Below are 117802 nucleotides of genomic sequence, written 5' to 3'. Positions count from 1 at the left end.
AATTGCAAAAGTCGGCACCGTTATTAAACGTGGAGGAGACATTGATGGATTTTAAACTGGTTAAATTGTTTGTGGTGTTAAGGTAAAAGTTTAATGCTTAAATGTCTTGCTTCTAGGAACTAGAGCTACGTAATTTTGTTATAAATATGAATGATTGTTTACAAAAAAAAATAATTTTCCATTAAAATGCATTTAAATTTTACAAAATAAATGGTCATGGACATAAGTATGGAATAATATCATACAAAAGAAATAAGTTTCAAATAAATTTGGAAATATTTGGTAGCATAACCATTTGTTTAATAACTTCTCGACTGTTCATCCAGTTGACAAGATTGCGACATTGTATTGTATAAGAGTCACAAATATTCTTTGTTGGTGATATATTTTGTCGGATTTTTAATTCCAGTGGCTGCGATAGATGTTCAATTGGATTTAAGTTCGAATTCTGTGAGGGCAAAACATTCACCATTCGATCCAAAAACTAATCTTTTACAAGTCTGGATGTGTATTTTGGATCTACTATACTCCCAAATAACCCAACTTCACGTAATCGACGACTCATAGTTCGATTAGAAACATCTGCACCTAAATTTTGGGATATTTCGTGATTAATTTGACCAGATCATTTTATTGGATTCTTGCCGACATCCGTCCAATACGCTTTTCGACATTTGGATTGGGTTTTCGAGGTGTTTGGTGTTTTTACATTATTGAAATTCTTGGAATTTCCTCTTTGTATATTATAATTGTTGAAAAATAATTATTAAAACCATAACAAAATGATACTTCATTTAACAGATAATATATTAAAGTGCCACACATATTAAATATATATCTCTACATCGTAAAATTCAACTAAATTTCATCCCAAAAAATTTCATATTATAAAGAAAATTATTCTTCCATTGTTCTTTCCATTACTATTATTTAACAGGTCTCACCGGATTATTGAAACTTATATTATTCTAATTTTGTTTTTTCTTAGTTTTTCTCAAAATATGTTTTATTAAATTATAAAAATTAGTGAATATTCGAAAATTTAAAGATTTTATTATATTATTTATTGAATATATCCCGATTATTTTCTGAAGGACAGAAATAATTGAAAATTGTCAATTAAAATGGTACTAAAAGTGACAAATTTCTGGGACATTCGACAATTTTAAATTTCATCTCAAAAAAGTTCTTTTTATGAAGAAAATTATTCTTCCATTCTTCTTCTCATTACCATTAATTAACAGGCCTCATCGAATTGTTGAATTATTATTGAATATTACTCTAGTTTAATTTAATGCTTGTTCTTAGTTTTTGTCAAAAAATGGTTTATTAAATTATAAACATTTGAGAAATATTCGATAATTTAAAGATTCTATTATATTATTTATTGAATATATGTTGATTATCTCCTGAGAGACTGAGAAAAATTGAAAATGATCAGTTAAAGTGGTATCAAAAGTTATAAATTTCTGAGATATTTGACAATATCAAATTTTATCAAAATATTTATCGATTCAATCTCAATTATTTAATAAAAAATAAGCCATCACAAAGTACTTCTACGTAAGAATCGGTGTATATAAATAACGAAATAAAAGAAAAGCCAAGAGTACGAAAATCGTGCAGATGCAAACAAGTGAATAAGAGAGCAGATGAGTGGAAGAGCACGAGCGAGTGGTGTAAAGAGCAGATACGGCGGTGCACGGGAACGTTCAAATGCGGAGTGACCCTCGGCCGGCGTCGAACAAGTTGAAATGCCGCCTCGATTGGCAGGAAGACCGCGAACGCGAACGTAGTGGAAATCCGCAAAGAGAAGAGCCACAGAGAGAGCCGGAGAGCCGGAGAGCTGGAGAGCCCTGAGAGATCCCGGTGAGCGGCCGTGCACGGAGCGCACGGAGTCGTCAGTCTGGTCGTCGGTGCGGTGTGGCGGTCGGTGGGTTTGCGTCATTCCGTTTCGCATTCGCTCCCCGGCACCGTCGGCATCGTTGGCTGCTGCCAAGCCCGCTTTCGCAGGCCAGAGCCCACCAGAAACACCTGGGTTTTTGCCGGCTTCGGGTCGCTGTTTTGTCGCCGGACAGGAATGTCCGCACGACCGCACCGCATCATTTAAATGCGGTCTGTTTCTATGGACAGTCCATACGATCTGGTGGTTGATCTATCGCGGCGATCGATAGTGTGCAGTGTGTTGTGACTTTGGTGGATTTAATTGCACTGTACTGTTTTTTTTATTATTTGCATTTTGTTTTTTTATCGTTTTTGGATTACTATTTCATACGCTTGGACTCAAGTAAGTCTGTTTACCTACTTGCAGTTTTACGGTTGCTTGTTTGGCATTTCCGATTCTTGTAGTAAATGGAAACGGTATGATGGCACGCTTGAATCAAATTGCATTTACCATATTATACGTACTCGTTTATTATATTTTATTAAATTTTTATTGTATTTTATAATTTCCAGATAGTTTAGAAATATTTTTATTTTGATTAAATTTTACAAAAGGATTCTTCATTTTAGTTTATGATAGAAAACAAGAAATTACAGCAGTACTTAGGTTTGGAATCCATTGAACATATCCAATTGTATTTATGAACTAATAATCATTTTAAATTTAATTTTTTTAATAGTGTATGTACAACTTGGGGGATTGTTTCTTGTGGTTCAGCAATTCCAAAAGTTGTTCATTAAAATTTAATAATTAAACCATAATTTATAAATTTTATGGATAAGATAATATATAATTTTCTGACAATTCTAAAATATTTTTATTTTCATAAACTTTTACAAAAACAAATTTTACAAAAATTTTGATTCAGAACAAATTAAAGAAGTTCAGTAGTATTTGCATACTGTAGTGACTCGATACGTAAAATTGGATTTATGAACTAATACTAAACGTGTCACTTTAAATCTTTCTGCTGGTGAATAACATAAAATTGATGATTTGAAACTAACAAGAATAATTGATGAATTGTTACTTTATTACTACATGTATCTAACTTCAAAATAAGTTTTGAAACAATAATATATGTGTTTTTCCTATTTTAGTAATTTCTAAAGTTGCTCATTTAATTTTCAATTAAATTATTATCAATAATTTTTATGGATTAGGTAAAATATAATTTGCTGACAATTTAAACATATTTTTATTTTACTAAGATTTTACACAAACATTTTTTATAAAAGTTTCTATGGAACAGCTGTATTTGGATACTGTAGTGATTGGATATATCCAATTGGATTTATGAACTAATAGTAAACGTGTCACTTTAAATCTTTCTGTCGGTGAATATCTTAAAATTGATTTGAAATTGACAAAAATATTTGATGAATTGTTACTTTATTAGTAGTTATTATAGGTATCTAACCTTATAAAAAATAAGTTTTGAAACAATAATTTTTGTGTTTTTCCTATTTTAGCAATTTTTAAACCTCATTTAAATTTCAATTTTGCTAAAGAAGTCCAGTAATATTTGAGTATTTTAGTGATTACTTTAAATGTTTTCGCTGAGTATAACAAAACTGATTTCAAATTAATAAAAATATTTGAGGCATTATTACTCTATTACTACACATATCCAACTTTATAAAAAAAGTTTAAATTTAAGTTATTATTTTGTGGATTAAGTAACATAATATTCTGACGATTAAAAAATATTTTTATATTCATACAATTTTACAAAAATATTTAGATCATTACATAAAACAGAAAAAATTAAAAAGGACAGTTTCCTTTTAAATTAAATATGTCTGCCTGTGTACTGTATATTTTGAAAAAATAATTTAAGTGCTTCTTATAGTTCAGAAACTGTTGGTTTAAATTAAAATTAAATAGAAATTGACAAAATTTATGTATTAAGAAATTTTTTGTAATTTGTGTAATTTTACACACATTTTATTTTATTTTGTTAAGAAAAAAATAGGTACAACCGTATTTGGATAATGGTTCCTTTGGATACATCCAATTCGATTTGTGAAAACCTTTTAATTTAAATTCACTATTTCTGTCTATGTAAAATTTAAAATTGAATTGAAATTAGCAGAACAATATTTGAGACATTGTTACTCACTATAGATATCATTTGAAAAGTTGCTTTAAAATCCAATTAAATTATAATTAAATTAACCTTTATTGAGTTCGCTAATAAATCTCTTAGTTTTATTAATTTACAGTTTAATTAATATGTTAGAAATTCTATTAAAATATGTTTATGTTATATAGCTAATAACACATTTTTTACACATTTTAATTATTCTATATATACATCAGTATAAAAAGTATTGTAAGTAAAGTATATTTACTATTATATCTCAAAGAGAACAACTTCTTCTAGTCATAAAAGAAGACATATATCTACAGAAAAACTATTATCCTGTAATTTTTACCGCTTATATATTATCATTATTTAAAAACTTTTAGTGTTAATTATTTATAAAATTTAAAACAAATTTTGTATTTCACTAATTTATTAGACTTCGTCATGTAAATTTTAAATGTAATTTATTATATTTTAATAATTTTATTTGAAATAATAAAACGTTTATTTTGTTTATTTGTAACAGTTTATTCATATTTATTCTTTGTTATTACACATTTTTTAATAAAATTAGTAGTTACGATTTATTAATATTAAAGACAATTTCGATGACACAACAGATGTAATGTTAATTGTTATTTATATTTATGTACAATATTTTCACATTAATATATATCTAAAATTAAATCAACATTAATTAAAACTGTTATTTGTTAATTATTTTTTTGGAATTTATTTACAATTTTATTTGATTGTCCAACAAAAAATATGGTAAATTATTCGTGGCAACTTCAGTAGAACAAAATAAAATAAAACCAAGTCGATAAAAAATCACCGAAGGTTACAACCAAAAGCTATAAGTTAACACCCGATTATAAAAATTTCCCTTGGAATAGCGACCAAACACATTGTAAACCGTGTAAAAAGAAATTAATCAACATCATTCATGCGTTAGCATCCGTCAAGAAACAGATTTTCTTTGTGCAAAAATAATATAAAAAAAATACACGTATACTTGGTTTTTCTGCGTCCTTCACACTTATGACTAAGTAGAATCTTATTTAAATCCATTGCAAAACTACTTTATTTATACAAATACGTGTGACCTTCCAATAGTTTGCATTGTTTTTTTTTTTTTTTCTTATCCAATTTTAATTTAGTTGCTGGGAACTTGAATTAAATAAATTCGAAATTACAAAACGTAAACCAACCAGACGTTCCCATCCGTCGAGATTTATTAATTACGAGATTTCCTAACAGCAATTCTGGTTGTGCGTAGTTAACCATATCACAATATAGAAAAATGGCGCAACCCAATGCTCTAAATTGCATGTTTCTACCGTACAAACGTCAATTTTACGCTGAACTGATTTACATTCAGCTGTGTACAGTTACCGGTAAGAATCATTAGGCTGTCTCCTCGAATGAAAACTGTACGGTATTTCGAGTAAGCTTTTCCGTAAACAGCATTTTCGATTAGAAATCCTGGACCGTTGTTGTTGTTGCTGCATCGTCGATAACAAATTCGTCGGACAATTTCGCGTCCATTATCTTATGAATCACAACGCAATGACTCGGCCACACCTCCGAAAAAAAAGTTTTTTTTATTAATAAATGTTTCCAGAGAAATGAAGACGCGGTGCTCATTCGCGAAATTCAATTAGCCGTGCCGTATCGTTACGTTGACTTCCATATCTGAAGATGAAGATCTTTAAGAAAGAAAGAAAAAAATGCAACAATTGTAGTTTTCCCTCCGCATTTTCTACACAGTAATCTGATTTTAATTATCAACAGTTATCTTAGCCAGTTTATTAGCTACATCGTTTTATTGTAGTTATTATCGTCAATTGTAAGAGCGTTCCTTATTCGTTGTTGCTCTCATTGTTTCGATTTCCTTTTTTCACTGCTTATTATTGTTGCTTCTTTCTAGGTGGTCTCGTAAATGTACAAATTAATAAGGCATTGTGATGTTATGTAAGAAACGGGAAACTTCTATGTAACTGATCTAGGATAGGTTAGCAAGACCACTTACGGGTATTGTTAAATATCAATTTGTAGTGGAGTCACATGAATGAAATCTTTCTTGTCGTCTATTTAATACGCTGTACGTATTTTCACATGCGAATATGACAGAAAAATGTTAAAAATCGCATTTTCCAGTCGAATGTGCACAGGTTCGTTCTCTTATCAGCTGTTGATGTCTCCGTTTGAAATTGACTAAACTGAAACGTTTTTAAGTTTATAATAAATATATTTCTTTTATTTAAGAATAATTTGAAATATTTGATAGTTTTTAATTATTTTTTTTAAATATTTTTTGACATTAAGTCTTGACACCCTCAGAAACATTTTACTGCTTACAATATTTTACCATGCCCAATTTCAAACAAGAACAATATTAAAAATTTTAATTAAAAAATTTCAAATCAAATTTAAGTAGGTCCACTTATCAACTATTGATGTCTCTATTTAAATTTAAAAAATTGTTATTACAATTGAGCAAACGTTTTTAATTTTCAGATGATTTCAAGTTGTTGTTATAGTCTCCTTTCAATCTTGCATACTTGAATAATTTGAAGTAGGTTACTTCTTAATCTTATAATGCATGAAATTAAAATTTTAATTCCTAAAAGTTAATAAAAAATGTCGAAATGTTATGCAATATTCGTTATATTTTGTAAATTAACTTCATAAATTCAGGAACATTTCTTTGCTTCGGGCTGTATTTTGAAAAAAATAATTTTCCAATATTTTAAACTTAATTTAACAGACGAATGTAGAGGAAAACATTTAACTAATATATTTTAAATATTAGTCCAATTCAAATTAAGTACGTTCGCCTGCTTATCGAATGTTGATGTTTCCATTTGAATTGAAAATTTTGACTTTACAACAAGTATTTTTTGCCAAGTATTATTATAATAAATAAAAAAATAAAAACATGATTTCTTGTGCTAAATTGAAATATTTTTAATTTTACCACAAATATTTAGTCAAATATTATACAACATATAATTTTTCTTATTTTAACTAAAAGAAAATAACTCATTCAATTTCAACTTAATTTAAAATTAATAATGGTAAAATCAAATTTTTAGATCATTGTAATTTTTTTTAATAAAAATTAATTTAAAAAGTCAAAATATTATCAATCTTCAACATAATATGTAAGACCTAAAAATCATATTTTATATTTTAAATTTCAACCTAATTTATGTATTCTTATCAACTGTTGACGTAAATTAATACGTTTTTAATTTTACAACATTCACTATTATTACAATATCATTATTTAAATTTTTGTTAGTTTTATGAACCTTCATTAAACCTTAATTTAATAGAATATTAAAAAGTTACATTTTTCAAAATTTTCATTTAAACCTGTTTATAATCACAGATTACATAAAATAATTAAATTACCTTATCAATAAAATTATATACATTCTAAAATGAACGTAAAATTAATTATTATTATTAAATTAAGTAATTTATTTAAATTTTTATCACGGTGTCGGATTATATAAAATAATTAAACTTTCAGAATGATTTGAAATAGGAAAATTAACGAATTTTTTAATAAGAGTTAATAAAAAAGTCTAAATACGATTGTAATATTCATTATAATATGTAAACTAACTAAATTTAAAAATGTTAAAGGCTGTCATAAACATTTTACTGCTTACAGTTGACCAATATTTCAAAAGGTCTGTTTTTCCATACTCTCTCAATATTCTAATGTTATTTTCACGTATAAATACGGAAGATACTAGAAGTGATATTTTAAATTTAAGTAGGGTTCGTCTTCTGATCGGCTGTTGGTGTCTCCATTTAAATTTAATGTTTTTAATTTTACAACAAACATTTTTTATCGTTTGATATTTTTTCCTTATTTTAATTCATTTCGATCACTAATTAAGAAAACAACACAAGTCACTCATTTTTTTTAGTTTTAATCAGTTTATCAGGCGATTGAATTATTTTCAAAAGTCTCAACGTCAAAGAATCAAACTTCTAGATAACTTCAATGATTCGAAATAGGAATTAAGAAATTTTTTTAACGGAAATAATGGTTTACAACATACTGAAATTACTTTCTATTGCCTGACGTTTGATTAAAATCTTTAATATCTAAAAATAAAACCGTACGTTTAAATTAATGATAATAATTACACATAATAATTAATATGCACATTAACCTAGTACACTAAATTAATATTGCGCTTAAAATAAACGATCTAAGAAATATAAAATTGTTGTTTGGTGTGTACACGCGATGAGAAACGGGGTTTTTATGGAACTGTGCTAGTAGCTGATAATGGTCGTGATTGGCATTAACATTCACTCGGTAAACAAATATATGTGTGTTGGTAAATGTGTGTACTTCCATTTTCCTTTGTGACAAACAAAAGTGCTTGTAGAATCAGGGACGGATTATTGAATAGGTAATGGACTCACGTAGGCATTGTGGACGTGTAAATTTTTCGATGTTCCCCGATAAGTGTGTCACTTCGGACAGGAATACAGTGTTCGCGCACAACACCTGGTCAACTCATCCGTGCCATATGCATTTGATAATTAAAATTTCGACGGTGCCGTTTTACCGTGCCGTCGCAACATCGAATCCGTTCTTCGGTTCGCTGACGAAAAGACTAATCTATTTAATTTTTTCTTTCGTTATTTTTTTCCAGCCTTTCAGGTGGGCACAAGTCATTGTCCTTCTTAGCATATCATTTGTATCAGTAGGCCGTGTTACACGTCCTTAATCTTGTCACAAAAAATAATTTGTCAAATTTATAAATTTGCAAGTCAAGGCCGCGAGCCGAAAGTGTTTTTGAACCCTGGGAATGTATGCACGTATGCGGAATATTTTTATTTTTATGTGGGGAATTTTAATACGACTAATTTCGTCGATTGGAAAATGGTTTAATAGTGTGCGGTGATTAATTTGAATACTTACCGTGTAAAATTTGAGTTGAATTAATTTACGTGTTTAATTCCATTTTAAAATGCGATTATTATTTTTCAGCATACAGAAACAAACGCTGCTGACGTTCTTAATGAAATTAGAGTTTCTTGTTAATTGTGAGTAAACATTAATTTAGAATATATTAACTTAACTTAATCGGTTTGGCGATTTACATAAAATTAACATACTTATCTCTCAAATACATTGAAATTTATTTATATAATAAGTGTCACCAAGAACATTCAGAAGCACATTAGTAAAAACACACTGACAAAAAATCGATTTACATAGACCAGTTCCATGTTTCAGTGACATAGTATTTCATTTTTCTTTAATAAATTGGTTCAGTTTTATTAATTATCGAATTAAGTTTGCCTTTATTTTTAGCCAGTCATTTTTTATTCCATTAATTGAAAATTTCGGCAACAAAATGTTACATAGATAATCGGAGAATTAATATAAAATATTAAATTATTTTTTCAATGAAATTATATTATTTCTAAAAATATGAACGTAAAATTAAGTCATAAATTCCCCAGTAGTACTGATAAAAAATCGTGTACAACACTAAACCATCAATAGTGTCATTTAAATTCGTAAATTAAATTTCACATCCTACTGAGGAACAGGTTACGTAACGGGTGATAAATTAGACGTTTTAGTCGCCAAATTAAATTTCTGACATATTAGGATTTATATGTGTGGATTTCGTAAAGTAGTTTGTAATTTTTGCATATTCGGCATAGAATTAAAGGTCATGCATTCTTTCGCTCGTGGACACATTAATTATCCGACTTTTAAATCAATTTACATAAAAAATTGCCAGAATTGGTGAAAGTGTTGTTTGGTTAATTGCAAGTGTGTTTTCTTGTAAAATTATGAATCACCGTCCGGACAAATTAAATGTATTAATTCTGTGAACTTGGATTACTTAGTTATTTCAACGATTTATTGAAAAAACATAAAAGGTTACATAAAATTGTGTTAGTTTTAATCATTTTATGAACTTCTTTAAATTTAAACATGGTTCATAATTGTAACTAAAAATTTGTTATACTTTTCAATTCTCAAATTTGGATTATATAATATAATCATACTTTTAGTTTATTTCACTGACTTTAAATAGACTACTTCTTAATAATGCGTAACATTTAAAATAAAATTTAATCAATAAGTATTAATAAAAAATTCGATTCATGAAAATTCTTACATTCTACGGAAAATATCTAAAAGTTATATTTGAAATGTTAGTACTCGTTAATCTAGGGTAGGTTCGTTTCTTATCGACTGTTGATGTCTCCGTTTAAATTTAAAGTTTTTAATATTATTTAAAATATTTTTTGTTAGATATCATTATGATTAAAAAGATTTGATACCTTTTCTTATTTGCAGACCTTGTGTCATGTAAATTCCGAGAATTCAACAATTATTTTAGAAAAAAAGACTTAAATCTTTTTTAACTTTAATCATTATATGAGCTGACTTTATATTTCAACTTAATTTATAACAAAAACTAAAAAGCTTTTTAGTATACTTTATACTTTTCAATCCTCATTTTCAAAATCTGATCTTAAATCCGTTTGGTTTTATCTCAAAGAGATTGTATTGATGATATGATTGATAATTGTACTTTTAGTTCCCTTCTAGGGAGTAGATTACTTTTTAAATTAACAATGCGTAAAATTAAAATTTAATTAACAAGATTTAACAAAAATATTGAAATATTTTTACTTATTTATTATAATTTGTGCACTAATTAATCTTTTCAATTTTATAGACACTCAGAAATATTTTGTTGTTTTCAATTAGATCAGTTTCGACAATTATTTCTTGTTAATTAATACAATTAATGCAATTAAAATATTTTTTCTTATTTTCGAATGTTAAGATATGTATATTTTCAGAATTCAACGATGATTTAGATAAATTAAGACACAATTTTGTTAATTTCGATCATCTTATGAATCTTCTTCAAATTTCAACCTAACTTATAACAAAAACAAATGTTTTAAATCCCCCAAATCTGTTTGATTTTACCTCAGTGTTGGATTATATAATATAATCATTGTTTTAACTCACTTCAATGACTTTGAAGTAGGTTACTTCTTAATTTTATTAAAAAAAATAAAATTTTAATTAATGAGAGTTAATAAAAAATGTCATAAAATTATGCAATATTTATTATAATTTGTAAACTAACTAAACTCTTGATCTTTACAGTCTCAGTAATATTTTACTGCTTTCAATTAGACAATTACAACATTCTAATCGTATTTTCTTGTGTGAACATAAAATAAAATATCCAAAAGTCATATTTTAAATAATCTAGCCCAAGTTACTGAGGTTCGTATTCTTATCGACTGTTGATGTCTCTGAATAAATTACCACTTTTTTTTAATTTTACAGGTATATTTTGATGAATTCAATGATTTAATAAGAAAACTAAACAAGTCATATAACATTTTAATAGTTTGAATAATTTGATGAGCTCATTTTCAATTTATTTTCAAAATTTGATGTTTTGTTTTATCTTAATCTTGAGTTATATAAAATAATCATCAATAATGATTTAAAATAGCAAAAGTAATAAATTTTATGTATATATAACTAACAAAAATCTTAAATTTTTTAGATTCTCATAAACATATCTCTGTTTTCATTTAGAGCAATATTTAAAAATATCAAACTTTTATATTCTCCCAACATTCTATTCAAATTATTTTCACATACAAATATAGAAGAACATATCTAAAACCCATACTAGTATTCCACCAGAATTTAAGTAGAATCGTAAACGGACTACAAATATTTTTTCCCAAATATTATAATTAAATACTTTGGGTTATGTAAGCTCTCAGAAGAATTTAAAAACTATTTAAGAAAACAAATTACTTAAAATGTATTTAGTTTTATTCATATATCAATTTAATTTATAAAAATAACTAAAAAGATGTAATACAATTTGGAAATTTGAAGTGCGTTTTCATGAAAAAATATAAATCGCCGACCAAACGAATTAAAATGTTTTAATTAGTTCTGCGAATTTAGAGTATTTATATTACTTTAACCGAAACGTTTACGGTTTCATTGGATCTTGACTTTCGTCACGAATCGTATATCGAAACAAATTATTTAATTTCGCATCGATAATCGATTGAATAATTAATTCCGGAATTAAACGATTAATCTGTTGCGTAACACATCGTAAATCCGCAAAAACCGACCGAATTTCTAAAATAATCCCGATAATTTATATTTATGTGGCCGATGAAAGTTATCAAATTATAATATACATAACTCTATCGTTTTTGATTTATCGGGCGCGTCTTGTAGAAAAAAATTGACTGCGATGTTCCCCGTCGACGAACTAAAAATACTTTCCCTTTTCAACAACAACAAAATTTCCTTTCTCGATCGTATGACTTAATTGTGTACTCGTACTCTCATTATAGTAAATTATGAATAAAAAGTGACCTTTCTTCATTCTTTGCATTGCTGGAAAATTAGGAAGTGAAATTAAGACCATGTTTTATTATATCTTCTTGTTAACATCTTTTGTTATGCTATATGTAATTACAGTGTTAGAACATGAGACACTTTCTTCTCGAATTAAGATCTTAATTTTATGGCGAACAATGGTTAATTTTTGAGAGGAGAGATTTTCGTATTATTAAAATTTACGCACAATCAACGTTTTAAGGTTACAACTGTTACGAACATTATGAATGCAACATTTTGTTAAAATTGTATAACATAACTAGTTGTGTGACGTACAGCATTTTTTTCCAATCAAAAGTTAATAATAAATAATTGGTAGCAATTATAAAGTACATTATCATATATTTAAATACAGCCGAAAATGGAAACGGTCCAGAACCAATCTAGTTAATGGTTATTTTGACAATATCTCATTTAAAAATATAATAATGCAAAAAAAAAAACAGATACATCATCATTATTATAATAATATTGATATATTTTGAATAAATAAACACTATATATGAATAATTTACTTTCAATAATACATAAATCGAGTACCTATAATTTGTGTCTCACCTTGATACACATATTAATATTGATATGCCTTTTATAATGCGAGTATGAATGGATTTGTCAGGTTTGTTTTTTAATAGTATTCATGTTTCTAGTATTTCCAGACTGTATTAGAGCATTCACGTGTCATACAAAAGCTTTTAATGGATTATTTTATATCCGGGATCACGTTACAAATGAATCTTTAATTGTGCGAGCAAACTGTTTATATATCATTTAATGTCAAATTGCGAACATGACACTATAAAAGTAGATTTGTGTGTTTTTTATCCTGTTGATTCCATTATTATTACAATAGTGTCAATAAATTATTTCAAAAAATATTACTATCATAATAAATTATTGTAAAACAAATGTTATACTAATATTAAACAAAGTTCATATTCGAAAAACTTAAAATACAAGCCCACACTAAATAATTTATGGTCGTAAATATATTTTCAGAATACGAGTATACGATGTGGAACAGGCAAATGGAATGTACTGTTTTAATTATTGAGTATTTTTATACAAAAAATCCAAAATGTCAATTTTAGATGAAATGAAGAAATCTCACTGGAATAGTTGCAACTCCCAAAATTTTAAATTGGAATTGGAGGCTTGTAACACATTCTTTAATTAATTTTTGCACTAAATTGGAAAACAATAAGATTTTTAAATAAAGAATGTTGATGTATCACAAGTCTCCATTTTCTATAAAAATGTTGATGATTGTAACTGCCATTCAGTTCATATTCTAAAATTGAAGCGGGATTTTAATCCATTTGTCTGTTCCACACAACATCAATTTAATTGAAATACAAATTAAGTACTTTTATAATCCATCTTTAATAGCTGTCATTAAATGTAAAATTTAGCATTGTGCACATGTATGAAAAATTCTTCGCCAATTTCATAGCTATAAACCGGATTAACCTTGATTCAGTTAAACATGGATTTATTATTTGCCACATTTTAAGATTCTTCAGTCGTCCCGGCTTTAATAAAAATGTCCGTTAAAAACCCAGATAAATCATGCAATGCACATCTAATTACATATGAATCTTGTTTCAGGTAAGTCGTCGACGGATATGCATTCGTAGTAATTGGTAAGGCATTCCATCTAATTACCTATTAAAACGTAACATGTAACAAATATATCAAAATTAAAATCTACAACTGTTGCAACCATCTGCCGACCAACCGTAACTGTTCTTGTTACCAAATTCGTAACTGATAAGCCATAAATCTGAGATTATTAATAAGCAGTTTAAAAATTGTAATTTCTTAATGAATGCCTCCCATTAAGCTTCCTGAGAACAAATGTTCCACAAAAATGAACACAGGAGACTAGATTGTAGGCTAATGTTATAAAATTATACAGTTACTTTATAGATTCATCGATATCAAATCGAAAACGGCTACCTGAGGCACATAAATAAATTGTCATTTAGTTTTTAATGAATGTCAATATTGAATCTCAATTTAAAATTAATAGGCATAATAAATATTTTATGTTGCCATGTAATATGTTTATTATATGTAGTTTTATTTTTTTAATGGAAAACCATAAAATAATTCAATAAAATTGTATTGGAAAAAAATTTAATAATTATAAAGATTTACTCTTATATATACATATATATATTTTTATAGTTAACATCATGAATGTTATTATTATTTTTACAATTTATATATTTTAAATGTATTCGTTTTTTTATTAGTTAAAAATTCATCATTAAATGGGTGATCATAAAGTATTGTTATTCATAGTAATTCAATTACGTTGTGTATAAATAATAATGTTTATTCATTATAACGTAATTTTCTATTTGTAAAAATCCTACTAAAATACATTTAAATTAAATTATGTAATAACACGTAAAAGGAAATGTTATGTTATCTTTTATTAAATTACAAGTACATTATTGGCGATGAAACAATAAAAATTATATTTTAATCGATAATTTACTATTTTCATTACACATTTAGTACGTAACTTCTATCGATGATAGACATTTATTTTAAGCGAAAACTATTACTTATTTATTGTTAATAATTATTAATTAAACATATAAAATCGTTCTTCTATAAATCTCAGCAATAATACAATAACTTTGCAACGTAATATTAAATTTATTCTGTGTTTTTTTGGAATAAAACCACTCTATTTAATTTCTACTATACATTAAAGGGGGGAAAATAACAAATTGATCGCCATTAATAACAAGAAAGAGATCTTCCCCGTAGCACAGCGTTTTCAATTGGAGACGTTCCGTTGTGAATACGACAACAGTAAGTCGCATTTAAAATTGCAATAAGCAAACAGATCTGGCCGACGCTTTGTAATATATTTGATATGTGGTGAATAATTGACTTGTTCCCTTTGAAATTACATAAAGGTATTAATACACGTTCGCATATTATAAAAGCGACTGGGCAAATGATGTGGGTGGATGTTGCCATACGCCGTTGCGGAAATGTTTGCATTTCTTCCCCGTCTTTCGCCGTATGGATTGGATTGTCAGGTTGGAAATTATCTGTGAGAAAAATCGGGTTTAAGTAGAAATTGTATTCGTGTTTTATGCAACGTTCCTCCTTAAATACCGGCTAACGGCTTTTGTGAGTTAATAGATCGACTAGATTTATTATTCGACGTACTAAATATCTCCGAGACTTTACCTGCGAGAACAATCCGAAGGTACTCGCAGTCGTAGTTGTGTATAGCTCGTGGCTATGGTTGTTACACTCGGCAGCTGCTTTTTGACACACGCAACCTTGATGTTTAACGATTATTTGAAATATAGAAATTCAAAGTATTTAACGGTGTTGCCGTAAACGTTCCCCGTATTTCGTTCAGCAAATTCAATTTGCTGTCCGACAGCCGACAACAACACTGCGATCTCACCTTGATCGAACTAAGAAAAAATCATCGAATAAGCATCGGAACAGAAACGAAAACCGTCGACAAAGAAAATCTTCGTTGATGGAAAATTGTGACGCTGCTATTGGAGTAATTTTGCAATTAGGAAGTAATGAGCATAACCATAAATATTAATGAATTTAAATCCTATTTGATTTCGAATGTCCACGCAATATCTATAAATGCCCGCAGTGACATGCATAAAACCCCCGTACGCCAGAACATAAAACCCGGCCGAATGGCCTAGGCTATGTTTACATTAACATTTTCATCTTGGCCACGTATAAGGTAATCGAGTACGTGGGCAATGTTAATCAATTACTTTATTCGGGTTTAATTTGGTGATGAAGAAACTCTACTGTTTCGTCGTATTATATGGTTTCTATGAATAGAAATAATCCGAATATGAAAATTAAATCATGGTTTTGTTAATTAAACTGTTTCTATTCGAATAACTCTCAAAGTTTAAAAAATGCCACTCTGTATAAGTATATCGAGTTGACTTTATATATTTTTCTAAGTTGACAATTGATGGTGCATTTAAGAGATTTATTTTTTATCTCAAAATATGCTACTGGTAACCATAAAAAATCAATTATGAGAATCACATAAAATTAAATTATTTAATATTTGATCATTAAAAATTATTCAAAATGTAAATATACAAAGCAAAAGTTCAGAGAAACGTAGATCCGTTCATGCCTTATTTTTGACAGATTCTTTTGAAATCTTAAAGCTCATTAAATAGAACTCTGAATAAATATATCAAGATGAGTTTTCCGTCTAATTAATCAATTAGAGGTGCAATTCAATACATTTTATTATTTATTTTAAAATATGGTGGTGATATCTATAATACATAAAAGGTTATGATAAAAATTATTTAATATTTGACCGTTAAAAACTATTTAAAATGTAAATGCAAAGGTAAAAGTTCAGAGAAACTGACAGATAAATGGAACTCTGTATGAAGATATCAAGACAAGTCAAAGGGGAATTTGGTACATTTAATTCTTAAAATATGATGGTAGAGATCGTATATTTGGTGTCCGGGTAGTTTCTTCTGATGCGCAATGGGTAAAGATAATTTTGGTTGAATTAGTTTTGTTCTTATATAATATAAAAAGAAAAAAATGTTGTTTAATTGTTTTATATTTATTATTATTGTACAAGAAATAAGAGTCTGCTTAAATAACTAATTTTATTAAAAAAAAACATGAAATATTATGTTGCGTTTTTTTTTAGTTTAGTTGGATGTAAGATTGTGAACGTTAAATTTTATTCTGTGCGTTAAATCTAAACCCTAAATAAATAAATAACTTTAATTAGTTTTCGCAGATAAATTATTACAGTCAATGTGTTTCTTCCAGTAATATTTTAGGAGTTAAAATAAATTTAAGATTATGGATGTTCAATTTCATTCGGTGTGAAAATGATGTAAAATAATGAAGCACTTATATGCGTGTACTTTTATGTCACATTTTATTACCAGCTGGAATGTTTCCTGAATTATGGGCAAATTTCGCAGGAATTCCAACGATTTCGTAATAAACACAGCAGGATGCGACGGCTAATCTAACATGTGATGTACACGTTCTAATAACATTATTAATTCCGTACAAAAACTTCATTTTATTTATTTATCAACGTAAAATTTTAAATGGAATATTTTAAACAGGCGAAATGGAACCATAAAAAATAAACAGTTATGGGAATCACTTAAAATTAAATATTTTAATATTTGGCCATTAAAATTTATTTAAAATGTAAATGCAAAGGCAAAAGTTCAAAGAAACGTAGATGTGACAGTTTCTTAAACTGTAAACTCCTAAAACTGTAACCATAATAAATATACCATATAAGTATATCAAGTTGAATTTAAATGACTAAAGTATCATAATTAGTAATTATGAATATTTTGTTTCTTTTTTGAAAATGATTTGGAAGGTTTCTTTGCTTTAGTTCCAAAAACATGAATTAAAAATTCCCGTCAGTATTCTAATTCCTAACATCGTAACGTAGAAAATTGTTACATGTGTTAATTTAATATAAAAATGGTAATGGCTCATAATGCGTCCTTTCTTCAATTATACATAATTTTATGTAATGAACAGTTTCAAGCGCAAGCGGCATTGTTTACAATTTACAATTAATTATACGCCCAAGGAAATCGTCACCACTTTCATTTTCACACAAGCCGCATCCGTCGTATGAGATAAATCAATTAACAGATTACGTATTTAAAAAAAAAACCGCCTGTGTACACATAAAAAGCGCATTAAAAGGAAATCGCTGTTTTCCTGAAGTAGTTCAGAAGAGACATCTTGTTTTACCGTGGGAGAAAGCTCGTTAGATTCGCTAGTTTTGGCGCGAAACCAGAAAGAAACCGTGTCGGGATTTTCCTTCGTCAATCCCATAAAATCTACTAAATCTGGCAGTTCCACAAAAAAAAAAAAAATAATTTCTTTGACATACGGGCGGGGCGGGTTGCGTGCGATCCCGTCACTTTCCACAACGGTTTAGCCCCATTATTAACCTTATTGATACGACGACGTAGCCGAAGAACGTATCTAGATTCCTTCAATTGGTCTCTCCACTCGATATATGTATATTCGTTTTATTTACAATCTAGATGAACTTGAGTTATCGCATAGGTGGATGCATTAGTTGAATTTCCGTTTGAGCTCATTTGGCTCGACCGATAACGGTATGTTCACACTAGCTCGGTAATCGGCAGCTGGATCTGGTTTAATTTCAATTCAATGTTGGGATTATGCATGAGACGTTCCTACATCTCATCGTTTATGCCATACCCACCCAATGCGTAATGCAACACCAATTACCATTTTATTAATTTCTCCTTATTGGTGTAATATCGGTACCTACGTGGACATGATGATTTTGTAATTCGAGAAGTGTTGATACTAATGGCGGTGTTGGTCCTTATATAGATGTAATGCGGTTCCAATGGTCGGCTTTAATCAGGGATAAATAATTAATAAATTGATCCAATTATTTACATATAAAGGGTGTCACTGAAAGGTATTTACAACGTTCCTCCAGATAAAACCGATTCAGCTTTACATCAAAGTTGTAATTTTATGATAATAAAAAAATTGTTATAAATGTTATGAAAACTGCGAAAAAACAAATTAAATGATCTTATTTCAATCAAAGTAATATATGAAACAATGATTAATATTAGCAATTTTCGTGTCACTATGAGAGTACTCAAGTCAAGAGTACCTTTTCTGTAGTAAACAATTTATCTAATCTGAATTGTATAAGTCATTTTTTTCATTATCTTTTTTTCTTCACAATCTTCATTGTTTGTCAATTCTAAGCATACCCCGAATTTTAGACTTCAAATCTCTTGTTTTGATATAACGGACTTATATTATCCCATAACACTCAATCAGAAGCTACATTTTACATAGCTAAGTGGTACCTCCTAAAGTACGTGTTAAGTAATTTTGGATCTCCATACCTGAAATTTACCTTAAAATACACAAAATATCTCATTGTTTATGCCATACTTACCCAATGTAACACCAATTACTATTTTATTATTTTTTTCATATTGGAGTAAAATCGGTACCCACGTGGACATGATGATTTTGTAATTCGAGAAGTATTGACGCTAGTGGCGGTGTTAATACCTATATAGATGTAATGCGGTTCCAATGGTCAGCTTAAATCAGGGATAAATAATGAATAAATTGATCCAATTACTCAAATATGAAGGATGTCGCTCAAAGGTCTCTACACCCGGCCGATTCAGCTTAAGTTGTAATTTTGTGATGAAAAATTCCGCTAAAGTTTGATATGATGATACAAAAAAAACTAATAAATACTCTTTCATCAAAGTTGTCGCCTTATGAAAACTAAAATAGCAATAGCCAAAAACAAATTAAATGGTCTCATTCTAATGAAAATTATATATAAAACAATGGTTAATATTAGCAATTTAGGTCTTACTATGAGAGTATTCAAGTCAATACTACCTTTTCTGTAGTAAACAATTTGTTTAATCTAGAAAATACCTTTTACATAGCCGAATCAACTTGTCATCAAATTTTGACTCATTATCCCGTGGTACCTTTTAAGGAACATGTTAAGTATCTTTGAACGGACCTCCTCACAAATTAACCAGATAAATAAGCCATCATCTGCAACGATTAATTTTTTTGTTCACTCAAAATTACTTTTAAAACACACAAAAACGGCAACATTCTAAATCCATCGATTTCGTCGACGTACCGATGCGAGAAACTGGATAATAAAACTGTACAGCCAACCGGACAATTATAACTGTACAAGTGCTGACAATACAACGAAGGAAAAATGTGACATCTCTTGCACAACAAACACAGTTTCGTGTTTCTATTTGCATAACAGAAAAACCGCATCAATTTACAAATCTGTTAATTGGAGAATCGTTTTTCAGTCCGTCGAGGATTGTCGTTAATTATTTAAATTTATTCTGTTATTAAATGAATCTTGAATTTTATCAAGATCGTTGTTACCGACGTATTAATTGGGTAAAATGAGTCAAATTAATATTATTTTGAATATTTACACTGTGGCCTGGCGTTTAATAGACCGATACTTGTAAATAGGTGTCTCACGATTTATGGATAATACACATTGGATACAGTTAGTTTTGTTGTTGTTAATATTATTGATGAGTTTCAGTGATGATTGGAAGATTAATGGTGGTTAATAACACATTAACATAACCTCTGTCAGTTGGGGTCGGATTGTTTATAGAGAACTATGAAAACTTTTAACAACAAGAAGCGGGAATAAGGCCATATATTAAACATATGTCGAATTACAATTGGATGTAAAAAGTGCCGTGTAAAATAATTTTATCATGAAGCTCAAAGTACAACGATTAGACGTACTGTAAAATTAATCTTGTTGTCGGAAATAATTACTGTAAGGCACAAACTTCATTAATTATAATTAACATGTCTTTTGAGTTTAAACACACAAATTACAATCATTATTACTGCAAATCGACCCAATAAACTATTAAATTTATGCTGTTTAGTTATTCTAAAAATTAATTAAAATATAAATTATTAATTCGTGTACCCGAGATCAATTGAGTGTGGTACCACGTGTTTCAAACCAACAAGTAACAGACATTTGCATATTTATTGTAATAGTACGTTTATCGTTCTAGTAAAATACCTATCGTTGAGGTTGTACTCCAAATAACCATTTAAAGTAATTGTCCTTTAAAGAAGTACATGTACCGTGGTTGGGAGCCGAACAATGATATTCTAATCCATTTTGAGTACTACAGAGGCAACAGTTATGCGATGATTATCAAAGACGGGTAATTATGTCCCCGGCAAAGGCTTTCGTAAGCGTACTAGCCGATATAGTAAAGTAGGGCACGAGCTGTACGCCAAGCATAACTAAGTACGATCGCAATGCCTGAATAACGGCTAACCCTTGGTTAACCTGAAGATAGATGTATATGTAAAATCATTTTTATCAATAAACTACTGTTACATTACATCCACTTATTGAGTGTGCATAATGCTCGTAAGTACCCGGCAAGACTGGTACCTTTCTTTATATGGAACTGAGACGAAACTGAAGAATTCATACGGGAAATACAACTTATTGCCGCGGCCGATGTACCATTCACACATATGGAAGTAAATTCATTATTTTTACGTATACCACAACGTTCTAGTAATTGGAATGTGTTGGTGATCTCTAAGAATGGCATACCTGCTCCCAATGTGTCCCCAACAACAATGAATGAGTTCGAAATAACAATCCTTTATTAAACCATGTATATATCGGGCGTGTTCTTTTTTTTGTTAATAGTAAAACGTTTTAATAACAATGTAACCAGATGGAGACCGTCTAATTAAGTAATCAAAATCGAATAAGATTTAGAGAGGAAGATATGCATCATTAATAAAACCAAAACATTGTGTGTAATTGAATTGGGAATGATATATGGTTTAATTACGGAGGCTGATTTATGAAGATCGTATAAATGCATAGTGCTTGGTACCGATGTAAGTTATTTTCTTTAAATATTTACTCAGCGACCTTGCGTCTTGCGTCTGCACGGACAACAGATAATTTTGTTATTAATAAAATGGTAATATATTACTGCATCTGAATTAAATTCAGTATTTACAAGACACGTGGTGCGAGGAACGTATATCGTCCATTTAATTGATGATATACTCTATGCTCCAGAGTCTTTGGAGCTATTTATGTATTTGTAATTAATAATTATTTTTTTAATACTATCAATACAATTTAAAGTATCAATTAAATTAGCTGTATTAAACTTTCATTTTTATTATGGAAATGTACTTAATTTTGAGTAAATTTCTTAATTTTACTTTGAATTTGTGTAGATCTAAAATATGTCGAGACAATTAATGATACATATTTTTATTTATATAAACTAATTATTGTGGCAAATCTTTTAACAATGAAAGGAACTGAAAATAGTTGTATGTATATTTAATTTAGACTGTACTAAACTAAACTTTATTTAATGATTGAAATTTCTATTAAATATCAAAAATAAATTTGTTCCAGTCAGTTATTTGTTAGTCGATTTCTTTCCACAGATATTGTAGTAGAGTTAATAAACCAAGGAAGTTCAAGAAAATTATTTTTTTTTTTATTTATTATTATTATTATTTTGAACATTACTATTATTATTTTAAACATGAGTTTAACTGAAGCAAACATTTACAAAATCTTCCTGCTATGTACTACTTGAAAATTAAATTAATAAGTGCTGCTATTGGACATGTTTCTAATACTCGAAATCACATAAACTAATTCCCGTTACATAAATATAAAATGCCAGCTATAAGAAATGGAGAAACAAATTTTAATAGTAAAATTTCCAGAAAGAAACTCATTATTGGCAAATTAAAAAAAGTGGAAAACTATCTTGAGTTTGGGGTCATCAAAAGAATTTATTCCCAAATATGCAAAGGTGATAGTAAAACATGAAAATGGATGTGTTATAATCTAATGTTTTATGTCTTCGCATGGTGTTGGCATAAATGACATTATGAACCAAATAGTATGGAAAACATTAGTTTACCATATGCTGAACAAAACTGATTTATTTTATGATAGTTTCCGCAAGATATGGTTAAACGATAATTTTGTTAATTGTATTGTATAACCTTAATGCAGTTCTCATCCTATTTCCATTGAAAACTGCGGAAGGTATTTAAAAGTAAAATTGGAATAGAAAAATGGATCTGTTAAGATCTGGTGTTTTATTTTTTCGCGTGATGTGTGTATAAATGTCATTATGGATCAAATAGTAATTAAATCTAGTATGAAAAACATTACGTTGCCATATGCTGAAGAAAACTTATTTATTTTATGGTAGTTTCTCAAGGCATGGTTAAATAATAATTTTGTTAAATGCATTGAGTGATCTTAATATACACACAACCAAACATATATGGAATCACATAGTATTCACACGAAATAATTATTTTTCATGGAAAAAACTTAGTCGGCAATAAAAAGCGAATGTAAATGAGTGGTAACATTCGTTCGTGGAGTGTCAATTTCACTGTTCCCATGTATAGTAGTAGTGAATTGGACTTACTTATTTTCACAAATTTTATTTAAAATGCCTTATAGAGAAGGGAAGAATTATTTCTCTGTCAAAACAAAGCAAAGGGAAAATTCATAAACGATAGGGGTTACCCGGGCGTAGTTTCGAAAACCTATTCGAGGATTCTAGAGTTGAGAACCCTAAAATATAGGCCCAGGACAAGTTCTGACCACAAAAGAAATTCTTTCCTATTTATGCAGGATAATGCTCTTCCACATACCGGCAAAACAGCCAAAAATTATATGAAAATGGAAGGTATAACCGAATTAGAGTGGACTTGTTGTAAGTATTAGAATGGGAAAATGTTCCCCAAAAATATATTGATAATTAAATAAAGCATGTCACGTCGAATTCGTGCTTGCATTGCAACTAGGGTTCGCAACACTGATTATTAGAATAGTCAAAACTTCTTATTTATTTTGCTTTATATAAAATTTGTTTTAATAATTTTGTCTATAGTTTGGTTAACAACTTTTTATTATAAAAATACTCTTTTTAATGAAACACCGATTCATGTAATTACTAGAAGATTCCGTATAAGCTTCAAAACCTGGACAGAGAGGTAAAAGTAAAATTGACTAATTATTTAATGAAGTTATATACTCAAGGAATTCTATTTCTAATGAGAAATATCATCATCTTATAGAGTCAACGGTCAGAAGAGCCATCATTAGCAAATAATCAAAGTGCAGGGGTTGGGGAATTTATTCCTAAATATGCAAAGGTCACAATAAAACATGAAAATGGATTTGTTATGATTTCGTGTGGTTATAAATAAGTTTGCCACAGTTGAATTTAAAAAATTCAGATAAAAGTGTGTAATAACTTGTCCCTGATGTTGACAAATCCCAGGTTGCAATAACAATAAAGTTAAAAGCGAACTTTAAAATTACTCATGAATTTTAAATGATATCCCATTAAAATCAGTAAAACAATAACACAACAATTTTTGAATAATAATGCTTTCATGCTAGAGTGAAATGATCTTCTTAATTACATATATATGTGAACATAAACTAAAATGAAAACTAAAATTGTTAGCCTCATTACAACAATACATAATATTAAAATTTAAATTTGTATTATGAAACTGTGCTTTTTTGTTCCCATTGCATTATTGCCTAATTAACAAATTAGTTACAGTATTATTTTCTAATTTATATATGTTCCTGTAGACGTGACTTCTTCATTGTTGAATTTTCTACACATCGGGTCAAGTAGGTGACTCTTCTTTAAAACTGTTAACATGTAGGTTAATCCTGAAGAGTTAACATTCGTACTAATGGTCAAATTTAAGTGCTTAAAAAATATGCCTAACAACAAGAATAAATTCATGATTGGAACAGGACATGGTGTCAGTCAAAACGATTATTCACACACCAAATAAATATAACTGTGTACGGTGATGTACAAGACACACGGCAACCGTGGTTACCATCTGAATTATTAACTTCTAATACATTTCACCGAGAAAAATAACAGTGTTTTTGAGCGCCAGTCCTAATTGAAATGATTACATAAGAGGACTAACAGTATTAATGATGTGTATTAAAAGGCCATTAATTTAATTAATGATGTTATTCTACTGTCACAGGTCTAAAAGATTTTCGAAGTCCGAGTCGATTTATTTTGATTATATCCATACGCACATCAGATTCCAGTAATTTGAACGGCACCATTCGTTCGAAATTCCTTCGAAACGTTCGTGATTTTTTTACGTCGAAAATAATTTTAACACGACTGGTTATTCAGATTTCTAAATACGTACGTAATTATTATTCACATTTAAATTTTGACTACGCACCGAGGTCGTCGGTTTAATTTTTTTTTTTTTTTCGCCCAATAACAAAGCAAAATTCGCAAATTGCTGGCGACGCGACATTAATAAAAAAAATTAATCAGTGCGTTCACCTCAAACATTTAACAATTGCCATGTGCATATAAGGAGTGAAAAACGGGTACCTTATTTTTGGAATAATTGAACTGTCAGTAAGTGGACACATCAAGCCGATATCGAAGGCGTACGCAAACTTTTATACTGCAATTAAATCCTTTTATTGGTGCGTGGGTTTTGGGCAATTCTACCTCGGTTCTTTAAATTGACTTTTAAACATTTTCGCAATTTATTTATTTTCAGACCCTAATGAAATAATAAACATAACATGGCGGTGTCGCAAGACCGCAACGAAAATCTGGCGACACGTCAAATTAATTCCGAGATTTGATCACGTTCCGGAAACTAATGGATTAAGCATAATAAACGCTAATTGTGCAGTCGTCGACGGCGACAATGATTCCCCAGAATTATTTTTACGAAAGTCTGACTCACGTCTGAGACGCTCATGAATAATTTTGCTAATTTTCGTCGAGTATAGTGCAAATTCATTCGTTCGTTGAAGGCTTCTCCTTCAATTTCGAAATCCGTTTTTATGTGTTACGTAAACAAAAATAGATTGATTTTTCATTGTTCATTGTATCATTTGTCATCTGGGACTTTCACTTCTGGTGCATAAACACTTAAACGTAATATTAAGTTGATTATGCCAATTTCTGCCGTAGCTTGTTTATTATTGCACAACGATCTAAAAGAATTACGAATAAAATGTACCGGATTGTGTACGTGCGAAGGAATTTATATGGTGTCATATCTGCTAATGTTTTTAAGAGATTCGAGGCTTAAACATATCGGATACAATCCAATAGACAGCGTTAAAGCTGATTTAAATTATACAAACAGTATTTGTGATTGCTTGTGATTAAAAACATGAAGTGTTAAACAGATGTTATAAAAAATTTGTCTTTGTATATATTTGCTAACTTCTTTCATCATAATTACAGTAGTGGTCATAATTGTAGCAATTTATTAAAATATATTAAAAATATGAGCTGTACTGCTTGAATTGTTTATTGTTTTTTCTGATATTGCTGTGTCTACTATGCAACTGTTCAATCTAATTTTAATTTCTTTAAAAAATGTGTACTTTTTATTTTTCAATAGACACAATTTTGGCAACTTTTTACGTTATTGTCTTTCATTGATGTCTGTGAATTTAAATTAAAATTATAATTCAGCACTACTAAGACCGAGAGAAACAAGAAGAGTTAGTTCACAGCTAAAGAAGTCAGTTGTTTTCCGTGTTATTAAAAGATTTAATTAATCATTAAAATCCGTCTTAAAAAAAAATTCAAGTTCCTATATTTAGGTCCAGCTCAATTCAGAAAAAATATATGTAACATTTTACAGGATAAGAATTTTGTAGTTTTTATAATACTGTGTAATAACAATAGTAAGTTAATATTATTTAAAAGTTCATTAAATAAAAGAGTTATGAGTAGAATATTTAATATTTTGATTGATGTATCATAATTTGATATATAATAGTGTTTACAAGAGTTGCAAATACATGATATAAGTAGATCTATAATTTATAAATACCTACCATACTGTTTTTAATAATGAAAATTATTAGCTTTTCCTTTGAAGAAAAAATTAAATCAAGGAAGTCTCAAATTGCCATTACCATTGCTCAGCCATTGATATTATTAATAAACATTGTAGTACTGAGTACCGAGTGAGTAAAAGTACTGAGCAACAAAGTTAGAAAATAATATAATATGATGGTATTTATAGAATTAACACTTTTTCTGATGGCGTCTCGAAGTCAATGGTTCTAACTTCCTGGAACCGGTAGATAATGTAAGTCATTTCTCAGTAGCTTTCATATTTTTCACATCAATATTATTGCTTCCAGTAAAACCACTTATGGGACAAAACATATTTCATTGGCTTACAACATATTCCTTGAAACGCACACCAGACCAGACAATGCTCTTGGACTGAAAGAAATACCGGGGTGTTCCGAGAACGTCATTTGCAAATTCATAAGCAAATATTTATCAGAACATTAGAATTGCAAATCCACGTTTATTTGCATTGCCGCAATTAATTTGCGTGTATCCTTATTTTTCTTTAATGCGTTTGCCTTAATTTCAGCTTGTATTTGTTGCAGGTGGCGAGAATCTGAATCGACGCAGGTAAATATCAGTGTTGCCTCACAGCAATCAGAATCTTGACCTATAGTAAGTTAAACAAATTTCACCAATAACACATTCGAATTATATAATCGAAATTTAGAAACGGCAACGTTGTAGCCGACGAACACGCGTTCTTCTGCACAATGCAATTTCGGCATTTCATTTAAACATCAAAGGACCGAGGCGGTCGTTCAAACGAGGTGTAGGTGCGGGTTTAAATAATATTAGCAGAACTCGTTCAACCCATAATTCATCGGGGAATTTTGCACACTGGAACTGGTTCGGGTTGTTTTTTACAGTTAACGTTTTCCACGTAAATCAGTTTGTTAATGAAATGATCAGTTCTTCACGTGGTCATAAAATATTCGTTTGTCGTACTTATTTTTCGTTACGAAGCACATTTTTTTCCGACAACACGGGAATTTCTCGCTTCTGTGGCCAAATGTTTATAATTATTAACTGAAATGTTTCTTTGATATCACCAAAGAAGAAATAAATTTCCATACAAAGATTTTCATATCATACTTTTACTATTAAAATATTAAAAACACTCTAGTGTTCCTTGTCACGCTATAACTGGACCAATCATTCAAGTCGCAAGAACTTCTATGAAAACAGAAATAGAATTATTAACCATTCTTTATTCATTCTGACAATATTGACAATACGTACGCAATACCCACTCACATACCTTATTAAAATACTCCAATGCTCTTTGAGATAGCCCCAACTCCTAATGGACCACAAGGAGTTAATTTTTGTGATAGGTTGATGCGTCGGTAGTGCGTCGCCGGCCGGTCCGGGAGGAGCGGGCAAAAAGCCGAGGCTGTGTGTGTGTGCAGCTCTCGAACAGCAGGAGAGGAAGGCGCGAGAGATGCAGGGAGTCATTGGCTCGGTGACCTTGCCGTAACCCGCGAGTACCTCTGGCCCGTTGACGATGCTGCCCGTTGCACAAACCACACCCAGTGTTGCCAACTGACACACACACTCCACATGGATCTGCTACGTCGCATAAATTAAACGGCCGTGCAGTTCTGCCATTCGCCGCTTATCTGGGGTGTGTGCCACAAATATACAAAGTTTCAAGCGTCATTTGTTAGCATTCAAAGTTACTAGGCCAAGGGATGAGAAGAAAATTATTTCCAATGTACGGGTAGTTTAATTTAAGTAAAGGTCTACAAAATATTTCTACTATGTACTACTTAACGTTAGATTAAATTAATAACTGCTGTTAAAGATGATAATGTTTCTAATACACAAGATCACATTAACTTTAAATATAAAATAAATATAAATGGACAAACAATAATTATGTTGTTCGAAAGTAACTCACTATTGGCAATTTTTAAAAGCACTTTGAGGTTGATGTCATCAAAAGAACTTATCCTCAAATTTACAAAGATGGAAATGGATCTGTTATGATCCGCATGGTGCGGACATAAATGACATTATGGACCAAATAATAATTAAAAATAGTATCCAAAGTATTATGTTACCATATGCTGAAGAAAACATATTTATTTTATGATAGTTGCTGCAAGGCATTGTTAATTGATAATTTTGTGAAATGAATGACCTTAATGTAGTTATGATGCTATTTCTACTGAAAATCTTGGAAGGGATGTAAAAGCAGAACTGACAAATTATTTAATGGATTTTTATTGTCAATGAATTCTATTTCTATTGAACCGTACCTTATTGAGCCAAAGTCAGAAGACGTGCCGAGATATTAAAAATTAAATTGTATGGAATGACTTTACTCTAGTCTTGATCCTAATCTTATTGAAAACTTTGGGAGAGATCGCAAGAATTTAATCCCAAATAATCAAAAATGATAGGAAAGCAATGGATCTGTTAAGATGTCGTGTTTTATGTCTTCGCATGGTGTGAACATAAATGTCATTATAGACTAAATACTAATTAAAAATTAAATGAAAAACATTATGAAGAAAACTTATTTATTTTATAGAAGCTTCTGCAAGGTATGGATAAAGAATAATTTTGTTGATTGTTTTGAATAAACTTAATGAATTTCTCATGCTTATCTACTGAAAATTGACAAATTATTTAATGAAGTTTTATTGATTAAGAATTCTATTCCTATTATCAGAGTCAAAGCCAGGAAGACTACCGAGGCTAATTGTTTCGAATGACTATAATGCAATCCTGACCCTAATCCTATTGAAAACTGTGGTAGAGATGAAAAAGTAAAATATAAAATCAAAAAATTGAAAAATATTGATGAATTATTTAATGGAATTTTATTAACTAAAATTATATTCCCACTGGGAGATGCGAGTCAAAAAGAGTCAACATCGGTAAATTAAAAAGGTGGAAAACTATCTTGTGGTTGGAGTTATCACTAGAATTTACTCCTAAATATGCAAAGGTGATAAGAAAACATGAAAATGGATCTGTTATGATTTGGTGCTTTTGTGTCAAATAGTAATTAAAAATAGTATGGAAAATATTAGGTTACCATATGTTGAACAAAACTTATTTATTTTATGGTAGTTTCCATAAGTCATGGTTGAAGAATAATTGTATTGAATGACCTTAATGCAGTTTTGATGCTATTTCTACTGAAAACCTAGGGAGGGATGTAAAGCAAAATTGAGGAATTATTTAATGGATTTTTATTGTCACTGAATTCTATTCCTATTGCAACGATTAAGAAATGGTAATTTAAAAAGTGGAATACTATCTTCATGTTTGAATGATCACAAGAATTTAATCCCAAATAATCAAAGATTATATAAAAACAATGGATCTGTTAAGATATGGTGTTTTATGTCTTCTAAATACTAATTAAAAATTGAATGAAAAACATTATATTAGAAGATGCAGAAGAAAACATATTTATTTTATTGTAGCCTCTGCAAGGCATGGATAAAGAATAATTTTGTTAATTTTAATGAATAAAGTTAATGAGTTCTAATGCTATATCTACTGAAAACCTTGGAAGCAATGTAAAAGTAAAATTGACAAATTATTTAATGGAGTTTTATTGACAAAGAATTCTATTCCTATTGAGAGATACCATTAACTTATTGAGCCAGGAAGACATGCAGGGAGTATTAAAAAATACAGGCTAATTATATGGAATGACTTTAATGCAGTCCTGATCCTAATTTTATTGAAAGCTGTGGGAAAGATGTAACAGTAAAATAGCAAAAATAAAAAAATTTAAATTATTGATGATTTTATTGCCAAAATTATATTTCCAATGAGGAAAATTGCCATCCATCATCTTATTGAGTCAAAGTTAATAAGAGACAATATTGGTAAATTAAAGAAGTGGAAAACTGTATTGAGGATGGAGTTACCACTAGAATTTAGTCTTAAATATGAAAATAGATCTGCTATAATCTGGTGTTTTATGTTTTCGCATGGTGTGGGCATAAATATCATTATAGACCAAAGTAATTAAAAATAGTATGGAAAACATTATGTTACCATATGCTGAACAAAACTCATTTATTTTATGGTAGTTTCCGCAGGGCATGGTTAAAGTATAATTTTGTTAATTGTATGGAATGACCTTGCAAATGCAGTTCTGATTCTATTCCTATTAAAAAACATTGGAAGGGATATATAGATAAAATTGACGAATTATTTTATGGAATTTTATTGTCAGGGTATCATATTCTAATTAAGAGATGTCATCATCTTACTGAGTCAAAGCCATATAGATGTACCGAGGTTTTAAAAAATTAAGATTAATAGTATGGAATGACTTTGCTGCAACATTGATTATAAACTAATTGAAAACCGTAGTAGATATGTACTAGTTTAAAATATAGATGAATTATTTGAGGAAATTTTATTGACAAAGAAATATGCCCATTGAGAGATTTTATTGAGTATAAAAACAAGAAAATAATATTCTTCAAAATATTATTTTTTTATAGCCAACTTAATCTGAAAATTGATGTTATTTCTAATTAAAAAATGTAGACAAAACTTGTTGATCCACTAAACTGTGAGTAGATGTAAAGATTTCTTCTGAAGATTGCTGTTTCCTGTTGCTTAATTAAATAATATGAATAAGCAAAATTACACAATAAACATTTACATCAACCATTGTCGTTCATTCGCCATTTAACCGACTGACTACTCCAGACCCGCTACCACGTAAAAGCAGATTTGCGCACTCAATAAAGAACTACCTGTTTACCTTACATGAATATTTGTTCGGTTGACATATTCCACAAAGCCTAATCAAATAGTAATCTACATTTTTTTATCAGCGAATGTAGAACGGAACCTATCGAGTCATTACATGGATACCTCATAAATGTATAATGAGCTGATATACTCCATGCCCGGTAAAATATCATTTCAAATAATACGTGATCGCAGTGACAACGACAATTTCAAAAAACTGTAATCTGGATCTTTTCTAATCTGTGAAATGAAAGTCGGCTACAACTATAAATTTTCCATAATTCTAGTCTACTTCAGTTAAAAATGGCGTATTATTAATAAATCATTATTAAAAAGAACAGTTGCTCTTTGCTGTCTCACAATTTCACATCTTGAACTGATTTCACGGTATGTTTTGGAACTGTAATTATGGTTTAAGAAAAGTGATTTTTTTAGTAGCTCTTAATATGCATGCGGCCTTAAAATTGATTTATGTTCAAATAGTCGGTGGGCGTACGTCAATTTCAGTTACTTCAGCTCGTTTCTGGATTGCTCAAGTGCCATATCAAATGACGCTTTTGTGTGTGCATAGATAACTAATTAAAATTATATATTCACATCTTTTGCGCAACGAAAAATCCGTATGTTTAACGGATTTTTCACGTCGACACTGTAAATAGTTTAGGAACATTTCTTTGGCCCACGTGGGTGATTATTTTAACATACTTAACGTGAGATAATGTCAAGTCGGAGATAAATAAGAATTATTAAAACTGTTGGGTCTTACATTGTTACTTAGCATATTTAATTTTAAATGGAACGGTTCTTCTATTAGTTATATGTTGTAACTTCGACCATACTATGGCCAATTTGAAAAACGCTTTGCCAATATTCCGGAGGTATTACCAAGCCACGTTCATGTCTGACAATGGTAATGCCGAAGAGTGAATCATGCCCGACTAATTCATTCAAAATATTGTCACATGTCTCCGCATATTTTATTTTAATGGTAGACTAAGACGAGCCTTATTGGGTAAAATGCATTTATGATGCAACGAAACACGCCTTGCACATTACGGTCTTATTGTGGCAATTGTGCAAGTGGAACACCCGCCTCGAAATAAAACCTCATGACAATACACTAAATGATTTTTTTATGTAAACAAAATAAGTGCCGCCATATATGAGCCAAAGATTAATTTAAATTTATTTGGATCCATGGCTATACATCACTTTTACTGACTCTTTTAATGGATCATATTTACATGCAACTTTCTCTGCAAAAAAAAGTTTACTTTTGATTTACCATAAATGATCATGCACAATACGTGTCGCATGTGTTTAATACATTTTTTCTTAATAAAGTAAATGTGGGGCATGTTTAATTATACACTCACTCGATCTTGATTCGTTCGGTGTGATAAGGAAGCGATAAATCTGCCTAGTTATACGTATTAACAGTGAAAATATAACGTCCCATTTGTGGATAATTCAATTAAAAGTGTTTTATGGCGATTAGCCCATTTTAATTATCTTTGACGTTAAATACCGGACCAGGCTAATTTATTTTCCAATATTGGTTGCGCATGTTCTTCGATGGAGCACCTCAACGGATCGAATTACGTTCATTTAAAAGTAAAAAAATATATATGGGAGTAGTGATTGTATCTGCAACTTCAAATTTTCTGGTTTATATATTGCCTCTTTCAACGCCCATAGACAATGTCACCGGTCAGTGGCGTACATTTACGTCCTCAGTGTCACTTTAAATCACTAAGATTATTTACAACTGTTGGAAAAAGTTTTATTTCTAATTTTCTTTTGAATGGTTCCGAATAATTGGGGAGAAATCACACAGGTGTTGACATATTACACTACAGTGTCAATATGAATAAAAATATTGCAGGTTTATTTCAGAATGGATATTTTACTTGTAGTAACAGGTGAACAGTAGTTTTTAATCAAAATAATCCAGTTAATAAAGTAATTTTCAACTTAACGGTCCGGAATGATTGATAGGCGTAGAATCGTTCAAGATTTACATCTAAATTATATATATATATATATAAAAAAATAAAGTCAAAATAACTGTAGTAGGCACTCGAATCCGTGCCATACAGTAAACAATACATTGTATGTAAATTTTTTTTGGTTGAGTTTTCGATTTAAGGTATCAATAAATTATACATTCTATATCCGCGGGTAAGACGTCCGATCGTATTTGAGATAAAATTCGAAACGGCTGTCCGCCACTGATTTGTTCCAAAAACGTGGGACGCACCGAGATGGAAAGTGTACATATGTAAATTAAAAAGCAACGAGAACAAGTTATCACTTTCGATTAATGCCCCCAGCCTCGTGAAATAATACCAGACAGAAGAGCAAATACTATTGAGGAAATTTGCATATATTCCTGCTTGAAACTAACCGGAGAGTGTCAATAACCAGCGAAATACGAAGAACTCACTCCACTGTTTAGCTAGTACAAGATAATTTTATTATGTTCAAAAATTTTAACGTGCATTCAACCCGAAATTAATTAAGTTACCATTTTAAATCTTATTTTCTAAAGTGAAGAGAAAAACTGACGGTTTTGAGCTGAATGATGGTTGCTGCAATTTTTTATATTTGTGACCATTTATGAAATATCTATGAAAAGTATAATGATCTTTTTATTTAATTTCATTTCATTTTATATTTTTTGACCAACGCTGACACTTTTTTACTTATTATAAGATATTTAGCTTAAAAAAGAAATCTCCTTAAAATTTAAGGGTACGTGCAATTATTTTATTTCAAATACAAATACAAATGTCTTTAAAATATCCTAAACACTCAAAAATATAAAGTTTGTGATATATTAAAATATGTCTATATTAACAAAAAATATTTGATATTAGTAAATCTGAAATGAAAATTCTACTAGTATAATAAATGTTTTAGAAAATCATACAGAGAATTAGTTTATTAGTTCTCACAATTACACACACCTCTAAATTATACACTACAGCACTAAACTAATCAGTATCTGACATTCTCAGATATTTTCTACATACAAAAAATCTATCTCCTGGTAAGTTTAAAATATGTGCAACTTTTTTACTTCAGACATATGTTTTATAAATATCGTTAAATCTTTTTTTAATATCACATATAACTTGTGATATGTTAAATTCCTAGGTAAGATATGTTTAACGATATTTCTAATTAATTTTGAGGTATTTTATATAATTTAATATAGTACAAATTTAAATTTGTTTCTGATATTTTGAAGGCAAAGTCAATTATGATTTCCAGAAATATGTGCAACTGATTTATTTTAAATTTAAACCACAACTGAATTTATTTTGGAAATATCAAATGAAATGAAATGAAAATATAAAAAACTGTGCAAAAATACATAATTTGTGTCATATTAAATTATCTCTAGTTAAGATATGTATAAAGATATTTCAGGTAAACTTTGGAATATTTTATACTGTCGTCTATGAAACATACCATATAAAAAATAATATTTTTTATAGGTGACTATATTAAAGCTAACAAATATGACAAAAGTACTATTGATAATTTATCTAAAAATCAGTAATTATGTTACAAGTTTTTATGCTTTCATTTTTTTTTTTGTAGTACAAATTAAACAAATTACAATTGTCTTAAAATTTACCAAAATTATTGTTACACCAAAAATAATTTAATTTAGCACAAATTTTGAATTATTTTAAAGACAAAGTCATTTATGGTTTCTATATGAAATAAAAAAGATATAATGTTCTTGATGTTAATATCTTATGTTACGTAAAAAGAATAGAAAGTCTTGACTGTTTGCCAAAAATTAAATAAATAAATAAATAATGAAGTTATCAGTAGATACGAAATCTGTTTAAATCAGTTTTCGTAGATATTTCATTTCAATGTTTTTAAAAAAAGTGAGGTCTAGTAAATTATTATATGATATTTTTGCCATATAGTCACATGAGACGGAAAATGTACCACGTTACCTTAAAGCATTTATATATTACAAAATGCATTGTTATAACATAACAAGTGAAGATCTGATGATAATCAAATTGTTTGCAGCCAAAACAAAAAAAAAGGAAACTCTATTTTCCAAGAAAAAAAAACAATGCCAACGTGACACAAATGTTGAATAACTGAACTGACTTTAAACCATGTTATCTTCCTATTTTAAATCAGATTTAATATTTACATAAAATTCATATTTAACTGTATATTTCCGCATGGTAAAAGCTACTACATACATATAAATGATTTAAGCTGATTTCTTTTGATGCACATTATTTATTATTATTATTATTAAAATAATAAAACTTTATTGTGCACAATAAACATTAAGAAAAAGTTACGTGGAAACAATGGCAAATTAAATTACACATCACTTATTATTTTAACCATGGAGAATTTTAAGTGTCACTTCCTTAATAAATTCCACCGGTCTATTATATTCCAATTAAAAATTTTATGGACCGCCAAATTGGTTTAATTTAATTTCCATGTGTCATAATTTAGTCGTTTAAATCGTACATTTGATAATCGAGTCACATAATTACCTCGATCTGGACAAAGTAAACAGAATCATTAATCTGCAGCCCACCTAAAACATTCCCGGCTAAATGCAGTGTGTAATATGCAAACCAATTCAAAAATCACATGCTATGCACATAAATAAACATAATTAACAATATTAAATCGAAAAAATGATATTTATGGGTGCATTTAAAAATAAAATGATTGCGTCAAAACAAACATGCAAATATTGATTTTATCGATTACCGAACAATGTATTTAATTGCAATGAACTTTAAGTCTTTAGATGGTTTTTTGTCTGGGTGCGGTGCTAATTAAAAGACATTTGCACCATTTCAAAGGTACTGTCATCGTAAAGAAAAATTGCTAAATAATCATGCGCAATCGGTTATTAATAACAGAAAAATTAAGTTCAATGTTGCAATTAAGTTTTACGATTGAGTGTTATTAGGCGACATATTTATTCGACGGTTTTACGATCCACAAAAGTATGTCAGCATGTCGTTTTTTTTTTATTTGTTAATGTGGCCGGCTGTATTAATATTATATTATGGTAAAATACCTGGAAACATTAGCACAAATGTGCACGATACTCGGCTTAACTTTTTGCACCTTGAAGATTCACGATGAAAAAGATGCCATCTTGTCTGGAGAATTTCTAAAAGTTCTGCGGGTCGTAAAAGTGTCGTGGAAATGTTTTCTTCTGCAAGTTTAAAGGTAAAAATCTTTTTACTTTATTGTGGATTACTGAGTTGGTTTGATAATTATTTATTAAGTATGGATTCCCGAAATCTCAACTCGCATACTTATGGTGTGGTGCAGTTAATTTGTATTTTTTTCATTATAGTTCGATTTTATTGAATGATAGCTCAACACGTAGTCAATAAAAAACATCATGTATATCACAAAATTATATCACAAATTATTTTTTTATCATCCATCAGAGGTGGATCATAAATAACATTTTTTATAGTCAAGAAATTATGCAAATCTATTATGTCACTTTTTATAAAAGAAGTAATTGAATTTTACTTTATCCAAAATGGACAGTTTGTTATACCCACAGCGAAATATGGTGGCTTCAATTCTTCTGGTATAGGTCCCCTTAGACTGATTTATGTACATACAAGCGGTATATTACACAACAATTTGCTTCCATATATTCAAGAAGTTATGCATTTAATATTTGTATTTCAACAATTCCAAACACAAATTCAAATTTATGAGGAATTGGTTAAAAGACCAAAGCATCCATGTTTTGCCTTGTCCGTCCAAATCTCCAGGCATCAACCTTATAGAAAATATAATAATAATTAAGAGCAGAGTTTTAATATATTTACTTTTTTTTATTGATATATTTAATGATATTTCTTAAATAAAATATATCGGTAACAGATAATGAATGTTCCAAAATTCTTGCGCATTTGATAAAATTTAGAAGTAAAAAAGAAAATTTTGTTAAATTCTTCAAATTTCTATCCTCTAATTGATAAGAGTCATGAAAAAATTGAAGAGCGTTCAATTTCCTATAAAAAAGTAAATATCTGTACGATTAAGTAATGGTATGTATGGATTTTGCCATATGGAACTGAAGAAAAAATGTAAAACTGAGATGAGGAGGACCTACCCTTAATTAAGAGCTCATCTTTGGAGAGCATTTTTTAAAGGTGCCTAGGAACCAGTTTTCCAGCGTCGATTTTTTTGGTCCACCCTAGTATATATTCACAAAAAAGATGGATGTTAATAGGTCTGTGACAGAATTAAAACGAGGACTTAACTAATAAATTTATGTTCATGTAAACCCTGGAATAAAATGTAAAAAATATCTTAGAAAATCATTAATTCCCACAATTACACATACCACTCAGTTATACATAAAAATATTTTAACAAGCTCTAAACTAATGGATATCTGACATTCAGATATTTTTCACATTTCTATATTCAGTTAGTTTAGCTAAAGGTATAATTTCATTAAAAACTGTAATTTATCATCGACTAATTGATGTGTAATATTTTTTATAAAATTTCTATACGACCTATATGAGAAATTTCTTAAAATTCTGCGAGTCATAAAATTATTTTGAACATGTTTCCTCCTACAAGATTATTTATTCAATTGCTGAATTCGTTAGGTAATTATGTATCCAAAATTTAAATTCTCAAAATCCAAAAAAGTTGACTTTAAGAAACTACCTATTATAAAATTGTTTTATGAATCACAGAACCGAGGCATATAGTATAGTAGGAAAAATCGATTTTTTATGAAAAAAATATGGAAAAAAATTTTCCAATAAATTTATTCTTTACATGAATCCAGGAATAAAAGTAAAAAGTACATTTGAAAGTCACCGGCAACAACAAGCACAAATTCTCAATTTTGTGTTACACTATGTCCACTAATGACACTAACTAATCAGTATCTGACGTTCCCAGATGTTTTTTACATTTCTTGATTCAGTTAGTTTATTTAAAGATAATTTCAGTAAAACGAAAACAATTTTTAAGCAGTCATGTTGTTTCTTTTCTCTCTTTTAAGCCGTTTATTAAACTCATAGTATACATATAAAAATAAACTTAAACGGGCCACACCATGGTTCAGTAGCCGATCGATGTGGCGTAAACTTTACAATGTTCATTTTAACGATTTCACAAAAACCGATTAGGCAATCGGATTAGATGATTCGGGGACAATTTAATTTGCAATCGCAATTGTTTTTTGATTGAGCTGTTACGATTCCCGCAGAAATAATTGGCTCCCATGGACCAGACACGTTTGCGCATTTACCGTATTTTTAATTAAGCCAATTATTGGTAATTGGTGAACGATCGGCGCCTCTACTAAAATCAATATCGGAATAACGGAAATCCCTTAATTAGTCAGATATCGATGTTATGAATGGTATTGATTTTATGGCATGATGTCTTCGTGTCTCGTATATTAAGTTTACAGGTGCAAGTATAAATTGGCACTGGTGTTTTCAGCCTCATTATTTTTTGGAAGCCGTCGAACGATTCTCACAGCCAAACACAAAAATGCTTACTGTTAATTCGTCGAAAAAAAGAAAAAAGTATTGCACACAGTCACGCGTACCCGGCTTGTCGTTTCGAGCCATGCTAATATAAGTAATGAACCGACAAATGCGTACACAAAAGTCTTTTCAACTGCTTGTCAAAGTGGTTAATCCATTTAAGATCAGTCATGCCTTAAAAAAGCCTTAGCAGATTAAATGTCTTTGAACTTGGCTGAAATTCATTGACTTTAACATCGACGAATTCGATCGACCGAGGTAACCGAGGCTTAAGGTATTTTTAATTACGTGTTATAATTAAGAATTACTTGTCGGGATTAATCTGTGAAATTTTTCGTGGAACGGTACTTCTTCGAGTCAAAATGTCGATATGCTTCTTTTTTTTTGGCGTCGTGCGTTCTCCGTACCGAAAATTGTAGGAATATGATCTATGTTTGAAGAATTTTAACTGGTATTTAAATAGCAGCTTCCATGTGCAGATCGAGCTCACTTATTTTTAGCTGAGGCAATTTAAATAGTAATGGTATTATTCACCGCGTAGTTTAAACAAAGAAACTTGTTATTCAAGTAAACAAACTGATATTATTCTAATGTTAATTGCACACTGCTACTGGACAAAGTTAATATAATCAAAGCGTCTGCTTACTTTTTTTTTTAAGAAATCTGCAAATAATACAACTGATTTTTATAAATAATCTTATCCTTAACCTTTCTTGTTAACAAATAAATTACACCATTTAATGGTCACTTTTTTAAAATACTCATTTTCTCAGGTGTTTGACTATTCATTAAGAAAAAACTTGACCACATAAATTGTTTAATTTGCTGAACATATTAATCAAGTTGAATAGATCGACCATAATAATATATTTTTACGTTGGCATTTATAAAAATCTGAACAACACTAATTACTCTTTTAATCAATTTGCACGTGACTAAATTAAAGCCCATGAACAAACACGATGGAGAAGCCAATCCGTCTGGCGTACGAGGCCAACAACCTCGCTGTTTTTGGTAGATCATGATTTGGCTAAACGCGCTCTGTCAAACGTACGTTTTAAAACAATACATCAGCGAACAGAACGAGGAAAAAAAATAATTAAATCGGATAATTATGTATTCATCGTGCCACAATATTACAAAGTTGATTTGAAGGATCGCAAGCGGGGGACGTGGAGCTTCGGCTGCAAGGAGCGGCGGGACGATCAAACGAAAATTTTTGTATTATTCAGGCGATGTACAGTTGGTTCAGTACATTATGTGCACGAATGTTCGGTGTTTCTTTCCTTTCGTTTTCTGTTTAATTCGCTTTGTTTCGGCGAAGTGAATGTCAAGGGAAACAATTGATCGTGCAATTATTTTTTAGTGATAATGATTGTTGTCAATTAAAGAAATGGAAATCATAAAAAGAATCATTTTGTTCACTTTCGACAGACAAACACAATACATTGATTTTTATACGGAGTGTCCCAAATTGATTGATTTTGGCTATTACAAGTGTTGTCCAGATCACCTAGAGATAGAAAAACTGAGTTCTGTCGAGAATTCAGATTGTTTTTAAAAGTGTATTGTTGAAAACTACATTTCGATATTTATGATTGTAAATGTATAAAATATCTTTGAAAACTAACAGTTTTTTACATATTATAAGATATTTGCAGAAAACAAACAAATTTTTATCATAAATATCGGAAAAAATGAAGATTTTTAAAAGTACATTAAATATACCTTTTAAGTAAAATATAATAATATTTTTGGCCTATTTCGAAATAGTGTTACCTCTGAATAATACTAATAATAATACTTTATTCAACATTTGCAGAAAAACAACAAATTTTTATCATAAATATAGGAAAAAATGAAAATATTTAAAAGTACACTAAATACCTTTTAAGTAAAATACAATAATATTTCTGGCCTATTTCGAAATAATTAATATTGTTACCTCTGAAACATAATGATTAGTTGTGTAAAATAATAATATGTAGTACATACTCCTACAGCGAAAATAAAACCAACTTTGGACACCCTGAACATTAATTAATAATTATAAAAACATGATTTAAAGAAAGAGCTGGTTGTCAAGCCTTTCGATGACAAATAAAATAGAATAATTTATTTTCACTTTGATTTGTAGGCAGAATAATAATACAGTACCAAACAATTAACTTAATGATCATAAATATAACAGCCGGATATTAATTAATGCAAGTTTCGTTATGAAATCGGAAAGTGTTTGAAGTGCTCGTTAAGGAAAGTTGCATTTTCCTTTTTTAAATTATCGTTGATCTATTTTACAAAGTATCACACAAGAAATGTATAGTTTTTTGTAGTTTTTTTAATGTTTACAGATAAAATTTTCCAGCTAAATTTAGATTAATATGTTTTGATATATGAGACCGACATAAACATTAAATATCTAATAACAAAATTTTCACACACAATCTATTATAATAAATAAAAAATGCAACTAAATTAACTATATACATTCGTATAATTATTTTTTATTTTATATTCATAATTTATATTCATATATAATTTTGTTAAAAATTCATAGTCAAAAGACAAATAAACAATTAAATGATAAAGTAATTAATAAGTAAGTAAAAATTTGAAAAAATTGTTGCTTAATTGATACTAATATGTTTTAAATTCAAAAAAAAAAAAATTCAAACATATGGCAAATGTTTCAAACTTCAAAAGTCAAATAAACATAAATTAATTTAACTAAGAAAAACAGACTTTTAAACATACAATAATAATAAGCAATTTATTATAAGAAATCAAAAATTTTTGCAGCTAAATCAATACAAATAGGTTTTGAAATATCTAAATAAGTTTGTCATGCTTAAAATTACAGAAAAATAACAATTTAAAAATGAAAGAACATAAATGTTAACGTTGCAGTTACAAAATTCGAATACTTATTTATACATTCATGCAATTAAAAAAATACATTCATGCACTAGTAATAAACAATTAAACAATTTATTTGAATAGTCCAATATATTCGGACATGGTAAGTTAAAAAATTGCATCTAGTATATCAATGCATGTGTCAGATACTATATTTTTTATCGAGCGAAATTACTCGTTTTATTTGTAACACGGTCGTAAAGCCCGCTTCTTACAACTTAAAGCAACAATAAATCGCGCACGAAAAACTGACAGTGCAATAACTCATACGTTACTCCACAATATCTACAAGCAATGCTTTATGTTGGTCCGGATCACCTGAAGAGACTTATCAATAGCACATACTGATTTGTTCCCGAGTTTATGGCCACCTTGAACCCAGTTACGAATATCTTTAGTACCACCGAGTCCATTAAAACTTGCACATTATACGTGTGCTGTGCACTTTATCATCAATTATGAGATTTGCATGGGGGTTTAAAAAACCACAACCGAAAGATAACAGCTCGGGTTATTGCTATTCCATAATAACCAATTTTATTGCGTGCATTCCATTTAGATATGAGATTGTAAATTGTTAATTAAGCGAATAAATTGAAATGTTACAAGAATAAAATCAACTACTAGGATCGTATTGTATGATAAAATCAATGCTTATTATTACAATGAACAAATTTTTTACGCACCATAAGGTTTTTGAACGGCTTATTTTTTTCCAAATTAATATATCTTAACACATGTGTGTGGATGTGTGAAACAATTTATAATTTTCTGCTACAAAATGACTTTGTAATTTTATAAAAATCTTATTAAGTATATTGTCGGAACATTACTCAGTTATTGTTGTGCATTTTTTTGTACAGAATTCACACACATTAAAATTAGAAGCGAAGTAATTACGAGAAGTGGATGGAAGCAATTCCAGCTAACGGATTTTAAAGTACGTTTATTATGTTACACAAGATCATTTAAACTAAAAACTTCGGACATTGGCCAATCCATCGCTTTAATTGCCAATTGTATCGACAACGTATTAAGCCTTAATTATAGTCATACGAAAAAAACTGACCTCACACCCGAGCTAATGAACCACACTTTTTGAAACTAAGTTTCCCTTGGTTTATACAGTTTCTGGTTTATATTTATTATTTAAATGGTACACGTGATTTTCAGGTTTCGTTGGACAATCATTTATTCTGACCAATAGTTTTTATGTGGTTTTTTTAAATGCTTTTTATTAATAGACCAGTCATGTAAGGTTACGATCAGTGGGTGTCCTGGCTCATTAAACGATGATTATTTAAATTAAGTCATTAATCAAGGAAAAAATCGATTTGACTTCGAACATATAATGCAATGCAAGACTCGTCGCACAAAATTGACTTCTGTAAATAGACAAAATTGTTGCAATCAATTATCTACTAATAGCAAGGTTAATTTGTGTCGAATAATTAATTAGCGCTTACGAGAACAGTCCAATTAAAAATAGCACTAATGGATTTAAATCAAAAACCTTATTTATAATATAAATGGCAATAGCATTAGTTATAAATAGCAGAATGAAATATAATTTATTTAAGAAACGTTGTCTCTTTTACCTCAATCAATTACGACTACTTAAATTCAGTTGTTTTATCACAAGTTAGAAGAAAATGGTTACAAACATCCATTATAGGTGCTCCAATACTTTCATTTTTGGAACAGTTTGACACAAGGTGGTTTGACAGTTGAGAAGTGCACAGTTTCGCCTTTCATGACATGTCATGCCAAGAAACTTTTGAATAAGAATGCTTTTACTTTTAACATTTTATTTAACCCATATCAATTCTCTGTTAAACCACAACACGTGCTGAATTGTATGCGAAACGTGACGCGTCGCTCGCAGTGCTATTTATTGTTTAATAAAGTGTCTGTTTATATTATTTTGTATAAACTTGTTATTTCGCAATGAATCGTACGCGACGTGGGCCGTTCAACAATTAAATTCATTTACCTCGTACACAATGATCGGTCAAATTAAAAATTTATTTTGAAGAGTTTAAAAGCAATTATCGGTTTAATTAAAGCCGGTTATTGACAAAATTACAACAATTTTGGAAGGTTATTAAACTTGATTAAAGTTTAACATCGTTCATACGTTTTAAGAATGTTACTTATGCCACATTAGAAGTGGTATTACCGTTACTTATTGAAATGTTACATTATAAAAAAGTAATTTATTGTTGTATATTATTATACGTTAATTAGTATTGCCGGATCATTAAAAATGATCATTTTATACACAATCAGAAATGAAGTCATTAATAATATAGTTTTATTAGGTTATAATTTTGAACATAAATCACCAATTCCTGATCAGATTTTAAAACACATTATTCACTACACATGGAACCATTAACATATTATAACTAAATCAATAATTACTCAATCAAAATCGAAAGCGTTACTTTACTGTTTAATGATCCGTTTTTAGATCAATAATAATATTTTGTTTTTTGATCACTAGTTTTGAAATATTACACTAAACTTTAACTAGTTAACCAAAATTTTGTATCCAATTAAATATTTAATCAATATAATCAACAAATATTAACCAATTTTTTTCTGTATTTTTGCAGAAATGGAGCTGCCATTGACGTAACAGTGATGTACCGTTGACCAGAAAATTAGCAAAGCAAAATGTTTTCCAATGCGACGGTGTCCTCGCGCAGCAGCTCCACGAAGAGTGGCAACAGCTGCAGCAGGAATTCGTCGATGCCGTCGTTGCGAATGAGGAATCCTTTGTCACCGAAAACGTCTTACAATCCTTTGTTCAGACATTCGGACGCCCTGACCAGTTTCGATGCATCGCATTTCATCTTTCAGGAACAGAAAATGGAAAAAATCAGAGGCAAGGACAAACATCCGATTCTCAGAAGGTGGGAGGATTTTATTTGAGTTAAATTTTTTTTAATGAAATAAAATTGATTTTATAGGTATAATTCACACGATTCCCATACGAATTTCGACATTCGCATCGAGGAATCCAGTGACGTTACCCCGGATTCGACCAAGAGTCGGATAACTAGTTTATCCGGGTCGGACAAGTCGGACGACAGAAAGAGATTGAGGGAGTACGAAGCGAGAGATTTTCTGGAGAGGTAATTCACACACTCGACATTGTTTTTGCCAGATTATTGTCACGGACCATTTGCAGATATTCACTTCCCAGAGTGGTGAGAGTGGGGGACAGCGAACCTTTACTTCTCTACAGGTGTTTCGACAGCTTCACCAAAATTCAGGCGAAGGGTATTATTGGAAAGAAGGGCAAAGAAAAAATCGATGAAAACAATTTGCATTTTCCCGAGGGATATTCAGGTAGGACATCTTATTTTATGTAGTATAATTATAATGGAAAATTCTCATATTCATTTCAATAAAAATTAGAACAAATTGGCAACCTAACATATTGTATAATATTGTCTAATAGTACAATATGAATCAAACATACAGACTGATACAAACTTTTCCTAATGGAAAATATTTAAGGAGTTAAACCTAAAAAAATATATGCAATTATACTTGGGAGCTTCAAACGTTATCAACCATTATTGTATAATGTGGGTTACAACCCGCATAAAATACCTTCTAATATTATTGCGTTACCTTAACCTAGTTCAGTTACAATCGGTGTTATTAGTCAGTTACAATGACCAAATTCCCAGTGATATGAATTTGTAAATATAATTGCAGTCTGATAATTATACAATACAATTACAAGTCGGGAACTTAAACTATTTAATTACTACTGTGAGCCCAAACTCTTAAAATTAAGTTTGATCTTTTCTAGATAATTCCCCGTTAAAAATTGGCATCATTCATATTAATATTTTACTTAAATATGTTATTTGGGGATGGCTAAATGTGAACTTTTTGCCTCGTAAATTAAAATTTGTTTTCATTATTATAACTGTGATTAAAAATAAAATAAACGAACAAAAAAAGTCCAAAGATATTTTTGTAAAACTTGAAATTTTATTTCAGATCTTAATGTAAATAGAAAAAGAGATTTAATACTATTTATTTACTGAAATCAAATTAAAATATGTTACAAAATATTTATTAAATTCAAAATATAAACATTAGGGTGAACCAAAAAAATCGCCCATTTTTTTTTGTTTGTTGTCAGACGCCTTTAAAAGATGCTCTCCAAAGATGAGCTCTTAATTTTAATAGGAATCTCAGTGTACCATGTTTTCTTGAGTCCCATATGACAAATTCCATATCTCGTCATTACTTGATCGTATAGAAAATTTTTATCTACATTTCTTGTAGAAAATTGAACACTCTACAAAAAAGGTATCTTACAATTTTTTCATAACTCTTACCGTTTAGAAAATATAGGACGTCAAAGTTTGAATAATTTAACAAAAATTTCTTTTTTACTTCTAAATTTGATAACATGTATATAAGTAAATATTATAAAATGGTCAATATATATTTTTGTAGAAAATTAAACTTTTTACAAAAAAAGTCATTGATGATGGATAAATTTAAAATATTTATTAAAAAACCATTAAAACCAGTACGCATTGGTATTCGAATGCAATATATCTTCTAAATGGTTAGAGTAATCGATTAACCACAAGTGATCCTTTTTGTACAGTATTTAATTTCCTACAAAGATATATGTTGTGCATTTTATAATTATTTATCTACGAGTTACAAAATTTAGAAATAATAAAGAAATTTTTATAAAATTCTTCAAATTTTGACGTCCTATTTCTTCTAAACGGTAAGAGTTATGAAAAAATTGTAAGATATCTTTTTTGTAGATTTTCTACAAGAAATGTAGATAAAAATTTTCTGTATGATCAAGTAATGGCAAGATATGAATTATGCCATATGGGACTGAAGAAAAATGGAAAACTTAAATGAGGAGAATAGTCGATTTTTTTGGCCCACCTTAATAAACATATAAAGGTTAATTAAAGAATTCTTAATATAACATGAAATGCGATTTAAATTAAGCAAAAATAATTTTAATAAAAGAATATGTTATCTACAATTGTTTACAGCTTCTCTATAACTGTTGGACATAAGGACAAAAGATAAAATAAGGTGGTTAATATCATTTTGAGGTATTTGAATCCATTCTGTGTACAAGAGCCTTCTAAATTTAAAAACGTTGTGAATAATTATCATTTATGGAAAAATTCTTTTTTGAATCATACATGTTCTGTCAGATTTGAATCTGTTGATTGAGCAGGCGCGGGTAAAACCGAAGTTTATAGATAATATATATATATATATATATATATATATATATATATATATATATATATATATATATTTAATCTTTGGTAAAACCTCACACCCTTCGCCAGCAAAAGAAAAGAAAATTTGTTCCAGAATGTTAAATATTGCTATTGCCTTAAAAATCCATTTGAAAAAATTAAATCAGTTTTACCTCCAATAATGATACCACCTCAAATTATTATTGTGTCACTTCTAGATATAAAAACTTCCTGGACGTGTCCAAGATGTTTTAAATTTCCAGATCCTCTCCAAACTTTCGTTCGATGAGAATTTGAATGGAAACCAAATCGGATTTCGTCGGTGAATAAAATTCTCCCCCAATCAGTTTCGGTCAAGTTATGAAAATTATAATACCATTACAATTTTATCATATAATTACCTGTAGTAAGAAAGAGACTTCTTATTGGTCTTTTAGAATGTAAATTAACTTCGTGTAATACGTTTCTTACAGTATTCCGACTTACGAATACATTATGTGCTTGCTTCCATTACCAAATCAGATACTGTGAGAAGAATTTGTCTTAGATCAGTTAAAGTCAAATATCCTGAATTGCTATTGTACAACCTTCACAGCCTGAATGCTGTCCATCCGAAGTACCAGTTTCTCTAAAGCACATAAACACTAGTGCGAAACACTAAAACTCACAGCTACCTCAATTTACCTTAAGTCACCTTGAAATTGTCTTACTGCTCGATTAGTTTATTCCTTGTTTTAAAGATAAATGACGTCGTTCCATCGAAAATATTTTTGATATAATATAACATTTCAGTAAAATGAAATCAATTTTACAAAACAAGACGGAGCTTTTTACACAACTTTACCATACATTGCAAATGATAAGAACATTTTTGATAAGTTAAAAATATAAAATATTCATTAATTTTACATTTAAGTTCGTCGCCTATTCGCCTATTGATGTCTCTTAAACCTTTATCGAAAATTTTATCATAACTCTTATAGTTAAGAAATGTTTGACGTTGCTATCATTTAGTTTAACTTTGTACATAAAAAATACTGGAATTTCATCAATAATATTAGCACGTTACCAGTTCCTCCGTTCTCACACTATAACAGACATATTAACTGTTACGTAAAGAATCCGAAAATCGGGCACAAACAATGAACGAAATTTACGACGTCTCACCTCCAAAGTCCCTTAATTACGATGGTGTTGCCGTCGTGGAAATGAGGTCTTGTACGCAAGGTCGTTGATTAAATTCTGTCTTTGTATGCAAAACATTGTGAATTTTAACGAGGAAATTAATTACGTCACACGGGGAAACATTTTATTATTCCCATGGTTTAATAAAATATAATTGCTCGGTGAAACAATAATAATTGAACATTCAGGTATTGAATTATATAACGATCTTTGTATGTACATTTCAGTAGTAGCGCCTCTGAAAATAATGGAAGTACAGTAAGGCACAGTTGCGGCGTTCGTTTTCTTGTGTAAACTATAACAATCGCAGCAAAAACCGGCAACGGCAAACGAACGAAAAACAATGATTAATTCCTTGCGGAGAATTGCGCCGCGTTCTCGTTATTCTTCTCTCATATAAATAGAATGGTCGCGCCACTTAATCGTTAAAAATGCCCGTGTACAAATTAGCCTTTAATAGAATGTAAAAAAAACTACGTATCCGCTTCCTAAATGATACTTGTACCGTTCCAAACTGTACATGTGTGAAATGTGTATTTGTTTATGGGAAGATAAAGCTGCAGTCGGTTAATTATTTATTTATTTTTTTTTATTGCACTGGTACTGGAAATCGAGTAACAGATAACATGGATAAAACACACACACACGTGCAAAAATGTAAATTTTTAATAAAACATACATCCTTATACACAATAGGAAGAAGTTTTAGTGCTTGTTAACATGGGACACTCCTACATACGGGTGGGAAGATAACACGATGGTGGGTTGCAGAACATTTTGTTAGAATGTCACAAGATAGAGCCATTGCTTGTTTATAACAGTTGGGGTAAAAGTAACTGTTTAGAACGCGACCCGCAATTCCTGGGATGCAGGAAGACACAATAAAATATGCACATATTGAATATATGGCCAGTTCTATTTAAATTTACAAAATGGAGATCTTGTAAATGTGAATTTTTAAATGCAGTAGTATTTATTATTCTACTAATATCAGTGGTGGACATACAGTTGTGGCCATAATTATAGCAACTTAAAACGTATTAAAAATATAAGCTGTACTACTTGAGTTGGATGCCAATACCTATAATGTTTATTGTTTTTTCTGTTATTGTTGTGTCTACTTTGCAATTGGGCAATCCAATTTTGTTCTTCAAAAAATTTTATTTTTTATTGGACAAAATTATGGCAACTTTTTACTGGTCTTTCATTATAATTATTTAATCATTGGCAAGTCAATCGATTCCCATATTATTATATTAAAAAATTTAGAGAAACTGGCCAAGTGGTAGTTACGAAAAATTGTATGAGTTTGAAAAACTTGAAAAAGAATCGATAACTGAATATTAAAAAAAATAAAAAATACAATCTTATCGTCAACTGAAATTAAAGTCAACCTGAAGGAAATGGAACTTGCTGAAATATACTCAGTGATAAAGAAATTGCAACGTCAAGAATAATATTGTTTTAGTAAAACATAGACGTTATTACAACGATTAAAATTTGGAAACAAAATATCAAAGATTTTAGATTTTTTAAAATAATTTGTGTGTTTTCTATCGAGGATCTTAACAGTTCCCAACATTGGTATTGATTCAATGAGGAGGTCTATTTCCTCTTGAGGTATAGAATGCCAAGCTACCTGCACTTCATGTCATAGAACCTTCAGTCCTTGAAGCTGGGGTATATTTCCTACCTTTCTACTCATTATACCCCAAACATGGGATAAATGAAAAGTCAAGTGGCTAGCCATAGTATCAGATTCAGATGGATCTCTTCAAAAGAGTTTAAACTAACCCTGGTAACAAGGGGCAGAACATTATATTGCTGGGACCATTAAGGTAAGGAAGAACATACGGCTTCATTAATTCCTGAAGACAATGTTGCGCTGTCATACTGCCTCTAATAAAGACTAAAGGTGACCTACTTCCATGAGCAATACCGCCCCATGAAATAACGCCCATTGTTCGGTGTACATGTGGCTCAACATCAAACTGAAGTTGAAATGTTTCAGACGTCGTCTGATTCTTTTTCGCTCGTCATGTACACCCAATCAGAATCGTAATTCATCAGAGACGACTGGATGCCATTTCATATTTCAATGTTGTCGTTCTCTACACCACTGAAGTCGTTGTCTTCGATGCTCAGCGATCAGTAATAGCACAAGATGGAACCCGATAATGCTGCAATCCAAATGATCTTTTACGGCGGTAAATCGTTCGGACAGTTACAATATGCCCTTGTTCTCCTAACCACTCATCAGCCAAAGATGTAGTTGTCGAAATCGAAAATCGGTCTCTGAACACCACAAGAGGTCGATCTTGAACTACATCTGTGCCTTTCGAGGTCCGGTACCTACTTTTCTCTGATTTTGGGCACTATCCAACAACGCTTCAGAACATCTCAACAGTAATTAGATTTCTGCTAATGCGATCACCGATTTGTCGAAATGAATTGATGAAAAGATGTTTTACCAAAAGAATATTAAATTTGAACATCCCAATTTCTTTGTCAGTGAGTATAGTTCAACACACAACAACGTTTGACAACAGGCCTTCTCGTATAGACCACCTTAGACTGATTTATGTACAGGGATATATTAAGTAACAATTTCCTTTCATATATTGAAGAAAAAATGCTCTTAATAAATGTGTTTCTATATGAAAACGTTACTAAACATAAATCCAAAATTAAAGAAGCTTGAAGCAGTATATACTTGTCGTACATTCAGAAAATGATCGAGTTCATGCGACAGATATGGGCCAAAATTATAATAGAAAAAGGTTATCGAACAAAGTGTTACTGTTAAATTAAGTAACTCAGATTTAATCATTAAAATTTCCTTTCAAGATTAAAGTTGTTATATTTATGTCTAACTCAATTCAGAAAAATATATGTAACATCATATAAAATAAGAATATAGTAGTTTCTATAATATTGTATACAATGTAGTAAATCAATATTCTTTTAACACTTCACATTAAATAAAAAAGTTATGGTTAAAATATTTAACATTTTAAAAAGTTTCTGTAATAATAACCACTGCTGTATGTCTACATCTAACATCAGTTAGTACGATTAGTTAAATATCCAATCAATAATAATTTCCAACGTAAACAAAACGTTGTTTTTTAACAAAACAGTGGTGCAATAAGTGCAACAATTTTGTTATAAATATTAAACAGACCCATTCGTTAAAGAAATAAATAGAAATTATGTCATACAGAAAGTAAAGCCAGACCTTTTCTTATGAAATTGCCCGTGTATCTTAGACATCATTTTTATGTAACCTACATATAAGTAGGCAAATCATTTTCACGCTCCCAAGACTATCATGGTGAAATATCAATGTCAGTTTTTTCGATCCGATCAATAAATTATATAAATAAATGGTATCAAAACTGGGAGGTGTAAAAACTCTTACTTACTGCTTACAGATTTTGCAATGTAACCCGTTTCGTCTGTCAGCTCACCAGCATTATAACCAATGTTTTTGCATTGGATAATTAACTAACGTAACTACTGACGTGAGGTGTTCTGGTGTTTTGTAACCTCATTGATAAGTTAATTAATCATATTTGTTATTCAAAACTATGAAACTGTTGTTTTCTTTTCTCTCTTTTAATGCACGGACCTCGCACAGAAACGATTGCATTAACAGAAAATGTTTATTAATGAACGGCTTTTCCCGATGCTAAACTTATGGGAAAATCGTCGACAATGGCGGCGATGTGAAACGACGCCGTTTCCGCAACCGTTCCGTCATTTTCAAAACTCCTCATTCTCACACTTTTTTTTCTTATTGCGCTTATGAGAAAATACGTTCGTCCATTTTAGGCCATGGAATTGAATGCATCGCGATATTAGATAAGACAATACTGCACTAAATTTCAATTATTGATCAATCCAAGTCCTTTGTTTGGATGTGGAGGCTGTTTTACAGTTACGCGTTGATGAATGTGCGAAAATCTTGGATGGAATTCTCTGTTTGGCTGATGGTGGATGACACATATTTTGTAATGTTTGTTGTATTAGTTTATGTGTAAATATTTGTTGTAATCAACACTGTTCAGCAATAAGCAATTAAACATCACGTTCTTCTTAAAACTATTATAATAATGCGATTACAGATTTCTAGAAATGAAAAACCCGCACCAATAATTGGACTAACTCAATTCCTTACTTGAAAAACATTTTATCGTTATCGAAATATTATTAAGTTTAAACATCCCGTTCTTGTTGTTGCAATTTGTATATCAGTGAGTGTAAATGAAATTTAGTACATTGTATGTCTTCCGTAATATCAATAACTGCTTGACACTTTTCTACATGCCTACTATAAGGTTCTTCAATTCTTAGGGTATTTTGGCCCATATAAAAGCTCCGGAGGAGTATTAGGGCGCGGTTGATGGTTCGAAAGCCACCCTTTTAACATATCCTATGCTTGCACTGTAGGATTTAAGTCAAGTGACCTAGAGGAATGTGAACCAGACGCAGATTCGACGGTCATTATTGTATAATTCAATTTTATTTTCACCTGTAAAATATACAGATTCCCATTCGGGAACGAAAACCTGCAATTGCCGGGCTTCCCTGTACCGTAACTGGGACGATACGAGCTTGTGTGGCGTTTTGTAGCTGACCAGCCAATTGCGAGGAGGACACTTGAAATATTGGTCTTCATTTGCGGTAGTTTTCCTTGGTCTACTACTCCTTACTCTTTCTATAATACAACCAGTTTCATATAATCGTTTTTTCTTTACTTTTTGTGTCGAATTTCATAAAAATTAATAAAATAATCACTGCTCATATATGGATAATTAAGTTCAATTAAAGTGGACCAATTTTAATTCATACAAGTTTAATATCCCAAAACTTTTGAACATGAATACTTATTGTAATTTTCTTCTTCTATTTAATGCTCAACATCACGCTTTTGTCTTCTATCTTGTGTTTTTTACCTCAAACACATCAAACAGCAATTAAGGGGTAAGTTACCATTCCATCTCCTTGATAACCTCTCTAAATAACATGAACATCCTGATGAAATCTTTACTCCTGCTAATCACTATAGACTCTTAAGTTTACGAGAAAGCGTTTAATATAGGTGTGTAGGAAATGAACTCACCTTACATACTTGAGCTTCATATGCAGGCAACATACATTGAACAATGGTTTATTTTGCATTCCTACAAAGATCTCTGGAACACAACCACAGTTATTTTTCAGTTCCTCACATAGATCGTGAAGTGTATATCAGGTCCTACAAAAACACCCTTTAACCTTTAAAGCACAAAACTGTTTTGCAAGAAAACCTGATTGATATTTTCCACATTCACTGCAAAAAAATATTGTGCAATATTTCGGTTACAAATCTCTAACTACTATACATGAGCTGACTAAATAAGCCAAACATAATCGACTTATTTACATAATTCTGTATTTACTTTCAGGGTGGTTTTCATTGACCAACGAAAAAGGTGAGAGGAGTGCAGTATGTCACACATCCATCCTGCATCTGGTCCGAGAACAAGTATGTTCCTTTGTCAGTATGCAACCGTTCACCGCGTATGCGGCACACACATCAGATGTGACAGGTAAGTCGTCAATACCACGCCGGCTCATTAATCGTACCATAAAAAATAAATTGAAATAATGAGACGTCGAATCGCAATTAATTTAAACACAATTTAAAACGCTGCTCATTTTGCTCGTTAAAGCCGCGCATTTGCAAGAATGTAAGTTTGCATTTTACATATTTTCTACAAACACACACCTTCAAGATTGTCCATACATTTGAGAACCCTGAATATTGATAACATTTATATGATAATACCAAACATTCCTATTACATATCATCCGATCTAAATGCATAAAATCGCCTGGTAATACATGCTAAACATATGGTTGATAAGATTGTGCATTAAAAACCGTAAGCAAAAAAGGTTGTAATTAGCCTCTATATGGTGTTAGAATCGTTTACTATCTTCAGATCGTATTCGGTTACAATTTTTTCGCCAACGTTTATTTTTATTGCTGCTTACAGCCGACACTAATCGTATGATTGCGCATCTGATGATCGTTTAGTGTGCAATCATACGAAATCGAGAATTGCAGGCTCTTTGCATGCAAATGCATGTTGCAAGTACATTTTTATTATATTTCAGACGGGAAAATACAATATTTGAAGACGCAAGTTAGAGGGGGACAGCTGTTTCAATTGAGAGCCGTTTTCCAGCACAAGGACAGACCTGATGGTACCGGAGGCAGAAATTCGACCCGGTCCTCGAAAATATCTCGCAACGCCCGAGATAAAGACCTTAACAATAGATACGCTCAATTAGTAAGCCAAAACAATCAGGTAAGCATCTTTAAGATATGTTTAGGTAGTTTTTGCACTTCGAACCACAATAATTTTCCAAATTATGTGCCTCCTTTCAGGAACTCTACGTCCAACTAACTACCAAAGGAGAATTTTACGAAATTCACACATCGATGAAAGCTCGTCTGTGTTTTCCTGGAATGTTGGACAAAACGGGACCTTTAGCTTTAGACAAAGACTGTCTTTACAAAATATCGCATTTGTTAAGAAGAGTCGCTTTACCTTTGAGAGTTAAGCTAGTTTTAGGAGCTCTACCAACAGGATTACCAAAAGATTATACTGGTAAGTTGGTATTACATATTTATACAAGTATTCTATCCTTAAACTTTATATATTAACTAGTAAATTACTAAAATTAACTGAACTGATAAGTGTGAGTTCATTTTATGTATTGTTTATAATTATTTTCAAAAATATCGGAGTAAATCCATATACTTCTAATATTTAAAAAAAAAATCAAACCAAAATTAAAATAAATATTCCAACATATTTTATATTAATATAACAAATGTTAGTATCTGTAATTTCGATTCTTCTGCAAAATAATTTAATGCCTCTACGTACAAATTATTTTGTTAAGTCTATTGACACGTGGCGTGAACTGCAAATAAAACCACGTATCAAAATTGATGGTTCGATTAAACGTTATTTCAGCTTGTGGTATTTTAGTGTAGCAAATCCTATTTGGAGTGAGTTATTATTTTGATAAATTTCATGCCTAGTCAATAATTACGTTTTCAGCACATGCTGTGCCTTACATGCAAGCAACCTCATTGGCGGAGGATGTTAAATTTATCAAATAAATACCTTGAACACTATAAATTTCAAACATTTAATTCATTAATGTTATATTTTTCCAACAGATACATTCATCCTCGAGAAGAAGTTCCAAGAACCCCTGATGGTAACGTGCACTTTGCCACCGCCGACACCGGAGTCCCGACACCAAATCAGCTGCATTAACATCAATTCAAAATTGAAAATTTCAAAGTGCACATTGGGCTTCGACTCGGAAAATAGGCTTTTCAAATCGCAGCGTCTCCAGTCGGCGTTGGCATTCTGTCATAAAAATGTGGAAAACTGGTATCGAGAAGTGCGACTTGAAGCCAACTTCAAACCGCCGGAGGACAAACAGACAGATAGTGTTTGCAAGGACTGTAGAAAATTAAAGACGTTGTGCAATGAACACCGGATGGAACAAGTAGAGGATTCGATTTATTCGGAACAAAACAAGCAATTAATTACGAAGGAAGTGATAGAAAAGTTTCCCAAACCTAAAAAATGGTATAAACATTTCAAAATATTGGGAAGCGGAGACAACCAAGAAAAATATTCGGACATTAAAGACCCCATGGATGGAATGGAGAAAGGCAAGAGTATAGAGCGATATAAGGACATGTCCAAGCTCATAGAAGAAAAGTTCGGCAAAAAGAGTTATAACCCTGTTAAAAAATCAGCCAGTTTTATGTTTTCCACCAAAAGAATTGATCTAGAAGAAATCCCTTGTAAGAACAAGCCAGCACTATTAAAATGCCAGAGCCTGGACACACAATTAAGTACCAATGGCGACTACAACAAAGCAAATATTAGACGTAATTCTAGATCGAACGTTTCGGATAGTCTGAGCTACGATTTCCAGATGTGTATTTTGGAAAACGACAGTAGTTTGATCGAGCCGAGGAAACACTCCAGAATAGGTAGCGAAAACGACATCAGACATCGAAATTTGCAGATTACAGAAATTAATTTTGACGAAATCAGACCTGTAACGGATGTTCCAAAACTGAAAAAGTCTAAGCCTGATTTAATACCAACCTTACCAAAGGACGACAATAATGATAGTTCGTTCATCACCGAGCGATTATGTTCAGAGTTCCATGTAAAAACTAAAATCCAAAAGAAACAAATGAAAAATGAAATTAGGGGCAGCGGAAGATTCCAGCAGGCGAATTTATCCATTTTCGACGAGGACAAGGTGCATTCCACTAAGAAATCGGTGGTTGTTCAGGTGCACGAAGCCAAGCCTTTGAAAAAGGTGCATAAAAGTTTTGTCAACTTAGAGGACATACCATATAGTCACGTAGCGGACCAAGTTTGCGAAATACCCTCCGGTAAAAAAGTGGAGGACGAGAACATTTACGCAGAGATTTGCGAAAACCCATCCTGCACTTGTGATAGTAAAATGTGTAGTTGTAAAAGGACAAAGAAAGACAGTGAATATTGCTATGTGAAGTTGGGATCTAATGGCGATTCTGTAATTCAGTCGGATTCCGACGAAGCTATTTACAATACTTTACGATAAAAGTAAATTTAGATGTTGTAAATTAATTTTGTATATATTCTTCAAGCATGATGAAAATACGATGTAATTTAAAAATAAATATTTTAAAATATTCAAGATTTTTTCTACCTAGTGGATCAAAACTAACTATTGTTTTTCATGTTATCGATGTTGAATTGGACATTGCATGCTACTTTAGTTACACTGCGCGTGTTTGAAGTGGATAATTTGTTTCAATGGCATAATATCGCAACAAATATATTATCAAAATAAGTTTTAATAAGCAATGTTATATTCTACATAAATTAAACAAAATTATATCAACAACAGAGCCAGTAACTAAACAAATATCATTAAATTCATCTGATAATTAATATAACAAAATTAATTAAAACAAAAAAACAACAATATTAACAGCTATACTTTTCCATCCTATTCCATTCTTCTTGAAGTACTCAAAGTTACTGACGAATAAATTATTGACCCATACTTCATCATTCGTCTCTAATAACTGATTGATTAACCAAACCGTGACTTCGTCGAGTACTCATAGTTTCTCTGTCTAATAAGAGCAGGTTTGTGCATGTCCCTAATAGAAAGTCCATCCGAAAATTATTTGAATTGAAAGTTCACAGTGTTCAAGCCATATTCAGCTGCCGTTCATAGGCGGTGATTGTAGCTTAATGTCTACATTATTAGAGACAGACATTCCTAAATATCTAAATCAACTTCAGCTGAAAAATTTATTATAGAAAAATAAAATAAAAGGGATCAAATACATTTAATAAATTTAATCTATAACATACAACATAATATTCAAACATTTACAAATGCACTTGAATGAATTACAATGAATTTACAAAGTAAATATATTAGAATATTAAATAAATTAATTAATGGAATTTTTGTTAAACAATACGTACGAAAAATAAATTTATAAAATCAAGAAAGAAATAAAAGACATGTGAATATTTTATGCATTATAATTTCAATATGCCATGTCCATTTTAGCTTTGTAATAAGAAATAACTCTTATGATTAAATAATGGTGATCATCAAAATTGATATATGTTCTATAATACTATATGTTATTAGTATTAGTATTATTATTATTAGTATTATCATCTCTGTTTGAATTATTACTGTATAATCTATATGCAACGCCAGCGGCGACAGCTAAACCACCAGCCATGGCCAACCAACCACCTACACCAATGTTATTTTCTTCCTCATCGCTTTCTTCTTGGCAGCAATCTGCAAAATAATACAATTAAACAATTTATCATTAATCTTAAAAAACAATAATAAAATATATCATCTTCAGAGTCTGAGTCACATATATATACAAAACTGATTTTTCGAACTTTAAAAATATTCCCGACTATTATTCAAATTTATGTATACATGATACATATTTTATGTTATTAAAATAATATTAAAAAATTAAAAAAAAATCTTACCACTATCTCTGGAAGACCAATTGTTCTGTCTAGGTAAGTTATCCGAATCTGATGGAGTTCGTGAATAATCTTTAAAATAATGTACATTTAAACATTACGCTTGCATAATACATGTATGTATTTTTCTAAATCGTCTTTATAAAAATAATATTAAAAAATCTAATAAAAAAACTTACCGATTCCTCTGGAAGACCAATATGCGCGATTGTTTGAATTCATCTGATTGGATCTGTTGTTCAAATCTAATTGAGTTGGCTCATAAGGTTTTTTCTCAGGATCTTTAACATTATATACATTTAAATATTATGCTTGCATAATACATGTATGTATTTTTCTAACTTGTATTCATTAAAATAATATTAAAAAATCTAATAAAAAAACTTACCGATTCCTCTGGAAGACCAATATGCGCGATTGTTTGAATTCATCTGATTGGATCTGTTGTTCAAATCTAATTGAGTTGGCTCATAAGGTTTTTTCTCAGGATCTTTAACATTATATACATTTAAATATTATGCTTGCATAATACATGTATGTATTTTTCTAACTTGTCTTCATTAAAATAATATTAAAAAATCTAATAAAAAACACTTACCGATTCCTCTGGAAGACCAATATGCGCGATTGTTTGAATTCATCTGATTGGATCTGTTGTTCAAATCTAATTGAGTTGGCTCATAAGGTTTTATCTCAGGATCTTTAAAATTATGTACATTTAAATATTATGCTTGCAAAATATATGTATGTATTTTTCTAACTTGTCTTCATTAAAATAATATTAAAAAATCTAATAAAAAAAACTTACCGATTCCTCTGGAAGACCAATATGCGCGATTGTTTGAATTCATCTGATTGGATCTGTTGTTCAAATCTAATTGAGTTGGCTCATAAGGTTTTATCTCAGGATCTTTAAAATTATGTACATTTAAATATTATGCTTGCAAAATACATGTATGTATTTTTCTAACTTGTCTTCATTAAAATAATATTAAAAAATCTAATAAAAAAAACTTACCGATTCCTCTGGAAGACCAATATGCGCGATTGTTTGAATTCATCTGATTAGATCTGTTGTTCAAATCTAATTGAGTTGACTCATAAGGTTTTTTCTCAGGATCTTTAAAATTATATACATTTAAATATTATGCTTGCATAATACATGTATGTATTTTTCTAACTTGTCTTCATTAAAATAATATTAAAAAATTAATAAAAAAACTTACCGACTCCTCTGGAAGACTGATATGCGGAATTGTTTGGATTCATCTGATTAGATCTGTTGTCCAAATCTGTTTGCGACATATTATATGTCATGGAATCTTCTTCACTATCCCAATGATACATATTAAATGTATTCAACCATATGACACCCGCACTTTAACTGATACGAAGATATCACTTTTACGGAATTTATCTGGAACTGAAATAAAAAGGTAATTCCCATCATGAGAATGTAAATCCCCCACAGAGACACCTTTCTCTTACATAATTAATAACTAATGTTAGGCAACTCACGTTACACACACACATTAATTGTTATATTTGAAAATGTTGTTATAGTTAAAAATGTAAATACTCATTTCTTATCGAAATAAATAAAATATGAATTTTTAATTTTTAGTTACATATTTATTTTTAAACAAGATTTTACAAAAAATAATGGTCAAATTTATGTTAACTTGCCCTGAAAAAAATATAGTGTCATCAATATTTTTATTATGTCTTTTAAAATATTTAAAATTCAAATAATGAACAGCATTTATTCTGGTCATAAGGAAAAAATGTTAAATCAATGTTTATTAAAAGAAGAAGAAGAAAACATAACCTAACATTTTTCAGTTCTTTAATAATGCACCAAAATTTACAATAAATAAAATTTTCTTTTTTCCTGTAATATATTAACAATGACAAAAAATGCAGATGTCAATATACTTGATATTTTTGAATGTCAAAAATTGGTTAAAATTTGCGCCCCGATGGTTCGCTATAGCAAGTATGTTTGTACACCGCAAACAACTTAAATTATTTAACAATTATTTTGCAGGCTTCAGTTCAGAAATCTAGTTAAAAAGTACGGCACTGATATGTCATTCACACCTATGATCTTGGCCGACTCATTTTGCAAAAGCGAACTGGCAAGGAACAACGAGTTCACCACTAATAAGTGTAGGGAAAAAATTGCAAGCATTAACGAGAATATAATATTTTATTTTCAGTCGATCTTCCACTAGTGACACAATTCGCAGCCAATACAGTGCATGACTTTGTAGGAGCAGCCTATATGGTCTCACCGTAAGTATTTTTGCCTCGATTTAATTCAGTAAAACATACTTTTTTTGTTTAGGTATTGCAATGGAGTTGACTTAAATTGTGGCTGCCCTCAAAGGTGGGCTAAACAATTAGGACTTGGGTGCTCGATGTTAAATAAGCCCGAACTCATTTTTGACATAGTCAGACAATGTAGGAATCAAATTTCTAAACCATTCACTGTTAGTGTTAAAACGAGGATATCAAAGAATATTCAGTAAGATTAAAAGAAAAACTTTGTATTTTTTTTGTAAATGAAGATTTTAGAAAAACGGTAGAAGTATGCAAAAAATTGGAAATGGCAGGTGTGAGTTTTTTAACAATTCATGCCAGAACATCAGACCAATTGACTGGTGATATTAATACTGAACAGTTACGACTAATTTGCGAAAATGTGAGAATACCTGTTATCGCAAATGGAGGAATTAAAAGTCTTAGTGATTGTTATGATTTACAAGAAAATGTGAAATGCAAAGGTAAATATTAATGAAGTTTCAGGACGTATTTTAGTTGTTGTTTTTTAGGTGTTATGGTGGCTAATGGCATATTAACCAATCCAACAATATTTAATGGAACTGAAATTACAAGTATGGAATGTGTGCAACAGTGGGTTAATATTTGCTATAACAGTACTTTAACTCCAGAGTCTTATGAGAAGCTTCTTTCTACAGGGGATTCATTATTAGAATTTAAGGAAAAACCCATCAATTTAACATTCCAATGTTTTCATCATCATCTTGTGTTTATGTTAGAAAAAATTCTTACAAAGCAACAGAAGAGAATATTTAATAATTTGAAAAAGTTTAAGGATGTGTTAGATTTTTTACAGACTAACTTCAATATTAGTCCAAAATTATTTGGTAAAAACAATTTCAATTTACACAAAAGACTACCTACTGACTATGAAGGAAGGGATGCACTTTATAACAGATTAAAACCTGAAACAGAAATTGAAAACGATGCTTTTCTATACAATTATGAGACTGACGGAAAATATTTTAGCAGTAAACTACAAAAAGTTGAACAACAAGAAAATAATTGTGATTGGACCAATATATTTATTGAAAATGATTAAACAAGTATAACTGAATAAATACTTTTAAAAAATCCATTTTGTAATTTTATTTACTTTTTGATTTTAGTCAAAAAAAGTATTTGTTTTTCCTTGACAAATTTACCCACAAAATAATCAACCTGTTAGTTATTTTATTTTTTAGAATTTTTTGTTCATTGAGTCTACAAGATTGAGATATTTCCACAGAAATGTACTATTTTTCTTGTATAACAACTCTTTGTTGGAGAAGTCTCACTGTTTGATTAGAAACAACTGCACCGAAGATATTTCCTGGTTAACTTGCTTTGATGATTTTATTGAATTGTTTAGCGATATACATCTAATACGTTTATCGACATTTGGAATTGTTTTTCGAGGTCGCACTATTTTTATACACTTGCATATGACATTTTCCCAAAATCTTTTAACCTTGACTAATTCTTACATCCATCACTATAAAAATCTATATACGATTTTTTTGATAAATATTTATTGCCCATCTTTACACACTGAAGGCATCGATGTGTAACAAAAAATCCATATCTTCCATAGACATCAATAAGTGCTTAAGATATTCCCTGTATATCTTCTATGAGGTTATTCAATATTTCCTGAAGCAAATTTACCCATATCGACGTAATTATAGGTCAAAGATTTAGAAGAGTATTAGAGTATGTTTGCATATTCCGTGCATGCTTGGTAAGATTTAGGTCAGAGACCTCGTGGAAGCCGGGTCTTCGTAAACTGAAATCTGCATTTGCCAAACGTATCCACACTGTAATTGGCACTATATGAACTTATAACGTTTTCTCGTTGACCAGCCGGAGGAGGACACTGTAGAGTCCCTATTGACTCTCAACCACAAATATCACATTTACCCTAGTTTTCCATGTCTGCCACTATTTGATGTTTCTGAAGTAGAGCTAGTTTGATATAATCTTGTACATAAGCGAGAAATAACTCTTTGTCAATGCTACCAAATTCTTTTTCAATAATTCAAAGACCTTACTTTTCTAACTATCTTTGTATGTACATTCATTGCAGTTCATATGCTAAAGGTTTTTAGTAATTTTTGTGAACAAAATTCATTAAGTGGATAGAAAACTGTCTAATTTAATGTGTTGGGGAAGTTTATGGGGAATCTTATACAATGAAATGAAATCATTTTTAAATATAAATAAACAACCGCAGTTGTAAATGACAAAGAATGCAAATAAATGTTTGGCATTGAAAGGTTTAACGAACTTAAATGCAATTAAACATTGCACAAGGCCAAACTAAAGGTAGCATAAATAAACAAAATAATTAATAGGCGGAACTGTAGTTTTAAGATTAACCACCTCATATTCAACCCGGAATTGAGATTCGCATACAAATTTTAATGATCTAATATTAGAATCAAATTTGGTTACTATTGACCTTCCCACGAGCACATTAATGCAATATGCAATTGATATTGACCTCTGAGCAATTATTTAACTGGCATTTGCTCAAGGCCTTCCTGCTTATAGTCGCACAAATATAACCGACGATAAGTAATAGTTGTGTTTACAATTGAATTTGAATTGTTTTACGCATTTACGTAAAAGGTCTTATCACTTACCAAGTGCAAAATACAGATCAGATAATAAATTTTAATTTTGTCGAAATATTTGTAACAGCTTCATTGTTATTATAAAAACGAGAGCAAGTTTGGTTTCAAATTTAATAAATAAATTATGTGCTTTTTGGGCTACATAAAATTTAATAAACTTAAAATCAACAACTCATTCAGGTTTAGTGATCAGATGGAGGGATAATCCTTAAATCACTCAAATTTCTCGAAATTATGAGCCTGCAAGGTTTTAAAACTCATTTTATTCAAATTGTACTATTAAATCAATATTATATTATTGATAACCAGTCCCACATAAAATATTTGTTTAAAAGTCCGTCCCTGGTGTATTTTTTTCTAACTGCGACTAACAGATTTAGTATAATTTGACCTTGCTTTTTCATGTGCAAGTGCAGTTTATATAATAGATTTTCTAGTTTTGAACGATGCTAGTTTTTGCAGGATTCCACCTTAGTCTATTTGGGTACACTAAGCTAAGATGATGAGCTTGGATCAGTATTTTTTTACAGATATTTTGAGAAAATACGAAAAGGACCCCAACATTACGGTGGAAAATGTTCTTAAAAATAAAGCGTGTGAAGACGGTAACAATTTCATAGCTGTTGTTAGTAGAGTGACTCTGAAAGGTGTAAAAAATTTCAAGGGTGAGTTTTCCAATCAGTCTGCCCTCAACTTATAGTTTCATTTCGAACTTTCTCATTTTTTTTTTTTTAGTTTAAAACTTGCATGTTTAATTTTTTTTTTAAATTTCTTAATTTTTTAGATTGTCAGTGGTCGGTGATTGTTAAGGAGCTTCCAACAGAATGTTTGTTTGATGCAAAGAAGGCATTTTCCAATGAAGTGTACGCATACAAAAAAATATTGCCAACTTTAAGACAGTACATACGAAAACCTTTAAATTTTCCCAAATGCTTGTACGCTTCGGAATCATTGATTATCCTAGAAGATTTGTCTGTTGATGGATTTACAAACGTCGATAAACGAGTTGGTTTGAACTATGAACAAATCCAAAGCGTTTTAAAGGTATAAATTAGTGTTACAATAAACAAATAAACATTGTAATGTCTGTTTAAGGAGCTAGCCAGACTTCACGCTGCCTCCATTATTCTAAATCACAAGAATCCTGAAATATTTCAAGAAATATCGACGAAGGTTGAAGATCTTATGTTTGGAAATGAAATATTACCAGTTATGGAAACTCAAGAATGGAATTTGGACAAAGCAATTCTATTAAGTGAAGATATAATTGACAAAAATGTAAACTATCAATTGGAAATGATTGAAATTTTGAAGGATCTAAAAGGACGAACGTTTGAGTTACAAAAGGAAGCGTTAAGAGCACCCAGAAAATATAAAGTTATCAATCATGGTGATTGTTGGTGCAATAATATATTAGTAAAGGGCAATAAAACAAAATTAATAGATTTTCAGTTGATGAGAACTACCTCAGTTGGGGCAGATCTGTCGTATCTTCTTTACATAAACATGGAACCTTCTTTTCGAATATCAAAGGAAAAGGAACTATTAAATCTTTATTTATGTGAATTAAATAGCTGCCTTGAACTGTCGGAAGTCAATATACAAATGAGTAAAACTTGGTTGGATTCAGAAATGAATGATTTTGTTCTTTACGGATATTTGCATGGAATGTGGCTATTACCGTTATTTTTAGATAAAGATATGCCTGAAATGAAAAATAAAAGTTTGCAGGATACTGGAGCGGCAATTAAGGAACGTATTTTAATGTTCTCACACGACTATGTCAATAAAGTGACGCAGAATGGACATAGGATAAACAATAACAACATATACTAACTATTATTTTAATAGTATACCATAATAATTATTATATTTTAATAAATAGTACAAATATTTCAATTGGTCGGTAAAAACAAAGAATGGTTTATTCTGTGATATATTTAATTATTTATATATTATATATTAGTTTTATTTATATCGTAGTATTTTTTATTGTCTAGAATATATAATTAATAAATATAATTATTTATTATTTGCTACAACTCTCAAGTGATGTAATATCACCGTCGGTTTGTTATATAAATTATGGTGGATGCGCAGTTTCTCATGTATTTTTTATTCATTTGTATGATTAGTTAAAAACAAATGAGCAGTTATTATTTATAATAAATATTTTTACATAGTTTTAAATACTTAAAAAATATTCTCACTTTTGCTACTGTTACTCCACATTTAATACTATTTAAAAGTGTTAATATTTAATAAAATAGAATATTATGTAATTTTATTAAAAATATTTCTCACATCAAAGAATCGTTGTGAGTACAAAATTATAATTATTATGTAAAGGTTGAGGCTTTCATGACCATAGTTTCTATATTTATAGTTGTTCGGGTTTATTGGTCGACGTTTGTTAGAATTATTTCCTAACTTTAACTTTATTTTATGATTTCCATCTAACAGTGCATGTTCAGCTACAGCAGACATGTCTGATTGTCCTAGTTTGCTGTTTCGTTTGTGTTCCTGAATGCTAGTCCCTATCGAACGTTTTGTAGTACCGATGTATACTTTCCTGCAAGAGCATGGTATATCTCAGAAGCTGTTTGTTTGATGGTCTTTTCTATCTTTGGCAGATCTGAAACTCTGTTGAAGATTTTTCCAATCCTATCGGTAACTTTACATATATATGGAAGAAAAGTTTTACCAATCGTGGGCTCACTAGGTGGACCTTTATTATTAGTATGAGGTCTCATTGTATGTTTTATTTTTGAGCCTTTGTATCCGTTGGCCTTTAATGATTTTTCTAGGTGTTTTTGTTCTTCAGCGAGGTGGTGTGTGGCACATATCCTTTTGGCCCCGAAATGTGTGAAATAATATAATAAATAATTCCAACAAACGTCAACCAATAAATCCGAACAACGATAGATATAATTATTTTATTTCTTTAAAATTAGCGAAAAGTTTTCGGTTTTTCATCTTTGCTTACCTAAAATTATGGCGAATGCGCAATTTTGCAGTGTAAACATTAGCACCATTGTATACATATTGCCAATATTACACGACATTATACTTATTTAAAAATTATTAATTCCAGCGTTGGTAAACTTTAATATAAAACTGTGAAGTACTTTATCTAATCCATAACCTTTATCATAAACATAAATTTTAATGGAAATACATATAAAAGGAGCAACCAGAAGAAAAAAAAAACAAATTTAAGACATATTTTTTATTTAATTAATTATTATTTTGCGGCATATCCCTTAGGATTCATAACTTGAATCATCTATTTCTTATAGAGTCAATAAGGTGATTATACTACGCGCTGTAAATACATTAAACTTCGCCTCATTATATCCCAAACTTGTTCGATTGAGGAAAGGTCTGAAGTGTGGCCATGGCAATAAATTCACAAGGGAGACTTCTAAGAAGTTTAATGAATTCCTGGGAATATGTGGACGGGCATTAACTTACTGAAAAATTAGTCCAAGATCTCTTCTTATGTAGGAAGAAAATAAAACTCCAAAACGTCATCCACATATCCCTGGGACGTCATATTGCCACTAATGAAAGCTAAAGATGACCTGCCATCATTCTATATAGCACCCCGGACCATTAAACCCATAGTGTTATGAATATGACTCTCTACATCAAAGCCAGGATCACGTCTTTCTCCACGTCGTCGGCTTATCACACGTATCACATTACTATCATGCATGCTCAAGCAAAAGTGTGATTCATCACTAAACACATCGTGATTCCATTCATCATACCACTATTGATGTTCCATACACCAATCACTACGTTGGCACCTATGGTTTGCTGTTTGTGGTAAGTCTAAAAAAGAGTGAAAACTGCGTAAGCCAAAAGACCTTATTCGGAGGTAAACAGATTGAATGCCAATTGGTCTACCTTCATCTACAAAAAATTCATCAGCAATCACTCGTGTTGAATTCATCCTGTCCCTTAGGGCCAATAATCTATAGCGATGGACTTGTGGCTCTGTGGTAGCACTTCTGTCCACTTCACTCCATGACTGCCAATATCCTATTAAAAAACTCACATTTCTGTTCAAACGCCGCGCTATTTTTACGAAACGAAACTTACCATTCTACCTCAAGTAAACTCGATCAATTAGGTAAAATTATTTGATCGAATTTCCTTATACACCTCAAGGTTTTCAATGGGATTAAGAACTGAAGTCCCCATTGGCCATTACATGTATTACTGCACTATAATAATTGGCATATTTTCTTCTGCATACCCTACCAAAGTGTTTCTCTCAAGGATATATACAGTGGTGATCAAAAACATAGAATAAATTTTCATTCATTTCATTTCATTAGGTTTATTTGTATATTTTTTTCTTATCGAATGGATACTACAAAACAAAATCCCATTAAAGTACATTTAAATAAAAAATAGATATGGACATAAATGTGGAATAACATCATATACACTAAATAAATTTGAAAGTAGTTTATTTATGTAATATTTGCTAACATAACCATTTAATAACTTCTCGACATCGTTTGTTCATGGAGTAGACAATGTTACGACACACTTCCCATTCTCCTTATATAACTTGCTCTTCGTTGGTGATGTTTTTTGTCGGATTTTTAATTCCACGTGCTACCATATATGTTCTATTGTGTTTAGGATCGTTATCTGCAAGGGATAGCATATGATTTATGAAGATATCTTTATAAACGAAAAGATCAATTTTGTTATCAATTCGTACTACGGGACCAGTATCAGATGCCGAAAAATATGATGTTTCCACTACCGCCTTCAACTGTTGGTTTCTGGTACTTGCCTACCATTTGAAGCAAACAAATTATACTTGGTTTTATACTTTCATAGTAATAAATTTCACATTTCGAGCAAACTTTATAGGGATTTTAGGGTTTCGTTGAGATATACGAGTACAGAGTGTCCCTAAATTGAGAGTCACTGGTTCATATTAATTAGTCGCAATGAAATAGGTATTACTTCAAAAAGTGTTTGTAACTTTTTATTTCATAAATATATCCAAATGCAATTTTGATCACCCGTATAAAAATTACTGAATAATAAATTTTACAGTATTTAATCATAGTAGAGAAGGGCGTAACTAAAATGAAAATATGTGTTATCCCCATATCTAATAGGGAGTATGTCCATTGCTCTATTTTTTCGAAGATCGACCCAACGTTGAGGTATTGATTGTACCAACCGGCGGATCAAATCTTGGGGTACATTGTTCCATTTTCTCTGAAGCTATTGAGCTGGCCACTCCATAACCCCCAAATTATGCTCGAAGTCTATAGACTCTTTGTCATACGTCATTTGATCAAATTTTAAAAAACCTGGATTCAAAACGTGACTCCATTGGTTTCATGTGTTCATTAGCGAAGATTCTACTCATTCTCCTGTGTGCTCTAATTAATTCAGGAACAACAGCTAGAGGATTGAATATAAATGGGCTTTCGTAGTCTGTTTCGTACGTTTTGAGTAAATAAATGTGCCCCTGAGTTCATAAAGTGAAGGTTTCCTAACTGGCGAGCTCTTGAAGTGATATCTGAACCAAATGTCGATCTTCTCCAGGAATGGTCAGTCTCTGACGAGCACTATATGATCTATGTTTGATACCAATATCTTTACACCGATTCCACAATATGTGAATAACCGACTTGTTTGGAGATAACTTCCCACGTACGTCTGTGATTGTGATTGAAAAAGTATAAAGCAAACATTGTTGTTCATGACACAGCACGGTGAAGACGACTGATTTAACAATGTTATTCCAGATAATGATAAATTTCAATTATTTTAGTTTTTCTATTAAAAAAAATAGAGAAGTTTTTTGTAACATAAAATGTACTGTGGTGTGTAAATAATTGATACCAGATTTTACATGGTTGTCTCAAAAAATATTCGAACTGTTTACATTTTAAATATTGATACCTATTTCATTGTGGCTACTTTAGTTTTTAATTCTCACATTCTCACATTTCATACATTAATAAAAAACAAAATATATCCAGTTCTGGTTTTGGAAGCTGACAATTATTAATAAGTATTTTGTTGATCAACAATTGCATCTAAATACATGATTATGAAAAAAAAAAAATAATACAGTTTCGCTAACAAGAATTGTTCTTTATTTGTCTGATTTTTTGTGATAAATAGTATATCTAGTTTAAATATTGGCGAATGCGTTCAGTTGAATTGTTCATGTTTAAACTAGTGCATACTATGAACTTAGCTAGCAATTTAAATCTTGCACTAGCTAAGTTCATAAGCAATTAATATGACAACAAAGTACTAATACACAAATATCTACTGTATGTTCATATCGATTTAATATTTATTTATTTATTTATTTTCGCCACACAAAAAAATATTTTTTGTTACACATCTCTGTCATTTTCGCCGTGGTGTGACTGTAAAAACTCTTATCTCGTTCGACAAAAATATTATTGAGCGGTTCAATTTTATTTAGAATTTTTTATTTTTTCTTAGATATTCCTCGTCCAAATGCGAAAATTATCCGAAACACTTCGTCGTTGTTTTCTCCGTGAACCGTCAATGTTTACGCGATAGACTGGGGGGGACTACTCAACAAAACAAACTTTATACGAAAAGTGTCATAAGTTTTTGGACCCTCGTTTCGTGGGGTTGACCCCACGGTGGGCGTGAATCGTGTCACGAAGGGCGTACGAGGCCGTGCCCATTTCACCCCACCTCGTGTGTCGACGTCGGTTCGTCGGTATACCGTCACGATCCGGTGGCGCTGTCATCATTCCGTCTTTCAAGTTCGTCGAGCTCTAATAATGCGAAAAGTGTCGTGGAGCTTGTACACGACTTGTCTTGATTCCGTGTAAATTTTTTATGTTTGTTAAGTTGTGGATCGTTGCGAGTTTTGTTTTTCTTCAATTTTAATGGAACTAATGTGGTTTTACATTTATTAAGTCGTCTTATCTAGGTGTTGCAATGTAATGTAGTTTATTGGACTAAAGTCTATCTATCATCTGACTATCTATTTTCTTTAGAGTAACTACAATTCTTAAATTAGGGTGTGGTTCCAATAATATTTTTATTTTAATGGTACAATTAAATAATGAAACTACTGAACATTTTGAAATACAGGCAACCTCAATGATTACATTTAATTAGGAGATGCTTGCTTCATATTAAATGGAGTTAAAATATTTTATTTTAAATAATTGTACTATACATTTATTCATTTTGTACCTAAATCAAAATAATTTCTACTTATATTAAGACTTAAACAAAATAAATGCACAATGTGACTGATCACAGAAATATAACTTAAAAAAATGTTAATATTTACCTCATTCATTATAAACCACCTGGTCCTTTGAAATTAAATTCCACTATTCTTCAATTAATAACCACAATTCATCTAAATTTGTTTTTTATTTGAGACTTCAAGTGGGTCCATAAGTTTGGATCCACACTTTACGCTGCCCAATCCATAACTTCAATATAATTATTTTATTTTTTAACTAATTTTGAACATATTTCGGATCATTGTCATGAATCCATGTAACCGGTAAATTGTCGTTGACAAATGGTTCCATTACAACTGTATTCATAAAATGGTCCATATTACCAACAATGTTTTGTAATAGTACCATACTGTGTTTCAAATTTCAAAATCTAGTGTCACAACTTTTATTTGGAAAACAATGAACTTGATGTTTACCATCTGATCCTATTTTATTGAACATGGATTCATAACTCTTCATCAAAATTCTGATAATACTAAATATATTTTTGCGCAAACCCTTAATTCTTCTCTCTTCCTACTGAAAAAAACAAAGAAAATATAAATATATAAATAATAAATTCTACTAAGAATAAATTCTTACTATTAAGAGTATTGTTAAACACTTATACAAAACTAAGTATATTTGAATGTGCTATTTCTTTAATCAACCAAATCAGACTAATATCTGCACTTCATTTAAAAAATATGTAGAATAGGAAAATTCGTTTTATTTTATGAAATGCCTTACAAAAAAATTGATTTCAATTCAAACCACCACTAAAAGTTTTTTTTTTTCATAACTCGTATTTTAATGAGAAAGAACTCAAAACATAGAAAATAAAATACTCTACACGTGTTTTCTAATTATCCTACAGGTGTAGATCACTATGTTTTAGATTTAAAAAATGAATAAAAATGATTAGGATACTTAGAAAAAATTAATTTCTTCATTTAATTTGGTATTCTTCCAAATTGTTACAAACAAGATCTCATAAAAACTTATATGTTACATTTTTCAATAAAATTGTGTCTTTTGGTCAACCCAACTGACTAAATCTTAGCAAAAAAATATGTGAAATACATGAGAATATAAGATGCTGAATGAAACAATCTGTTTAGTGAATATGTTTAATATTATATCACAGTATAACAAACAACACTGAACTTATGCTTCATGTTGGCACTAGTTGTGAAGACTCAGCTATTAAATCACTATTTGATATTTTGATATATTTTTGACATTTTATCCTATGTTTTACTTGGCTAGAAAGATGTCACAAACTTCTTAACATTCAGTATAATTTTAGTACATGTCCTTTTTGAAGAATACATCCAATGACGGCTTATTTTTTATATATTATTTATTATATTTTCATAAAATAGATCTATAAAACAATTTTTCTAACATATATAGAGTTTTTCATTGTCTGTGTTTGAACATACATTAACATAAAATTATAATAAAATCACGTGAGTATTAAATGTGTTTTAGGTAGTAATAATATGAATATTTCTAACAACACACAAAGACATTTAATTCCTCCTGGAAATACTTTAACATAATAAAGTTACATCCAACTCGTGTGACACAAGTGACAATTGGGAGATAATTAAAATAAAAGTGAAACTTAAATTTTGTAATATTTAATAGATCTTGGCAACAATATCTGGCAGTTAATTCGAATATATTAACGTATATTTGAACGCGTGTGTTTATTTGACTTCTAGATTGGTATCATCTTATTCATGGTTAATTTACATTTAGATGCAGATGATCATATTACTTTGGCACTTGCATCCATGACACTAAACGTTATGTTCAGTATTTTCATTGGCGAAATATCAAGTGTATCCATTGCTCAATTCAATCATTAATTTATAATTATAATTTTACCTATTTTTTTTGTTAGTAGTACACTTAATCTAAATCTGTATCGTGGACTGTAAATAAATAAATTAATTAGGTTATTACTTACTTACTTATTACTAACAAAAAAAATATGTAAAATTATAATTATAAATTAATGATTGAATTGAGCAATGGATACACTATTTCTTAATTCGTATCCAATAATAATTTATTGTCAATATTTGAACAATAAGTTTCCATTTTTTGAATATACAACATGTCCATTATGTTCCTTTAAGATTCCCAAATTGCTGCGATGACCTCATTTATAAAGTTTTTACGTCGAATTTGGTTATAAACATGTTCTGACTGGCAAGACAAAACATCGATGCTTTAGTCTTTTAACCAACCCACTACAACAACACATTTATTAAGAGCATTCTTTCTTCACTGTATGGAAGTAAATTGTTGTTTAATCTATGCCTATACATAAATCTGTCAAACGATGTTTATATCAACCTAATTGAAGCATCCCCATAGTATAATTAAGGCTCGACCATGTTTCACTGTGGACATAATGAATTTTTTGTGTAATTTTGTCTCTGTATGATGTTTAATATCAATAATCAATTTTTCTAAATTTTATGTGTATTTAAAAATATAAATATGTAGAAATAAGAAAAAAAAATAAATTTAATCAAAAATACTATGATAAAATAAGAAGAACATGAGACTAAAAATTACCACTGTGTCTAGTTAAGGTGATCGTAGGCGAGACAAATTTCCATATTTTTAGTAGAAATAATAGAGTTTTTCTTGTAAGTCTCGGGTCAAACAAACCCCCATTTATTGAACATCTTTCTACAGTTCTTAAATTAATTTCAGTATTTCCTCCTTTAATTTCAACTGACTATAGTTATTGATTTTATTTCAAGTTTTTCCAATTTTGGGCAAATTTTTAAATATATGTCACTTAGCCAGTTTCTCTAAATTATTTATCCTTAAACTTTTATTCAGCTCTTCTTTTTTTTCAGGCAACTAATAATTTATAATCAGATCAAAAATTATTATAATCTAATTCAATTAATATAAAATATATAATAAAGTATGTATCATATTAAATCACATAGCTTCTGCAGATTTGCGCCGAAAACGAGAACTAAGTCCAAACTTTAATTTTGAACCAAAACTTGCCGAAATCAAAACCGAAAGTTTGGTGGGACAGTAACAACAAGCACAATATCCATTTGATTATTAAATAACTATATATACATAATAAAACAAACATTCTATTTGCCAAATAGCCATCAAACTATACACTGTAGTTCATCAGTTTCACAAAAAGTAAATTGTCATCAATTTCAGTATTCTTCATTTCTAATTAAGTGGAAACTCAAATTTATTCAAATTGTATGATAAAAATTATAATGTGCAGAAATATACCATACCAATTAAGAAACCAAATATTTAAATATAATTAATTAATATTCAAGTTAGTGCCCACACCAGCCATATATATCCCAATCAAATTTATTATTAACAGAAAACTTCCTAGCAATTAGATCCGGTCGCATATAATTTATGCCATCACGAAAGTGTTAACGTTTAGGACTTTATCGCTTCCGCGTGCACGTCATTTTAAAACGTACGTCAACGAGTTCCCGAATCAGATAAAACGTCCGTGATTTGGGGTTGCGGGGCCGTTCTAATGGTCCCCCCAGAGATCCGCCGATCCCGGTTATAAATTTCATCGACACCAGGGCACCGGCGGTGACGACAGCTGCTCCAAATGAATCAATTTGGACCCAGGCCTTTTCTACTTATCAGATACCGGGGGATAATAACGCCTAATCTGTCGTCCGGGGAATTATCCCGTTTTTATAGCAGTCGCTTAATTAGCTTGGCAAATCGAATCGTTTATTTTAACACATACTGGCTCGTGCGGTCTTTTTAATTGTTTGAAAGCCGAATATTAAAATTAATTATTTTTTTTATGAGATATTTCCAAATTTTATGTGTATTTAAAAACATAAATGTATAAAAAATATAATATTATAAACATGCAACATGTCTGATGTGGAAAAACACAAAGGTGAAATAACGTGAAGAAGAAAATGTTGGACAATGTCAAACGCCAATTAGCGAAAAATAAATTTAATAAAAAATATTATGATAAAAGAAGAACATGAGACATTTCCAAATTTATTATAATCTTTCTATGGTTTTCAAAACTTAAATATCTAATAAAATATAATAATACCTTTTGGGATGAAATAATAGTTTATAACATGAAGGAAATAATATTGAAAGTAAGAAAAAATATTAATAAATCTAAAAAAAAATGACAAAATAAGAAAAGCTTGAGACATTTTCAAGTTTATAATTTTTTTTATATTTTGTAACATAAATATTTATATAAAAAAATTATAATAATAAATAAAAGTTAACCTGTAACATGATTGTTAAGGTGAAACAAATAGGTGGAATAACCTGAATAAGAAAATGTCAAATTTAATAAAAAAATATGACAAAATAAGAAAAACTTGAGACCTTTCCAAATTTAACATAATTTTTCTGTATATTTAAAAACGTAAATATATAAAATAATAATAATAATATAATAATTATATTATATAAAAATTAACCTAAAACTAGACTATTATGGTGAAGTATGTAACAAGAAGGAAATAATTGTAAACATCAGACGTTGATTGTGGAAAAATATTAACAAATTCAATAAAAGACATCATGAGAAAAGAAGAAAAACATAGTAAAAACTCCCATTGTCGACAGAAGAAAAATAACAAATTTGATGAAAAACGTTAAAACAAAATGAGAACATCAGATCTTTCTAAATTTTTAATCCTCCTACGTAATTAAAAATTTAAATAAATATAATATAAAAAATTTAAACTGCAAAATATCTGTAGTGGAGAAAAATCTAGATGAAATAATTAAAAATATTATTATAAAAAATTAATCTGTAACCTGTAGAGGAAGATCTGGGTTTTTACAATAAGTGTCAATAACCTGAAAAGAAAAATATTGATAAAGGACAGTCAAGGAAAGAAAATAACAGATTTAATGAAAAAGAATAACTTCAGTAGTAATAATTAATAGTAATAGCTAAAAATAATAAAATTACTAGTTAAGAAAAATTTATAGCTCCTAGACGTGAAATCAATATGTTTTAATGTTCTTTTATTTGGTTAAGTAAGTATATTATGGTAAGCAGAATGGATTTCAGTGTTTTCACTCTAAATATCTACTTATGAGAGGGCTGTGTTAGATTAAAATTTTGACTGTCAGTTGAGCTCTTACATTTTCAAAAGCGATTCAATTGCATATTTTAAAACTAAAACCAGTCTCATTTACAAAGTCATACTGCTCTGTACCCTTTAATTTCGACGCTCTTATTTTCACAAGTGGTGGCACAAACAAAAATTCTCTCGGATTAATTTGTTTACATAGGCATTAAAATTTAATACTTCGTCGGAAACCACCCGCTGGCATAACTGTTGAACGTCCAAAATCCATCAACTGATATTATTGTAAAACCATTGTTTATTGAAATAATACAAAAAAAAAAAGATTTAGTTTCAAATTAAGAATTCCGTCGGTTAAATACGACCGCACCGTGTCATATATTTGACACTTTATGGTGAGAAATACAACTTACAGCTATAAAATTATTATAATTTAATTAAGCCACCCAGAAACTACTTTATTTACATATTTCGACGATTTAACGAGCTTTTCCTAGCACTTTATCAATTAAATCGTTGCTTTAAATGCATGCGAAGAACCTGTAGTAATTTGTTTTTTTATTAATATTTCTCCGAGTGTGACTTGACTGACGAATTTATCTCCATATAATATTTTTTACACAGTGTAATATATCAAAATTATGACGTTTTCTACCTGGAGTGGTTTAGAAGAGGCTTTTAATTGTCTTCTTTTTTCGTTAATTTGATTTAACGTAAACACCCACTATGCGTCGATTATAATCAATTATCATCTATATAATATTGATTGAAACGTGTATATATGTATTTATTAATATAAATAGATCATTTCTCTAAAATTGAAATAATTAAATATAACTCAAATAAAGCAAAAGTTAGGATCATTATCACTTTTATTCTAACAAATAGTTATGATCATATACAGGGTAGGAACATTCTATGTGGTCCATTTGAAGCGGGACACCATATGAGATTTGTAATTTTGTCCGACAAATTTTCATATCTAAAAGTTACAGTAGGTTTTGGTTTTAGGTCAAAAAACGAAATATACATATTTTGAAGGTGTCCTAGTTTCAAATGGGCCACACTGGATAGATGTACATCTACACGTACAACATTCCACCAAATAAAGAGGCACTGAAAATAAATTAATTTGGATAAACTCACTTTATAAAGTGTAATTTTTGAATAATTTTTTTTGTTTTGGAATTAAAATATGTATTTAATTTTTCTTCTCTAATAATAAATTATCTGAATTCAAAAGTGGTTTTGATACTACGGGTTAAATACAATTTTCACAACATCTGTATGTTGAAAAGTTTTTCGCCAGATTGAGGAACCTCACCACATGATCGTTCCCAAAGGATCCGACAATAATTAAATCGGACGTTTTTATTTCCCCCAAATTTGTATGTTTTATGTTCGTTTATGAACATATTTAACTAGTTAAAAATGTGACGTCCCACCTTTAGTTTATGTGGCGTTAGTCACTGATTTGTTGGAATTCCTGGCATACATTTCGACTTTTTTTTAAGCACCATCTTCCTGTGTATCTTTGTGGTAGACGATTGTGTACGGTTGACGTCTAAATGTGACGAGGTATCAGGTGACTTGCTGACGTTTATAGCTATATGTACGAATTAGGGAAAATAAATATGCGTTTTTTGTGTGGCGCACGATTCCACTGCATATTGATATACTATTTGGGGGCCGCACAAATAGTAAACAGCCCAAACGGAAGGTAAAAGTGAAATAACGTAAACAGACAGACCGAAATAGAAAAACTAAAAAGAAGTAAGTAAAGTAAGTTTTTTTATCATTGTTTTTTTTTTTTAATTTGAACCGACAACATGGGATACGTGTGGCGTTACATTGTGCAATTACTTAAGAGTATCTAATCGAATCAGCGCCTCAAAATATAATGAAAGCGATAAAAGCAGGAATCTTGCTGTATTTATTGCCACGCGTTTGTAAATAATATTTTCTGTTGGATGATGTTTTGTCTCCGTACGTGTTGAAGAACCATTAATTCGTATCCGTTAAGATAAGATTGTGTTTATGTTAGTTTCGTCTTTTAGTTGATTCAATAATTTTACAATTTGTATTTAAATAAATATCTGAAACATATGTTCTGAATACTCTTGATATGCACATTATTTTTAAACAATAAACTACCAATATTTATACATTTATATTAATAATACACAAATTTTTAAAATTAACTTTGTATTATAATGTTTCAAATTACATTAATTAATTTTTTAATATATATATTTTTTTTTTTTTTGGAGACGGATGAGGGAAGGCCTGGATAAGAAGAATTACGTATAATTCTAAAAAAATTGAGTTCCACATGTGTATAAGAAATTCAAAATATAATTGATAATAAACAAGAAATTACAAAATTTGCTAATCTACAAAATGAGATAGACACTTAATTTAAAGGAAGAGCTTCTTTTCTTAATAAAAACTGAGATATATAAATATACTCGTTAATTATATCTTACAGATTATCTAATTAGTTTAATGTTCTTTCTGCAAAAATCCAAATTCTAGATAATTTTAAATAATTTCTAATTCCATAGGTGTATAAGAAAATCAAGGAATAATTGATAACCACAAAATTTGATAATCCACAAAATGAATTAGATACATATTTTAGTAGAAGAAACTCTTTTCCAGAAGGCGCATTATTTCTTAATGCTCATTGTAAATGTTATTCATATCTTGGAGATTCTGTTGTCTCTTTAGTCCAACCTTCTCTGTACAAAAATCTAGTTTCTAAAACATTTTAAATTAACCATCTCAAAAAGTTTACGTCTATTACAATTACATACAATTATAAAAAAATTGCATCCTTATGTGAAAGATAAAACCAAAATACAATTGATAATCAGCAAGAATTTTCTAGGGTACAAGAGCGAATTATTTCTTAAAGAAAATTTGAGGTGTCTTGGAGATTGTCTATCTAGTTCAGTGTTTTTCTACAAAAATCTAAATTCTAAAAGATTTTAAATGATGGAGTTTCATTTGTGTATGAGAAAATCAAGAAATAATTGATAACCACAAAATATGATAATCCACAAAATGAATTAGATACATATTTTAGTAGAAGAAACTCTTTTTCAGAAGGCACATTATTTCTTAATGCTCATTGTAAATGTTAATCATATCTTGGAGATTCTGTTGTCGCTTTAGTCTAACATTCACTGTACAAAAATGTAGTTTCTAAAAAATTTTAAATTAACCATCTCAAAAAGTTTACATTTATTATAATTACATATAATTATAAAAAAATTGCATCCATATGTATAAGAAAAAACCAAAATACAATTTATAATCAATAAGAATTTTCTAGGGTACAAGGGCGAATTATTTCTTATAGGTAATCTATTTCAGTGTTTTTCTACAAAAATCTAAATTCCAAAAGATTTTAAATGACGGAGTTTCATCTGTATATGGGAAAATCAAGAAATAATTGATAACCACAAAATTTGATAATCCACAAAATGAATTTGATACATATTTTACAAGAAGAAACTCTTTTCCAGAAGGCGCGTTATTTCTTAATGCTTATTGTAAATGTTAATCATATCTTTGAGATTCTGTTGTCTCTTTAGTCGAGCCTTCTCTGTACAAAAGTCTAGTTTCTAAAAAAATTTAGTTTACGTTTATTATAATTACATATAATTAATTATATGCATCCATATGTGTAAGAGAAAACCAAGATACAATTGATAATCGGCAAGAAGTTTCTAGGACATAAACTTTTCTAATTCATAAAATAAACTAGAAGTAGGAAATCGTGGACATTTTAGTTCAGTCTAAGTTTAATTGCATGCAAAATAACATAAAAACCTCATTTGTTACATTTTAAATTGATCTTTTTCCGTGTAAGTACATGATACGTATCTTTATGTATATAAATATTGGTTTATCATAAATCATTTTTAGGACTTATTTAAATAAAACGCAAAAACGTTGAATGTGTAATTAAATCTAATTTGTAATAAATAATGTTGTGATTTCAATAAATTAGCAACCGAGGACAATTTTAATCATCATTGTTGTCCTTAAATAGACCATAAAACACATTCCGGTCCCTTTACCTTAAATGTGCAGTCCACGAAAGATAAATATCGTATTACACAGGCTCCAAACGAGAAGTGAACAATCACGGAGCATTTTCCCAGTTCGACATAAAAAAGTGCAACCAACCTGCTGGCTTCATTATTGAATCTATTAGCCAGTCTAAATAGGGACACATATCGAACATCTATTGTGATACACAATAGATCTGCATTGATTAGAGGAGGTTGGCCGAATAAGATCGTATTACCTGGCACAGCCATCGGCCAATGTAAGGTAGTAAGTAATATAATGTTCGCTATCGCGAATCAGATCTGCTGTTTTGTGTAAAATGTCAGATCTGTCCCGATAATACGGGTAGCATCTGTCTAGTTTTGTTCTGTTTACTAGAAATTGTCTAAAAACTTCTCGGAAAACTCATATTCGCGTGTGTTCAATCCATACACGGAGAACACACATAATGGTGGGTGAAAAACAAAAATTTGTCAGTACCCATTCCGTTTGGAACAACGGCAAGACAACGGCGATGAATGGGGACCATACATCGGCCACGAGCACGCTCAATGGAAATATACGAATGACAAAACGGACGATTGTGCCGAACGCATAACGGAAACAGTTGTCACTTGCGACCGGCGGTTTTTCGACTGCCAATCACTCACACGTCAAATTCGCGTTTCGAAGCCACTCAATGACTGAGAACCGGCACCGCTCGTTTCCTTTTTTTTTACTTTTGGGACCGAACCCGCTTCCACTACGTTCTTTATTTCTTCTGGTGAAGCCCAAAATATATTTGTTTTTAATATATGTATGTTCTTTCTTCTTACGAAAAGTTTTCTAATCTAATTAATTTATTACATTGTTTGTAAATTATGATTTATGGAGTAAAATGTTTAACGTTATAGGAAAATAGCTTTCTTTCACAATTTCCAGCCAATTCCACTCTTGTATAATTTTTCAACAAACGAACTTACGTTCAAAAATTAGTGATATTAAACTTTTATGAACCCTAGACTAAAAGATAAAAACAAAGAAAAAACGATAATTATGCCTAGATACAAATTAACAACATGAAAAGGGTAGAGCAATATGAATGTTAGAGTCTAGGGACAATCAGTTTGAAATCGCAGGTCGACTCAATATTGCACGAAGTGTTATTTATCGCTTGCGTACTCGATTTCATCAAACTGGTTCTATTACTGAAAGGCCAAGGAGTGGTAGACTAAGGAGAACTATCGCAAATGAAGACGATATTTACTATTGGAAGCCCGTAGGAACCCTACAGCGTCCTCTTCACACCTGGCAGGTTAGCTAGAAAATGCTTCAAAAGCTCGTATTGCTCCAGTTACGGTCTGGAGACGCTTGACAAATGCAGGGTTACGTTCACAAACACCATTGCGATGATTGCATTTGACCCACAACCACAAGCAACAAAGACTGGAATGGGCAAGGTATCATGTTCACCGGACGGATGACTGGAAATCTGAAAGATTTTGTTATAATCGTCGTACAAAATTATCCACGTATGTCCATGGTTTACCACCAAATTTTATAATAATGTTTGTGCTCGTCGCTCAGGAATTGTGCTCGAACGGCGTGGATTGAGACCTTACAACTTCTCCGAAGTCACCTGACCTAAATCCTATTGAACATGCATGGGATATGGTAAAACTGTCGCTTCCGAACCATCAACCCCGTCCTAATAGCTTTCTAGAGCTTCGAGTTATAATTTTAGACATGGGCCAACACATCCAAGAAGAATTGAATAATCTCCCTTAGAGAAGGTATTCAGAAGAGGTACCAAGAGTCATTAATCTCCATGATTTGACAATCTATCTTTATTCTTTACGTTTTTATTTTTCAGTGGATTCTCTGTGATTTTAAATAGATTATTTAATTTGCTTATTATAATTACTTAATTATTGGTGTAAGAAAAATTATAATTCAGCGTTACCAAGACCGAGAATAACAAGAAGAGTTTGCGGCTAAATAAGTCAATCGTTTCCATTATTACAAAAAAATTTAAGATAACTAGCCAAGTGTTGCAACGAAAAAATCTGTCTGAGATTGAGAAATAAATAAATGGAAATTATTATGTCAATAAACAACTCAATCTAATCATTAGCTGAGATAACAGGCAACCTCGAGGAAATGAGACTTCGTTTTACCTCACACCTTCAAGAAAATCCCTGGTTTCCACATAACAATTTAAGTTCTGCTTATGTTAAACATCGTTGCAGGGTCAAAACTACATATAAAGTTTGTTATACCCACAATCAAACATTGTGGTTGTTCGAGTATGTTATGGGGATCCATCAGTTCTTCAGAATTCATTTCATTCTTCATTTGAAAACTTATCACACCAAAATAGAATAAAAAATGAAATGTTATTGAAATAAAAAGAAGCCAATGTATAAGTTTCTTGATAAATAAAATTCTCTGTAATTTCAATTGTATTAGTAGTGGTACATTTCAATATTATCTGCTTTCTGAAATACAAATTTCCGATGACATCAAAAAATTCATGTGGATATTTCAGAAATACTAAGTACAACACAACTATATGGATGAATGGATGGAGTCGTAATGTTTCAATTAATTTAGATTTTCAGCTTCAAATAAGACTATTAAAATTTATTTTTCCTTTTTTTCTTGTTGGAACAGAGAGGGGAAAATGTAAAAACCCTTCTCAGGGTAACGATACGGAGATTATGGCCATAATGGTTATATGGCGTATATTTGCATATGCGGATTTGCTAAACCAGAAGACATAGGACTGACAAAGATGTCAGCTCCCTGTCAACTGGGTTCGGAAGAACAAGACCAATCTGAGGAAGATCCGAGATCTTCCTGGGGAAGGATTGGTCTTCCTGGGTTGGATCCGTTTGCTTTCCACTACCACTGGATTGTGAAGCGGTACTGAGCCCCAGGATCACGGCAATGTGGATCCACCCTGAGGTTATTTTTCCTTCCTTACCAAAAATCTCAGTTGTCAAAATGATGAAGAAAGTGAATGAGGCAACCAAATTGATTGTGTGTGATCGCTGTTTTTTTTAAAGACTATCCTGCTGATATAAAACATAAAAGTTCAAATGAAAAAAAAAAGAAAACTACAGGAAATTAGTAGTATAATAAACTTAGATATTCATTAATATTTCTTTCCATTGCAACATTTTTATTAAGTATCTGATTTTGGACTGCCAAACATTTAAAAGTTTGTCACTAAATAAACAATAGATAAAATATGTAAATATTGGGAAATATTTTATTTATAGTGTATTTTGAAATACGCATTAAGTTGAATGTTAAACCGAAAACATAAGTTTACCATTATCTAGGTGAATGGGATAAATGAAAAAAAGACATATTATTGTGTTCAGCACATCCGCATTGCCTAGCATGTAAGGTAAATGAACCTTTCCATATAATTTCTGTAAACTACCGTAAACAACAACAAAAAAAATGCTTGACAAAAATCGATTACGTCACGTCACGTTAATTTGTACTTGTACAGATTGAAAGGCATAATCCGCACCGGGTCCAATAGAAAAAAAAAACTCCGGCCACCGCCCGCCAGATCCTTAATCCAGTAATCCCCTTAAAATCCACACGCGGGAGAATTCCTCCGGGACTAATAACGTTAGCACTTATCGCGAGATAATGAAATTTGCCATCCGATCCCGTACACAATTATAAATTCCATGGCAATTGGATTTCCTTGTAATCCGACGCCGACTCGTCGTTGCGACGGCGACGCCGAATTCCGCGCTTTGACGCTTACAAGCGCCGACGCGCTCCACGCTCTGCCTTTCCTATGTAGCAATGTTCTGGGGTGATCCAGCACAGAGTTCGTACCACGAATCAATTGCAATTCTGCAATGCATACTGTGCATTATGTGAGTGATTAAATTCTTGAATTCAATGTATAGCTGAGTATGAACGTAGGAACACTGACATACATTTCAATTTGACGCTTACTTTTATGTTTATTTAAATCAACCAACCTATATTCGGCCACATATATACACACAGTCAAAATCCTTGGATCCCCTAATATATTTGGGAATAAAAGAGAATAGTATGTTATAATTATTTGTGTACATAATTTTTTATCTTATTACAAAGGTTTTTAGCATATTTGTTTGTTTGGTTTGGTGTAACATTGGTAGAAAAATGAATAAAAAGAAACTAAAACCAAAAAAGCAATTTATTAAAATTTGTATATTGTAAAATGATCCGTTCTGAAGCAGTGTATTAATCCGGCGTGGCATTGAAAGAATTAAATTATTGATGTCTCTTTGTGAAATGTTGGCCCATTCGTCTCGAATTGCTACAATTTTCTCCTGAGACATTGTGGGTAGATTTAGTACCCTTAAAATTGCTTGATCTAGAATATCTCACACGTGCTCAATCGGTTTCATATCTGACGAGTTCGCTGGCCAATTTTTGCACATTTGCTTCTTCTAGCGCATTTTGGAAATTTTTTGTGCTGAGAATCGAGCATTATCATCCATTAAAATGAAATGATCTGTTAATATATGTGGTATATGAATTAGTGGAGTCCGTCGACTATGCATAATATAACCCCAAAACATTTCAGTCCCTCCTTGAAAAGCCAGTCCTGTGCTGCGTACTGGTTCCCTGTCTGTTGACACACATCAAACCAAACCTGGAGTCGTCCGAAAAAAGGATGTTTTCCCAATGCGGTAAATACCAATTTATGTGCTTTTGAGCTTATTCTAGACTATGTTGCCTAGTAAGTCTAGGCACTCTTCACTGTCGTCTGGCATCAGCAAGTCATCGTGGGATTGTAGGTGCAGAAATCAGTCTACCGTAGATTCTTATAAACTGCGTGTTTACAGGTGGACAATAGCGTTACGGTTGCGTCGTACAAAATTGGCTATGTAAAGATTTTGCCTTGCATTTGTTACTCTTGGACGTTCACCACCTGGTCTTTTATGCATATTTCCACTCTCTTGCAATAATCACACAGATGATCTAAGTATAGCAAGTGAAATTCGGTGATTTTACCAACCCTGCTGATGTAAGGCGATTATCCTTACAGGCATTTTTCGACAAGTAGAAATTGTAACAAATGCTGTGTTAAAAGTATACTTACGAAAACACTGACGTTGAATGTTTTTATACGATGTCAAAAAACTTTCTATAAAAACGTTATATTGATATTAGTTTTTGTTTCTAGGGGATCCAAGTGTTTGACGTTGTGTATATTTTGATTTAACATCCCAAATTTAATGTAGCTAATACTTATGAAATGAATAAAACCAACAATCGAAAATATACAATATAATAATCTAATTCATTATCACTTTTCTGGATGCAACTTTTATAATGTTTGTAACAGATGTGAACTATCGAATGATTGTGATAAACTATCAAGTGATAGTGATAATAATTTAATAAATACGAATTAATTCTTTTGTATAATTTTATGATTTTATGATTCGTTTGAATAAAAAAATATAATTTACCATAAATTCATTGATTCTCTAATATCCAATCGATAACTAACATCGAATGATATTAACTTATTAAACAGAGAATGAAAATAGTTTTTTTTAATTCAATTTGACATTTCACTAACGCAGTTGTGTAAAAAAGTGTTTTCTATTTCTGTTATCTATCGAGAAATTGAATAGTTAGCATTAAATAATCCAATATTATTTTATTTTGATTCGATAGATTCCATCACTAAGACTAAGTGGATATATTATATTTATATGGCTCCAATAGAAAATTTAAAATATACAATTTATCATAAATTAAATTTTTTATTCACTAATTAGTTTAAATTCATATTATCAATTATTAAATAAGGAATTCCTGAACTGACTGAATTTCATTAAACTATTAGTAAATTTAGTGGAATGATTTTTTCCATTCAATTCACATTTATTCGACACAGTAATGTAAAAAAATAATTAGTGTTTCAGTTCACTATCGGATAGAAAACCCTTGATGAATGACTGAATTACCTCTATTGTGTTAAATTATAGAATCAATTCATTCGAATAATTTTGTTCCATTTTAAAAAAGGTTAAAATATACACTAAAACAAAATTTATTTTATTATATTTTATTTATAAAATGTGGATTTAAAATTACAACTTTAAATATAGTTTCATATGTAATATTTATTTGTTATTTGTGACATTGTTGTGATTTTAGTGATAAATCTACATTTAATTTATTTAAAAATGGCGATTTAGCTTACATTAAATGTTTTACAGGGACAGGAGTACACAAAATGTTTGTTACATACACACTGTGATATAGGCGTCTGACGGTGTCTGTCGTACACATGGACCGATTTATACAGAGGAATAAGTATCTGCTTCCACATATTAAAAAAAATGTTTTTCAATCCTACAACAAGACTCATTTATTTCACTCTGTATACTCTGTGTACATATATAAATATATATAATGGCATTGACAGGAGTTTAATGTTATAAATTCGTTAAACTAGTATTTACCAGAAGAAATGGCACTAAAAATAATAGCCACGACGAAAAATTTTATATCCATATTTATTCGTTGCTATGCAGTGTTTACTTTAGCACAAGAACATAAACAAATATTATGTGCGTACATAGTATACCAGAATCGACACATCAATGGATAACGTAGATAACGTAAAAGGATTTTTTTTTAAATAATTGGCTATATATACTACATAAACTTTAATAATGGAAAAAAATTGATACAAAATAATGTCTCTAATTCAAAGGATTTATTTAAATCTGATGAATATTTCAAAAAAGTAAATATCTAAATTTAAACTAATAATAATAATACTATAATATAAAAAAATAAATTTAAACTAATAATAATACTATAAAAAATAATCGAAAAAATTATTGTAATAGTTATAATTAGAGACACTACTATATAATTTTTAATTAGTTAACAAAAAAGGTTTAATGAAGCATGTTATTATAGCTATGGTAGAAACTGCAGTGAATTACCTGTTACAACCATCCCAATCACAAACCATAAAACGTTCTCTGCATCAATCACACTGAATTCACTACATTCGTATTTATTACAATCCCTAGCACCTCCAATAATTTCTTTAGTACCGATAAATAATAAAAAGATCCAATTTACTCACTAATATACACATTTGCCTACAATGACAAAAATATAATTCAAAATGCCTTAATTATACAGGATATTTCATAACTTATCCAAAATTTTTTAAAAAATATGCACTTCAAAATAATAAGTGGATTTCTTAAAAAAATTCTAATAGAAGTCCAACAGAAAACGAGATCAACAATGTTAAAGTTTGTAACAAACCTTACTGTACAAAAGCTGTTCAAAGTTTTTTCCATTGACCGTAAGCAAACTTGGGCCCGTCTTATCCAATTTCATCGCACTAGTTCCAACGTTTTCCTTGCTGCTGTTCCCAGAGACGCAAATTATAGGCAGCCGTTGTGATTCGTTCACACAATTCACCGATATTTTGTACTTCCGTACGGTATAATTTGGTTGAAAAACAAAAAACCAGATAAAAATTGTTTGGGTTACAATAATTGAAAATACTCCGAAGTAACCACTGCAAAAAAAAGTACAAGAACAAGGTTTTGTTACTAACTTTAACATTTTGTTTTCTGATGGATTTTTTTTAAGAAATCGACTTATTTAGAAGTACATATCTGGTTAAAAAATTTCGGATAAATTCCTATATTTTTTGTAAGCTATTACTTTTAAGCAGTGACATTCGAAAGATTATGCCATATTTTTTTGTCGTTTTTTTAATGCCAATCACTATGCAGTAGGTCCATATAATTTTATTATTTAATTAACTCCGAACTTTTTTTATTTTTTCACTATTAACTTATTATTTTACATTATTTTAATAGACTGTGTCGATTCAATCGATTATTTATCTTTTACTTATTATAAGTATTTAATAATAAATCGTTGTCAAACTACGGGCGCTGAAAAAAAAAACATATAATCCACCCTTACTAAGACCGAGAGAAACAAGTATTGTTTACAGCTAAATAAGTCATTTCCTGTATTAATGTCAACCTGGAGGAAATGGAACTTTCTGAAATTTAGTTTAAGGATTGTGAGAAAAACGTCAGTGGGTGGCTAGAGACTTTGTTTTTTAATAAGAATTGTCTAATTTCGATTTGCTTAGGATCACGTCCACTCGATTACAGAACGTGGCGATGGAAAGGCTTTTAGTGACGAGTCTACATCTTATTTATGCAAATATGGGAATTTAGCTTATATTAGATGTTCTGCAGGGACAAGACTATGGTAAGTGTTATACCCTTTGTGGAGCAGGGTGGAGGTTTAATTATGATATGGGAATGCTTCTCTGCTTCTGGCGTACACACGGACCGATTTATACAGAGGAATATTTTAAACAACTATCTGCTTCCACATATTAAAAAATATATTTTTCAATATTACAACAAGACTAAACACAATTCCAAAATTGTGATGGGTTGGTTAAGAAATCAAACCCGCAATGATTTGCCTTAACCGACGCAATCTTCAGATACCAACCCTACAGAAAACATGTGGGATTATGTTTCTAATCATATTCGACATAAAAATTGTACAATTTTAGACCATGTTATATATTCGTAAATTGGTTGCCTCGGAGATGTATTGAAATTATAAAACATAAAGGATATTATACAATCTATTAAGGCTATTATAATGATTCCTACTGTATATTCAATCAAATAATATCCAGATGTATTTAAGGAATTAATATTCAATTTAACGTTTAATCTAATGATAGTACTTTTCAGATTTGCTATAACGGTGCTTATATAATGTAATGTGAATCGTTAAATCAGTATTGAAAATCAACAACAATAAAACACAGTTCATGAATTTACAAGCATTTTTACAAAGAAGATTTGGAAATATCATGTCCAGCTTATAGTCCCGATCTTAATCTTCTCCATTTTTCATTTTAGGGGTTTATGAAAAATGAAATATATGCCGTAGCAATAAATAGTGAAGAAAAATTATAGAACAAAATTGTGGAATCCGCTGATAGATTTCGTAATAATCCGAATATATTTCAAATATGCCGTCATAGACACGAAAATTGGAAATGGGTAATCAAGGACAAAGTCGCCAATTTGAACACCTTCTGTAGTAATGTTATTGTAGTTTGTTCTATGCCATTCTGTATATATGTTCGGAATTGTTTCTGTTAGTTTGAATACAAACTTGGGCTCGCTAAATCCAATTCTACTTCAAATGTTCCTCCTTCTTGCTGATCACTAAGACGCAAATTGCCTTTCTGATCCGGTCGCAGAATTCTTCAATATTTTGAACTCCGGTGCGTAATATCTTATTTTTTAAATGTCCCTATAAAAAAATCTACAGAATTCAAATATGGCGACCGTGAAAGCCAAGCTCATTTATTGTTTTTGATTTAGGTTTTAGACACTAAAGACTAAAGTATTTATACATACATATAATATTTTTAATTAGTTAACAAATATTAACAGTAGAAGCCACTGCAGTCGACGACCTATTACAACCATCCTGGTCACAAGTGAAAACTTCAACCTTAATCCCATCGATATGCATTACACCATTGAATTCAGTATCAATGCAACCTTTCATAACAAAAGGACCTATACACCTTATAAACAATAAATGAATATAAAAATTACATTTAATAATTTTGCCTTATTACCACCTGATATCATTGTAGCTTTCAAACATATTTCGAATTCTCTTTAGAACAAACATACATAATCACATCTTCACAATCACGAAAAATGATAACATTACATTGTTTCAGTATATTTACAGAAACTTAATGTAATAAAATCGTTAAATCAGTACTTACCAGAAGAAATGGCACTAAAAATGATACCAACAATCAAAAATTTTGTATTCATTTTCATTCACTGATACGTAGTACTGACTTATTACACAGCATAAGAGTATAAATATTATGTGCATAAGAAGGTGTATATATGGTATACCAGAAGCTAATTATTTTTAAGTACATGATAAAAGTAATAAATTTGTAAATGTTTAGCTGTATACCATATAATTTTTTGTCATTATAAAAGTACATAAATCATGACATCATTCTATCCACTATTTATCAAAATAGTTTAGAAAACAATAAATAATAAAATCAAATCTAATTAGATATTGAATATGATTTTATAATATAATTATATAAATTATAGTATTATATAATAGTAAAATTAAAAAAAAAAATAATTTTATCGTACCATTACTACCAAAAAGAAATATAATTTGAACCAAAAACAGTACATGTATAGAGTTATATGTACATCCTTTATTTATAGATACATATGATATTTTTAATTAGTTAACAAAAAAGATTTAATGAACATTACTAATGATGCAAATATTATAGAAACAGTAGAAGTCACTGCAATCGACGACCCATTACAAGCATCCTGATCACAAGTGGAAATTGTAACCACAACGTCTTCGATATCTACTTCACCATTTACTTCAGCAGGAATGCAACCTTTTGCAATAGTGTCTATATTATCTATAAACAATAAATGAATATAAAAATTACACTTAATAATTTTGTCTCATTTCTAAAACAAAATATTTTAATTACCTCCTTTCGCCGTAGCTTTATAACAGTAAAATTTCTCTTCTGCTGTCGGTATACTAATTAGACTAAGTTGTGGGATTTTCAAAATATTATCACCATTACAACTAACCTTGGTCGCATTTGAACAATCAATTTGACAATCATAGCATTCTAAAGCAGTGCCTAAAATAATTTAATATATATTAGAAATAAACATACTAACTAATTAAAAATCAGAAAATTACTATAATGTTATTTTAAGGAAGCATATATACATATTTTTATAAAATAGTTCAAAAATGTTTTAAATATACCTTAATATATCACTTAAATAATTACTTTTTTAATAATGAATTAAGGTTGTATTGTTTCGGTATATTTACAATAAATTAAACCAGCACTTACCAGAAGAAATTGCACTAAAAATAATAGCAACGACTAAAAGTTTCGCGTTCATATCTATTCACTTAAACAGTGCTTACTTTATTTACAGCACAAGAGTATAAACATTATGTGCATATATACACGAGAGTATATATATATATATATATGAGTATACCAGAATCTGTCGATAATGTATGGATAACGTAGATAAAATAAGATAAAAATAATATTGATTTTAAATGATTAACTATATAATACTTAAACTTCAGTCGTTACCAAAGTACTGTAAATCATAACATCATTCTATCAAAATATTTTAAAAAACAACGTATAAAATAGGACCCTCAATTAGATACTTAATGATATTTTGAAATATAATTAATATATATATATATATATACTCTTTATATAAGTAAGAAATTTATAACATTCAAAATTAATTTATTATTAACAACACAACTGTTGATAACGAACAAAAAAAAATAACGAAAGGGAGCTTCACCTATAAGCAATAAATAAATATAAAATGGTAGACGCTGACTACAGTCGATGACCCGTTACAACCATCCCAAACACAAGCCATACAACGCTTATCCGCATCACACTGAATTCACTACATTCGTATTTACTACAACCTATACCACTTCCAATAATTACTACTAATTAGTACCTACAATGACTAAATTATAATTCAAAATGCCTTGATTATATTTTTTTTTTTTATCGTTTTTTAATGACAACATTATTGTGATATTGTCCACTCCATACCTTTTTTATATTTTAATAGGAACTTTTTATTTTATAATAGTCGATTCAATCGGTTATTTATCTTTTACTTATTATAATTATTTAATAATAAATCGTAATCAAAGTGTATCAGGCGCTAAAAAAATTATAATTCAGCCTTACCAAGTCCAAGAGAAACAAGTATATATTGGTAAGGATCCCAAAAGTCAGTCGTTTACTGTAAACGATGCCGTTAAATAATATTTTTCAACACTTTCACACAACAATCCCGAACAAAATCCAAAATTGTCACGAATTGGTTAAAATGTCAATCCATCAATGTTTTGACTTGGCCGACGAAACTTCCAGATACCAACTCTACAGAAAACATGAGGCATCACGTTACTAATCAAATTCGATATAAAAATTATACAAATTTGAGAAACAATTTAAGAAACTTGGAAGAATATAATATTCGAAAATTGGTTGAGTCTACGCCTTGAAAATGTCGTGAAATTATAAAGCAATTATTAATGGAAAATGAAGTTGCTAACTCATATCAGAGTGAATCTGACGGTTCACATGTAAAATAGTTATGGCCATAATATTTAACACCTTAAAATGTTGCTATAATAATCAATCAAAATATCAAGATATATTGAAGGAATGTATTTAACGTTTAAAACAACTATTTATAACAATATCTTATGACAGTACTTTTCAGATTTGCTATAACGGGGCGTAACTAATGTAATGTGAATCGTTAAATCTGTATTTACAGGCATAAATCACATTTCAGTTTGGGTAGTTAACCGATATATACTTGCCATATTGAACATGCACTCAGTAACTCGGTCGATGATATATAAATTAAATTAATATATTCTCACTCTCTAATATTTAATGTACTAACTACAGATACTCTACATATTGCTGCTTAGTTTTTGAAAATTGAACCATTCAGTGATAGATATATTTCAATACATTCTCGAACACTTGCGAAAACGAATGGTCTGATTTTCAAAAACTATTCGTAAAATTTGGAGGATGACGTGTAAAAAGACACAAATTTGATATATTTTTGGGTTTTGTCAAAAAAGGAAAATATATATATATATATATATATATATATTCATATAATAATATTTACTATTAAGACTTTTACTTTTCATTTCAAATTAGGAAAAGAGTAGTTTAACTTTTTGAAAGTGGCCGAACGCAATGTGACGTGGCAAAAACAATAAATATTACTTGGAGATTTTATGTAAATTCCGCAGTCAGGGTGGTATTGAAAAATGACGCAAGCGAGGACGTTCACGAAAAAACGGACCCAATATAGACAAAATTATCAAAAGGCTGTTTCTCAAAGATCTTCGCAAAACATCAAGATAAATCATGGTGGAAATTTTAACACAATTTAATCTGGATGTTAATAGCAGAATTGAGAAATTGTTTTGTTGACCCAGGACTACATGGCCCAGTTGTAGTTAAAAAAAACACTGCTATAAAAAAAAAGAACATAGCATCCGGTCTGGCAACGATGCCATTTTAAATACCAAAAGCAAACAATATACCATACAGGAACAAATTCCTGTTGACACATTGCAGAAACTGGTAGATTCTATACCTAAAAGATGCCAAGCAGTGATAGAAGCCAAAGGTTACATCATAAAATATTGAAATATTTGAGTTATTGTTATTTTAACACAATTTTAACACAATATTAACACAATATTCTATACTTTTTTCCAGACCAAATTGTTTTTTTTTAAGTAAAGATCTTTCAATAACTAGGGAAAACATTTGGGTAATAATTATTTGAATGTCACCGTTGGTCATTCCGATATATTGCGCATTGGCGTACCAGATTATCGAGCACTGGTAGACTCGAAAAATATGACCGTATTACAGGTAGCAGGAATTTCAATTCAAAATCCGGACCACTACAAGGTGATTGTGCAAATATGACAGTAATAAACAATATACTACAAAAAAAAACGGCACACCGAACGTATTAAGATATTTTCAAAAAATTTAGTATACAAGTGGGTACCTAGTGAAAATCAATCGAAAAACGTATTGTCGGTTTTTTGTGTACAAGCGTGTACTTAGTTTTTGTCAGAATTTGTTTTATTTAGTAATTTATACTAAATGTTTAACATGGCTAGAGTACGAAGAGGAAATAATTTTAGCCAGTTACGCGACTATAATAAAAATAGAATAGTGGGCCTGGATAAACCAAAAATTTTGTTCCGAAAAATAATAAGAAAGAAAGAAGACACAAGATTATTGGCATAAAGGAACAGGATGAGTTCAATCCGGATAATTGCTGATGAATTTTTTGCCGATGAAGGTAGGCCAATTGGTATTCGATCTCTTTACCACTGTCTTGGACCTCTACCAGCAAAATATAGGCGCCAACGTATTGACTGGTGTATGGAACGTCAACAGTGGGATGAGGAATGGAATCACATTGTGTTTAGTGAAATTTTTTTGGCATGCACGATGGTCATGTGTAATCCTCGCTTTTCTGTAGAGACACTATGGATTAAATGGTATGAGGTGCTATTGCTTATGGAAGCAAGACACCTTCAGTTATCATTAGTAGCAATATGGCGTCCCAGTGATATGTGACTGACATTTTAGTGCCTTATTTTCATCCCTACATAAGAACAGATCTCGAACTAATTTTTCAACAAGATAATGCCCGTCCACATGTTGCAAGGAATACATTAAACTTTCTAGAAACCTCCCATGTGAATTTACTACTTTGTCTACCTAGATCTTCAGACTTTTCCCGAATCGAACATGTGTGAGATATGATGGGGCGATTCTTAGTGTTGGTTTTTTTTGCAGACAGTATATAAGTCGATGCTTTAGATTTGTTTTTCGCTATTATAAATTAATTGTAATTGTAATTAATAAATTGAACGACTAATAGATGACAATTTGTTCTTAATTTCCTGTACATTTCCAAGTAAAACTGTTTAATTAATTTGTTTATAATTCATTAAATTATCGAATAAATTCATTCAAATAGTTTTGTTTTAATCAATTCAAACTTCATCGAAAATAAAAAAATAGATGTCTCTCGAAAACTTTTCTTTTGACATGAAATATGAACAGTAATTTGCACTAAATTAACAATTTAAAAATTGTTTCTTTGCAATTAGTATAATTGGGTACACTAAAAAACGAACGGTATTATATTATATTTTATTGTATACATTTTATTTACACAAAAAAACAATTTAAATTTAAAATTTATGTTTTAAATATAGTAACAAAAGGGCACCACACTTGTAAGAATAAAGACAATGAAGGACATGCGGACTGCGTTTGATGTCGATGTCGATTCCGATATTATTGGCAATCCATTACAATAATCTATTTTACATCCAGTACACCCCTTTCTTTCCTGACACGAGCCACAAAGTCTCGCGACAAAAAAATTTGGAGCATGACCTAAATAAATAAAAAAAAAACAATTTTATCTGTCACTTGTTCATTTACTTTTAAGTGGATATTATAATTACCTGGTATTTTTTCTACTTGTGTGATGCATGATTCACCAACTCCGCTGCCGCTATCACATTTTTGTGATAGTAAATTGTTGGCATATTTACATTGACCCCCTCCCGCACAAAAATAGCAGTGTAGGCCAGTTGCTGAAACACAATGAATTATATGATAATCAATTTATGATGATACTTTTATCAATTTTTAATTAATAGATTTCGTAATGTGATAATGTTAATTAAAATAATTTACATACAAGAAATTTATATTTTAAGTTTATAATAGACTTACCACTTAATTACAATTTTGTCTACATAGTAAATTTTAGGTTTCGATACAACTGCCATATTTAATCTAGTTTTAAAAAGAAATAAAATTTAAATAATTTTGTATAATTTGTTTATTTAAATAATAATTTAATATAGTTTTACAAATTAATCATTTATATTAATAACCAAATAATGAAACTTTCAAAAATTAATATTTTGATATTAAATATATTTCTATATAAACCTAATATTGCTATTAACAAACAACAACGAAAACCTTAATTATCTCCTGCCGATCTTTTCCAAAGTTTTGCATTATTTCAATATTAATGTGTGTATATATAAAAGGAAGACATAGTTGTAAATATTATAAGAATAGAGGAAACTATTGCATTTGATACTGATCCATTTGATCCATTACAATAATTTGTTTGACAATAAAAGCAATATGTCATGTTCATTTCCAAACAATTATCCATATCACATCCTCTCGCCCAAACAGGGAAGTCAACTCCTAAAAATTTATATATTTAATATATATATATATATATATATATATATATATATATATATATATATATATATATATATATATATATATATATATATATATATATATGTCTAGTTAATATTACTTATTAACTAGACAACAAGAATCTTTATTATCACCTGGTTCTGTATGTATTGTTGTAAGGCAGAAGCTATTATCCATACATGTCGCTGTCTCTAAATTGATACCTTCATTACATTCTTTTGTTCCCATACAAATATAACATTCTAATGCAGTTGCTAAAACATAATAAAATTATGTGGTCTGCAACTTCCTTAATAATCTACTTCATAAAACGCATATCAACGTTTGTTTCATTAATACTACCACAATTTTACTATTCCATTATATTGCTATGAGAAGATAAATCTGTCAGTGATTTTTCACAAAAGCACAAATGACTAAAACTCCGGTTCAAATTAACTGTTTAGCATTGGAGACCTCCAGTGATAATTAAAGTAAATAATATATGAACATTTTTATTAAAAAATTGCTGGTATGATTTCTTCAATGTTCATTAATACAAAATCACCCAGCAGATTTTGGTTTTAGGCCAAAAAACGTAACATTTTGTCTATATGTACATATATTTATGCTTATATCACTCTGAATATAATGTAGGCGAACTGATTTTACAAGACGGACCTCCTCCTTCTTACTCGCAAAATGTATGCAACTATTTAAATGACACGTATTTGGGCTGCAGGATAGTGGTGGACAATTGAGTGGTCCCTCAGTCGCCCTGTTTTTTCCGGTGATACTTAAAACAAAGTTTACCGCACTTCACCTGATATATTGGAAGGTCTACGATGCTGAATAATTGAGGTAAGTCGCGAAGTAACGCAAAGAATGTACGGTTTGAAGATAAATGTATCACGATATACGTGCACGTGGGCGGTCAACAGTTTGAGCGTGTACTTGACTAATACGGTAAGGTTAAAGTAAAATTAAATAGATTTTTGAATTTTCCATCAACCAGCAGGCAATATATAAGGAATAAAAACCTTTTTTAATAAAAAATCATTTGACTCCCGTTAAAAAAATGGATGATAAAACTTAATTTAATTAATTGTAATAGTTATGATCAGGATCATTAACTGCAGTGGTTTCTACCATTTTAAACTAATTGAAAACACACAACGGTAGAAACCATTGCAGTTAATGATCCACCCTGACCATAACTATTATAATCGTTGATCAATACAACCATCGTGATCACAACTGCAATAAATGAATATAAAAATGGCAGAGATTATAGAAGTATAGTCATTAATTAAAATGTACTTAACGAAGTATATTTATTAAAACGAATATTTAGGATTCTCATACAAAAGTTACTCGTAATACTCAGTATAAGTAAATAAGAGAAAAAATCAAGTTAAGTTAAATTACGGTTGTCGGCGTATTCGCAGATTATTTAAAAAAATGTTAAAACAGTACTTACTAGAAACAATGGCACTAGAAATAATAGCCGACGAAAAGTTTGGTGTTCATATTGATACACCGGCATGCAACGTTTACTTATTATGCAGAATAAGAATATAGAATATGCATAAATAGGTATATTTATGTATATATATATATATATATATATATATATATATATATATATATATATCCTATGTTTTAAAACTAATAACGTAAATGCGATAACATGCTTGGTTAAATATTTAGACAATCTTTTGTTTTCTCAAAAATATAATAAACCATGACATGAAAAAACGTATAAAATGAAGCATAATTAGATGTAGAATATAATTTTTATAATGGAATTAAAAAATAATTTTATCAACTACTATAAAATACTAATTACATTACATTAAATACAACTACTATTATTTATTTATTTATTTTCATAATGTTTCATCACTTAAAAAAAAAAAAAAAACAAGAAAAATTCCTGGGTGTAAATTTGACGATTTTTAAAAACGCGATCAAAAAATTCAGTTTTTTTTGTTCTTAAAAATCGGCTATATACTTCAGATTTAAAACGAAAGTATTTTTTTATGTGTATTACTCCGAGAATTGGTAAAAAAACGCCATTCATTAATATTGACTTAAATATATTAAAATTTCCAAATTCAAAAAGATGCGAGGCCATATTTATTTATTAACAAGGTAACAGTGTTTCTAACTATTTAATGAAAAAACAAATAAAAGGTTAATCGACCTTAGAAACTACTGCAGTTGATTGTATCCCACTTCATCTTTGGCTAACGAATTTCATCTATAAGCAATAAATTAATATATATTCTAATTACCGTTTTTTTACTGGGCATACTTAATCCACTGATATTCCAGGCCTTATTCAAATATCAGAGTTTTTCTTATAAATTATGGAAGATCTTTACTAAAACTAATATTACGTATTCTGATAATATTTCAATTATTTACTAAAATTTAAAATATATTACTATAAACAATTAAAGAAAAAAATAATGCAATAGCAAAAATAATATTTCTTATGGCATAAGTATCTATTTTTGTATGTTTACTTCTTGATAATTTTACATTTTAAATATTTACTTTCACGGTCGTCTGGATATCTATTTAAATTTCCAGAATCAGATATCTAATTTTTCAGTAGATATGTTGTTACTCCTATATTCCGTGTATCACGATTATTACCTATTATTAGTTCTCAAAAATATTTAATTCATAACTCTAAACATCACTTAATAAATCCCCGATCTGACACATATAAGACAACATTATTGACAGACTCACATGATTTCCTGATAGTACCAACATTCAAACAGTATGTGACAAAATTTCATCACATTCTGATCGTTAGTTTGAAGGTTACAGTCGTTTTAGTGACCTCAGATTGTAATTTCCAAGACAATGCTAAATCAACTCTATTGACTATGCTGAATTTAAACGAATCAATAATGTAAAACATCGACAACGGAAAACATTAAAAAATGTCCACGAAATAGTTTTAAACGGCCGTATATTGCAGTTGCGTGGGCTAACTGACACCTTCAAGTTCAGGGAGACCAAAATCTCAAAAGTAGACTGGCAAGATTATGGCATCCGTTTTTCGGGATGGAATTTTATGTTGAGAAACGAACGCAAAACTATCAATAGACATTATTGGATCCATTGAGTGTAGAAATCAAGAAAAGCAAAAGAAAAAAGTGCTGTCACACCAGGACAATATCTTGCGTCAGTTGATGAAAACAATGATTAAATTGGACGAATTATGATTCCTCACCCAACGTACACTCCAAATTTGGCCTCCAGCGACCACTGGCTTTTTGCAGGTATCGAAAAGATGATCCAGGGAAAGAAATTTGGCTTAAAGAAAGAATGATTGCCGAAATTAAGGTTGCTTTTTTGGAGCCTGTTCCTCCTTTGCAGTCCACTGTTTTGACTGTATTTTTATTTCGGGCATATAATGATGTACCCAAGTTTCACCTCCAGTAATTAATCGGCGCCAAAACTGGTCGTGAGCAAACGCGACACCCAATCTTGATTTAATATGTGACAGACACGTTCTTTGGACATTTTGTGGTAAATGATGGTGCAGAGTCTCCAAGCACAGAGTGCAACTCATCTTTGATTTGCGTAGGCGTATTGCATTTCAAAAACAAAAATTTAATAACAATTCGATACTCAATTGTTTTCCACTTTCACAAGAACACTCACATCGATTCACTCAAACGACTGTCAACCAAAAACTGCACCTCCAAAATGGCAAAACTTTGGTGAGTAACTGTCAAAAGATGCACAACTACGTTCATTATCTTGACGAGTACCGCAATCTTTGGGATGCATAGAAAAATTAGAGAAGTTTAGGAATGAATGCATCACTCTTGAAGGAGAGTATGCTGATGAATACATTTCTAAAATTAAATGTTTTTTTTAGTTAGAGCGAATAGTTTTTGAGTAATATGTCATATACATTCAATCAAATAATATCAAGAATGAAGAGACAGTGCCCGTTTCAAAATACATTGTAACCAAAGCATAGAGAAATGAGTAAAATTCTTCGACTTCGAATATCCATTCTTTCATCCAGTGAATACGAGACCTTGCCCACTCCAATCTTTGTTGCTGTTGCTAGTTAACAAAAAAGATTTAATGAAAAATACTATCATAGCAACAGTAGAAACTATGGTGGAGGCAGCTGCAGTTGATAACCCGTTACAACTTTTCAATCACAAGCCATAATAAGGTAAGCTATTACTTTTAAGCAGTAAAATTCGGATGATTATGCCACATTTTATTAGCCGTTTCTTTAATTGCAACTTTATTATTAATTAGTCATTACTTTTGGATGCGATTATAATAGACCATATTTTCACCCTATAGCAGAATTTCACAGAAAACGACATAAAAAATGTTAACATACCTCATTTTTGTACTTTTTATGCAGTGTTTAATCCTTAATATTTTCAATTATTTTAACCCGAACAATTTTCATCTGGTATACCGTATGGAAGTAAAAAATATCCGTGAATTGAAAAAACGGATCGTAAAGCCTACCTATAATCTGCGTCTCCGGGAACAGCAGCAAGGAGGAACGTTGGAACTAGTGCGACGAAATTGGATAAGATGGGACCAAGTTTGCTTGCAGGTCAATGGAAAAACTTTGAACAGCCTTTGTAGAGTAAGGTATCTCGTTTTCTGTTGGACAAGAAATTTCGAAAAGTTATGAAACACCCCGTACATATCACAAGATATAGTTTCTAAATTAAAAATCCTTTATGTTGTAGGTGCATGTCAGCAATGATTAATTTTAAAAACACACTAACCCATACAAACCATCTCAAAATAAATAAAATATTAACACTGCCAGACTACGTGTCTGCAGAACCATTCAAATAACTGATACGAATATATAAAGAATTTCCAATGACGACAAATGTTGACCTCGAAGAATCAGTAACCCACAATCAGTCTCTTTTCGATCGTCATGAACAGTGGACTGGTACTGTGCTTATGTGTATTTTCGATCTTATTTGCGTTGTGTAGGGCAACCACTTGCAACTCATTAAATCACGTTGAAGTTCAACTGCATCAACAAAATGGTAACAGTTCATTTACTTAACCAATAAAAGAACTTCACATTTTTGTTTCTCATTTATTATTGTGAATTATTAATATTTGTGTCCTTTTTAGTTATCAATAACAAAATTGTTCGTATTTATTACAGGGAACACATTCAATAAAACAATAACAGGATGTATTGAAAGAATAGCATTTGATTCGAAAACTATTATCACGAAAGCATTCATAAGAGAACAAGATGTGCCCATATTAGGTAGGGACACGATAAGAAACATGGCGAAATTAACAACGGCGACATTTTTGGAGTGCAACTTGGTGCATGTGGAATCTGGAGCGTTAAGAAATGTACCTAGATTAAAGAGTTTCCAAATATCTAATGGAAACTTAAAGGAAATTTCGAGGGAAATATTTATTGCTGCACCTAAACTGGAACTGTTAAGAATCAATAACAATCAAATCGACCTAATAGCTGATTATGCTTTTTCTAATTTGCCATCATTAAAAAAGATATACGTCAACAACAATGAATTAGAACACTGGAACAAAGAGTGGTTTGTTAACACAACAAGTTTGGAAATCATGAACTTTCAATTTAACAAAATCAGAACGTTACCTAAAATGGCGTTTAATTTTCTAAGGAATTTAACGCAAATCTATTTTGACTACAATGAAATTTTCACTATTCAGGCGGACGCATTCAAAGGTCTACGAAACATAACTCACTTAGGATTGAGATACAACAGACTAACTGCCATCAGTGAAAACATATTTCCGAATACAATAAAAATTAAATCTCTGGTGATAGATGCCAATTATCTTAACTTTCTTCCAAATGAAGTTTTAAACAGAATCGCAGTAAAGGAGTTAACAATTCAAGGGAATCCCTGGAAATGTCCTTGTCTCGATCGAATCAACGGTTGGGTGTTTAAGAAGAAAGGTGTGATCAAAAAATCGGAAATGTGCACAGGAGATTCCATCCCCGATTGTGCAGCATCGAAAGTATTTTCCACCACATGTATTGAAACCGTAGACACTGAATTAACTAAACTTTTTATCCAGTCCTTGAGAAATTTATCCGTTCCATTGGGAAAATATTGTGCCAGGACTGATCAAACATTAATAGCTATATAATTATGTTTTGTACGTGTAAAAATAATATACATAGAAATTTATTTATTTATTTCCAAATTACTCTTTTACCTGTAGAAAATTTATTGATTTTCATCTGTGATGGCTTGAGACTTTACCTGGGAATGTTTGTTTGGCCCGAAATGTGGAATGCGTTAAAATGGGATTAAGGAGAGTTGAAGTCTGCAACCAGTCACCGAACATTGCTCGTAAACAGAAGTAATAGCCTTTTTGTATTAAACATAGGGATTATTATGCGTGGTTAGTTCCAGACAAATTTGCCTCGTGCGTTTACCAAAATCGGCGCCAAACACTGTCAAGGGGATTACTTGAGTTTTACCTTGAGAATTGTTTACATTTTACAATAAAAGTGGCTTCTAAGTAATTTATCACATATAAACAAAATCGTAAGTGCATTAATTTTAACCATGAGGTCAACTGATATTTGACATACTTCGGTTATCAATATTAAATTTATATATAACAAAATAATAATGATAATTTTTCAAAATGAAAGTAAACGTACATTATGACATGTTCCAAGTGAAATTATTATCGTACACGACTTGTAAAATGTACGATCACTTCCTGATTAAGTTTATTGAAAGGTTTCTTTTTATCAATCCTAATAGCTTCCTTCATTTGCCACATCCTCAACTACAAGGCTTCCAAATATACGCTTCACCAATTTTCACCTTTCGTCAGTACTAATGAGACTCTTGGGGCTTCTTCAGTTTTTTAATTATATTTATTTAGGCACGTTAACATAATATACGTAGTTTAGCCACTATTTATTAAATAAAATAAATATATTACTATTGTTTGGTTGTTTACATATTACTGTGTAGATATAACGTAACTGTTTATTCTGTCTCGTGTGCATAAATGAGTTACAACATTCTCACAAATTGTAACAAATAGGGATAAAGGAAATTATATTGTTTCATCAATAATTAAAATTTTAATTTGGATCATCAGTACAAAATTTATAATAACAGGTCACAGTGAAATTGTAAGAAAAATTATATTTGGCATTAGCAATAAAAATCATAAATCGAAAAACTTGAAAGAAAATCGATAATTGGATAATTCCAATCTTATCGTCAACTAAAGTTAAAACCAACCTGGAGGAAATAGAACTTTCCATTCAAGGACTATGAGAAGTTGGTTAGTGGATGGGAGTTCGATTGAAACTACAAGAAAAACTTGATTTCTAGTAAAAATGCGAAAGTTCAATTTTGATTTGTTTTATGACATTCACTAGACTACAGAGCAGTGAGGACGAGTAGTTTTTAGTGAGATTAAATTTAATTTATAAATGATGGTTTTTCTACTTGTATTAAACGTCATACAAAGAGAAAAATACACTAAAAGTTTGTTATGCCCACAGCGAAACACGGTAGCGGTTCAGTTATGTTAGCTGGAGATGCTTCAATTCTTCTGGGGTAGTCACTCTTAGACTAATTTATGTACAGGGATATATTAAACAATATTTTGCTTCTGTATATTGAAGAAACGATACTCTTAATTAATGAGTTTCAACATGAAAACGATTCCAAACACAAATCCAAAATTGTCACAATTTTTGACAAATAGGGCTAATGTAAATTATACTGTTTAATTAATAGTTAAATAATAACAATTTGATTTGGATTATCAGTAGTACAAAATTTAAAATAACTTCAATTTCACACATTTCTTTCAAATATGTATAGCAATAACCATAGTTATAGCGACTTATTAAAATATATTAAAAATATATGCTGAACTACTTGAATTGTAAATCTAATGTTATTCTATAAAAGACTAAGTACTTTTTTATTTCTTAATGGACAAAATTATGGAAACTTTTTACTTTATGTGGCTCTCTGTGAATTTAAATCAAATATTTTCTAGCGGTGTTTTGCTTGGTATAATTATTTAATTATTAGTCAATGTGAAACTGCAAGAAAAATATATATAAATAAATATAATAAATGAGAATAGGAAGATGTAGCTAAGAGTTTATGCCTAATTAAATTGTGATTGTATTATTAAATAAATACTTCAGAGAAACTGATCAAAGAGTACCTACGAAAAAAATTGTTTGAGTTCGAAAAACTTGGAAGAAAATTGATAACTGGATAATTCGAATGTCAAAAAACAATCCAATCTTATCGTCAACTAAAATTAAAGCCAACCCGGAGAAAATGGGACTTGCTATTCTAGTAAAGATGCAAAATTCCAATTTTGACTTGTTTTAGATTATCACTAGACCACAGAGACCGCATTGCAAAATCGTATTTCACTCGGGGACCGGCATTGTCAATTACCTTATTATATTATATTATTTATTAAATATTTTCTTAGTGTACAATAATTTGAGGTAGATATTATTTAACCCCTAGATTGACAGAATCGATGCACAAGCGGTCATGTGAAACATGTCGTGTGTCCACCCGTGAACACGCCGGGGCCAGTAATGTTGTTGCGTAGTGACCCCCGGTGGGCATGCGGTCTTCAACGTGTTAATGAGTTTGTAAATTAATTTGTAAAAAAATGATGGTTCTATAGACAACATGAGGGATCAGGTTTATAACAAAATTCAACATAAAAATTTTATTTGAAAGAATATAAACTTGTTTGTATATTGGGAAAATTGTCGAATATATGCCACGGAGAATAATCTAAATTGAAAAAAAGGATATTATACAAAGTGTTAATGTTAAATTAAATGGCACAGGTTTAATAATTAAAAATCCAAAATTAAAAATCAATATTAAAGTTATTAAAGCTACATTTATGTCCAGATCAATTCATAAAAATATATGTAACATTTTATAGAATAAGAATGTAGTAGTATAAAACAATAATAATAAATCAATATTATTTTAATAACATTTTAAAAAGTTGTTACAATAATGACCATTACTGTATATATAAAAATAATTCATTTCAAGCGATGATTTAAAACACAATCGGTTTTACAATATTTTAAGTCAATAAGTGTTCACAATATTAAGTAAAATAGTTCATATTTTTAATTAACATTCGATGTAATAATAATATTAAGCCTGAGTTATCGAACTGAAGTTGAATAACATTGTTAGTAGATACGACAGATTGAGGTCCCCCATCGCTATAGCATTCATCGTTCACCGTTTGCGGTCGATACACAGTGGTCAAAACAGCTTTTCATTAACAACCACCGCAAACCAGGAAACGTACCCTTAATTTTCCAACGTAACGGACCGATTTTCGTGAAAGACGCCGCAATCGTGGCCTCTTCGATTTTATTAATTTCGTAAAATATTAATCGTGACGTTATTGTCAGGGGTTGAGGGTACAACCACTGTGCGATATGCGGATGTTCCTCCGTTGCCAACGTTTGTGTAAATAGGGAGCCGCTTGCTGGATATCAAATTACGCCATTATTCTGCTTGATGCTCGCTCTCCCGCTGCCTCTGCCTCTGTCACAACCGCCCTTACCTGACAGTCTACCTCTGTGTACAACGACCAGCCGCTCTTCACGATAACTATACAACTTTTTACGATATGCCAAAATTCATTTAATTATTGATCGCAAATCTGCGCCACTTTTTTCTGTTGAATGCTTTGAAATTTTGTAGTTGATGAATTTGAACGAATGTTCTCGAATTATTTTTATCAGAGTTGCGAAAATTATTTTTTAATTCGTTTTGTTAACTACATAAAAGCCTTTTATCTTAAAACAATAATCAAAGTCCAAAAGTTGATCAATATTTTGCCAAAATATAGAGATTAGATAAAACGGAAAAATAAATAAGAAGAAACAAATCACAATTTTCCTGGATATTAATAAATATTATCTACCTTATTATATTTAACTAGTAATATATCTACTTATACATATATAAACAATATGAATTCATATATTGAAAGATACTTAACCACGTATCATACAGAGCATTTAATATATTATAAATGCATTATTCTAATAAAAGCGTCTACAGTCATAAATATTCTTTAACAATTAAACCATTTCCGACATTAACATATTAACGTGAGCAAAATGTTTATCTAAAATATATACGAAATTCTCCATTATCAACATTACTGCCCACAAAACCATTATGATGTTTAAAGTGCATTGCCGGATCACAAAACTCGTTCACATTGGGCGCATGATTTCCCATTGTTCTTTCCTGATGTGGAATAATCTCGGTAAACACTTTTTTCGGATACTTGACAAGTCAAAACGTATTTTGCGCCGTGGCGGTGCCATTGTCGGCCACTTCCAGGTAGCCGAGGACGTAGAGGTAAAATAGAACCAAAATTCTAGTGCCCACTCAAAAAGTTATTTGCGGAGGCGTAATGCGCACGGTTCGCATTGTTCGACTGAAAACCGCAAAATGAACAGGCGGCCCAAGGAGGATTGTTTGGAGTCTTCCTCTCAAATTCGTTTTTATTTTTAATGCTATTATTATAATTCTTTCTGCATATTTTTTTACATCAATAAAAGTTAATAACTGAATAAATAGACGAAATAATTTTTGCGATATTCTGGGTTTTTAAAAGAAAAGGGCTGAAATGTATTGAATTTCAATTCCATTTTTTTTAGAATTGTACGATTAATATTTTTTTTTGTAACCTAACACTCCCTATAATAAATCTATTATAATTTTACGAAAATGTCAATTTAGATATTTTTGATGTAACAGATAATTATTATTATTATATAATTTATTTTAATTTAAGTATAATTGTTATTTTACAAAAAAATTAAATTTATCACATTGATGATACGGATCACTTTTTAAAATAATTAGAATTAAATTTGTATAGATATTTTTTCAATCAATAAAATTTAATAAAGCTTATAAATAGATGAAATATTTTTTGCTATTTTTTTTTTCATTCTTTAAACTTAAATAAGATGTAACAGAACATTTAACTTTAATATAAATACTTGAAAAATGTCTAGAAAATATAGACTCACTTTAATTTCATTCTAATATTTTTTCATTTTCAATTTTACCAAATCTTTAAATATATATTTTTAGAATATTTTTAAAATAACCAGATTTTGATTTATAACTGTATATATTTTTCCAAAAACTATTATTATATATCTATATATCTTTCTGTGTTAAAAATGTTGTATTTTCACATCAATAGAAATGAATAAATTTTGATATGATATGATGGAATATTTTTTGTGATTGTATCATTCTTTAATATTTAGAAAATTAAAAAATAATTGAGTATCATCGATTACAATAACTTATTTTAGAATTATTCGATATTTTTGATGACACAACCTGCAATAATAAAATGATTGTAATTTAAAAAAAAATAATTCTTATTTAGTATAATGGTGCAATAATAAAATGATTGTAATTTAAAAAAAAAAATAATTCTTATTTAGTATAATGGTAAATTTCTAAAATCTTGAAATATGTCTTGAAAATGTAACTCACTTTAATTCAATTCTGATATTTTTTCAAGTTATTCCAAATTTATATTTTTTTTAATAATATTTTTAAAATTACTAGACTTATAATTGTGTAATTTTTCCAAAAACTGTATTTCTTTCTGTGTTAAAAATGTTATATTTTTTACATCAATAAAAGTTAATAAATTCTGTAAATAGATGAACTATTTTTTATGATTCATTCTTTAAAATTTTAAATAATAAAAAACTGGAAAATAATGAATTATCATAAATTACAAAAACTTTTTTTAAAATTTAATTAATGATTTTTGATGAAATCTAACATCCTGTAATAATAAATCTATTGTGATTTTAGAATAATTCAATTCTAAAACATATCTAGAAAATAATTTAATTTTATACAATTTCTTTATATTATTTTTTGCCAATACTATTATTATATTTCTTTCTGTTTTAAAAATGTTATATTTTTATCTTAATAAATCCTGTAAATAGATGAACATTTTTTTTATTTTCTCATTCTTTAAAACATAGATATTGAAAAAACCTGAAAAATAATGAAATACCATCAGTTACAATAACTTTTTTCTAGAATTGTACGATTAATGATTTTTGATCAAAGCTTGCAATAATAAATCTAATGTGACTTTGTAAAAATATTATATTATATATTATTATATTTTTAGTATAAGAAAAAATTTAGGTCTAATTTAATTTAAATATAATTTATAATTTACTTAACAGCTCAGATTAAATATATACTTTTAGAGGAGACAATATATATTTAATCTTAGATAATAGTTCAATTTCTTAACACCTAAAACATGTCTAAAAATATAGATTTTTAACATTTCTCTGAATTAATGATTTAACTTTTCAAGTATTTTATCAAAATATTACAACAGAATGACATAGTAGATCCAATCTACAAAATAACATTTTAAAATCAAAGATAAAATTTATTTTTTTCCCTATCGATATAAATCATCGCACATAAAAAGTGACAAGCCGAAACTGGCAAAAATCGAACTCACAAATAATAACTAATTTATTATTTTTCATAAACACGTACACAATTGAGCGAAATGTGATATGAAGCAACCCTTCATCAAAGCGTTTTTAGGGGAAATTCATGGAATAGAACCTACAATCAAATTAAATGGGCTCTAATATCAATTTACGTGTGTCGATAAATTTTACAAAGCCATAGAGGGTTTTTTTTCGGTACAACGTACTGAAATTGCATTTTCCGTTGGTCGCACTGATTGATGCACGTATGTGTAGGTATAAGGTTACAATTGCCGGACGAAAACACTCGAAATTTTCATTTTACATTTAATATAATATGGTGATTCTCAGATCGGACTAATTATTATATAAATTGCGGCGGCCTTTTTATTATAACTGGCAAAAGAGGAAAACAAACGTTGCTCAAATATTTATAAAACAAAAAGAATGGGCCCGGGGAGTAGCGAAGCAACTGTGTTTTATTTTTTAAGTGTTTCGACTTTATAAAAACACTCGTACAAGGCAAAACATTATGGTCTGAACAAAAAGGCATGTTTATATAAATAAAGACTGTTTATTTTACTACGGAAACATCCCTTCTCGTTTGTACCCTGACGCTGGCCATCTTTACATCTCGTTTCACGCGTTCACTTCCCTAACAAGAAATTTTATAAATAGAAAGTGTAACAACACTTTTTGTTACTCTGGTAGGTAACTCGATATTGCGGGTATAATATTTTCCCTTTCTCAATGTTTCAAATATAAACTTTTAATTTGTATTCGACATAAAATTATTCGTAAATATCTTTTACAAACAAAATACTTCAATTCACAAAAATCACATATCTAGTATAGGATTCTTGGTACTAAATATTTACAAATTGATAACATTATTGTTCACACGTAATGAAATTAAAAAATAAGGTTTATATTTATATGATATCATATGTGTTTTCCCGATTTCATTAATTTGGGAGGTCACAAATTGACAATAAATAAACTTGTTGTTTAATACACTCCGGTAAGGTGGAAAGTATCAAATTGTATAAATTTCTTATCTACCATATATTTACTCTTATTTTTTATTTCATTTTTTTTTGTCCAAAATATGAACTTTCGGCTAGTCAAAGCCTCAATCTGGCTTTTTATTACCTACGAAAATTATATCGATTATGGCGAATAAAAAACTGTGAACGAATGATTTCCCCAAACATTGCACAAACACGAAATGAAAACGATGATGCCGAGATACCCTGCAGCATCACCGGCGTCCCTGGCGCCCTCGTTAATTAAATTACACGTGATTTTATTATCTGTGATCTTGTCCCACGTGCGAAAATTGGCCGAGAACGTGCTCTCCTGGTACCAGTGCGTGGATAGACGGACGTGGAAGGGCCAGCCAACGGCGGCGTCATGACAACCGGTGGCTGTAATCACGACGGGCGGTTAATCAGACTGTGGGTTCCTCCACCGCCGGCGTGTGTTCCACCGGGGGGGATGAGTCCCCGTTAATTGACGGTGATTCCATGGGAAAATGGACACGTCAAATCAAATCGAGACGATTTGGTTAGAGTATGTGTGTGCATTTTTTATTTCGTATCGATCCGGTTTGTACTTCTTTCTCAGAGGGTTTCATTCTTTACTGATGTTTCAAGGTGTTGACTATTCTTTACTAAAGTTCAAGTTTTTTGATTTGATTTGATTTGAAATTTACTGAAAGTTTACTCTCTTTCCCTTAAAATTAACGCGTGTGACAAGTGATTGAAAATTTAGACGTAACATACATTGGACCCATCTTTCTCTACGTCGTCTTCTTACTAACTCGTCACCATCATACATATCCAAGTAATAGCTAAACATAATGTAATTCCATTCCACATCCCACTGTTCACCTATGGTTTTATGTTAGAGGTAAGACCAAAAAAAAATGATAACTCCGTAGGTCAAAAGACCTTATACAGAGGTAAACAGATCGAATAACAATTGGCCTATGTTCATCGGCAAAAAACTTATCAGCAATCATTTGCGTTGAAGTCATCCTGTCCCTTAGGGCCAATAATCTAAGACGACGGTCTTGTGGCCCTGTGGTAGCTCCGGCTCTTCCGGAAACTCTTGCTCTACATCTTCTGCCCTCTGCACTCCATCACTGCCAACATACTCACATTTCTGTTCAAACTATGCATATAATGAAATTTCTCCTTCATGCAGGCTCACTATTCTACCTCTATCAAACTCGTTTAATTGGCTAAAATTATTTCATCTTCGTACTCTAGGCATGTTAAAAGTTTAGTATAAATTATTGAATAAAACAAGTTGTGTCAAAAACTAAGTACTCTCTTGTTTGCGATACTTTAAAGAAATGAACAAAAAGAACAAAAAACCAACAATACGTTTTCCGATCCGAAAAATATCTTAATACGTTCTGGATGTTTTTTTATAGGTAGTATATAATATGTTTTCTATGTCTATTCATTTAATAGTTCCTATAACATCACCTTCACTATTTGGCCACCCTGGTACATTTATATATTTTCTATAGTATATTTGATAATTCATTTTGTCATTTTAATTATATATAATATAATAATATAATTTATTAATATTAAATTTTTATATAATACTTTGTTTTTTTTTTTGTTTTTTCGTTTCTCTCCAAAAAATCTCCACCATAGATTCGTGTAACTGGAGATGCCATATAAAACCTGAGCTTTCGAGAAACAAAGCCCCGTATACATTTTTTGAACAATGGTTCGCTGATGGTTACCAATACTGAATGATTTCATTCCACTCGACGAGTTTCGGTATGCTTCTTAATTAGATCTAGTAAGCTGATAAATGTAGCTGAAAATACAGCAGGTGCGGGTTCACGGCGACCGCCGATGCAGGACCGTTTTGTTCTTTTTTTAGCATTGCACAATGGGTGGTCCCACCTCAAACTTTTTAACACTTTTCATATTCGATTAAGTTCCCATTTAGACATTGTCACGGCGGTTACTAACTTGTTGATGGACTTATGCTTTTCCAGTTTTTGGTGTTTTCTACGAAGTTCCATTCAACAGGAAACATAACTAATAAAGTTTAAAGAGTACTTAAGTTGTCCTAAAAAAACCTGTATACATGTAATTACGATTAGGAACGTCACTGGTACCTGGCTACCACCCGGTATCCGGCCTACTTGGTCAGTTAATTTAAATACTAATAATGGCATGAATGTGGCCGGATATACTATATATATTTCTTAAAAGTAGGTTAGATATAAATATATTTACAATATATTAGGAAAATCCTAAAATATTTTTGTTACAATTGATTTATTAATCAAATTCTCAAATAGAATATAATAAAAATAAGAATTTTAAACTAGCTATTTATTAGTATTTTTAAGAATTAAAAGTCATAAAATACCCGACAACTGGATACCCGGCGCTAAGGATTCCGGTCATCGTTATCGGGTACTTCTCAAAAATTGGAAACCGATATATAAAAAACAAACAAGAACTATTTGTAAGGGAATAATCAACAATAAGCAAATTGGTACGAGATCAACATCAGTTTTGACTTCCTCTACAAAAGTGGGAAATGGAGAAATATATGGACTACATTGTATATTGTGAGGTACTACTTCTCACTTAACATTTTCAAGCTCCTTTCGAGTCTCTAATATGACATGTCTAAGTTGTCATAAAGAAGCAGAACGTTGTTTCTATTGATTAAAGAACCTCGTCTTCCATTAAATTTTTCATAGACTTGGTCAATTTAACTCTAGTAGACAGTTGCATTGATCGTTTGACCTGTTAGTAAGCAATTAAGTAAGTAAATAGTCTTAATAGTAGGTAGTAGTAAGTTTTATTCGTTGCAATTTAATAATTGTGGTAACGAAGAAATATCTGGAGTATGTGGCGAATGAGGTAGAATTCTCATTAAAGATTTTGAAGCTTCCCCTAAAAAAAAAATAATGAGAGGACGCAAGTCATAAACAGAACGCTTATTCAATAAACTAAAGATCGTTTTTAACAGGTCTTTAAAGGTCAATTAACGAAAATGTTATCAGACCAATTATTCAACCCATGAGACAAGAACGGGGAGAAGATTTCATTTTTAAGGACAATAATGCTCGACCCCACCGCACAAAAATGTCCAAAATGTGTTAGAAAAAGCAAATATGCAAAGATTGACTTGGCCAACGAACTCACCTGATATGAATCCGATGGAGCACGTATGGAATGTGCTGAGGCAAGCCATTTTAAGGAGACTAAATCCACCCACAAATCCTAAGGAGCATTTCAAGACGAATGGGCCAACATTTCGCAAATAGACATCAATAATTTAATTCTTTCAAGGCCATGGCGGATTAATACACTGCTTCAGAACAGAGGAAAACATAGTATTAGAGTATCTGTAGTAGTACATTATTTTTCAAATTTATAAATTTTAATAAACTACTTTTTTGGTTTTAGTTTCTTTTTATTCTTCCTTCCCTACCAGTGTTACACCAAACCAAACAAACAAATATGATAATAATCTTTGTAATAAAGCTACAAATTATGCTCAATTAATTATAACATGTTATTATCTTTTATTCCCAAAAATATTAGGGGGTCCAACAGTTTTGAAGGTGTACAACGTAGGAAAAAAATAATTGGCATAGGCGGATAAAGCTTAAAAAAGCTTTCAAATAATGTACACATTTTAATACAAAAATGTTAAAATATAATATAAAAGTTTATTCAAATAAATCATGAGATAAAACTTGACTTGTTTTCGAATCACATCCACTGAACTACAAAACAGTGCAGACGAGTAGCTTTTAGTAACGAGTCTAAATTTAATTTATATTAATATGTATGGTTCTGCTTATATTAAACATCCTACAGGCATAAAACGGTTGGGTTAAAAGATCAAACTATTGATATTTTGTCTTTCCCGTCCCAATCACCAGACGTCAACTCTATAGAAAACATGGAGGATCACGTTTATAACCAAATTTTACGAATTTAAATAAATTCATCATAGCAATTCACGAAGTTTGAAAGTATATAGACAAAAAGGACATTATACAAATGTTAAATTAAATAGCACAGATTTAATCATTAATAGTCCCTTTCAAAATTCAAGTTCCTATAACATATTTATGTGCATCTCAATTTAGAAAAGTATATGTAACATTTTATAGAAAAAGAACATAGTAGTAATACTGTATAAAACGAAAATAGCACATGATGTCTCTTTCAGGATTCAGATGGATCAAACTGTTTTCGTACTGTATACCAGAACTTTCACTGTACTATAGATATTGGATTTTGACTAAATAACAATATATACAAGAACTATCGAAGTTACACTATACTACAGATATTGGATTCATTACATTTCTATCATAAAAGAGTCGAGTATTTTCAATAAAAACAAAACCGATCTACATCACACATTTTCAATTCGGACGACGCGAGAGACGGATAATGACGCGCCATGCGCGACGGAAATCCAATCCGCTAAAAACGATTTTCTCAGTTTTATTGTAGTCCTCTTCCGTGCACATTCTAACACAGATCCGAACGGAAGAAAAATGAAACGCATGCAAAAATGTTACCTTGCGACCACGGACCGCAACCAGAAACAAACCGAACGTACCGAAGTAATCTAATACCTGGTTCGTTGCTGCGTAACCTGCCTATGAGACCGTTGCGATTATTCTTGAAAACCGCTCGAAATGACGCAACAGCATTATAGAAAGGAGTTAAGATGGCGGTGACGACTGTTCGATTAATTAAAATCGGCACGGCGGTGCCGGTAATCCCCGAAACGGCGGCCGACGCACAGAAAACGAAAGATAACACAAAAACCTCATTACGGTTCGACTCTAACGTTAACGTAACTATCGATTTTCGTCGTTGGAAAATAAAAATGGGACTTGAACGACGGGTCCGACAAACAAAGCTAATATTTGTCGAGGGGGTGCGCAATAAAATACCTTATTCATACAGATGGATCATCTTTTTAGATACTCCATAACATCATTCAAATCGCAAGGCAAGGATTATTCAGACAATCGAATTTCGAATAATTTCAATAGATGTACGTTTCTTCAAAAATATACAATCAATCAATACAGTATAATTTAATTTAATATTATACTTTTACTGCAACATTATTTTATAATGTAGCAGAAAAAGTTGAATTTATAATGATCAAAAAGTTGAATTATGTGACATAATAAGGTCTAATTTGTATAAATTTTTTATCTCAAACGAATTATTTTGCGACATTTGTAATTTTGATTAAATGAATGAAAATATTGGTTTAATTTAAAAATTAAATATATTAAATTAACAAAATATATTTTTTATATATTTATAAGTCGGTTGTTTTAAAGAATTATTATATATATTTTTTTTAATATTAAAACGACTGCTATTTATTATTGTTATTATCATTAAAAGTGAAATTTTATATCACAAATTAAATTATAATATTATTTATCAGGAACAAAACATTGTTGGCATTTTTGAAAATTATTGTTTAATAATATGTATTATTTTAAAAATATTTATTTTTTTAAATATGTATTCATACGTAAAAATTATACAAAATATAAATATTTTCGTGCACATTATTTCATTTCATTATGTTCAAATATTTAATGAATTATTAGAATTTTAATCTGTAATATTGTCTAAATATCGACTTAATTTAATAATTTAATTAAATTGTGTATTAAAGGTATTAAAATGATTTTTTAATAAGATCATTCTTCTCTAATCTAATCAGTATTAAAAGTGAATCATTATTTAGTAAAGTGAAATGTATAATATGCCACAAATGAAATTATATAATTATTTATCGTGACTTTTTTATCATTTTAAACAATTTATATATGTATATATTGGTTTAATATGAAAATTAATTTTGTTTGTAATTCGATGAGGAATTAAAATGATTTTTTTAACCTTAAGGCGATATGTCTTCTGCTATTTTTTTCCATTAACATTATATTTTTTTAATAAAATGTTATGTTAGTTACATAAAAATAAAATATTTGTGTTTAAATATTTATTAGATAATTTATTATTTATTTATTTTTTTTTTATTCTACTAATATACAAAAATAAAAATAGCTCTATACATAATTATTTAAATATCCAAATTTTCAAACATTCGAATATTTTGTGAAATATGAATTTATAATTCATTATAATTAAGTTGTATTCTGAGTCTGTTATGAAATGGTGAATAAATCATCATTTAGTAAAAGTACACAATCGTCATAAATTAAAATATTAAATTGTTTATTATAAACAAACTATTTTGCTTAACAATTAATATATTCACACAATTAAATGAATTTATTATATTAATAAATTATTTTTTATTGTTTATTAAAACATTTTTTGTCATATCATTTTTCCAAAGAATGTATTAGTTATTATTTATGTTATTTATCTAGTTATATGTATATAAATATTAAGACCATTTGTGGTTTACGCATTATTTTTTTTTCTTGCTATTATTATTTCATAAATGACAAATTATTATTATTATTAATAAGTTTGTTTTTAATATTGCGTTATTTTAGTTATATACAATCGAAATAATGTTATTTAAATTTTTATAAAATAATTTAATTTATTTTTTTCAATTATATTATACGAAAGTAAAAATATGTTCATACAAAATTAGGTAATGTTGTGTTTGCGGTTGATAAGTATGGGTATATCCCCAACGTACGTCACCGACAACCAGCGTGTGCTTCATACGCTGTGTTGCCATTCACATTTCATTTCATTATTTTCTTATTAGTCTTTGCGCTTTTGTGTCTTGTGCCTCGTTTTGTGTCTTTGTATTTTTACATAGTTTTATTTGTTAATGGTATTTTCATATGTCTATTCTATTAAAATGTACTTATTATTATTTGTTTATTTTCAGCATTGTTATTTCGTTCTTAAATTTTAAACAAGTTATTTTTTGAGGTAATTGGAGTCTCAAATGAAGTACCAAATTTTATATAAAATTCCTAACTAGTTTTTCTTTAATCACAGCATCTTTTAATAATACCTAAATAATTAAATACTTATTGTATATTTAATTATTATTTAGGTTAGTATACTTTTCTTTCAAATTGTAGATTATATTTAATGTTTAGCTTTACTTTTATGTTTCATATAAAACTTTTGTTAATTGTTTAGACTCGCAGCTCCTAATTTTGGCTGTAAAAAATAGAAAGAAAGACATTCTTCCTATTATTTTTTTCAAAATATTGTACTCGCGCCGAAGAGTATCTTTTCAACAAGTAAAAAATTAAGATTTAGTTGAAAAATATTGACTAATGAGATTTTTCATTGAAATTTTTATGAACAATTTTTTTTATATTGTGTTCCTATTTTTCTCAATAAGTTCAACAGAAATAGAATATATTCAAAAAAAAAAAAAATAAATAAAAACCTAATATAACCTAACCTGACCTACATTTTTTCAGAAAGTTCATCAAAAAAAATTGTCAATATTGAATTTAATAAAAATTACAAAATTTTCAAAAATTTGAATTGACAAATTACATTATTGACAATTTTTTTATATTCTATTTTTGATGAACTGAAACTGATGAAAAATAGGTCAGGTTAGGTTACATTAGGTTTCCATTTCTTTTTTTTGAAAATATTTACAGCAAAATTTCGTTCATCTTGAAAATAATATGGTTCACACTCAAAATGTTGAGAACATGTGGATGCGATGCAAAAGAAAACTTCGTCACCAATTTGAAACTACAGAAGATTTATTTCTCTCATATATGCATGAATTTATTTGGAGAAATAAATTCCGAAACGGGGACCATTTCAATGCCATACTTAAGTGCATTAGACAACAATATCCTCTCTTACAATAAATTTTAATTCCGTATTTATTGTTTCGTTTCATTTCTTTCGTATTATTTG

General features: G+C 29.9%; 6 protein-coding genes and 2 long non-coding RNA genes across 14 annotated transcripts; 4 read left to right on the top strand and 4 right to left on the bottom strand.

Moving 5' to 3' along the window:
* Positions 1-2007: 2007 nt before the first annotated feature.
* Positions 2008-57505, top strand: LOC109595579 (uncharacterized). 2 transcript variants are annotated; one of them, XM_049961391.1, is made up of 10 exons: positions 2008-2287; positions 9061-9116; positions 27602-27626; positions 44886-45185; positions 45243-45407; positions 45464-45624; positions 54179-54322; positions 54893-55086; positions 55167-55389; positions 55971-57505. In XM_049961391.1, exons 4-10 carry the CDS (start codon positions 44947-44949, stop codon positions 57407-57409), a joined length of 2565 nt encoding a protein of 854 aa, XP_049817348.1. In that variant the 5' UTR covers positions 2008-2287; positions 9061-9116; positions 27602-27626; positions 44886-44946; the 3' UTR covers positions 57410-57505. The 2 variants fall into 2 exon arrangements, with proteins under 2 accessions (XP_049817348.1, XP_019866524.2); XM_020010965.2 differs by lacking the exon at positions 9061-9116.
* An 850-nt stretch (positions 57506-58355) lies between these two features.
* Positions 58356-60249, bottom strand: LOC126266230 (putative uncharacterized protein DDB_G0285119). 5 transcript variants are annotated; one of them, XM_049969801.1, is made up of 8 exons: positions 60072-60248; positions 59864-59965; positions 59654-59755; positions 59444-59545; positions 59234-59335; positions 59025-59126; positions 58849-58917; positions 58356-58642 (listed from the first exon to the last, which is right to left on the bottom strand). In XM_049969801.1, exons 1-8 carry the CDS (start codon positions 60190-60192, stop codon positions 58470-58472), a joined length of 873 nt encoding a protein of 290 aa, XP_049825758.1. In that variant the 5' UTR covers positions 60193-60248; the 3' UTR covers positions 58356-58469. The 5 variants fall into 5 exon arrangements, with proteins under 5 accessions (XP_049825758.1, XP_049825774.1, XP_049825770.1 ...); XM_049969817.1 differs by lacking the exon at positions 59444-59545 and having other exon boundaries at positions 60072-60249; XM_049969813.1 differs by lacking the exon at positions 59654-59755 and having other exon boundaries at positions 60072-60249.
* Positions 60250-60667: 418 nt separating this feature from the next.
* On the top strand, positions 60668-62266 carry LOC109595591 (tRNA-dihydrouridine(20a/20b) synthase [NAD(P)+]-like). Its single transcript, XM_020010981.2, has 6 exons — positions 60668-60841; positions 60893-61014; positions 61065-61140; positions 61193-61372; positions 61423-61631; positions 61680-62266. Exons 1-6 carry the CDS (start codon positions 60753-60755, stop codon positions 62228-62230), a joined length of 1227 nt encoding a protein of 408 aa, XP_019866540.1. The 5' UTR covers positions 60668-60752; the 3' UTR covers positions 62231-62266.
* A 1695-nt stretch (positions 62267-63961) lies between these two features.
* On the top strand, positions 63962-65778 carry LOC109595590 (uncharacterized). Its single transcript, XM_020010980.2, has 3 exons — positions 63962-64468; positions 64588-64847; positions 64899-65778. Exons 1-3 carry the CDS (start codon positions 64303-64305, stop codon positions 65637-65639), a joined length of 1167 nt encoding a protein of 388 aa, XP_019866539.2. The 5' UTR covers positions 63962-64302; the 3' UTR covers positions 65640-65778.
* A 1283-nt stretch (positions 65779-67061) lies between these two features.
* Positions 67062-71255, bottom strand: LOC126266461 (uncharacterized). 2 transcript variants are annotated; one of them, XR_007548815.1, is made up of 4 exons: positions 71140-71255; positions 67911-68471; positions 67716-67850; positions 67062-67640 (listed from the first exon to the last, which is right to left on the bottom strand). It is a non-coding gene; the product is annotated as an uncharacterized LOC126266461 (long non-coding RNA). The 2 variants fall into 2 exon arrangements; XR_007548814.1 differs by lacking the exon at positions 71140-71255 and having other exon boundaries at positions 67911-68847.
* Positions 71256-90566: 19311 nt separating this feature from the next.
* LOC109595595 (uncharacterized) lies at positions 90567-91351 on the bottom strand. The gene is made up of 3 exons (XM_020010986.2): positions 91265-91351; positions 90884-91042; positions 90567-90808 (listed from the first exon to the last, which is right to left on the bottom strand). Exons 1-3 carry the CDS (start codon positions 91314-91316, stop codon positions 90612-90614), a joined length of 408 nt encoding a protein of 135 aa, XP_019866545.2. The 5' UTR covers positions 91317-91351; the 3' UTR covers positions 90567-90611.
* Positions 91352-95171: 3820 nt separating this feature from the next.
* Positions 95172-97853, bottom strand: LOC109595592 (uncharacterized). The gene is made up of 5 exons (XR_007547071.1): positions 97752-97853; positions 96427-96546; positions 95780-96271; positions 95506-95637; positions 95172-95434 (listed from the first exon to the last, which is right to left on the bottom strand). It is a non-coding gene; the product is annotated as an uncharacterized LOC109595592 (long non-coding RNA).
* Positions 97854-101194: 3341 nt separating this feature from the next.
* Positions 101195-102495, top strand: LOC109595588 (platelet glycoprotein V). Its single transcript, XM_020010978.2, has 2 exons — positions 101195-101343; positions 101469-102495. Exons 1-2 carry the CDS (start codon positions 101229-101231, stop codon positions 102452-102454), a joined length of 1101 nt encoding a protein of 366 aa, XP_019866537.1. The 5' UTR covers positions 101195-101228; the 3' UTR covers positions 102455-102495.
* The last annotated feature ends 15307 nt before the right edge of the window (positions 102496-117802 follow it).

Source organism: Aethina tumida, chromosome 1 (assembly GCF_024364675.1).
Source record: "Aethina tumida isolate Nest 87 chromosome 1, icAetTumi1.1, whole genome shotgun sequence".
Taxonomy (NCBI): domain Eukaryota; kingdom Metazoa; phylum Arthropoda; class Insecta; order Coleoptera; family Nitidulidae; genus Aethina; species Aethina tumida.
This window is presented reverse-complemented; position numbering and strand designations above follow the sequence as displayed.

Bases quoted from the DNA above. Each gene is read 5' to 3' on its own strand.
- LOC109595579 (XM_020010965.2), top strand. From the start codon at position 44,947: ATGTTTTCCAATGCGACGGTGTCCTCGCGCAGCAGCTCCACGAAGAGT. The intron at 45,625-54,178 runs GTAGGACATCTT...ATTTACTTTCAG, and splicing joins TTTTCCCGAGGGATATTCAG to GGTGGTTTTCATTGACCAAC. The intron at 55,390-55,970 runs GTAAGTTGGTAT...TTTTTCCAACAG, and splicing joins ATTACCAAAAGATTATACTG to ATACATTCATCCTCGAGAAG.
- LOC126266230 (XM_049969801.1), bottom strand. From the start codon at position 60,192: ATGTATCATTGGGATAGTGAAGAAGATTCCATGACATATAATATGTCG. The intron at 59,756-59,863 runs GTAAGTTTTTTT...ATAATTTTAAAG, and splicing joins TTGGTCTTCCAGAGGAATCG to ATCCTGAGATAAAACCTTAT. The intron at 58,918-59,024 runs GTAAGTTTTTTT...ATTATTTTAAAG, and splicing joins TTGGTCTTCCAGAGGAATCG to ATTATTCACGAACTCCATCA.
- LOC109595591 (XM_020010981.2), top strand. From the start codon at position 60,753: ATGACAAAAAATGCAGATGTCAATATACTTGATATTTTTGAATGTCAA. The intron at 61,141-61,192 runs GTAAGTATTTTT...TTTTTTGTTTAG, and splicing joins GCAGCCTATATGGTCTCACC to GTATTGCAATGGAGTTGACT. The intron at 61,632-61,679 runs GTAAATATTAAT...GTTGTTTTTTAG, and splicing joins AGAAAATGTGAAATGCAAAG to GTGTTATGGTGGCTAATGGC.
- LOC109595590 (XM_020010980.2), top strand. From the start codon at position 64,303: ATGATGAGCTTGGATCAGTATTTTTTTACAGATATTTTGAGAAAATAC. The intron at 64,469-64,587 runs GTGAGTTTTCCA...TTAATTTTTTAG, and splicing joins AGGTGTAAAAAATTTCAAGG to ATTGTCAGTGGTCGGTGATT. The intron at 64,848-64,898 runs GTATAAATTAGT...TGTCTGTTTAAG, and splicing joins AAATCCAAAGCGTTTTAAAG to GAGCTAGCCAGACTTCACGC.
- LOC109595595 (XM_020010986.2), bottom strand. From the start codon at position 91,316: ATGAACGCGAAACTTTTAGTCGTTGCTATTATTTTTAGTGCAATTTCT. The intron at 91,043-91,264 runs GTAAGTGCTGGT...AAATTATTTTAG, and splicing joins TTTTAGTGCAATTTCTTCTG to GCACTGCTTTAGAATGCTAT. The intron at 90,809-90,883 runs GTAATTAAAATA...TATTGTTTATAG, and splicing joins TAAAGCTACGGCGAAAGGAG to ATAATATAGACACTATTGCA.
- LOC109595588 (XM_020010978.2), top strand. From the start codon at position 101,229: ATGAACAGTGGACTGGTACTGTGCTTATGTGTATTTTCGATCTTATTT. The intron at 101,344-101,468 runs GTAACAGTTCAT...TATTTATTACAG, and splicing joins TCAACTGCATCAACAAAATG to GGAACACATTCAATAAAACA.